This window comes from Scyliorhinus torazame, chromosome 13 (assembly GCF_047496885.1).
Source record: "Scyliorhinus torazame isolate Kashiwa2021f chromosome 13, sScyTor2.1, whole genome shotgun sequence".
In the NCBI taxonomy this organism is placed as follows: Eukaryota; Metazoa; Chordata; class Chondrichthyes; order Carcharhiniformes; family Scyliorhinidae; genus Scyliorhinus; species Scyliorhinus torazame.
This window is the reverse complement of record NC_092719.1, coordinates 155528975-155673153: the sequence shown is the minus strand read 5'-3', so window position 1 is coordinate 155673153 and position 144179 is coordinate 155528975. Positions and strand designations below refer to the sequence as shown.

Genomic DNA, 144179 nt, shown 5'->3' with positions numbered 1-144179 from the left:
AGGAAGCCTGGAATTTTGTTAGGAGTTACAATTTTGTCGGGTTTTATTGTATGTTTGAATGATAAAACTCTCGGAAAACTTTAAAAAATACATCGGATTTTATAGCTTTAGGTATTATTTGAAGTCTCTGCCTCAGCATATGTTCTAATATCACTTAACAGCCGCAATGCTGTGAATTTTTCTGGAGCTTATTGAAGGTCTTTTTTCTGGAATCTTTACAACAGTGATTTGTTGCAGCACAGTGTGACTAATTCTGTCAAACTAGTTTTCGATTTACAAGTGGACTCCTTGATTCATTAGCATTTACTTTAAACCACCTGGTTGGGACAAACAAAATCTGTGTGCTTTTCAGATGCCATAGCTGTCAAGAGGGAGATAAATCTGGTGAAAATATGACAGTATAGCCTAGCTTGTGGATGCTCTATTTAGCATGACTACAAGAGTGTAATGATTTCCAAATCACTTCCAGAACTTTGAGATTTCCAACATGCTGGAACAATACAGATGTTCCCCCATTTATTCCAGTGCATTAAGATGTGGAGCCAGATTCTGCAAGATAACAAAAGAAGGGTTCTTAATCAGTAAGTGTTTACAAGTATGTTCCACAGATAGGATTAATTAGAGATTTGCTGTGGTCATCCTCATGTTTTTACAGTCTGTACTCAGTTTAAAAGAATGACGCGGGTAATGCCCATGATGGCTGGCAGATGCATTCTTTCATCTGCATGTTATTCAGAGGAAATGCCAAACTAATTGAGAGTATTAAGAAAATATCCCATTGCAGTTTACAGGCCGCAAAGTGGAAGACTTTGGACACAGATGTATACATTATTTAATGTTTAACTTGCCTATTCAGCCTTCTTGGTTAACATTGTAACAACTGGTAGCTTTCCAGACTATGTAACAATTATTTAAGAATGTGGATAAAGTGACAATTGGCAGCACATGCACAAAGTGTAATGAGTGGGAATGCTGCATGGCTTTAAATGAATACAACTACAAAGTAAAAAGAAGGAATTGCTGGAAAAATAAATCCTTTGCTTCTTAATTCTACTTTACCCAGCATCAATAATAGAGAAACTATGGAATTTTAACAATAAGATCATATTCGATGGTGCTCCTTCCTTTCTGCTTTTGGAAACTAGACAAGTTTAAAATAGTCCCTCTGCCATCAATTTCATAATGATCATCATCACTATTCCCTGGTTGAACTGCATTGACTGAAGTAACCAGTCTATTAGAAGCTTCATGGTGTACAGCCTGTAAGATAAGAAAGGCTTGGACTATAAATACAATAAATAAATAACCAATTGACAGGGCTCTTGACTATCTTGGCCTTAATTCAGTCAGCCTGGGTGAGGAGCGGGTTACTTATCATTGTTTTGATCAAAAAGTTCTGACCTCTGCTGTTCCAGATAGTATGCAACACTTCAGAATAAAGGAGGTTTTACTCCTGACACATTATTTATTCTGTATTTTCTTTTTCTCCATGTTGACATGGCTCCTTGTATATTTTCAGCATTTTCTTTTTCTCTTTCAGATTTTCAAACTTTGCATGTTTTACTTTTTATTTAACCTTTGAATCGCATTAAATTGGTGGAAGAGTGCGTTTTCATATGTAAGCATGAGAATATGTTTATACAGAGGTACTAAAGGAGCAACTGATCCAGCTGGACAATGTCAAGAAATATTACATCCCCCCCCTCCCCCCCCCCCCCCCCCCCAATCGCAGTTAAAAGTTTCCATTAATTGGGGATTATCCTGTCGATTTAAGACAATCTGAAACTTCTCTTTGCTGATGTGAAACTATCTTCACTAACCCCTTTCCACTGCTCCCTGTATTGTCATGTTCAATGGTCTTCTATTTCTGATCAGTGTCTGTTTTTACCTCTGTGAAGCATTTTAGTAAATGCACTGTCATATGTTCTATTCTAGAAAGTAAAGGACATAACTGAACCCCAATCTTTATCTTTATAAGATTTTATTTGCAGAGGTACACAGTGCAAGCATACGCCTCCTGACCCCAGCATCAGATTTCAGTCTGTTTCTATATATAAGAGGATAAGTTAAAGCCCGCCATCTGAAGACAATCAAATATACAGATGATACAATTAACATGTTGCATTAATGAAAGCTGTTTTTGTTGCACAAGAAAGCTTGACATTTGAACAGGACAGACAGCAATTCATTATCCAGTAAAATGTGATAGATCCAAATAATTAGGGAAGAATATTTAGTATGTATAAAGAATAACAGGGTGTAATACTTTGCAGATATTAGGTTTCCATACATTCTAATAGCGAAGTAAATAGTTTATATGAAAAATGTAGCTTTGATTTAATTTAAGTACAATGATGGCCCTGGAATTTCCCAGTAATCAACTGCAAATTATTTCTCAATAAGGCATAGTGATTATGTCACCATCATTAATCCTTCAACACACATCAACAACTCAGAGAATGCTGACAGTTGGCAGGCATACTGACACTCACTGTTGGCACCAATGCTGGAATAAAAAAAACCCATAACTTTAACAATATATGGAATAACAAATAACAGATAGCATAGAGTGATTTTCAAGTGATCTAATCCACCCTTGGGCTCCAGATGGCTGATATAAAGTGCTGAAACTTTACTCTTGCAACTTATGACATCATCTGCACCCCACAATTAGAGTTCTGCTTTGTAATCATTCTGAGGCATTTGATACTCTACATAACCGATTATGCTTCACACGTAAAGGGATTTTACTTTCATGAAAATAATTCTGTAAACATTTTTGTTTCAATGCAATTGGATAAAGCATATTTGATAATGTTTTTCTTACACAACCCAATTGTAATTAAACAATTCATGCGCACTCTGCACAATTTGTGAAGTACTTTTTAATGACACTTTGCTGTTTACACAGTACTATTGGAAGTTTAATAATAGCAACAACTATATACTCCATAATGTACAATATGATCGGAAGATGTATCATAGTGGCTCGTGACTCATCCTCAGATTTTCTAAAATAGCTGTTCTGTCCTGTTCAGTGTTTTTATCAGATAGCTTACGATACATTGGAGAATTTTAGGTGCCCTAACTCACCGTCACTCAGTGGGCTAATTTGCATTTAAAAATGCATTTAATATACAAAAATGTCTTAAAGTTCTCAGACATTGAGTCATAGAGGTCTACAGCACAGAAGGCCCTTCGACCCATCGCATTAGCATCAGGCAAAAACCACTTACTAACTATTCGAATCCCATTTTCCAGCACTTGGCCCATTGCCTTGTATGCGTTGACATCGCAAGTGCACATTAAAATACTTTTTAAATGGTATGGGGGTCTTTGCTTCCACCACTTTTTCAGGCAGTGAGTTCCAGACTCCAACCACCCTCTGGTGAAAGGATTTTTCCTCATATCCCCTCTAAACCTCCTGCCTCTTACCTTAAATCTATGCCCCCTGATCATTGATACCTCTAACAAGGGGAAAGGTTTCCTTCTATCTATTCTATGCCCCTCATACTTTTATACATCTCAATCATATCCCCCCTCAGTCTCCTCTACTCCAAGGAAAATAACCCCAGTCTATCCAATCTTTCCTCATAACTAAAACTCTCCAGCCCAGGCAACATCCTGGTAAATCTCCTCTGCATCATTTCCAGTGCTATCACATCCTTCCTATCATGTGGATTCCCGAACTGCACACAATACCCTAGCTGTAGCCTAATCAACATTTTATACAGTTGCAGTATAACCCCCCTGCTCTTAAACTCTATGCTTCGACTAACAAAGGAAAGTAAACCATAATGCCTTCTTAGCCACTTTATCCACTTGTCCTGCTACCATTAGGGACTAGTGTACATGTACACCAAGGACCCACTGATCCTCAATGCTTCCCAGGATCCTGCCATTCACCATGTATTCCCTTGCCTTCTTCGTCTTGCCCAAGTATATCACCTCACTCTTATCTGGATTGAATCCCATTTGCCACTGATCAGCCCATCTGACCAGCCCGTCTATATCCTCCTTCAATCTAAGGCTATTCTTCTCATTATTTATCATCCAACCAATTTTTGTATCATCTGCGAAACCACAGATCAACATTCCCACATTCAAGTCTAAGTCACTTATATAAACCACAAACAGCGAGGGCCCCAATACTGATCCCTGCTAGACCTCACTGGACACAGGTTTCCAGACAATAAAAATCGCCCTTTGACCGTTACCCTCTGCTTCCTGCCACTCAGCCAATTATGGATCCAATTTGCCATATTTCCTTGGGTCACATGGGCTGTTACTTTTGTTATCAGTATCCCATGTGGGACTTCATCAAAGGCTTTGCTGAAGTCCAAGTAGACTATGTCAAATGCATCGCCCTCATCTACACACCTTTCACCTCTTTGAAAAATTCAATTGGTCAGACAAGACCACTCCTTAACAAAATCATGTTGACTGTTCTTGATTATTCCCTGCCTCTCCAAATGCAGCTAAATTCTGTCAGTCAGAATTGCTTCCAATAGTTTCCCCATCACTATAGCTCGACTTATTGTCCTGTTGTTTCCTTGTTTATTCCTTCCTCCCTTCTTGAATAATGGTACCACACTGGCTATCCTCCAGTCCTTCGGCACCTCCCCTGTGGCCAGAGAGGCATTGAAAGTTATTGCTAGTGCCTCTGCTATTTTGTCCCTTTCCTCAATCAACAGCCTGGGATACATTTCATCTCGTCGTGGAGATTTATCTACTTTTAAGCATGACAGACCACTCAGAACCTCCCCTCTGTCTATGTTAATTAATTTAATTTTATTACTGTCCTTCTCCCTGATTTCTATTCCCAACATCGCCCCCTCTAAGTAGTGAACACAGACACAAAGTATTCATTTAGAACCCTACCTGTGTCCTCTGGCCCCTCACATAAATTACCACTATGGTCCTTAATGGAATCCTTTCACCCTTACTGCACTTGCAAAACAACTTAGGATTTTCCTTTATTTTACCTGCCAGTATACTTTCATGTACCCTTTTTGTTCTCCTAATTTCCTTTTTAAGTTCCCTCTTTCACATTCTATACTCCTCTAGGGCTTCTGCTATTTTGAGCCCTCGATACCTGCCATAAGCCTGTCTTTTTCTCTTTGTCCAATGCTGTATATCCCTTAACATCCAGAGTTCCCTGGATTTGTTGGTCCCACCCTTTTTTTTGATTGGAACATGTTGGCCATGTACTCTCCCTATTTCCTTCCTGAATGCGTCCCACTTTCTATCACAGATTTACTTAAAAGTATCTGCTCCCAAACCACTCTGGCCAAATCATGTCTGATCACATTAAAATTGGCCTTCCTCCAGTATTGAACTTTGATTTCAGGCCCATCCTTGTTCTTTTCCATTCCAATCTTGTATCTAATGGCGTTATGATCACTGACTGTAAAATGCTCCCCCATTGATACTTCAACCACTTGCTCGGCTTCGTTACCTAAAATTAAGTCCAGATCCGCCCCTCTCTTGTAGGACCTTTTACATACTGGCTTAAAAAGTTCTCCTGGATGCATTTTAATCATTCCGCTTCCTCTAAACCTTTCACACTATGACTACCCCAGTTAACGTTGGGAAAGTTGAAATCCCCACGATCACTACCCAATTACTTTTACACTTCTCTGAAATTTGTTTACATCTCTGCTCTTCTATTTATCTTGGACTGTTCGGGGGCCTGCAGAACACTTCCAGCAATACGATTGCTCCTTTAAGTTCTGCCCATATTGCTTAATTTGAAGAGCCTTCTATGATATTGTCCCTCCTTTCTACTGTAATTGATTCCCTGATCAAAATTACGAAACCCCCTCTTCTTTTACCTCTTTCCCTGTCTCGCCTGAAGATCCTATATCCTGGAATATCGAGCTGCAAATGCTACCCTCTCAATCATATGTCAATGACAGCAATTACACCATACCCCCATGTTTTAATCTGAACTCATCTGCTTTGTTCATCAGACTACTTGCATTAAAATAAATACCATCCAAACTTGCTGTAGCGCACAAAGACTCCGTGAGATGAATAGAGTGAAGTTGATGAGGCTTTATTAAGCGTATCTGTTCCCCAGCAGCCCAATAGTAATCTGGCCTGCGGGGGAAGGCACCGGCTTCTTATACTTCGCCTTCAGGGCGGAGCTTGAGGTCAACGGCCAACCAGGACCCGGGATCTGTCAGCCAATGACATTAGGGCTTCCAGTCCCACATGACACCCAATACATACTACCACACTTGCCAAACTCCCTTGTGACTTAACTGGCCTATAACTATTATGCTTTCCTGACTCACTTGCTGCCTCTTCTAATTTTGGTTTTGCATCTCCCCCTGCTAAATCTTTTCTCAGGATCCCAACCCCCCAGCCAAGTTAATTTGAAACCACCCCAACTGCACAGTATCATTCACACTCATCCTTCCTCACAATTTATTTTAGCTCTGATTTTTCTAGGAGTAGGTCTGATCAACAGACAACATCAACTCACAAGCAGCTGGAGTTCCAAGGGCAGGTTCTTCACCGCAAATGCCATTGTCTGCTGAACCAGCTCAAATCGGTCTGGAAAGGGGTAGACCCACTAATGTTCCCTTCCAGTAACAGAAATAGCTGCAACAACCTATTCTGAGCTTCTGGATCCGGACACTGCCTGCAGCAGCTTGTTTGTGCTTTACCATTGGATTCTTCAACTCCTATCACCCAACTTGGACTGAACTATGTCCTTTTCTATCTTTTAAACAGGTCCAGTTTGCTAGAGGCTTTGGTTTCCAAACTTCAGTTAGTTTTTGTTTCCTTAAGTCCTATTTCTTTCCATGTATACTTGTTCTGTTCTCCCACTGTTTCCTTTTCAGTTCAGTTTCTGCTTTCATTAGGATCTACCTTCACAAATACTAATTTAATTTAAAGAAGCAGATTCCCTCACAAGATGACCTTGCAGAATTCCCTCTACTAGTTCTGGCTCTAGAAGGTCTCGTTACCACCTTGGCATGAGAGGCAGAAGTCAGGGCTGGCTGGCTGACAGGTCACAGCAAGGGCAATGGTATGGTGACAGTGCTGGAAAGATAACTACTGTTATCCTGAGAGATGACAGAAAACCCCTGATCCACAAAGCCGCTGCCACTTCCCTGGGGCAGCAAGTCAGTAATCCTGATAATGTATTGGAGGATAGATTGCTGTGAGATCCTGCAAGTACATTTGCATACTGGTATCCACAGTCATAATGGCAGAGACCTGAGAATGCATGGCAACAAGCTAAGGTTCCATGATGTCAGCTTGACCTGCCACTCCAGCTGAGCTGCAATGAGTGCTAAGAGATCGGCCACCAGACACTGCATCTCAGCTGGGTCCCCAAGTGTTCTCATGGATTTGGTCACCATTTCCATACGGGAAAAGATGAACTCCAAGATCTGCATGAAGCTCAATGCCAGTTAGTGTCAGAATCCTCCATATTCCTTGTACGTTTTGTCAGGTCTGCCAACGCAGCAAACATTTCATTGCGGAATCTCATTAGTAGCATTTCAGTATCTCCATCAAAGTCCGCAGCGGCAGGACTCATATGTGACCTTCAGGAAGCTGGGGGGCGATTCTCCAATATGGAGCCCAAGTGTGCGCGCCGTCATGAACGCCGTCGCGTTTCATGACGGCGCGAACCGGGCCCGGGTACGACCGATTCTGGCCCCCACAGGGGGCAAGCACAGTGCTGGAGCGGTTCACGCCGTTCCAGCCTCCTTTTGCGGCGCCAAATGTGTGCCGTGCCAACCCGCGCAAGCACGGGGGACTTCTTTAGAACGCCGGCCCCGACTCAACATGGCGTCGGTGTTCAGGGGCCGGCCGCGCCAGAAAGTAGGCCCGCGGGGGAGAGACCGGCCCGCCGATCGGTGGGCCCCGATCGCGGGCCAGACCCCATCGGAGACCCCCCCCCCCCCACAGGCCGTCCCCTGACCGTTCGCGCAGAGTTCCCACCGGCAGCGACCAGGGGTGAATGGCGCCGGCGGGACTCTGTTGTATCGGCGCGGCCGCTCGGCCCATCTGGGCCGGAGAATTGGCGGCCCCGCCGATTCCAGCGGCCCGTGGCCGGTGATGCGTCAAACGTGCCGGTGCAAATGGCGCCGATTCTCCGCACCTCGCGCGCCGGTGTCAGGGCGTCGTGGGGTGGTTGCGGCGATTCTCCGGCGCGGGGCTCAGAGAATCGCCGCCCTGGCCCCTGTTCGGCCTTTTCCATATACTCTGGTCACAGGCCACTCATGCCTGGGTGACCCAAAATGTGCAGATTTTGCCTCTATGTTATCCTCTAAAGCTTGCACAGTGCCAGCATCTGAGTTGTCAGGAAACAGGTAGTTTAAATAATCTATATTTGTGTTTGAAATAGGTATTAGAAATAGGATATATATTTAACTCAGTTTACTTTTGTGTTTCTGCTTTAGAAAGGGGTAATGACTTCAGTTTGCATCAGATGCCTGGATGGTAACACAAGTTTATGATTGAAACCAAACAGCAAAATGTTTCATTTGTAAGGATATGGAATTAAAGATGAATTAACTGACATTGGCCCCCACACGTGAGGTGAATTCATCCTGTACTGCAGTCAGGCCCTTGGGAATAGACTGCTTGCACTGAGAGCAGTGGCTGTCTCTTATTATTGCCTTCCCGTTGTCAATCTGGATGATCCCCTGACCGCCCCAATACATAGAGGACCACTCTCCTCCTGTACCAAGGTCTCCAGTGCTGAGTCAAGAGTCAACATGGACCACACCTATTGCTTAATTGAGCTATTCTTATTCTTCTTTCTGCTCAGAGCGTCTCCCCCTGCTGCAGCTAAAATACACTTTGCCTTTAAGATGTGCAACGTGACTTTAAGTAGTGCAGACTAGCTTTAAGTGGTGCTAACCTCACATCACCTGAGCCCCCTGCTGAGGCATACAGCCAGGGGTTCAGTGCTGGGTCGCACAATGCCATCATTTAAATTTGCAGGCTGTCTGTGTGCATTTGCAACAAATTGGTTACATCAAGCATTATGATTCTCCCTTTTGTTTATGGGTCTTATCCAGTATTTTTCTTTTTTCATCTAGATACCTCTCTCAATGCAGTATATTCTCAATATTGCACTCAAGTGTCAGTTTGGATTTTGTGTTTGAAGCCTGGAGTGGACTTGAACACACAACCTTCAGACACACAAGGGACATTGCTACCATTGAGATAAAGCCAACAGTTATAGAGAGTTAGATGAAGGATTGAACTGAAAACGCAGCCACAAGTGAAGCCTTGGAATAATTATTTCCAATTCATTCAGGGATGTGGGCGTAGCTGCCTGGGCCAGCAATTATTGTCCATCCCTAACTACCCATGAACTGAGTACTTGGCCATTTCAGAGGGCATATAAGAGTCAACGACATTGCTGTGGGTCTGGAGCCACATGTAGACCAGACCAGGTTGTTGTGTTCTTTGTATTATTCTTCAGCATGGTGAAGGTTGTTGTGTTGACAAAGAACAGCAAGCAGTGTTTAACAAACAAAGCTAATCTATTACACTACACTTAATTAGATTCGAACATTTGCTGAGGAATTATATAAGTAAAGAATATACCACACTTCTACAATACTAGCTATGCTATCAGCTGAACTATCTCACATCTACTCAGTCTGGCTCCCTTCCACTCTCTCCCAGAAGTCTAGGAGGCAAGTGATATTTATATAGTTGCTCTATAGCACCATCTAGTGACTAGAGTAGTAACACTACATTAACCCTCTATGTTCCTTACAATATACACATATAGTGAACAGGTAAGGGTGGCAGATTTCCTTCTATAAAAGACATTAGTGAACCAGGTGCGTTTTTACAACAATCGATTCATGGTCATCATTAGACTTTTAATATTAGGTTTTTATTGAATTCAAATTTCACCATTTGCCGTGGTGGATTTCAAACCCAGGCCCTGGAACATTAACCTGGGTCTTTGGATTACTACTCCAGTGATGATAACCATTACACCACCGCCTCCCTTACACCTTTAAACACAAGGTTGATAATTTTAGACTTGAGGCATTAGGAGATCTAGGAACCAGTGAAAGTCAACAAGGTGATGGTGAAGCAAGATGGTATGTGTGATCTGAATTTGATGAAGAGTAGAGGATGGGAAGCTGATCAGCAGATCATTGGAATAATTGTAGTTTAATTTCCACAGGGATTCTCCTGATACCCATCAGAGCTTTGGGAGAACATCTATTGATGCATTACAGAAATTACATTTGCTTTGTTCCTCAAGGCTTCCAGGTACTTTCCATTCAGGTTGTGCAGACAATCAGGAAAATCCCTGTGGAGGTTCAAAGCCACAAAGTCTGGAAGTGACAGAGGCAAAGATAAAGGTTTCAGCAATAGAAGAGCTCAATATTGGGGGAGATGGACCATAACCTCAGTGGCCTCAATTTTGAGCTCATTCATGACTGAATAACTGGGAAGCCACTTGATAATGCAGAAACCCGGAGGGATCAAAGAGTTGGTTCGATAGGCAGAGCCGGTTGTCATCAGTATACGTGTGAAAGATGATCTCATGCCTGTGGATGGTTTTGTCAATGACAACATGCCACAAGGAAGAGGACGATGGTGCAGTTTTGGAAGTGAAGCCAATGGGCGCGATGCTCTGGCTTTGGCCAGATAGCTATCAGCGTGCTGCATAATCAAATTTGCATAATACATCTTAAATTTCCAGGCACCCAGTAACCTGATTCATCTAATTCTACAGGACGTTTTGATAAGCAGGTCTGTAAAGCAATTTAGCGGGATGTTGTGACAAGATCCACATAAAAGAAAAGTTAAGCCGTTGCAATGATTCTTGAAGATCTGTGTATTAGTTCCATCAGTAGTTATTAAGGTTTTCAATTACTAAGGCGGCACTGGAACATCACATTTCCGCTCCTAATGCCTTTCTGAGTCAGATATCATTTCATGTTGTAACTTGAATCTCATGTTACATCAGCCTTATCGCATGAGATGTTATCATATTATTGTGAGTGGTAGCCATTGTGTGGATGTATTGCTATTCTCTCTGTTTACAAAAGAAATCCTTTCACCTTTTATTGCTTTATCCTTTTAGTACACCCATTCACAAAGCTGCAACATATGTAACATTTTCCACATCTTTAGTTTCCATTACTTGTTCTTTGCCTTTATTCTATGCCCATTCTGGGCTGGCCTAATACGGTATTAATAGATGACATCACTGAAATGCGTTCTAGCAAAAAGTAATTCTTCAAAATCTCTTTCATTCTACAGCCTACTTACGGCATAAAGCTTCCTTTTTAGACAGTGTGCTGGCTTGATTTCCAGTTTGAACTCATTTTGATACATGTCACTGTCAGGTTTCAATATTTTTGGGCTGGAGATTATTTTTCAGAGTCACTGAGTGCTGGTGCGGTAATCTCTATTAACTCCTTTTGCAGGGACAATATGTTTTGGGGATGCCATTTATTCCTACACCAGCAAAATTTGATATTTTCTGATATTTTGGGGGCGGCACAGTGGCACAGTGGTTAGCACTGCTGCCTCACCGCGCCAGGGACCCGGGTTCAATTCCGGCCTTGGGTGACTGTGTGGAGTTTGCACCTTCTCCCCGTGTCTGCGTGGGTTTCATCCAGTTGCACCGGTTTCCTCCTACAGTTCAAAGATGTGCGGGCTAGGTGGATTGACTATGCTAAATTGCCCCTTAGTGTCCAAAAGATTAGGTGGGGTTGTTGTGGTAGTCACTACTGATGAATATATTGTATGTTGATATAGGTGCTTTACGGTAATGAAATGAAAATCACTTATTGTCACAAGTAGGCTTCAAATGAAGTTACTGTGAAAAGCCCCTATTCGCCACATTCCGGCGCCTGTTTGGGGAGGCTGTTACGGGAATTGAACCGTGCTGCTGGCCTGCCTTGGTCTGCTTTCAAAGCCAGCGATTTAGCCCTGTGCTAAACAGCCCCTGTGCTATAGGTATGGGAGTAGATCCCTGCCTGCTGGTTCCGCCCAGTAGGCGGTGTATAAATATGTGTGCTCCCAGTACAGCAGCCATTTTGTCAGCTGCTATAGGAGGCCACACATCTCAGTGTAATAAAGCCTCGATTACATCCTACTCTCGTCTTTGTGTAATTGATCGTGCATCAGTTGTGGGGACAGGGTGAGGACGTGGGCCTAAGTGGAGTGCTCTTTTGGAGGGTCGGTGCAGATAGAAGGGCCAAGTGGCTATCTTCTGCACTGTAGGATTCTGTGATTTTTATGACAATTCGAGCAATAGAATTATATAATAGTATATAGCACAAGAAGAGGTCGTTCAGCCCCATTGAGTCTCGCAGTTACTCCTTGTCTTGTGTGTCCGATATTGATGAATGATATCTTTATGATTGGTTTTAACATAAGCATAAAATCAGAGCAAGCTCATTCCGGAGAGAAGTTAGGAAACACTCCTTTATGGTAAAAGTGTCAAGCTCTCTCCCACAAAAGGCAGGAGGTGGTAGCTCAATTAATCATTTTAAGTTGGAGATTGATAGGCTTTTTCTACCCAAGTTATAAAAGGTGGATGGAATAAAAATAAAAATCAGCCATGATCTTGCTGAATGGTGTAACCGGTTTGAAGGGCTGAATGGACCATGCCTGTTCCTCTGTTCCTAACTCGGTCATTACTTTTTTGTCGCCGTAACACTTGATGCATATGCCAAAATTTATCAGTTAAAAAAAAACCCAGATATTTTGAAAATTCCATTGCATATTTTTTGTATTAACACTTTGGCAACAGAGGTTAAATTAATTGCATTGGACAAACAGCTCCGATGTTCACCGTGGTTTCAGAATTACACACTGATCACTCAATAAACAGTAACTCAGCACCATTCAATTAATTCAACACTGGTATCATTGGTAAGACTTACATACTGGTGACTGTTTTGTTGTGACTCAGTTGTGTAGGAGTATGAAAGGAAAGAGAGTGAGAGCCATCGACCTTCATGTCATATAGACAGGTGAGGCTGTTTTGCAAAGCTGGGATCTACTGATTCATTTTCTGTATTTGTAAACCCCCCAAAAAAATCAAAATTCTGTGTATCTGATGACAAAGTATGAAAATTAGCTGCATGGGCGATGCCATTTTTACAGCTTAATAGTGAAGCAGAAATACAACTACTGATAGAATTTGAACCTGTCCGAATTCTCCCTGATTGCTATTGAATACTTTCCAAATCTGGTGAAAACAGCGATATTATCAGGATATGTATGCGGCTGGCATTCTCCAGCTGATTGAATTATGGGGCCGGATTCTGTGATCCTGAGGCTAAGTGTTGATGCCGTTACGTTTCTCAATGGCGTCAACATGGCCTCAGGATCAGCAATTCCGGCCCCTGCAGGTGCCAGCACGGCACTGGAGCGGTTCACGCTGCTCCAGCTGCGGATCCCGGCGTGAACTGGGCGCCGCGGGATCCGCGCATGCGCAGTGGCACCAGCGCCAACGCGCACATGCGCAGTGGCACCAGCGCCAACGCACGCATGCGCAGTGGCTTCCTTCAATGCGCCGGACCTGACGCAACATGGCGCAGGACTACAGCGGCCGGCGCGGAAGGAAGGATGCCGCCACCCAGAGAGGCCGGGCCAGCACACATCTGAGGACACCCTGCTATGGGATCCCTGGGACTCTCCTCTCTTCAGGCCCCCAAGCCCTCTTACAACAACCCCTCCCTTCTAGGACGCCCACCCATAACCCCCTAACCTCCCGGGTCCCCTAGGGACCTGTCCTGCACCTCCCCACCCTTCAACCCACCCTCATTTCATGGGCATGACCACTCTCACCCTCTAACCCTTGCACTGGCACCCTGGCACCCAGGCAGTGCCATCCGGCCATCTTGGCAGTGCCAGGGTGGTAGCGCCAAGGTGCCAACTGGGCAGTGTTCCAGGGGGAGGGCAAGGGGGTAACTCTGCACTTACCCTGACCACCCAGGGGTCTCTGATGGCCAAGGAGACTCCCGGGTGCTGTTCCGTCTGGCCCACGTTTGTGTGGACCAGCACTGATCGGTGCCCGTCTGCAGCCTCACCTTCGCTGGGGCAACATCCTGGAACTCCCGCCCTAATAGCACAGTGGGCATACGTACACCTCAAGGGCTGCAGCGGTTCAAGAAGGCAACTCACCACCGCCTTCTGAAGGGCAACTAAGGATGGGCAATAAATGCTGGCCTCACCAGTGATGCCCACATCAGGTAAATAAATAAAAAAAAGGTAGATGAGCTTCCTAAAAACTGAATTTAAACCAGAGGAAAGACATTTTGTGACATTGCTGGCTTCCATCGGGAGTTGAGATCTAATGCTTGTCATGTGAGAGTACCTTTAAAAAATGGGTGTTTATAAATATAAATATCTGCAGTGAGAGTACCATTAAGAAATGGGTGTTTACTACTGCAGTGATGTCAGAGAGTGAGTGGAGCTGGGCTGTCTGTCGGCTTTTTACTTTCGTTTTTGAGCAGGCTGCAGGGTGTGTTTTAGTTTCGTTTTCAGAGCTGGATAGCTGCAGTCACAGCCAGAAGGTGTATGAATCTCTCGCTGTAATCTAAAGACTGTAAATCGATCCTGGTGATTTAAAACTAATAACAGTAGTGACTTTAACCTGATCTGCTTCTGGTAAAAGGTGTTAAGTCGTATGGATGTTAAAAGGAAAGCTTAAAGGTTTACTTAGTGTTGTAGTCTTTGGGGGTTGTATTTGAATTAATGGTTGCTAAGATGTTCACTGTATGTTTTAAAAAGGTTAACTTGAGTTCATAGAATAAACATTGCTTTGCTTTAAAAAATACTTTTCCATTTCTGCTGTACAATACCTGTAGAGTGGACCGTGTGCTCCCCATCCCACAATCTATTAAAAGTTGTGAGTCAGGTGAACTCCATGATACACTTTGGGGTTCTCTAAACCCTGGCCCAGTTAATACCATGTGAACCTTCCCTAAGTGGAACCACATTGGACATTCCTTGGAAATAAGTTCTGCGATTCTGGAAGATATCTTGCATCTTTTCCACAGGATTTTGTGTATTGGTCCCTATCTAAGCAAATATTACTTAATCTGGAGAATTTTCTCATTCTGCAAAATTTACAGATAATGTGAGATCCAGCTGTATTTTTTGTACTTTTTTTCCACCATTGCAAATAACGGAGAATATGACCCCAGAAAGCTGAAATGGCTGCTGTACAAGGTTGTCTTTTCCCCCTGGGCCACTTCAATGGGTCAATTTTATGCAGCCCAGCTGCTAATATTCATGCTCTTCTCGTGGTTCCTGTTGTTATGGGACCAGTTGGACAGATGCATATGGATTAAATATCCTTACTGTCCAAACAGGGTTGTCTGGGTTTTCAAAGCCTGCTTTTTTATTTTCCCTTTTCTATTATTGTAAATTAACAGTATGTAAAAATGACCTGTGGGCCATGCTAATTTATCTGGTGCCAAAGAATAAATGAGACATTTGAAAAAATACAATGTGGGTTCTGAGAAACAGAAGTAAGATGATATAACTTTTGGCTTTAACTTTTAACATGTTAGATCATATATGATGAGTTAATCATTCTTAACCATGCATGCCTAATCATACATGCCCATTTCTCCCTTCCCTCTTTCTGGGATGTGGCGATGCCGGCGTTGGACTGGGGTAAGCACAATAAGAAGTCTTACAACACCAGGTTAAAGCCCAACAGGTTTGTTTCAAATCACTAGCTTTCAGAGCACTGCTCCTTCCTAGTGCTCCGAAAGCTGGTGATTTGAAACAAACCTGTTGGACTTTAACCTGGTGTTGTAAGACTTCTTACTCTTTCTAGGAGGCTAGTCTTTGCCAATGCTATAACTGTACCTATTACTAAGGCCATGAAGACAGCATGTCTTGAAGACAGAAGACTTGCCTCTCAATTTCATTGCACATAGATCATAGAATTTATAGTGCAGTAGGAGGCCATTTGGCCCATCGAGTCTGCACTGGCTCTTGGAAAGAACAACCTATTTAAGCCCACGCCTCCACCCTATCCCCGTAAACCCAACCTAACCTTTTTCGACACTATGGGAAATTTAGCATGGCCAATCCACCTAACCTGCACATCTTTTGACTGTGGGAGGGAACCAGAGCAGCCGGAGGAAACCCACGGAGGTACGGGGAGAACGTGCAGACTCCGCACAGACAGTGACCCAAGCCGGGAATCGAATCTGGGACCCTGGAGCTGTGAAGCTACTCTGCTAACCACTGTGCTACCGTGCTGCCCTGGACATGGAAAAGCATCTGTCCTATGTACTGCACGTCCATTGCTAGTATGGTTGAGATCAGGGTTAAAAAGTAAAGTAAGATTATTTTGTTCCAGTTCATGGAAAAGTAGCAGTATAAATGACTGATGTCTCTTTATTAGTATACATGCAACAGAACATACAAAGATTTCAATAGTCATTTCAGAACACATTTTGCAACATTAAGAGAAGGAATGCAAGATAATTTTTTTTTCAAAGTTTCAGAGTTAAGTGTGTTGCTCTCTTTTGTGGCTATAAATATAGTGATTAATAAGGTCGCCTTTCATAATCTTAATTATGAATATGCTTTCAGAGTAGCCAGGTATCTCTTGATACTGCCACAAGGTTCAACCGAATACCGATCAAAGAGCCAATACACCAGTTAGTTAGTTCAAAGTCACTGATACTTTATTTACACACAGTATGATTTACTCATGCACAATAACACTACAGGCTAAACTATGTCTATCACTAACACCTATACTTAACTTTGGGTGCCCACTTAGGTCAGAGGAGCAGTGGCTGTTGTTCGGATCTGAGGCTGTTGGGTTCAAAGAGGTAGCAGGAGTATAGCTATGGTCGTCCGTCTGGTCGCGAGCGTTGAATTTGAACGTACTTGCTTCTGGTGGTGCAGGTGGAGGGGTCTCTCCAGTTGAGAGCTGATTCCAAGAGAGCGAACACATGGCGGGGTTCCTTCTTATACTCGGGGGGGGGGGGGCTTCGCGTGCTTTTAGGCGGGCCTTAAACTTGGTCCCAATTAATTGGGCAGCTTCTCAATCACTGCCATTGATCTGAGCCAATAAAGGGGCGGGTGCCTTGATGGCTGGGCGTGGCCTAAGTGGCCGTTGGCCTTGCTTTGTTTGTGTCTTCTTTCTGGGGTTGTGGCGCCGGAATGTCTCGGGCAGTATCGGCTACCTGAGCATTAGTTCTTTGTTTATCGGAGATGGGCCATCAATGTGCAAATTGGCCAAGAGTTTCGGTTCTGTCTGCAGTCTGTCTTCTAAATCCACATTCAGGCTCTGTGCCTGCTTGTTTACTTTGCATTGCCCATTTTTCCCTGTATGCTCTGCGAGTGTCCATTTTATATGCTGGAAGTGGCCATCCCAGATGGCTACAAGTGATAGGAAGGTTATTATTATTTTTTATTCATTAAAGGGATGCGGGCCTCACTGGCTAGGCCAGCATCCATTGCCCAATCCCTAATTGACCTTGAGAAGGTGGTGGTGAACTGCCTTCTTGAACCACTGCAGTCCTTGTGGTGTAAGTACACCCACAGTGCTGTTAGGGAGGGAGTTCCAGAATTTTGACCCAGCGACAATGAAGGCACGGTGATATATTTCCAAATAAGGATGGTAACTTGATATTGAGGGTTTCCCAAGTCTCCTCACAGATGCAATCATCAGGTAATATCAAACTTTTTCGATCTCTCTGTTAAAATAAATAACTCAATGGTTTGATTTTGGCTGCTGGGAACAAATTCTTCTTAGACATCTAGTTCGAAGCTATTTATTTTTTGCCTGTCCTCCTTACATTGTTGAGTGAGTTTTTCCATGCTCTTTTCACCCTCTATTCTCGGCGCAGTATTATTTTGTTGTGCTTTTTTCTGTGCTTTTTGCAATTAGCATGAATACATTGTGTTTCGATTTAAAGTATATAATTTTCTCCAAAAAACTGATAAATCTATGTGTCAGTTTCCTCAGGATGTGTATCCTCTTCAAGCCAAAATGTTTATTCCAGTCGATCTAACCTGATGTAATCCAGATCAAGAAAACAGATTTCTGTCTCTGTAATCCGAAACTGCTTGTGCTGAGACATTGGGCACATCTGTGCAGGGGCCAGGACAGGGAAAAGGGTTGCTCTTTGAGGGAGGGATTACACACTAGTTTGGCTACAGAGGGCTCAAGTAAAGACTTCAATGGGCTAGGCTACAGAATAATGCTGATTGGTGTACATAGCCTAATATTTAGTGCATTGGAAAGTGTGATAACAAATATGATAAGGAACCGTGTCCAGCTCCAGTTTGGCACAGGGCTTTGTTCAGGAGCTTGGTGCTCATTCTTTTCAACATAGGGTAGGCTTCAGCCCAATCAGCACACCTGTGGACCCAGCATGATGCATTATAGTTGATATTCCAATTTCCATTGCAGTCCAAAGCACGGCTCAGGAGAGTGGGATGCACATGGTGCTAATCACCGAGGCTCATGTCTTTGGGGTTGGGGGGGGGGGGGTGGCAACTCAGGAAGCAGAGCTCCCTCTCTGATGTCGCTGCCTGCCCCCCTCAATGTGCTTTGTTGAAAAGCACATGGTGGGCACTCCACCCTGTGACAAGTTCTATAGGATAAACAGTTATTGAAGTGAGAGCCCGAGTCTGTATGGCCATTTGTTTTGATAGCTAGGGTGCGTTATGGGTGTGGTTGTGCTCTTGTCCTCCTGCTCAGGTGCCGGCCCCTTTAAGGACTGTAGGAATCAAGATGGGCAGGGGAGATAATGAGGAGCTGCAGTTGCAGCAGCAGAGACCCATGGCAGCTGGAGTATGAGACAGGACCAAGAAGATACTTATCTTGCCACCTGTGACTAACTCCTCCTCAGTGATAAAATGTCCAAACATCCTAGGCCCAGACGGAATGAGTAAGTGCTGGTTGTTAAAGATGGCAATAGAACATGAACTGAGTAGTTTTCAGCACCTTCAAATAGAAAGCGTATCAAAATAATAGCAAAGTTGGGTGGCATGGTAGCACAGTGGTTAGCACAGTTGCTTCACAGCTCCAGGGTCCCAGGTTCAATTCCCAGCTTGCGTCACTGTCTGTGCGGAGTCTGCACGTTCTCCCCGAGTCTGAGTGGGTTTCCTCCGGGTGCTCGGCTTCCTCCCACAACCCAAAGATATGCAGGTTAGGTGCATTGGCCATGCTAAATTGCCCCTCGTGTCCAAAAAGGTTAGATGGGGTTACTGGGTTACGGGGATAGGGTGGAGGTGTGGGCTTAGATAGGGTGATCTTTCCAAGGGCTAGTGCAGACTTGATGGGCCAAATGGCCTTCTTCTGCACTGTAAATTCTATAATCTATGATCTATGATCAGGGGCTGGTTTAGCACAATGGGCTAAACAGCTGGCTTGTAATGCAGAACAAGGCAAGCAGTGCGGGTTCAATTCTCGTACTGGACTCCCCGTCCAGGCGCCAGAATGTGGCGACTCGGGGTTTTTCACCGTAACTTCATTGAAGCCTACTTGTGACAATAAGCGATTATTATTATTATGACACTTTTTACACGTACATAAAAAGCAAGAGGGTAGCCAGGGAAAGGGTTGGCTCACTGAAGGATAGGCAAGGGAATCTATGTGTGGAGCCAGAGGAAATGGGCGAGGTACGAAATGAATACTTTGCATCAGTATTCACCAAAGAGAAGAAATTGGTAGATGTTGAGTCTGGAGAAGGGTGTGTAGATAGCCTGGGTCACATTGAGATCCAAAAAGACGAGGTGTTGGGTGTCTTAAAAAATATTAAGGTAGATAAGTCCCCAGGGCCTGATGGGATCTACCCCAGAATACTGAAGGAGGCTGGAGAGGAAATTGCTGAGGCCTTGACAGAAATCTTTGGATCCTCACTGTCTTCAGGTGATGTCCCGGAGGACTGGAGAATAGCCAATGTTGTTCCTCTGTTTAAGAAGGGTAGCAAGGATAATCCAGGGAACTACAGGCCGGTGAGCCTTGCTTCAGTGGTAGGGAAATTACTGGAGAGAATTCTTCGAGACAGGATCTACTCCCATTTGGAAGCAAATGGACATATTAGTGAGAGGCAGCATGGTTTTGTGAAGGGGAGGTCGTGTCTCACTAACTTGATAGAGTTTTTCGAGGAGGTCACTAAGATGATTGATGCAGGTAGGGCAGTGGATGTTGTCTATATGGACTTTAGTAAGGCCTTTGACAAGGTCCCTCATGGTAGACTAGTACAAAAGGTGAAGTCACACGGGATCAGGGGTGAGCTGGCAAGGTGGATACAGAACTGGCTAGGTCATAGAAGGCAGAGAGTAGCAATGGAAGGATGCTTTTCTAATTGGAGGGCTGTGACCAATGGTGTTCCACAGGGATCAGTGCTGGGACCTTTGCTGTTTGTAGTATATATAAACGATTTGGAGGAAAATGTAACTGGTCTTATTAGTAAGTTTACAGACGACACAAAGGTTGGTGGAATTGCGGATAGCGATGAGGACTGTCAGAGGATACAGCAGGATTTAGATTGTTTGGAGACTTGGGCGGAGAGATGGCAGATGGAGTTTAATCCGGACAAATGTGAGGTAATGCATTTTGAAGGTCTAATGCAGGTAGTGAATATACAGTGAATGGTAGAACCCTCAAGAGTATTGAAAGTCAAAGAGATCTAGGAGTACAGGTCCACAGGTCACTGAAAGGGGCAACACAGGTGGAGAAGGTAGTCAAGAAGGCATACGGCATGCTTGCCTTCATTGGCCGGGGCATTGAGTATAAGAATTGGCAAGTCATGTTGCAGCTGTATAGAACCTTAGTAAGGCCACACTTGGAGTATAGTGTTCAATTCTGGTCGCCACACTACCAGAAGGATGTGAAGGCTTTAGAGAGGGTGCAGAAGAGATTTACCAGAATGTTGCCTGGTCTGGAGGGCATTAGCTATGAGGAGCGGTTGAATAAATTTGGTTTGTTCTCACTGGAACGAAGGAGGTTGAGGGGCGACCTGATAGAGGTCTACAAAATTATGAGGGGCATAGACAGAGTGGATAGTCAGAGGCTTTTCCCTGGGGTAGAGGGGTCAAATACTAGGGGGCATAGGTTTAAGGTGAGAGGGGCAAGGTTTAGAGTAGATGTACGAGGCAAGTTTTTTACGCAGAGGGTAGTGGGTGCCTGGACCTCGCTGCCGGAGAAGGTGGTGGAAGCAGGGACGATAGTGACATTTCAGGGGCATCTTGACAAATACATGAATAGGATGGGAATAGAGGGATATGGACCCAGGAAGTGTAGAAGATTGTAGTTTAGTCGGGCAGCATGGTCGGCACGGGCTTGGAGAGCCGAAGGGCCTGTTCCTGTGCTGTACATTTCTTTGTAGATAAAAGGGCACTGAAGGTTAATGAGATTATTATGAATAATGAAGAGGCCGGGGCAGGGTAGCTTCATTCACTGCAGACCATAATATCCAGATTTATCTCACATCAGCCTTGTCAGATCTCTGGGATCCAGCAGCATTGATGTAACCAAGTAGGCACACAGACAATCCTATTGAGGCATTCTCATAGGTGGAAATCTCAGACGTAACCCACCCTTGACATCAAGGCAGAATTTGACCAAGTATGGCATCAAGGAGCCTGGGAAAAATTGAAGTCAATGGGAACTAGCAGGAAAAGTCTTCACTTGTAAGGCTCATATCTCGCACAAAGGAAGATGGTTGTCATTGTTGGAGGTCAGACATCCCTGCCCCAGGACATCACTGCAGGAATTTCTCAGAATAGTGTCTTAAGTCCAGCCATCTTCAGATTATTTCATCAATGACCTTCCCTCCATCGAAAGGTCAAAAGTAGGAATGATTGCACAGTGTTCAGTGCCAACCACAACCCCTGAAATACTGAAGCAGACTGTGCCTGCATTCAGCAAGGCCTGGACAATATTCAGGCTTGGGCTGATAAATGGAAAGAAATATTCATGCCACACAAGTGCCAGGCAATATTCATAACCAATAAAAGAGAGCCTAACCAACAATGGGATTGCCTTCACTAAATCCTTCACCATCCAGGGAGTTACCATTAACTAGAACCTAAACTGGACTAGCCATATAAATACAGTGACTACAAAAAATGGTCAGGGTGGGATTCAGTAAGTAACTCACCTCCTGAATCCCCAAATCCCATTCACATCTCCACGGCACAAATCAGGAGTGCGATGGGATACTCTTCACTTGCCTGGATGAGTGCGACTCCAAAGACGCTCAAGAAGTTCAACATCATCCAGGACAAGGAGATATTTGATTAGCACCCTGGGTGGGATTCTCCGGTTTCTGACACTGAAATCCCGTTCGGTGATCGGCTGGAGAATCGCGATGCTCCATCCTCTCCAAAGTGGCGTATCGACGGCCGCAGGACATTGCCTGAGGCCCCCCCATGCTCCGCCCCTGAACGGCCGAGTTCCCGATGAATTCGGTCGAGTGTGCTATCATTTGGTGGGAACTTGGTGTGGCGGCTGCGGACTCAGTCCAGCGCCGCCACAGTTGGAGGAGAGCCGATCTGCAGGCAGGGGGGAGAGAATGTATGCTAGTTTGGCTGGGGCTGGGGCACTGTTGGGCGGTGGTCCGGGGGTCGCGAGCCTGCCAAAGGGGAGGCACTACTTGTCAGGTCAGGTCCGCGCGCGGCCGTGCCATGCGCATGCGTGGCCGCGCGGAACCGGCAATTCTCCGGCCGTATCGACACCTAGAGCAGGGTGCTCTAGGCTGCCTGCCTACTAGCCCCCCCCCACCAAACGGAGGATCGGTGGCTGTTTTGCACCGAATTTTCGGTTGTAAAAAGACCACTGTTCCCACACAAGCGTGAGGACATAGCCTGAAAATTGGAGAATCCTTTCTTTTAATTGTATATCAATAATGTTTAATTATATGCGGGTGTATGGCATTATTTTAGGTTTCACTATGAAGATTCACTTATTGAAACTGTGGTGTGATTGAGTTAGGAGGTGTATGCTTGTAATGTTTTGCTCTGAAAGTAAATGTAAGGCTGAGTAACGGTTGGCTCCAGTATCATCCTCCACCTTAAACAGTCAGTCCCTCCACGAGTGGCATCACTTCGTACCATCTGCAAGGTGCAATGCAGCATTTTACCAAACCTCCTTTGACAACACCTTAGAAACCCACAACCTCAAACACCTAGAAGGACAAGGACAGCAGCCGCATAAGAACATCGCTACAAGTTCCCCTCCAAGCCATATACCACCCTGACTTGTATCTACATTGCTGTTGCTTCACAGTTCGTAGGTCAAAAACATGGACTCCTACCTAGCTGCACTCTGGGTGTATCTGGACTTCCGTAGTTCAAGAAAGCTCTTCACCATCACCTCCTCCAAGGCAATTAGGGATGGGTAACAAACGTGCCAGCGATGCTCACATCCAATGAATGAATATAAAGAATCCAGCAAGTTTAATCATTCACGTTTTATATAATCCATATAGGTGAAATAAAGATTGAGAGCTGCATATGAAATTAAAGTAGAAACTGGAATATCAAAGGCAAACACGAAAAAATGTCTCCTTATTTTAAAAGGCTGTGGAATTTTTATAATGTAATAGAGAAATATGACATTCCACAACTATAATTTTTTTTCAGGTTTGAAGATGTTGTTCAGCAGTAATTATGACTTAGTGTGCTATTAAAGGGTGGTTTTGTGCATAATGGTAGCGATCCTACCTCTGGGCCAGAAGCTCAGGGGTCATGTTCCACTTCAGGACCTGATGGCCATGGAAGGTGCATTCATTACATGGCCAAACAGGTTGATGATCAACCTGTAGATCCTGCCAATATGCTGGATAGCAGGCAGTGAGAGTGGGAGAGTTTCCCAGCAGAGGGTAATGGCAGACAACTGCAGGACTTTGCCAAGCATAATAATAGATCAATCCAATGGACCTCCATGATTGCCTAATCCCTGAAGGAGGAGGGTTCTGTTAAAACCCAGATATATTTCATTCAACAAGGTTACAAAAGTTTACAAATTGATGCGAATTCACTGATTTCTAAATCTGCAAGAACCTGCACAATGCATCTAGTGGGGGAGTGGGGATAGCAAATTCCAGATTTCCATATTTAAGTTCACCTGCAGTAGACTCAAGAACTTGCAATCAGTTTCGTAGAGTAATGACTGTGAATGTTGACAACTTCACTGGCATTGCAAAATCTGGACCAAAATATTTCATAATGCTGTGTAGTTTATTTCAGTACAATTTAAAGGGAAAGTAAGAAATCTTTGATCACTTGAAGTGTTGAAAAGGGAAGCTGCAACTGTACAAAAATGATAATTACTGATTTGTTCTGTGTAAATTTACTGATCATGTTCATTGATACCAATATCTCTGTGTGACAATAATTGCAATATATGCTTTCTGGTGATCAGTTAATTATCTGATTGAAGAAGATGTTTCTAAATGCATCAAGCACCGTGCTGGGTTACTTACCGCAGTTCAACATGACTGTGGCCTTATATAATGTTTATAAATAGGAGCAACAGTTGAGCTTGAGTCAGTTTAGAAGTCTTCTGCACAGTCAAAACATGAGTTAATTGTAGTATTTCTTCTATGGTGCTAATTATTACTCAAGGACAGGGACTGAGCACTGAATATCAATGATTTGCTATACTTTTAGTCTGTTTTTAAAAACATTATTTCATGGGATGTGGGTATCGCTGTCAAGGGCATCATTTGTTGCCCATTGCTAATTGCCCGTGAGATGGTGGGGGAAATTCCGTTTAGTTGTTGTCTTGGGAAGAAAAACAGGTTAGGAGGGAACAAGACATTTAAAAGCAAAGCCCTATCCCATGGGGTTCTGAAGGACTGAAACTAGTGAGGTTCGCCTGGTCAATATGCATCCATTCTCCAGTCATTGATAACATCTCATTGCAGTCTGCAAGACATTGTTGTATGCAAATTGACTATGCTTCAAAAGTGATTTAGGATATTAAGAAATTATGAAAGGAACTCTGTAAATGCATATTCTGATTTGACATATATATAGATCTATTTCTCAATGGAGCTGTAATTTAGGTCCCGCTAAAAGAGCTGAGTGAAAAATGCACCGTACCTTGTAGGTCCATGCATGATATCCTAAAAAGCTGTAGCATCAGTGATGCAGTAGAAAGTTGTTGAGTGAGACAAGCTGGTGCTAGTTCAGATGATTGATGCATTGAAGCAAAAGTGAATATGTCTTTCTGATTGTCTTTTACTTTACAGAATAAAAGCAATCCATTTCAAATAATGGAAAATATTAGTACAGCAGTGATGCGTTTTATTTTCTGATATGTGTCAGAAGTCCAGTCTCAGGATATTACAAATATTGGCTGGCAAGGAGGGGAAACAAAGGCATCCATATAAATGCCTTTGTTCTGGCTTATTAGAAGACATTATGAGTGTCATAGCCACGGTTTTCTTATTACATGTCACTCTGTTGCCTTATGTGGGTGCAGAGCATCTCTTGTGCTTGCTCAATATTATAGGGCCGGTCCAGAATCAGTTTGCTAGCTGTTGCCCTTTTACTTGTCTCAAATATTACACTCATTTCAGTAAATTTGACATAATTAGATACACTTTCATTGAAGCTTAATTTTGGATTTGGGAAGGTAGAACAAGGTTGTTCACGCAAGATTAAAAAAAGTTAATTTGTTAATCATAATCCTGAGAAATCTTCATGGTGCAGAGGACCCTGGTTTGATCCCGGCCTGTGTCACTGTCCTTGTGGAGTTTGCACATTAGGGAGGCAGATTGGCAAGTCAAGCACACCAGTATATGCTGTAGTGAGTTACAGAACTATTCTACCCAATGATCCCGGTATAAATTTAGCCCAAGCAGAGATAGTAAGAACCAGTTTTTGTGCCAGTTCAGGATTGTTGTGAAATGCCGACAGGGTTTCAGTTACCAGTGAGGCAATGTTATTGAGCTGCTGTACTGCACTGGTTCCATTCAACATGCACTATCATATAGCTATGAGATGGTCAATGTTTGAAATAGAAAAGTCATGTTGGAGCCACGTGTACATGCATTAGACTTTTGGAGGTTGAGGTTTAGCTATATTTATCAAGGCTAATATATAGAGTGTGCGAGGCTATCCAAATCTGTATTCATGCAAAAGTCAGCTCGAGTGGATCTGCTACAGTTCTCATAACGTGACGGGGTGGCGGCACACATATTTGAATGTTAGAACATTAATTTTTGTGTAAACATCAAAACAAATAAAAACACTAATTTGTACTGATTGTCCAAAACCCAGGGCTGGATTTTCCGACCCTTCCTGCCAGCAGGATCTTCTGGTCCCACCGAAAGCGACCCCCGCTCCCCCCCTCCCGCGGCGGGTTCCCTGACCGAATGGCCGTCGAGCAACGCAAATGACCATTGAATTTGGCAGGACCAGAAGATGCTGCCGGCGGATAATATCGAGCCGACTCCGCCGTTGGAAAATCCATGGCGGGGACCAGAAAATCCCAGCCTCGGGCTTCAGAAAGAAGGAAGACAGCATTCTTCAGGGACACTTGGAACTTTGTGAATTTTTGGGGGGCATTAATTGTGCAGAGGCAAATTTGTGGATCCCAGCTCTTTGCTGCTGAATCAAACCAATGAATAACTACAATGGAACCTATGACAGTTCCCCACAATCTACTGGCTGGAATTCTCTGGACGTTGGGATTCAATTTTTCCGTCGGCAGTGTACCCCCATCAGTGGGTTTTGCGGTGGAGTGGGGTGCTCACAATGGGAAATCCCATTGACAAATGGCCAATGTTGTACTGTTATTTAAGAATGGTTGCAAGGATAATCCAGGTAATTATAGGCCAGTGAGCTTGACGTCAGTGATAATGAAATTATTGGAAAAGATTCTCAGAGATAGGGTTGATGCTGGTGTGAAAACAGCGAGTGATGCCGGCGTCAAAGGGCCTCCAGGGCCAGGCATTCACCCCATCCTAGGGGGCTAGAATGGCGCCGAAGTGCTGTGCACTGCTCTGGCGGCAAAAGCCGGACCGCCATGGCCGGTGCAGGTCCGCCCATGCACGCCACGGGCAGCGTGGGTCTGCGTATGCGTGCCACGGCTGTCTCCGCGCCGGCCCTTGGGCAATATGGCGAAGCCCTACAGGGGCCCGGTGCGGAGGAACATAGGCCCCCCCCCCCCGGAATGAGCCCGCCCGCCGATCGGTTGCCCCTGATCATGGGCCTGGCCACCGTGGAGACTCCCCACCCCCCCCACCCCCCCGCCCCCCACACCAGGACGGCCCCGCAGCCAGAACGCCGAGGTCCCGCCGGGTAGGATCATACGCAAGCGATGCCGGCGGGACTCGGCAGGCACTTGGCCCGTCGAGCATGGAGAATCGCCAGGGGGGGGGCCGCTTTCAACAGCCCCTGACCGGCACCGCAGTGACCGCGCGGGTGCGATTGGCGGCGATTCTCCAGGCGCCGGAGAATCGGCGGCCCGGCGCAGAGCGGCGTGGCTGGATTCGCGTGCCCCCACCCCCCCCCCCCCGGCAATTCTCCGACCTGGCACGGGATCGGATAATCCCGGTCAGGATCTATGCACATTTGGAAGTGAATGATCTTATTAACGACAGACAGCATGGTTTTGTATGAGGGAGGTCCTGTCTCACTAATTTGATTGAATTTTTTGAGGAGGTGACGAAAATGATTGACGAGGGAATGCCTGTGGATGTTGTCTACATGGACTTTAATAAAGCATTTGTTAAGGTCCCTCATGGCAGGCTGGTGTAAAAGATTAGATCACATGGGGTCAGGGTGAACTAGCTGGATGGATCCGGAACTGGCTTGGCCATAGGAGACAGCGGGTAGCAATGGAAGGGTGTTTTTCCAAATGGAGGTCAGTAACTAGTGGTGTTCCGCAGGGATCACTTCTGGGACCTCTGCTCTTTGTAATATATACAAATGACTTGGAAGAAAATGTAGCCGGTCTGATTAGCAAGTTTGCGGATGATACTAAGTTTGCAGGAGTTGCGGTTAGTGATGAAGACTGTCAGAGAATACAACAGGATATAGATAGGCTGCAAAATTGGGCAGAGAAATGGCAGATGGAGTTTAACCTGGACAAATGAGAGGTGATGCATTTTGGTAGATCCAATTCAGATGAGAGCTATAAAATAAATGGCCGAACCATCAGGAGCATAGAGACACAGAGAGATCTGGGCGTGTAGGTCCACAGATCCTGGAAATGGTGGTAAAGAAAGTATATGGCATGCTTGCCTAGGACAGGGTATCGAGTAGAAAAGCTCAAAAATTATGTTACAATTATATAGAATGTTGGTTAGGCCACATTTGGAATACTGTGTCCAATTCTGGTCACCACACTACCAGAAGGACGTGGTGGCTTTGGAGAGTGCAGGAAAGTTTACCAGGATGTTGCCTGGTATGGAGGGTATTAACTATGTGGAGAGATGGAATAAACTGGGATGGTTCTCCCGAGAGAGATGGAGGCTGAGGGACAACCTGATAGAAGTTTATAAAATTATTAGGGGTATAGATAGGGTGAACAATTGGAGGCTTTTTCCCAGGATGACAATTACAAGGGGGCACAGGTTCAAGGTGAGGGGGGAAAGGTTCAGTAGAGATGTGTGGAGGAATTTTTTTACACAGAGGGCGGTGGTCCGATGCCAGGACGTGATTCTCTGCGCGTACACGATCGACCGGCCGAATTCCCGCAGGCATGGTTCTAACATGGTTCCATCCGGCAGGAGCTCGGACCCGCGGCTGCGGTGGCCGTCCTGGTGGGGGGAGGCGAGGGGGGGGGGGGAGGGAGGGAGGATCAGACTCCAGAGGAGGCCTCCACAACAGCCAGGCCCGCGATCGGGGGCCACCGATCGGCGGGCGCGGGCGATCCGGGGAGACCTACCTTCTACCCCACTGGCTCGCTGTGTGGCTCCACCATGTTGTGTGAGTCCGGCCACAGTGCAGGGCCGTGAATCGGTGCCGGCACCGCATGGAGCACTCCGGCGCTGTGCTGGCCCCCTGTGGGCCACGTAATCGCTGGGCCAGGATGCCCGTTGATGCTGGGCCAGGATGCCCATTGATGCTGGCGTGAAACATTCTGGTGTTTACGCCGGTGTCAACAATTAACCGCTGTGGTGAACGTATTATGGCAACCATTCACCACTGTATTGCATTGTACTGTGTTGTTGCCCTTGTGGGCTCCACCTATGGACCATTGTATTGTATTACACCGCTTGTATCATGTTGGTGCCCATGTGGGCTCCGCTCCTGGCTCCGCCCCCTTGAGGGGAGATATATAGAGCAGCTGCCCGGTAGGCGGCTCACAGTGCAGAGCAGTCGCAGGCAGACACTGTTCTAGTTGATTAAAGCCACTGTTCACTTCAACTCTGTCTCGTGTGAGTTGATGGTCGCATCAGCCGCCAGAATCCCGGCCATGGAAGTTATAACTTTCTGGGCAATTTCCGCAAAGTCCTTCTACGGGGACTTCTGATGTCTTCCCTAGGGTATCTCTGGGATATCTCCAGGTTATGACACTCCGGTGAATGGAAGTCCTGGCCATCGTTTGCTACTGTTGCCTAAGCTATTCTCTCGGCAACGTATTCTGCGACACCTAACTGTGCACTTGGGACCACATGGTGATCAGATTTCAGGTAGGCCTGACCAGGAATTAGAACTTAAATGATAACTGAACCCACTAAATAGGACAGTGTATCATGCTTTATTGTTTGGAATTCATAGAAAGTGTTATAGAAACAAAAACGGTCTAGCGTTATTAAAATATTAATTCACATGGAATTTGTAAAGTAAACTAGCTTTATGACTTTGGGCGGGATTCTCCGTTGGCGGGATTCTCTGTTTTGCCGGTGCCCGGGGGTTTCCCAACGACGTGGGGCTGCCCCACAATGGGAAATCCCATTGACCGGCCGGCGTAACGGAGACTCCCGCCGGCGGGTCGGGGCAGAAAAGTGGCGCGGCGGGGCGGAGGATCCAGCCCTTTATATTCACCTCCTCTCACATATGTGTTCACTGGTTGTGCTTTTTAGACGATTGGATAATTATATTTAAGGGAGCATGTAAGTATCATAATATCCACTTCCTGAACAAAACTTCTCATTGTTCTCATGCAGGTGGCACAGTGGTTAGCACTGCTGCCTCACAGCGCCAGGGACCCGGGTTGGAGTTTGTACATTCTCCCCATGTCTTAGAATCATAGAATCCCTAGAGCGCAGAAGGAGGCCATTTGGCCTATCGAGTCTGCACCAGCCCTTGGTAGACATCCTACTTAAGCCAAAGATTCCACCCTATCCCAGTAACCCTACTTAAACGTTTGGACACTAAGGGGCAATTTAGCATGGCCAATCCACCTAACCTACACTTCTTTGGACTGTGGGAGGAAATTGGAGCACCCGGAGGAAACCCACGCATACAAGGAGAGAAAGTGCAAACTCCACTCAGACAGTCACCCGAGGCCGGAATTGAACTCGGGTACCTGTCTGTGTTGGTTTCCACCAGGTGCTCCGGTTTCCTCCTAAAATCCAAAAATGCACAGGTTAGGTGGATTGGCCATGACAAAATTACCCCTTCATGTCCAAAGGTAGTGTTACGGGGATAGGCTGGATGATTGGGCCTAGGTAGGCTGCTCTTTCAGAAGGTTGGTACAGGCTCAATGGGCTGCATGGCCTCCTTCTGTACTGTGGAGGTTCTACGGATGTAAATGCAAGCTGTAGCTATTTTTATTGATGGGTAAGAACAGCCTATCTGAAATAGTGTGCAAACTCCACACAGTCAAGCAAGGCCCGAATTGAACCCAAGTCCCTGGCACTGTGAAGCAGCAGTGCTAACCACTGTGCCACTGTGCTGCCTTGCGGCATAGAGCCTTCGGTGTTGTAAAATGTCCTAAGACATTTCACAGGGGCCTATCGAACAAAATATGAATGTCAGCTGTGCCTCAGTTGGTAGCACCCTTGCGTCTGTGTTATAAGGTTCTGGGTTTAAGACCCACTCCAGAGCTTGTGTGCAAAAGTCAGGGTTGATACTCCAGTGAGGGGCATTGCATTATCAGAGGTGCAGATGAAATTTTAAACTGAGATCCCACCTGCCTGTTTTGCCATTATTTTGAAGAAAAGCAGGGAAATTATCCCTGGTGTCTTGGCCAATATTTATCCTTCTATCAACCTCACAAAAAACAGCTTTTTTGGTCATTATTACATTGTTGCTTGGGCAGTTTGCTGTGTTCATATTGGCTGCCACATTTACTACATTACAACAGTGACTGTACTTCATTGGCTGTAAATTGCTTTAGGGCATAGAGGGCAGGTTTCTCCGTCCCGCCGTGCCAGATTTCTGGGTCAGCATGCCGTCGGGATTCTCCGTTTCACAGGCTGGTCAATGGGGTTTCCCTTTGTGGGGCAGCCCCACGCCGTCGGGAAACCCCCGGACTGCCGGCAAAACGGAGCATCCCGACAACGGAGAATCCAGCCTCAAGTGTTCATGGAAAGTCCTATATAAATGTGATGCGCAATCAATAACCTCAGAAATGAGATTGGAGACAATTGAAGGCTTTAATACGCTAGATGTTTCCCCCAGCGGCGCAGGTACAGAAGAAAGCTGCTGGGGCGGCACGGGCTCTTATACCCCGCCTTGCAGGGTGGAGCTAACATACAGGCTTAACCAATGGGAACAAGTACATTCTCCACCAATGGTATTCCGGCATTACTAGGTACCGTAATCCTCCTAACACAGACTACCACATTCACCCCCTGTTAAAAAAGAGTCCGGCGGGGATGGTGGCTTCGTATTACAACGTGGTAAAAGTAGTAGAAGTTATAGTTATGAAGGTACCGTAATGCCTCTGTACAGCATTTCGCCTCATTACAACTTTTAACTATTTACAACAGTAATGTACATTTCAAAAGGAAGTAATTAGTCGAACGGGGGTCCTGGTCGTCCTCTGCGATTGTCGTAGCTTTGGTGGTGATGTCGGTGGAGGTTCGGGCGTCTGTGACTCCGGGAGCGTGGTTTCGGCTTCTGTGGCAGCTTCATCACCCCTAGACGTGGCTGGTGGAAGGGCCAACTGACCTGGGAAGGGGGCAGCTGTGGGGTGCGCTGGTGGGCAGGGCCTAGACGGGGCCGGTGGGAGGGAGAGTGGCGGGGGTGTGTGTGGGGATCCAGCGGGCGCCAGGTCCCGTAGGGAGACCGTATCCTGTCGGCCGTCGGGGTACGCCATGTAGGCGTACTGAGGGTTAGCGTGGAGGAGATGGACCCTCTCGACCAACGGGTCCGACTTGCGCGCCCGCACGTGTTTTTGGAGCAGGATGGGTCCGGGAGCTGCCAACCAGGTCGGGAGCGAAGTCCCAGAGGAGAACTTCCTGGGGAAGACAAGGAGTCGTTTGTGAGGTGTTTGGTTGGTTGTGGTACACAGCAGTGACCGGATGGAGTGGAGGGCATCCTGGAGGATTTTCTGCCAGCGGGATTTCTGGACCGCAGGGCAAGTAGGACGGTCTTCCAGACCTTTCCGTTCTCCCTCTCTACCTGTCCGTTACCCCGGGGGTTGTAACTGGTCGTCCTGCTCGAGGCAATGTCCTTGCTTAGCAGGAATTGACGCAGTTCGTCGCTCATAAAGGAGGACCCCCATTCACTGTGTATCTGGGCGGGGAAACCAAACAGCGTAAAGATACTATGGAGGGCTTTTATGACGGTGGTTGCGGTCATGTCGGGGCAGGGGATGGCGAATGGGAACCGGGAGTACTCGCCAATCACGTTCAGGAAGTACGTGTTGCGGTCGGTGGAGGGGAGGGGGCCTTTGAAATCCATACTGAGGCGTTCAAAGGGATGGGAAGCCTTTATCAGGTGCGCTTTCTCTGGCCTGTAGAAGTGCGGCTTGCACTCCGCGCAGATTTGGCAATTCCTGGTGGCTGTCCTGACCTCCTCGATGGAGTAGGGCAGGTTGCGGGTCTTGATGAAGTGGAAAAACCGAGTGACCCCCGGGTGGCAGAGGTCCTCATGGAGGGCTCGGAGGCGGTCCACTTGTGCGTTGGCACATGTGCCGCGGGATAGGGCATCAGGAGGCTCGTTTTGCTTCCCGGCACGATACAAGATCTCATAGTTGTAGGTGGAGAGTTTGATCCTCCACCGTAAGATCTTGTCGTTTTTTTTGTCTTGCCCCGCTGTGTATTATTGAACATGAACGCCACCGACCGTTGGTCCGTGAGGAGACAATCTCCTGCCGGCCAGGTAATGCCTCCAATGTCGCACAGCTTCTACCAATGCCTGGGCCTCCTTTTCGACTGAGGAATGGCGGATTTCGGAGGTGTGGAGGGTGCGTAGGAAGAAGGCCACGGGTCTGCCCGCTTGGTTGAGGGTGGCCGCCAGAGCTACATCGGACGCGTCGCTCTCGACCTGGAAGGGGAGGGACTCGGCGATGGCGTGCATTGTGGCCTTTGCAATGTCTGCTTTGATGTGGCTGAAGGCCTGGCGGGCCTCTATCGACAAGGGAAAAACTGTGGCTTGGATCAGTGGACGGGCCTTGTCTGCATAGTTGGGGACCCACTGGGCATAGTAGGAAAAAAAACCTAGGCAGCGCTTCAGGGCCTTGGAGCAGTGCGGGAGGGGGAACTCCATAAGAGGGCACATGCATTCAGGGTCGGCGCCTATCACTCCATTATGCACTACGTAGCCGAGGATGGCTAGGCGGTCGGTGCTAAACACGCATTTATCCTTGTTATACGGTAGGTTAAGGATTTTTGCAGTTTGGAAGAATTTTCAGAGGTTGGTAACCCTAGGCGGTGAACAGTTTTTGAGGCAGTCAATTCGGAGCAAGCTTTGGAGGGAATTATGAGGCTGATCTTCGAAATGGAAGAGTGAAGGTTGCAATCCCTCATTAGGGAGTCATGGTTTAAACAAGATTGTGTAACTAACAATGGATACTGACGTCTGGCTGGGTTACTGAGAAATCCATAGGGTGTGTCTTAGTTGCATCTGCCATGTATTGTGTAGTGCAATGTGTTCGACCACAGTTTGCCTGTTACTTCAATGTACTTCACGTTAATTCTGAATGTCAGAGTACAAGATAGATATTGTAAATTATTTTACTTTTCTGACTTTGTACAGTAAAGTTTATTTTGTTTGTTTAAGAACTGTGGAACCTTGTGGCTTTATTCTCTTTGTAATTACCTGGGATCTCAAACTTTTTCTACTTTAAACAAAATGTTACTGGCTCTTAACTGAATTGTACCAAAAATTTGAGGGGTCTGGTTCAGTGTAATAACAGTCTTGAATGAGGAAAGAGTGGTGGAGAAGGGGAGAGGTTTGAGGAGGGGATTTCAGAACTGGGATCCAGGAGGTTGAAGGCATGTTTGCCAATGGCGGAGTGATTAAAATTAGGGACACACAAGAATATAGAATCTTGGAAAGTTGCAGGATTGGAGGAGGATACCAGGATAGGGAGTGGCGGGGCCATGGAGGGATTTGAAAACAAGGACGAGAATTTTAAAATTAAGGCATTTATGAACCAGTGCCAATAAAGCATAAAACGATACAGCGCAGTACAGGCCCTTCGCCCCCGATGTTGCATCGAAACAAAAGCCATCTAACCTACACTATGCCATTATCATCCATATGCTTATCCAATAAACTTTTAAATGCCCTCAATGTTGGCGAGTTCACTACTGTTGCAGGTAGGGCATTCCACGGCCTCACCACTCTTTGATAACTCTTTGATAATGTAGCTCAGCAAAGATACTGAACAAAAGCCACATATCATGAGGCAAAGAAAAAAATAACTCAATCTCAGATTTGCCATTTAGGTTCAAGTGACCAGCTGAGAGCATTGCATTGCTGAAAAATTCTCATCGACCCTTTCAGCTGCAGATGGTGTTTCAATGGGACTGGGATGAAAGGAACTGGTAACTTCAAAATAAAGTTGAATATTTTTTCCAGCCTCATTGCTGATTGTTGAAATACGTGACTGGAATTCTACTCTGTTGAGGATCAGGCTCCAAAAGCATATGACTTGATGAAATTCTGATGGAGAAAAGTCCAACAGAAAAGAGGAGAAAATGCCATGTGTTTGTTAACGCACTGCCTTTTAGGCTGGCTATCTCCCTGGGGAACAATAAAGTGGGATTACCATAGATCAATGTTTTATTGCACTTGCCCTTCACCTCCACCTTCCTGATTACCAAGCAGAATTTTTGCAAAACAAAATTGCCGACAAGATGTTTCTGTATTGCAAAGCTCCCTAATAACTATTCTGTGAATCTCCCTAAAAAACATTCTCCTCACCCCTGACACAAAATAATCTTCCTGGCCAATGAAGGTTAACCAGAGTTTGTTATTGTATTCCACTATGTGTAACATGCTTTATGGCCCAAAGCTATCTATAATTGGGGTTTCTTAATTATCCACCAATTTCTAGTATCCATCAGGGTCCATTGTGGTGGATAATGGAAGTCCCACAGATATTGTTGAGTAAAGTCTGCATTAAAAGTGACCTTTTTCCAATCTATTCCACTCAATGAGATTTTGCTGCAAATGAACTGGGATTGGAATAGGGTTCATAATGACTATAATAAACAGTTATATGCAGATTCGACTGACTGAGCTGCTATGAAAGGCCCAATCAGATAAATATATTCCAGCCGAAATATAACTGGAGTCTGGATATTAATCAACAAATTAGAGTATATTACACTGAGTACTAATTTTAAAGGGAAAACCTTTCTGCTCTCAATACACAGTGCGTATTAGTATGAATGCCTTGGAGAATAATAAAGGAATGTAGTAACATATGGACAACAAAACCTTTTTGCAAGAGAGTACAGTTCAGAGGTGGTGCTGTGCACGCAAATGTTTAAGGTAAACGCACAGATCATCTCCAGAACTTTAATTTGGATTGAATTAAGCTGAACACGAAAATCCTGCAGGGCAATTGTTTGCAAACTGAGTGCGATTTTTAAAGTGGGGGTTTTAAAAGTAGGAAAGAGCAGAATTACTGGAAACATACTGGCAAGTATTGTACATTCTTTTAACACTGCAGCTTCAAAGACTGCGCTCAAGCTGTTAACTGCTTGTGTTGCCAAGTATTCACTTGTGTAATATTCTTTATTTTTTTTTGAGGTTTTCAATATCGATAATCCCTCTCAGGAAGGAAAGTGAGACCCGTGATCTGCAATTGTGTCCTCCTCATATTGACAAACACACTCAGAATTCAATTCCTGTTTTCCACTACAATGTAAATTGGCTCCAAATTAACATGCCACTAGACGAGAAGGACCTAGACTTGGAAGTATTCAGATGGAGTCTGCAAATATAAGAGGGCAGCTGGTCTCCATTACCAAATGGCTGCCATGAGCTAATTGCTCCTGCCTTCCTGAATTAGATTAATCTTTCATTGCAGTTACTACCCCAGCTTATTTGGTTTGAAGCCACCTTCAATGCCACCTTCTGCATTCAGACTGTAAGAAAATGAGAAGTCTACCATAAAGACTACCGGAACACTCTGAAAAGAGAAGAAAATGCAGGGGCTCGGTCAATCAAGAATACATTCGACAACGCTTTACCCAGATACTGAAGGTTGGTGTACAAATCAGGGTAATGGTGGGGGAAGGGGAGTAGGACTTGATATCATGGGGGAGAAAAGATGTTGTGTATTCATTTTTGTTCCTATTTGCAACAAGGTGACATTAAGAGTTCGATCGCGCGATGTGCCGATGACGCCATTGGCAGTTGAGTGAACTAACAGTCAGTCTATTCTAGCAGCCTGTGAGAAAACACCTTTCTGATAAAGATCTTGTTTGTTTGTACCTTTGTGGTCTGCAAACCTATGCTTTAAAAATACCACAAAGGGCTTTAATTGGACGTTGTGGGATGGGTTTAACTTAACATAAAGAAGGTGTGATGGGGCAGCCAATGATGGGGCTTTGATAAGGTTGAAACATGTTTATTGGGCCCAGGAAACATTAATGCTCCTGCTGATCCACCAGAAGTGTAATGAAGGCACTTAACCTTATGGATCGGTCATTCTAACTTCCTTTTATCTGATGGAATTCCCATGGTGTGGGCATTCTAGCTTCCATGCATTACAAGTAAAAGTGGCATTAAAATGAAAACACACGGTCACCTTGGGAAATTTTGGTAACAATCTCACCTCCTAGGAATGGGTGGGTTGGCCATTGCCATCCCCCCCATCCCACCCCACCCCTACTCAAACCCCCATCACCATCTCCACCTGACCCCATTATAATTAGAAGTGGGTGGGTTGGGTTTTAGCATTTACCAGTATTTTTATATTCTCACTTGGTCACAACGTACTCTACTCCTTGGAGATTAAGATTCTCTCACATGGGTTGCCCTCTCCTGCCACCTGCGGATCACCTAGAAAAAATGTTTGTGCAAACAAAATGTTGCGTGTTACTAGATGAGGTCAGCTAAGTGCAAATATTGTTAAAGGTGGTCTAATTTAGAGCTGAAGAATTGCTGCTTCTCTTTAGTTTTTGGGATGTGTTTCTGTGAGAGGCTTTATTCAACTGATCTTAAGATGTCTACCCCCAGAGGCAGACTCCTCATGGCTTGGTTACATGACGACAGAAAGCCTGGAGTGTTATACTGGTTACATTTCAAAATCCAAACATCCTCCCTTTCATACTGAACTAAAGATACAAACATGCCCTTTTTTCTGATCCAACAAAAGATACATTTGCATGCACGATCCTGCTATGCACTCACTCTTCCCAAGTATTAACAACTGTTTGGCCTACCAATTAGTTTCTGCACATGCATTGTACACATAGGGCGAAATTCTCCGGTCCCAGAGTGCGTTTTTTTCGGCGGTGCGTCGTTCGCTGGTGACGGGATTCTATCTTCCCGCTGCTTGTCAATAGCATTTCCCATTGAAACCGCCATACGTCTCCAGAAAACCCAGGGGCAGGGGTGCGCTGCCGACAGGAAAAGTGAATTGCAATGGACAGAGAATTCCAGCCATTGTCTTTAAATCTTGCCGATCTCTGAAAGGAATTTGTGTACATTGACTGTTCTTCTGGGTGACATTCTTCATCTGGAGAGTTGTTTCCTTGACCCTGGTGACTGTTGTTCCATTGCATTTGCTGGGGACTCCTGGAGCTCTGGCATCAATGGTAATTCTGTACTCAGTAAGGCTGGTGAGATCCCTCCTCCCCGACTGTCTGATTGCAGTGAAGGAGCAACTTCGCTAGGTGAATGTTTATACTTGCGGTTGCGCGTGGTATACCTGGTTGAGTTTTTTCAACTCTCACGTTAAGTTGCCTACTGTGGAATTGTAGGTCATTCTTTCCTCCTGGTATCTTTGTGTTGTCTCTGGAATTTGTTTGGTCAAATCTCACACAGCTAGGTTAATTGAAGACTTCAGTTAACCGTATGTTTTCAAAGGTATAGACTCAGCTGGAATCTTGGCCTTCAACTCTTTCAGTTTAGCTGTGATGTGAACATTTTCCTATAGAACATTTATCTTCAGCTCATGCATTTCTTTGCACTGACGTGATTGGCAGCCATCTTGTTGTGTGCTTGAATATTGTTCACCTCTCTCTGGAGTATTTATTTCCCTTTCTCTGGGGTCATTCTCTACCCGGCTAAATGTGCTTGTTCTGGGATTCAGTTTCCATTCGGGTAGATTGCACCCCCAGGATTCTTTCAATTGTATTTTCTGGTCTTTTAGATTTCAGATGAGATCAAAAATGGACAGAAGGTGCACATTAGCTCAGCTGGCTGCGCCTTACAGGTCTGAACATATCTACACATGTTGACTTAAATAAAGCCTGAATAACTATGCTCTGATTCAATTTGAAGTTGGAAGTTATTTTGCCATTAATCCCTAGTGAAAAGCCGTGGTTCTATTTTGGTGCCTAGATTTCTATTCATGCAGTAATACGTTTTAGTATTAACCTATTTTTTGTGAGGGCCACGAAGAATCCAGCACGAGTTTTAAGGATACAAAGTAATAACATTTATTTACAATAACATATATATATAACAGCAGCAGCAACTGCCCTTGCTGCACACTTCTTCCTGCTGGTTCCTAAACTGGCCAGCTTTATTTATACTAGGAGTTTACTAATGGTTTCTCCGCCCCCCTCATTGGGGAAGCTCATACTCCCACAGGATTGTGGGATTGTCATTAGTCCCCAGCCAATGGTAAGTAGGCAGGTTATAACATCCCTCCCCCCCCCAAAGTCCAAGGAATCCACCGAAGACCCTGGCGAAGGAGGGCGTCAGACTCGTTTTGCCGCAGGCCGGACACCATTTGCACGCGCCGCTGGATCAGGCGGCGTGTAACGAGACGGAGACCGGCGCTTCCGTGATGAACGGCGCAACGGTTGTACATCCACGGCCCGTGGACCCGAGGATTCCCCCTCTGATGCATCCTGTGTCTCCACCTCGGAGTCAGAGTCCGCTGCCTCCGTCATGTCAGCGTCTCTATCTCCATTCGGTTCTGTAACGCCCTGCGCAGGCTTCGAGTGAAGCACCAGTGGAAGATTGTGAGGACTACCTTCCCTTGTCTCTGGTCTCTGCGGCTGTAGAAATGAGCTCCGGGGGCGGGGACTCTTTTGAGGAGATAGTCTTCTGGACCGAACGTGGTCTACATGTTTGCGCTGGAGACGACCCTGGGCTTGCACCTGGTAAGATATAGGGCCCGATTGGCGAAAGATTACACCAGGAACCCACTGGGCACCACCAGCAAAATTCCGAACGAACGCTGGGTCACCGGGCGCAAACTGCCGAATCGGCCGATGCCGAGAAAATCCCTGCCCCTGCCGTTCTTGTGTGCGGCGTACTTTTGCGCCAATGTCCGGGAAAACCATACTGAGGTGGGTACGAAGCCTCCGGCCCATTAGGAGTTCTGCGGGAGCTACCCCAGTCACCACATAGGGGGTGGTCCTATACGTAAACAAAAAGCGAGCCAGTCTCGTGTCCATCGACCCGGAAGACTGCTTCTTTAGGCCTCTTTTGAATGTCTGCACTGCGCGCTCTGCCAACCCATTTGAAGCCAGGTGGTAAGGGGCAGTGCGGATATGGCGTATGCCGTTCATCTTCGTGAACCTCGCAAACTCCTCACTCGTGAATGGAGTGCCATTATCCGTGACCAGCACCTCGGGGAGGCCATGCGTACTAAAAGACAAACGCATCTTTTCAATTGTTGCGCAGGACGTTGTCCCCTACATCTTATGCACCTCTGGCCATTTAGACTGGGCTTCAATTAATAGAAGGAACATGGATACTTGAAAAGGGCCTGCAAAATCTGCATGCAAGCGTGCCCAAGGCCGCCCTGGCCATTCCCAGTGACGTAGGGGCGCGGCCGGCGGAAGCTTCTGATGCTCCTGGCAAATGGAGCAGTTTTGGACCACCTTCTCAATGTCGGTGTCGAGGCCTGGCCACCAGACATAACTCTGGGCCAACATTTTCATTTTGGTCACACCTGGATGCCGATTGTGCAAGTCTGTTAGTATCAGCTCCTGGCCTTTTTCCGGGACAATCACACGCGTCCCCCACAAGAGGATGCCGTCTTCCACGCTGAATTCTGACAGCTTGGAGGAAAATACCCGCAACTCGCCTGGGAGCTGTCTATGCTGCCCACCATACAGGACTATGTGCCGAACCTTTGACAGGACTGGCTCCGTCTGGGTCCACTCACGGATCTGTGATGCCATGACAGGCAAGGTGTCCATAAAATTTAGGGTTGCAACCACCTCACCGGTCGTGGGGGTCGACATGGGGCTGGTCGATAAAGGCAATCGGCTCAGTGCGTCGGCATTTGCTATCTGCGTACCTGGTTTGTGCTCCAGAGAATACTCGTATGCAGCAAGCAACAAAGCCCAGCGCTGGATCCATGCGGAAGCAATGGGCGGTATTGGCTTATCCTCTCTGAAAAGTCCCAGCAGAGGCTTATGATCAGTCACGATAGTGAAATGGCGGCCATACACGTACTGGTGGAAGCGTTTCACCGCAAAAACCACTGCCAGGCCCTCCTTCTCGATCTGCGCGTACTTCTTCTCCGCTGCAGTCAATGTGCGGGAGGCGAAAGCTATCGGTCGCTCAGCCCCATTCTCCATCTTGTGGGACAGGACGGCCCCAATACCATACGGGGATGCATCACATGTGACGAGCAAAGGTTTTCCAGGATCATAGTGGGTTAGTAACCCAGACGATGACAATTGTTGCTTTACCCGCCGGAAAGCGGTTTCTTGCGGCTGACCCCAAACCCGGGTGTGATTTTTCTTTCGCAGAAGGTGCAAAGGGGCCAGCGTAGTTGCCAGATTGGGGAGGAACTTCCCGTAATAGTTTACGAGGCCGCGAAAGGAACGAAGATGCGAAGTGTCAGTCGGGGCGGGGGCCTGTTGAATTGCACGCACCTTCTCTGCGACAGGGTGCAAACCTTCGCGGTCCACCCGATAACCTAGGTAGACTACTTCCTTTGCCTGAAATACGCACTTTGTGCAACGTAAACGGACTGCAGCCTCCGAAAGGTGTCTAAGGACAGCCTCCAAATTTTCCAAATGTACCTGCTCCGACGTCCCTGTAATCAAAACGTCATCTAAGTAGACAGCAACACGTGGTAAACCTCTCAAAATGCCCTCCATAACACGTTGAAAAATTGCGCAGGCAGAGGATACTCCAAAGGGCAACCATGTATATTCATACAGGCCCCGGTGTGTATTAATCGTTACATATGGTCGGGAGGCAGGGTCCAGCTCCAACTGCAGGTAGGCGTGACTCATATCTAATTTTGTGAACGAGAGTCCACCTGCAAGCTTCGCGTAGAGATCCTCTATGCGAGGCATTGGATATCGGTCGAGTCGGGAAGCCGTATTCACTGTAAGTTTATAGTCGCCATACAAGCGAACTGTGGCATCTGGCTTCATTACAGGTACAATTGGTGCTGCCCAGTCAGCAAAACGGACGGGCCTGATAATACCCAAACTCTCCAAACAAGTGAGCTCCCCTTCTACCTTCTCAAGCAAGGCGTAAGGCACCGGGCGCGCCCGGAAATAGCATGGCGTGGCGCCTGGTTCGACTTGGATACGGGCTACGGCCCCTTTTATTTTCCCCAAACCAGGCTGGAATACATCTGGGTATTGTCCTAGCACCTCAGTCAACCCTTCAGAAACTGTTTGGAGGATGTGCTGCCATTGCAACCGCAAATAGCGCAACCAGTCCCGACCCAACAGGCTGGGCGCGTGTCCGCGCACCACGATAAGTGGGAAACACCCCTCCTGGCATCCATAAACAACAGGGGTCATTGTAGTTCCTGCAATGCCCAGTGGTTCCCCCGTGTAGGTGGCCAACCTGGCCTGTGAGTCGGTTAATGTAAGGGTCTGTATACCCTGCTTGATGCAGTCGAATGTCCTCTGGGCGATCACGGAGACCGCTGCGCCAGTGTCCAACTCCATCTCAAGCGGGTGGCCATTGACCCGTACTGTCACCTTAATGGGGGCCACACGGGGAGCTGCCACACAATGCAACTGCAGGCAGTCGTCCTCCGTCTCCACGTCCTCAGGAGTAGTCGCCGCAGGTTCATCCACATGGAAGGTACGGCCCCATGGCTGGTCCCAGTTACGGCCCCTGGGCTGGTCCCAGTTTCGGTCAGAACGATGGCGCCTCTGGCGCCCCCAGGACAGCCGTCCGCGACGGGGTCGGCGCCTACAAGTCTGACACGGACATGACTCCTCATCCATTGGTTCTAGAGAAGGCTCCCTTCGGGGAGGAATGTCCGACGGCCACTGTCGTCGGTCCGGACGTTGCCTCGCCCAAGGTACCGTAGGAGTGTGGGGGACGTTTTCAGACGGAAGGGGTTGCGCCCCAAGGCATGCACTTCCATTCCCTGTAGCTCCTGCACTCCTCGTTCTGCGCTCTCTCGGGACAATACTATTTGAATGGCCTGTTGAAAAGTCAATGTTGGCTCAGCTAACAACTTTCTCTGGGTGGCCGCATTGTTAATACCACAAACCAAACGGTCGCGTAACATTTCTGACAAGGTCTCACCATAGTCACAGTACTCCGCAATCCTGCATAGCATGGATAGAAAATCGGCAAGGGATTCTCCAGGGGTCCTCTCAGCGGTATTAAACCGGTAACGCTGGACTATCGTGGACGGGGTTGGGTTAAAATGTTGCCCCACTATATCCACAAGTTCATCAAACGTTTTGGTGTCCGGCGCAGCTGGGTACGTAAGGCTCCTAATCACCCCAAACGTATGCGGGCCACAGGCGGTGAGCAATATGACCACCTGGCGCTCGTTTTCGGTGATATTGTTTGCCCGGAAATAGTAACGCATCCGTTGTGTGTACTGGTTCCAGCTTTCCAGCGCAGCATCAAAAACATCCAAACGTCCGTACAGAGGCATGGTATAATAGAAAACAACTTCCAACCTGTATCCAACAAAAATCCAGGGAGATGGCTTCAGCGGTGTAGACAGCTATTCACTTTAACCTTCGTCGCCAGTTTTGTGAGGGCCACGAAGAATCCAGCACGAGTTTTAAGGATACAAAGTAATAACATTTATTTACAATAACATATATATACAACAGCAGCAGCGACTTCCCTTGCTGCACACTTCTTCCTGCTGGTTCCTAAACTGGCCAGCTTTATTTATACTAGGAGTTTACTAATGGTTTCTCCGCCCACCTCATTGGGGAAGCTCATACTCCCACAGGATTGTGGGATTGTCATTAGTCCCCAGCCAATGGTAAGTAGGCAGGTTATAACACTATTGTCATCAAGGAACAACATTTTCTACCAAACTACCATATAATGGTCTGGATTCTCCGGTCCCCCAGCCACGTGTTTCTCGGCGGCGCGCCATTTGCTGGTGGCGGAATTTTCTACTCCCACCGCTGATCAATGGAATTTCCCACTGAAGCCATCCCATGCCATCGGGAAACCCACAAGCAGAGTGGGCTGCCGGCGGGAAGAGATGGCGGGATTCTCTGATCCTGAGGCTAAGTGTTGACGCCGCCCTAAACGCCGTCGCGTTTCTCAGCAGCGTCAACATGGCCTCAGGAGCAGCAATTCTGACCCTTACAGGGCGCCAGCACGGCACTGGAGCAACCCACGCCGCTCCAGCTGCCAATCCCCGGCGTCAGATGGACGCCACGAGTCTGCACATGCACAGTGGGACCGGCGCCAATGCGAGCATGTGCAGCGGCTCCCTTCTCCGCGCTGGCCCCTCCGCAACATGGCGTAGGGCTACAGGGGCCGGCGGTGAACAAAAGAGGCCCCCTCTTCCCCCCCCCCCCAACCAGGCTGCCACTGGATGCATGCACACCGAGGTCCCGCCGGGTAAGGGCAGGTGTGAACGGCGCCGGTGGGCCTCAGGTTCTTTTGCGTGGTCGCTCGGCCCATCCCGGGCAGAGAATCGGCGGGGGGGGGCGCGTAGAGCGGCCCCCGACCAGCGTCGCGCCAACCGCGCTGGCGTCAATGGCACCGATTCTCCGCTCTCCGGAGAATCGGCGAACCAGCGTCGGGGCATCGTCGTGCGATTCGTGCCCGTACTGGCGATTCTCCAGCCCGGCCTGGGCTGAGACAATCCCGCTCCGGGAATCCCGATGGCCAGAGAATTTCAGCCAGTAAGTAGTCTTGACCGATGGGTTAATGCAATTAAGTTCACGCAAAGTATTTTGGCAGGGCTTAAGCTAAAATGCACCATACGGCTTATATGTGCATATGAAGTTGTAATTATATCACAGCCAGGCAAATGTTAGGCAAAGCTTAATTTGTTTTTTTGGCGTTCTGTTTCTCCCAAAAGCTTAATTTTAAACAGTTTACACAGAAAGTGGAAAATATTTTATGCTTTCAATGTGAATATCTGTTGCTAAGTTAAGTTGTAATGGAATAAATCCTATTTATAGCTGTGAAAGATATGAAACTACTAAGGGACTCACTTCAGCACAGGGACAATCAGCTATAATACTTTAAAAAGCCTCATCTGATGTCAATAAAATCTCATATATGGCAAAGAGGTGGTTTACCATTCCCTGCTACTTGGTTAGTGGAATGTGTTCTACACTTCTGTGTATGTGCTAAAATAACAGAGGCACACAACACTTTGAACAGGTTTCTGAGAAACAGCTGTGATTTATTGAGACCTCTAAATCTCATTTGCTCATTGCTAAAGCAATCCAGACCATGGCGTTCCTGCTGCCACTCTTCAAAGCCAGAAAGATGCTGAAGAATGCCCTTTATTATCTGTGGCCAAGTTTAGCAAAGTCTGTTTGAAATTCCACGCAGTTTGGGACTGTAATATTCATTAGCCTGTCAGGCATTTCTAAATCATTCATACATCCCTCGCTGCAAACTGAATCTGTAAACTTTTCTGTTGTCTGTTTGACCAGAATGCCTTTTAAAAAAGAAATGACAAATTTAGGAAAACAACTGGCTATTTTTTTTCGCCAGTGGTTTTCCCCTTTTATATAAAAAGAAGTACAAAGCCCTTGCGATTTAGAGTTGACGCGATTCAAGTCTTTTGAACTGAAACCTTGGATGGAGAACGCTTCCAAATATACCTTTGACTATAGAAAGTTACCATGAAAATATTGGTCACTCTAATTCTCCTTGTGCGCCAATAAAGATTAAGAGACAATTAGTGATTTGTGTTTGAAAAGAAGAGACATTTTCAGCCTGCCTTCTTGGGCAAATAAGGGAAACAAAATGCACAGATGCTTGGCAAATCACCAAGTAACTTGTTTTGTTCCCATGGTGGCTGGGAGAATAAAGCTTTTTTGTCTTTAAATCTCCCTGTGCCAAGTTCTTTTGGATACCTTAGTTAAAATAGACCTTTTAAAATTTACAAACAAATGGACTTTTTATCTGTAGTGCCAGATTACCTGATATTTTACACTGGCTACATGTGCAAACAAAGTTCTGTGCTGTTACTGAACATTTAAAACAGCCAAGTTCTACGCCTTTGGTACACCTCATGGTCAGGGGGGTGCATTGGCACGCACAGTGCTGAAATCTGTACTTTATAATTTAAAAACGTTGTTTTGAAACTTTTTTCCCGATGTTAATAATCCTAGAAAGGAATACAGTCATGATCAAATGTTAACGCCATGTTTCATTTTTAAAAATGGCTACAAAATCTGCCCCGTCGCACGACTGCTGTTCATATTACTGAAAGACCAAAGTCTACAGAAGGTGCACGCAGTGCTTCTGGGCACTCTGGTGTGGCCCACGTGGTGTTCCATGCTGGGAAGGGCACTGGGGTGGGCATGCCAGAAGCATCAGGGGTGTTTGGAATGTGGTATCAAACAAGTGTTCCCACTGATTTAGCACATGTTTTTGACACTTGGACCACCCAAATCCAGTGAACACCTGTGATAATCACACACTAGTTGAATCGACCTTCAGCTGCACGAAGGGCGCACCCTGGCGCCATTTTAAAGGACGCTCAGTGAAGTTGCAGGTTAGATGCCTGTGACTTGTTTCTACTGTGGCAATTTTTGTGGAAGTAGCTTGTTTTTGGTGAGTTGTTGCATCCATTCAGGGAGGGCAGAGGACCTGGTCACTTGTCCATACTGAGTGGCTCTGGGATTCTAACTGAGCTGGGAAATGGAGCGGGGACGACAGAGAGGGGAAGCTCTGTGCAGAAGAAGGAGGGGTAGGGCTTTCCAAAAGAAAGTCTTAACCACCACATTGTGTATGTGTTGTACCTCCACCTCATCCAAGAGCAACATCTGAGATGATGCAGTTTCAACAAGGAGGTTTTGTTATTTTTGATTTGTTTCTGAGATATGGGTGTCGCTCGCATGGCCAGCATTTGTTGCCCATTCCTAATTGACCTTAAGAAGTTGAGGGATAAGCCGCCACCTTGAACTGCTGCAGTCCATGTGATGTAGATATACGCAGTACTGTTAGGAAGAGAATTCAAGGGACGCGATTCAACAAAACCCTGGCCAAGTGTTGACGCCGGCGTCCACGGGCCTCTTGGCCCAGAGATTCAGTGGGTCACAGGGGGCCAGCACGGTGCCGGAGTGCTGAGCGCTGCTCTGACACTGATATGCGGGCCTGCACTGCTGCCGTTGGTCCGCGCATGCGGTGGTGGCCGTTTCTGCGCTGGTGCATGCACATGGTGGCCGTTTCCGCGCTGTCGCATGCGCGTGGTGGCTGTTTCAGCACTGGCGCTGCGCAGCATGGCGAAGCCACACAGCGGGCTCGCGTGGAAGGAGGTGGGCCCCCTCCAGATTGTGCGCGCCAGCCGATCGGTAGCCCCCGATCGCGGGCCTGCCGTCGTGCAGGCCCCCCCAGTGTCTGATTCCCCCCGCGCCCCCACCAAGACGGCCACCGCGGAAGCGGGTCGGAGCTCCCGCTGGGTGGTACCAGGTTGGAACCACGCCGGCGAACTCGGCGGTAACTTGGCCAGTTCACCGCGGAGAATCGCTGCGGGAGTCGTTTTCAGTGGCCCTCGACCGGCGACGCATCGACCGCACGCGCGCGACTGGCACCAATTCTCCGGTCGCCGGAGAATGGCGTCCCGGTGTCGGAGTGTGGCGGGAGTTTCCGGCGTGACCGGGAAATCTCCGTCCTGGCGCGGGCTCGGAGAATCCTGGCCAAGGTTCTTGACCCAGCGACAGTGATGGAATGGTCATATATTTTCAAATCACTACGGTGTGTAGCTTGGAGGGGATATTGCAGTTTGTGATGTTCTCATGAGTCTGCTGCCATTGCTAGAGGTTACGGGTTCAGGAGGTGCTGTCAATGGAGGCTTGGTGTGCTCTTGCAGTGCACCCTGTAAATACTAAACTCTGCTGTCATCATGCACGCGGGTGGTAGAGGGAGTGAATATTTAAGACGATGGATGGGGTGCTAATCAAGAGTTGCTGTCTCCTGGATGGTGTCAAGCTTCATGAGTGTTGTTGGAGCTGCATTTATCCAGACAAGTGGAGAGTATTCCATCACACCCTAGGCTTGTAGATAGTGGACAGAGTTTGGGGATTCATATGGTGACCTTTTCACCACAGATTTGTGAACCTCTAAACTACTCTTGTGGCCACAGTATTTCTAAGTTAAGATTCTGGTCACTGGTAACCCCTCAGATGTTATTGAAATGAAAAATGAAAATCGCTTATTGTCATAAGTAGGCTTCAAATTAAGTGACTGTGAAAAGCCCCTAGTCACCACATTCCGGCGCCTGTTACGGGAATCGAACCATGCTGCTGGCATGTCTTGGTCGGCTTTCAAAGCCAGCGATTTAGCCCTGTGCTTAGCCCTATTGACAGCCCCCACTGACAGCATATTGGTGCTGAAAACTGCATTTTTCAGCGAACGTCTCCATATCTGACCTGATGATGGAGGGAAGGTCAGTGATGAAGCAGCTGAAGATGGTTAGTCCAAGGACAATAACCTGATAAATTTCTGCAGTGATGTCCTGGAACTAAGACAATCATCTCCCTTTGTACTTGGTATGACTCCAACCAATGGAGAGATTTTGCCTTAATTCTCATTGGCTCCAGTTTTGCTAGGGCTCCTTGATGGGAATATATAGGTTGGGTTCTGTTCACTTTCCATACCTATTATAAGATCATTTTCACTTCTGCTAGACTTTGTTATTCATGGAGATTAAATTCAAATAGGAAAGGATGTAATTATTATGCACTGGTCTCAATCAGGTGCTTGGGTGAAGCCATCTATTGGCACACTTTTCATTCTCAAATAGCTCAGACAGCGTTACATTTAAAGGATAAATATATTTTGACATAGATCCACAGACTCCCCACAGTGCAGAAGGAGGCCATTTCGAGTCATTCGAGTCTGGACCAACCCTTCGAAAGAGCACCTTATCTAGGCCCACTCCCGCCCTATCCCCGTAACCTGGTAGCCCTAGCTAACCTGCACAACTTTGGACACTAAGTAACAATTTAACATAGCCAATCCACCTAACCTGCTCATCTTTGGACTGTGGGAGGAAACCGGAGCACCCAGACAAAACCCAGGCAGATGGGTGGAGAACGTGCAAACTCCATAGAGACGGTCACCCAAGGCTGGAATTGAACCCGGATCCCTGGCGCTGTGAAGCAACAGGGCAAAGTACCTTCCAGCAAATTCCTTGTTAATATCTAATATGCTTTGCAGGTGGTCACACATAATCTGCACATTCAAGAAGTGGACGCCTTTTCAGTTGAGGAGTGGATTGACTGTCGCAGCTTGTAAAACAAAGTAAGCACCGGTTGTTCTACCCTCGACCTTGGAAAACCAAGCAACTTTGTAAGGTTGAATGACCATACATCACTGTGCCTTGCTGTGAAGCCACACTGGAAGAAGTCCTCAGTTCGCCTGTGTGCTAGTCACCGATGAATGAATATCTCAACTATGTCCTGACTGAGTTAGAAGTCATCAATGACTGTCTGAAATGAGTCATTGCCACAGTGTTTGAATGCAGTTGTCACCTTCATAACATCGGCAGAAGTGTTCTCAGGTATTTTTGTAGTAGATTCCAGAATTTCCTGATTGCTTTTTAGTAGGCAAGGAAAACAAGTTGCCCCAATTTAATGCCGGAGAACTATTGAAAACAACACTGGTTTGCAGGGCCTGTGGGTTTAGTTGTGTCATCGATTGCTTAGTAACCGCAGTAACACAAATTTAACAAGGCATGATCGGAGCGATCTGCCCAGCAACAGGTAGTAATCTGCCTAGCGACAGCAGTAGCCATCATTCAAAAGCATTATGAGATACAACTTTCCCGGTACCAAAATTAGCAGGCATCTAGAAGAATCAGGTATAAATCGCCATATTAGTAGAAACAGCTTAAATAAACAACTGAGAGATCAGTGGAGGTATACACATGCTAATTTCTAGAGTCAAGGAACTTGGGAGAAACAGAACGCCAAAAAAACAGAATAAAGAATCAAAGGGGTGTGGTAAACACCACTAGTAACACATTACATGTATTACGGTTCTGCTATTCTATTACAGGTACAACGGTAAATCCCTGTGATGCACAATCAATAACTCTCGAGACAAGGGGAGTCATATCTAATTGGCTTTAATCAGCTAGAACTGTACCCAGCAGCTCCGATACAGAAAGTGAAGGCTGCTGGGACGGCATGGGTTCTTATACCCCACCTCTCAGGGCGGGGCTATGTACGTTAGCCAATGGTAGACTCCTAGGTCTAGCCAATGGTCATTCACCTCTCAGGTACTGCAATACCTGGTATTACCACATTCACCCCCTGTTAAAAAGGAACCCAGCGGGGTGATGGCCAGCTTTACTGTCGCCTTTTGCATGGTAGGACCAGGTATGGAGGTACCGTGATGTCGAGGGTAACAGAAGAAGTGTTTATGGTGCAGCAATCAGACGATCAGGTGACCTGGTCGTCTTTCTGGAGCGTCTGAGTTTCGGCGATGATCCTGGTGGGGCCCCGACGGTTGTGGCTCCGGGAACATGGTGTCTTCCTCCCAGGCAGCTTCGTCACCCCTAGGCGGTGCTGTTGGGGCGAAAGGTGGGCAGGGGGAGGGGCACCTATAGGGGGTGTCGGTGCCTGTTCGGCGCTGGGTAGGGGCTCCGGCGGCAGTACTGACCCTCCGGTCAGGTGCTGCGGGGGGGGGGGGGGCAATGGTGCGGGTGCGTGTGGGGCTCCGACGGGCGCCAGGTCCTGAAGGGAGGCCGTATCCTGGCGGCCGTCGGGGAACGCTACGTAGGCGTACTGGGGGTTGGCATGCAGCAGGTGGTCCCTCTCGACCAAGGGGTCCGACTTGTGCGCCCTCACCTGTTTCCGCAGCAGGACGGGTCCGGGTGTCGCTAGCCAGGTGGAGAGCGAGGTCCTGGAGGAGGACTTCCTGGGGAAAACAAGGAGATGTTCGTGAGGTGTCTGGTTTGTGGTAGTACAGAGCTAGACCGAATGGAGTGAAGGGCCACTGGGAGGACTTCTTGCCAGCGGTAGACTGGGAGATTCCTGGACCTAAGGGCCAGCAGGACGGTCTTCCAGACCGTTCCGTTCTCCCTTTCTACCTGCCCGTTTCCCCGGGGGTCATAACTGGTCGTCCTGCTGGAGGCGATGCCTTTGCTGAGCAGGAATTGACGCAGTTCGTCGCTCATAAAGGAGGACCCCCTATCACTGTGAATGTATGCGGGGAAACCGAACAGTGTAAAAATACTTTGGAGGGACTTGATGACGGTGGTCGTGGTCATGTCCGGGCAGGGGATGGCGAATGGGAACCGGGAGTATTCGTCAATCACGTTCAGGAAGTACGTGTTGCGGTCGGAGGAGGGGAGGGGGCCTTTGAAGTCCATGCTGAGGCGTTCAAAGGACGGGAAGCCTTTATCAGATGCGCTCTCTCTGGCCGGTAGAAGTGCGGTTTGCACTCGGCGCAGATTCGGCAGTCCCTGGTGACAGTCCTGACCTCCTCGATGGAGTAGGGCAGGTTTCGGGTCTTAACGAAATGAAAGAAACGAGGGACCCCCGGGTGGCAGAGGTCCTCGTGGAGGGCTCGGAGGCGGTTTGTGTGGTGGCACAAGTGCCGCGGGACAGGGCATCAGGAGGCTCGTTCAGTTTCCCGGGACGGTACAAGATCTCGTAATTGTAGGTGGAGAGTTCTATCCTCCACCGCAAGATCTTGTCGTTCTTAATCTTGCCCAGCTGTGCATTATCGAACATGAAGGCCACCGACCGTTGGTCCGTGAGGAGAGTGAATCTCCTGCCGGCCAGGTAATGCCTCCAGTGTCGCACAGCTTCTACTATGGCCTGGGCCTCCTTTTCGACTGAGATCTAGGAGTACAGGTCCACAGATCACTGAAAGGGGCCACACAGGTGGAGAAGGTAGTCAAGAAGGCATACGGCATGCTTGCCTTCATTGGCCGGGGCATTGAGTATAAGAATTGGCAAGTCATGTTGCAGCTGTATAGAACCTTAGTTAGGCCACACTTGGAGTATAGTGTTCAATTCTGGTCGCCACACTACCAGAAGGATGTGGAGGCTTTAGAGAGGGTGCAGAAGAGATTTACCAGAATGTTGCCTGGTATGGAGGGCATAAGCTATGAGGAGCGATTGAATAAACTCGGTTTGTTCTCACTGGAACGAAGGAGGTTGAGGGGCGACCTGATAGAGGTATACAAAATCATGAGGGGCATAGACAGAGTGGATAGTCAGAGGCTTTTCCCCAGGGTAGAGGGGTCAATTACTAGGGGGCATAGGTTTAAGGTGAGAGGGGCAAAGTTTAGAGTAGATGTACGAGGCAAGTTTTTTACGCAGAGGGTAGTGGGTGCCTGGAACTCACTACCGGAGGAGGTAGTGGAGGCAGGGACGATAGGGACATTTAAGGGGCATCTTGACAAATATATGAATAGGATGGGAATAGAAGGATACGGACCCAGGAAGTGTAGAAGATTGTAGTTTAGTCGGGCAGTATGGTCGGCACGGGCTTGGAGGGCCGAAGGGCCTGTTCCTGTGCTGTACATTTCTTTGTTCTTTGTTCTTTGAGTGGCGAATTTCGGAAGCATGGAGAGTGCGAGAGAAGAAAGCCACGGGCCTGCACGCTTGGTTGAGGGTGGCCGCCAGTGCTACGTCAGACGCATCGCTCTCGACCTGGAAGGGGAGGGATTCGTCGATGGCGCGCATTGTGGCTTTTGCGATGTCCGCTTTGATGCGGCAGAAGGCCTGGCTGGCCTCCGTCGACAGGGGGAAGGTTGTGGACTGGATCAGGGGTCGAGCCTTGTCTGCGTAATTAGGGATCCATTGTGCATAATAGCTAAAGAAGCCGAGGCAGCGCTTTAGGGCCTTGGGGCAGTGAGGGAGGGGGAACTCCATGAGGGGCCGCATGCGTTCAGGGTCGAGGCCTATGACTCCATTTCGCACTACGTAGCCTAGGATGGCTAGACGGTCGGTGCTAAACACGCATTTCTCCTTATTGTAGGTCAGCTTAAGGAGATTTGCGGTCTGGAGAAATTTTCGGAGGTTGGTGTCGTGGTCCTGCTGGTCATGGCCGCAGATGGTGACGTTGTCAAGATACGGGAACGTTGCGCGTAAGCCGTACCGGTCAACCATTCGGTCCATCTCACGCTGGAAGACCGAGACCCCGTTCGTGACACCGAAGAGAACCCATAAAAAGTGGTGGAGCCGCCCATCTGCTTCGAAGGCAGTGTACTGGCGGTCCCCATGACGGAAGGGCAGCTGGTGGTAGGCGGACCTGAGATCCACCGTGGAGAAGACCTTGTATTGCGCAATCCTGTTTAACAGGTTGGCTATACGGGGAAGAGGGTATGCGTCCAGCTGCGTAAACCCGTTGATGGTCTGGCTATAGTCGATGACCATCCTATGTTTCTCCCCGGTCTTTACCACCACTACTTGAGCCCTCCAGGGGCTGTTGCTTGCTTCGATGACCCCTTCCTTCAGCAGCCTTTGGACCTCGAACCTGATGAAGGTCCGGTCCTGGGCACTGTACCGTCTGCTCCTGGTGGCGATGGGTTTGCAATCCGGGGTGAGGTTCGCAAACAGGGAAGGCGGGTCGACCTTAAGGGTCGCGAGGCCGCAGACAGTAAGGGGGGGGGTATAGGGCCGCCAAATTTAAAGGTCAGGCTTTGTAGGTGGCACTGGAAATCCAGCCCAAGAAGGGTGGCTGCGCAGAGGTGCGGCAGAACGTACAGGCGGAAATTGCGGAATTCCCTGCCTTGGACAGTGAGGTTCGATAGGCAGAACCCCTTTATCTCCACTGCGTGTGACCCGGAGGCCAGGGAGATCTTTTGTTTTACGGGATGGGTGACAAGAGAACAGCGTCTTACCGTGTCAGGGTGAACAAAGCTTTCCGTGCTCCCGGAGTCGATCAGGCACGACGTCATGTGGCCGTTGATGGCGATCGTTGTGGTGGCTTTCGCTAGCGTCCGGGGCCGACTCTGATCCAGGGTAACGGAGGCCAGCTGCAGCAAGGGGGAGTTCTGGTCGGGCAGCGTGTAGTCAGCTGTGCTGGGGGCTTGAGGCCCCATCCAAGATGGCGTCGGCCATGGGTCACACATGGAGTCCGGGGACGGGGATTCCGAAGATGGCGGCGGCGAGGGACAAAATGGCGGCGCCCATCCATCCAGCGTGGTTGCCGGGGGGCAAAATGGCCGCGGCCGCGGGTCGCATGCTGCCTGGGGAGAGAAGGGCGGCGGTGGGCCTCGGACGGCCGGGACCTGCAAGAAAGACTGCGGTGGGCCTTGGACTGCCGGGACGTGAAAGAAAGACTGCGGTGGGCCTTGGACTGCCGGGACCTGAAAGAAAGGCTGCGGTGGGCCTTGGACGGCCAGGACCTTGAAGAAAGGCTGCTGATAGTCGCTGGAGACCGCGGCCATGGCGCGGGCCAGGCAGACCGCGGCATAGTGGCCTTTCTTGCCGCACCCTTTGCAGGTGGCTGTGCGGGCCGGGCAGCGCGCGCGCGGATGATTCGCCTGGCCGCAGAAGAAGCAGCGTTAGCCGGCGGCGGTGGCAGGCCGTCTTGCTGCGCAGGCCTGCGGGGTTAGCGGGTAAGTCTGGGGGGCTGCCGCTGCGGGGTGCCACGCAGCCCAGGGGGGGCGCCGTGCGGGCGGGGGCAAAAGCCAGTGCGTTCTTGTACGCAACGTCCATGGACCCTGCCAGGGCCCGTGCCTCAGTGAGGCCCAGTGTGTCCATTTCAAGGAGCCTTTGGCGGATGTCGGGGGAAGTCATACCTGCCACAAAAGCGTCCCGAATTAAAAGTTCCGTGTGCTCGTTCCCCGTCACTGCTGGGCAGCCGCAGTTTTGGCCCAGCACTATTAGTGCCCGATAGAAGTCTTCCAGTGTTTCATCTGGGCTCTGCCGTCTAGTTGCCAGCAGGTGACGGGCGTAGACCTGGTTCAGTGGATGGATGTAATGTCCTTCTAGCAGCTCCATAGCTGCAGCATAGTTCGCCGCCCCTTCGATCAGAGGTAGGTCGCAGGGCTGACCCGCGAGCGTAGGAGGCGTATTTTCTGCCTTTCCGTGGGGGTGTCGGCAGCCGTGTTGAGGTAGCTCTCAAAACACGCCAGCCAACGCTTAAAAGTAGCAGCGGAGATGTCTGCGTGGGGGCTGAGCTGAAGGCACGCCGGCTTGATGCGGAGATCCATCCTTCAGAAGTAATAGCTGATTAAATTGATGCACAATCAATAACTCTCGAGACAAGGGGAGTCATATCTAATCGGCTTGAATCAGCTAGAACTGTACCCAGCAGCTTCGATACAGAAAGTGAAGGCTGCTGGGACGGCATGGGTTCTTATACTCCGCCTCTCAGGGCAGGGCTATGTACGTTAGCCAATGGTAGACTCCTAGGTCTAGCCAATGGTCATTCACCTCTCAGGTACTGCAATACCTGGTATTATCACACCCTGCCTGCTGGCTCCTCCCAGCAGACGGCGTATAAAAGTGTGTGCTCTCCTGCGCTGCTCCCATTCTGGTTCCAGCTGCAGGAGGCACAACATCTTGTGCAATAAAGCCTCGATTGTTTCACCATTCGCGTCTCGTGGTAATTGACAGTACATCAATTTATTGCACAAGATTTTACAAAGATGGACTTCCTAATCAAGCCTGATCGCCTGCAGCTGAGCTCTCACGCAGCCAACGCCACGTCTGCCTTCGAGCACTGGCTAGCCTGCTTTGAAGGCTACCTCAGAGCAGCCAAGGCCCTGAAACGATGCCTGGGGTTTTTCTCGTATTACGCCCAGTGGGTCCTGAATTATGTGGACAAGGCCCACCCACTCATCACGTCCACAGTTTTTCCCCTGACGGCTGAGGCCCGCCAGGCCTTCAACCACATCAAGGCGGACATCACCAAGGCCACGATGCACACAGTCGACGAGACCCTCCCCTTTCAGATGGAGAGCGATGCATCAGACGTAGCTCTGGCCGCCACCCTCAACCAGGCGGGCAGACCCGTGGCTTTCTTTTCCCGCACTCTCCTTGCCTCTGAAATTCGGCACGCCTCTGTCGATAAGGAGGCCCAAGCCATTGTGTAAGCTGTGGGACATTGGAGGCATTACCTGGCCGGCAAGAGATTCACCTCCTCATTGACGAACGGTCGGTTGCCTTCATGTTTAATAGTACGCTGCGAGGCAATATCAAAAATGACAAGATCTTGAGGTGGAGGATCGAGCTCTCCACCTATAACTACGAGATCCTGTATCGCCCGGGGAAGCTCAATGAGCCCCCTGATGCCCTATCCTGCGGTACATGTGCCAGCGCACATGTGGACCGACTCCGGGCTCTCCACAATGACCTCTGCCACCCGGGGGTCACCCGGTTCTTCCATTTTGTCAAGGCTCGCAACCTGCCCTACTCCATTGAGGAGGTCAGGACCGTCACCAGAGACTGCCAGGTCTGCGCAGAGTGCAAGCCGCACTTCTACCGGCCAGATATAGTGCACCTGGTGAAGGCCTCCCGCCCCTTTGAGCGCCTCAGCATGGACTTCAAAGGGCCCCTCCCCTCCACCGACCGCAATGTGTACTTCCTCAGCGTAATTGATGAGTACTCCCGGTTCCCTTTCGCCATCCCATGTCCCGACATGACTTCTGCCACGGTCATCAAAGCCCTGCACAGCATCTTCACCCTGTTCGGTTTCCCCACCTACATCCACAGCGATCGGGGATCCTCCTTCATGAGTGATGCTGCGTCAGTCCCTTCTTAGCAAGGGCATCGCTTCGAGAAGGACGACCAGCCACAACCCCCAGGAAAAGAGGCAGGTGGAGAGGGAGAACGGGATGGTCTGGAAGGCCGTCCTCCAGGCCCTTCGGTGTAGAAACCTCCCAGTCTCCCACTGGCAGGAGGTTCTCCCCGACGCGCTCCACTCCATCCGGTCGCTCCTGTGCACCGCTACTAATGAGACCCCTCACGAACGTGTGTTTGCCTTCCCCAGGAAGTCCACCTCCGTGGTCTCGCTCCCAACATGGCTAACAGTTCCTGGACCCGTTCTCCTCCAGAACCATGTGCGGAACCATAAATTGGATCCCTTGGTTGAGAAAGTGCACCTCCTCCATGCAAACCCGCAGTACGCCTACATGGCACACCCCGACGGGCGACAGGACACAGTCTCCCTCCGGGACCTGGCATCCGCTGGGTCCCCACCCACAAACCCCGACCTGATACCGCTCCTTCCCCCCCCCCCCCGGTTGCCTCATTCACCCCTGCACCACCCACCCTCCCACCAGCAAACCTCACCGCAGCCCCCACCCCAGCAGGATCCGTCCCCTCACTGGATCCACTAAGGGGTGGCGAAGAAGAGGACAACACGCTCCCGGAGTCGCAGGTGACCATGTCGGCGCCCACATCACCACCAGGACTGAGGCGATCGCAGCGGAGGGTCAGAGCCCCAGACAGACTCGATCTGTAATGTTTTTCTTCACCCCCGCCGGACTCTTTTTAAACAGGGAGTGAATGTGGTAAACACCACTAATAGCACATTACATGTATTACGGTACTGCTACTCTATTACAGGTACAATGGTAAATCCCTGCCTGCTGGCTCCTCCCAGCAGGCGGCGTATAAAAGTGTATGCTCTCCTGCGCTGCTCCCATTCTGGTTCCAGCTGCAGGAGGCACAACATCTTGTGCAATAAAGCTTGATTGTTTCACCATTCTTGTCTTGTGGTAATTGACGGTACATCAAGGGGAAAACGGTATAATTGTCAGCACCTCCAGAAACATGCAGGCCAGTTTACATCTAACTGTCCACAACTCACAGCCAGGAGGATAGGCATCTAAGTCTGAGGGTCAAGGCAGTGCACAAACCTTCATAAAGACAGTTTAAATATCTTAACTGGACCAGGAAAATACATTTCCCAAATTTGATTATCAGTCCTGTATTGTGTGGGAATTATAAGATGGATTTGACTTATAGATTTATTTAATATGGATGTTGTTTGGGGAAAGGGGAAGTCTGAAGGAGTTCAGGGATTCAGTCGTTACGTTTTGGAACAAGGAATACATTTCACATAAACTGTGTATGTTTTCGTGATTTATATACTTAATTGTCTTAGAGTTGTGTAGTCCTGTTCATGTGTATTTGCCTTTCCTTTAATTTAATAAATCGTCTTTAACTTTTAAAAAAATATATTTTTATTTGGGTATTTGCAAGTTTTTATAATAATAACAATAACAATGACATAAACATGGTATAATAAACATTTCCACCCACATCCCAATCTTCACACACCCCAACCAAAAAACAATAATCCGGCCCTCTCCCCCCACCCCTTTGGAATACTGCATCTGCTGACATTTTAATTTTCCCCGTGAAAGTCGACGAACGGCTGCCACCTCCGGGTGAACCTGACCATTGACCCTCTTAAGGCGAACTTTATTTTCTCAAGACTGAGAAACCCAGCCACGTCACTAACCCAGGTCTCTACACTCGGGGGCTTTGTGTCCCTCCACATTAACAAGATCCGTCTCCGGGCTACCAGGGAGGCAAAGGCCAGGTCGTCAGCCTCTTTCGCCCGCTGAACTCCCGGCTCTTCCGACACTCCAAAGATCGCTACCTCCGGACTCGGCACCACCCGTGTTTTGAGTACCGTGGACATTGCCTTAGCAAAACCCTGCCAAAACCCTCTAAGCTTCGGGCATGCCCAAAACATGTGGACATGATTTGCTGGGCTTCCTGGGCACCTCGCACACCTGTCCTCTACCCTGAAAAACCTGCTCATCTGAGCCACTGTCATGTGTGCCCGGTGGACTACCTTAAATTGTAATAGGCTAAGCCTGGCACATGATGAGGATGTATTAACCCTGCTTAGGGCATCCGCCCACAGACCAGCCTCTATCTCTCCTCCTAGCTCGTCCTCCCACTTGCCCTTAAGCTCCTCCACCGGAGTTTCCTCCGCCTCCGAAAGCTCCTGGTAAATATCTGATACCTTCCCCTCTCCCACCCAGGCACTGGAAACTACTCTATCCTGTATCCCCCGTGGCAGCAGCAGCGAGGAGGCCGGAACCTGTTTTCTCAGGAAGTCGTGCACCTGCAAATACCTAAAACCACTCCCTGCTGGCAATTTAAATTTATCCTCCAAAGCTTTCAAGCTGGGGAAGCTCCCATCAATAAATAGATCCCCCATCCCTCTAATTCCTGCCCTTTGCCATCTCCGGAACCCATCATCCAGCCTACCCGGTACAAACCGATGATTATATAAATAAATAGTCTTTAATAATTGTTACAGGACAACTGGGGTTTCAAATGACTCCTCACACCATTCCAAAAGTGAAATTATATACCACTATGAAGATGTCCAGGTTATGTGGAATTACAGCGATGGGGCGTTGGAGTGGGCCGAAGTAGAATGCTCTTTCAGAGGGTCGGTGCAGACTTGATGGGCCAAATGACCTCCTTCTGAACTGTAGGGATTTAATGAACTGGTGATTCAGATTAGGATGCCCTCCCATAGTTCATGACAGTTGGTAAGCTAAATAAAGTTTTCAAAAATACATGAAACCTCTTGACTTTCTGCCATACAAACACCCTTCAGGCAGCTGTCATCAAGATTTAAAATAATACACACTAAAATATCAAATCAGTGTTTCATATTAATTAAACTATCTTCACCTGACATTCCTCTGCAAAATTTAGCAAGGAAAGTAAACATGAGCAAAGATCAAAGGGGATTAGACTATGCTCAGTAGTGCTCATGAACATTTTGACTCTATGAATATGAAGGTTTCCAGCCAGCAGGAGTGCTGTGTGGAGTGTAATTACTTTTAACTGATAATGTGAACAGAACAGCCATTGCTGCTATACAGTGGTTTAGAATGTCGAGGCAGAGGGTGGCACGTTGGCACAGTGGTTAGCACTGCTGCCTCACGATGCCGAGAACCTGGGTTCGAGGCAGAGCTTTGGGAAGACAGGAAGATGTTGGGCTTGTTTCTCTGGTCCCTCCCGCAGTGTACGCCCGGCCACAGGTTTCTCAGCGGTGTTGTGTGATTTCAATGGGAAATTCCGTTGACAGTAGCGGGAGTAGAGAATCCCGTCGCGAGCGAACGGCCAGAGAATTCCAGCCCAAGCTGGTGTAAACTTTCCCAATGGCAGGTCAATGGCAGGTCAGTCTTCCCAATGGATGGTGGCGTGAATGCTGTTTGTTTTCATTTGTATTTCATGAATGTTCATTAAAACAGTTGCACAAGGTGGTCCTCTGTTCGCAAGAGACTTTGAGGTGAGTACAATGACTTTCTGCCATTGTGCTGCGCTGCTCCTGATGCACAATATACCAGCTGTTAGACGCTTTAGTTGCTGTGAAATGAAGAATCTAAAGTTCTTGTTCCTTTTCACCAAACACCATTTATTTCACTTCCACAGCCTCTGCACAAATCTCTTAACAACACACCACCTGTCAGAGGCCACCTGAAGCCCCTTTACATATCAGTGTCTATTAATGGATACTTAACATAAATGAGACAACTAATTGCAATGTCGCTTAACCCGTTACTTAACAGTCTCCCCTTCCTTGGAGAAAAAAAATAATTAGGTGAAACAAAATTTCATGAAACTCAAAAACACACACACGATGTCCCCCCTTTTTTTTTGTTTGGACGAGAAAGGAAAAAAAACAGTCACAGAAACAAGCGCCCTTCATTAACAATATCCAAACGTTTCTGTGAATTCGCCCCTCTTTTCGTAAAACAGTCTGACAGTTGATAGCTCCTGTCGACCCATTTAATTTTTGTTATTTCCCCTCTGTCCAACATCTGCTTCAAACTGGCGATGTCTATCCGTAACCTCTTTTCATTGACACTTTTTGTAGAGTGCACATTTTCCCACAGGGATTTATTGTCAATGTGACAGTCAATAGGTATATTACCCAAATCCCCTAATCCCAAAATTTCTGTCAATATCATACTTATATAAAAAGCCATATCCACCGCCTCTACAAGGCTTAACGTCTCAGCAGCCAAAGTGCTTTTTACCACTGTCCTTATTTTCTTTGTTTCCCACACAAGTGGGCAACATTTACCATTGTTCCCCAAAATGAAAATTATAAAACCCCATCACATAAATTTGCGTAGGACGCATCACTATAAACTATGAGTTTCAAGTGCTTAAGGTCACCTAAAACCGGGAACTTCAAAACACACTCCTGCATTTTTAGTTTGGCCAACACTTTATTTGCTCTTATTATGTCTTCCACTTTGGGATCATTCATTTTTGTACTCAACTCTAAGACATCAAAACTCACGTCCAGTCTAGTCTGTCTACCTAACTAGTTCAGTTGCCCAATTAAACTTCGCAGTTGCTCTTTTTCTATCTTTGAAACCATTGCGTCTTTTTGTGAAACTCGGCCACAACTAATTGCTATTGGGGTGATGCTTTCCAAATAAGATTGCTGACGTAAAGTTGCCCCTAACTTAGTCTGTCCAATTTCCAGTCCAATATATTTAAATGCACCGGAAGCCTGACTTCCAACCCTGAATTCTTTCCTCAAACCAGAGATTACAATAGCTTCAAAATCACTAGTCCCACCCCACAAAAAATCATCGACATGCATCATAAAAATGCCAGAAAGATTTCCTTTATAGTGCCAGTAAAACATTGCATGATCTGCTTTCAACTGGCAACAGCCTAACTTTAACAAAACTGACCTACCGAAAAATACCAGACTCTAGATGCATCATTTAATCCATATACACATTTGTTCAACTTCCAGAGTACCCCTTCTGTGTTAGCTGCTTCTTTAGGAGGACGGAGAAAAATGTCTCTCTGGAGCTGATGCCCCTACAAAAAGGCAGCTTTTATATCTATAGATTTGCATTACCATGCCTTTGTGACCAATAGAGCCAATAAGATCTTTAAAATAACCTTTCCTGCTGTAGGTGAATCTACCCTTAAATCCTGATCTTCTAAGTTTTCTTCAAATCCCCTTGCCACGAGCCTGGCCTTTGCCTTATAAGTTCCATCCGGAAGAACCTTTTCCGTGCAAATCCATCTGTGGGATAGAGCTCTTTGTCCCCTATCCGGTCCTTCCGTGTATACCCCATATTCACTCCAACTATGCAATTCTTGCTGTTTAGCTTCTTTCATAACTTTTTCATCTAATTTATTTGAAGCCACCAAAATTTCACATGCATGTGGGCTTCTACTCCTATTAGTATTCGTAGCCTTACTCATGTTCCGAGATCTTGACAAACTACGTCCCCTCTCCCGCCTGGTATCTCGTTCTGTACTGCTACTGCTTGATCTTTCCCTTCTGCTGTGGGATGTCCTTTCAATAGTTCTCGACCTTTTCCTGCGGACCTGTTCACTATCCGATGTACTATCTGAACTGGCACTGCGTTTCTGTGCCCTCCATTTTTGAACTTCGTTTTCCCAATCCAGTGTCTTGACTCCTTCCCCTGAATGCTGCACATTCAACCAATGTTTATACTTTCCAGTGGCCTTCCCTGCTCTACTAATAACAGTTGCATCCTTCCATTGACTAGACCCTTCAGGCAAGTATGTCACTTTTGTACCAACTTTTGGCAGTTGCCCTTTCAGAAAAATGGCCTGTTTTAATTCACCAGAAGTGTTGTGTTCCTCCACAGAACCCCTATTTATATCAGTTAATTGGTCCTCATAGTTCTGTAACACATGCGTACCAGATGACTCTGGTTCCTCGTTATGTCTGTCTGCTCTGTCTGCTCTGTCTAAATTTGAAAATTTGTAATCTGTACCCATTATCCTTGATGAATGGACCCTAACAGTTTGATTACCATGTTGCAAAATAATTGTTTTGCCATCTATGCCTATGATCTTCCCTGGGCCTTTCCATTCAATAGAATTGTCTCTCTTATAGTATACCATGTCTCCTTGCTGAAAAACGGCATCTGATGGCCGTACGTTATGTCTTAAAGCTCTGCGAATTATTTCAGAGACTTCTGCTTCCAAAAAAGCTTTTCTACTGCTGTGTAATGCATTTAAATGTTCAGCAAAATCAGAGCTAATTGTAGTCCCCTCCCAAGCTGGAGGCTGGTCATCCAAAATGGACGGAATTTTAGGATTTCTACCAAACACTAATTGATAAGGACTATAGCCCCCAACCATCTGCAATGAATTCTTTGCATGTACTGTCCATGCTAAAGCTGAATTTAGCCTGCAATTTGTTCGATCTGCCAAAATTTTCCGAAGCATGTCATCGATGACAGCATGATTTCTTTCACAGACACCATTACTAAATGGGCTTTCTGCAGCCGTGTTCATAACTCTGATATTCATGTTTTCACACATATCCCTAAACTCATCATTAGCAAATTCTCCCCCATTGTCCGTAAGGAATTTTGCCGGTGGACCCATTCCTGTCCCTATCCATTTTTCCATGATTTGATCCAGAATTACTCTCTTTTCTTTACTTTGTACAATCGTTGATTGACTAAATCTGGTTGCTAAATCTACAAAATGCAAAATAAATAGATTATTTGCTTTATCCCAGATCTTAAAATCCCTGGCCACAATGTCGTTAAAATCCCTGGCCAAGGGTAGGGTTACTATTGGTCGTGCTGGTGTCCTTCTGTACTTCCTACAAACTTCACAGCGGTCACTAACCTGTTCTATCAGTTTAGTATCCCTTACCCCTGCATCCTTTAATAAATTGTTCAGCCTCCGAGGAGACGGGTGTGCAAATTGCCTATGCAGTTTTAATACCACAAGCTTTTTATCAGCTAAAGTCCCATTTTTAACTGCCATTAACACATCCTTAACAACTGTACTTGAAATATTATTTGTCAGTAATGGAATACAATAGTGTCCCGACTGTGTAAATTGTAAGTCCACCGTCTTTCCAAAAACTGGTGCCTTATCCTGTTCCATATCCAGTTTCATGTGTGCTTTCTTCATCGATGGTCTGCTCAGAAGCAAAGGTAACTCACTTGATACAACATCTGTGCTAATGAAATGATTCACTCCGGCAATATTGCAAGGGATCACCACTCTTTTCAGTGACTTCGGAGTATTATCATCCCCAAACTTGTGGAACTTTCAAATTCCTTAACCTTGTTACGATTTTCAGCATTCAAAGAGTCCAGGTAACATTTTAACCAGTCAATTCCACACACAGTATATCTGCAGCCACTGTCCAATACAGCACAGTTGAAGGATTCTGCAACCAACGCCCTCATTACCGGCGTAAAACTGCTTGTCAATAGGACAATGCCTTCTTTTTGGTCACTATCTTTTTCCTCTTCTGACTCTTCCGTGTCATGTGTGTCGCTTCAAATACTCTATCATAACGAGTTGGACAATTGAAAGCATAATGGTATTGAGAGTCACATCGAAAACATCGATTTATCATGCCCTGTGCATTTCTGGGGTTCATCTTCCTACTGTAGGTTCTAACTGGGTTTCTGTCTTCATAATTTCCTTGTCTCGGTCTCTGTCTATAGTCTTGAGCCCTGTTCGTAGTCATACAATTTCACCATCCTGTTACTCGTGTATCTTCCATATTCTGCCTTATTGCAGGCTGACCTATTTGGGTCATGAGAGCCATCGGAATCGAATGTTTCCCCAGAAACTTTTGGAAAGCTTTTGTCATCTGTTCGAATAAGGTATCCTTATCAGTAAACTGAACTCCTGTCAAAACCAGGAGCCTATCCATGTTGCTCACTCTAGCACAATCAAGTAATTTAAAGGCCAACACAGACTGTGGAAATTCCAGGTTGTGTTTCTGTAGCCTTTTATATAGTCTGCCAAATTCCATTATATAGTCTTCCATGGAGATACCCTCCATTTTCCGGAACTTATCAAAATCCGACCATGCTTCATACGCACTTAACAAGTCATCTTTCTTATAAATCTTATCCATATAAAGTAATAAAGTCTCCAGGCCTTCTTCTGAGTCTAACTCTTCCAATTCCAGCTCAGAAAGCACTTTGTTTCGGATTTTACTGCCATATGGTAGAGAAAGAGCCAATGCCATACCTTGTTTTCTCTTTCCCAAAGCAGTTACTCTAGTCCACATAACTACTGCACTTATCCATTGGTCGTACGATTCCCTTTCAGAAAATAAGGGAGGATAGTCATATCCAGCCATCTTTATCCTGGGTTCAGCCATGTACCTTTTTTTTTTCCTTCTCACTCACTCCTTGGTTTGATCAGGAAAAGTTGTATCTTTCAAACCTTCACATTTGCACAGCAACCATTCTCTGCTACCATTGTTAGACGTTTTAGTTGCTGTGAAATGAAGAGTCTAAAGTTCTTGTTCCTTTTCACCAAACACCATTTATTTCACTTCCACAGCCTCTGCACAAAACTCTTAACAACACACCACCTCCCAGAGGCCACCTGAAACCCCTTTACATATCACTGTCAATTAATGGATACTTAACATAAATGAGACAACTAATTGCAATGTCTCTTAACCCATTACTTAACACCAGCCTGCCGGGGCTGGCTGGTTCCTACCCTCCATCACCATGCCGAGCTGGTCTTCATGGAAAGCACTGTGCTGCTGGACCGATGGACCCTTCTCCGTAACTGTCTCAGATCTCAAACCTGGAGGTGCGGTCGCCTTCCCCCTGGTGCCACACAACAGTGCCTATCCAGATGCAGTGTGCTGCAGGACTCACACAGTGAGGCACGATCAATTGGACAAAAGACGATAGTTGAATCCAACTGAGGCTTTATTGCGATCAGATGTGTGGCCTCCCGCAGCAGCTGGTGAAATGGCTGGTGGCTGGAGGACATGCATATTTATACAGGCAGGGAGTACAGGTCCTACCGTATATCACCTAATACAGGTGCAACAGTGGTTTACCACACACAGCCACTGCAACAAATGTCTGAAGTTCGACTGGGTTGGAGTGCGAGGTGAGGCCGCGGGTGGGGGTGGTGAGGAGGGGTGCCTGACGGGGGGCAATGTGGAAGGAAGGCTGTGCAAGGAGGGAAGAGGGGTCACAATAGCAGGCAGAGGAGCAAGCAGGACATAATAATGATGTTCCGAGTGCAGAATCTTGTGCGGGATCCCACTATTCCGGCCAATGATAAAAATGCTGCCAGGTTCACCCGCCATTAGTCTCAAAATGAGTGAACTCCACCCTATTTCTCAGCTTCCAGGATTGCCACAACATTATCAGCTACTTGATGTAGCACAATCAATCACTGACGAGACGAGATGAGAAGGAGTCAATCGATGGCTTTATTACGCAGACTTGTTCCCCAGCAGCACAGTTACAGAATGCGGCTGCTGGGAGAACCCGGGCTCTTATACTCCGCCTTACTGGGTGGAGCCAGTAGGCGGCTGATCCAATCGGGACCCAGCGTCTATCCACCAATCACCTCTTGGCATCACAGGGTACCGTAATACCCCAAATGCGTACCATCACATTCACCCCTTGTTAAAAGAGAACCCGGCGGGGGTAGTGGGCCCTATGGTGATAGGGGTTTACAGAATGGGTACCTGGGATGCCACTAACACAGCGGCTATGCTCCGATATCAAACTACTAGCACTATTTACAATGCCGCTTTTACTGGGCAACTGAATTATTTACAGAGGCATTTCTTGCTTTGTTATAATGATTCGATGAGTCGAATGGGTGCCCTGGTCGTCCACCCCGATTGTCTCAGCACCGGCGGTGATGCAGGCGCTGGCTCGGGCACCGTCGTCTCTGGGAGCGTAGTGATGTCTCTTCCTGCTTCACTACCCCTAGGCGGGGCCGGGGGAAGGACTGATCCACCTGGGAAGGGGGCGGCTGTGGGGTGCGCCGGTGGGAGGGAGGGGGTGATTGGTGTTGGGGGGGGTGTGTGTAGATCCGGCGGGCACCAGGTCCCGCAGAGAGACCGTGTCCTGTCGGCCGTCGGGGTATGCTACGTAGACGTACTGAGGGTTCGCGTGGAGGAGGGGAACCCTCCCGACCAACGGGTCCGATTTGTGTACCCGCACATGTTTTTGGAGCAGGATGGGTCCCGGGCTGCCAGCCAGCTCGGGAGTGACTTTCCGGAGGAGGACTTCCTAGGGAAGACAAGGAGGCGTTCGTGAGGTGTTTGATTTGTTGTGGTACACAGCAGCGACCGGATGGAGTGAAGGGCGTCCGGAAGGACTTCCTGCCAGCGGGGGACTGGGAGATTTCTGGATCGTAGGGCCAGTGGGACGGCCTTCCAGACCGTTCCGTTCTCCCTCTCTACCTGCCCGTTACCCCGGGGGTTGTAACTGGTCGTCCTGCTTGAGGCAATGCCCTTGCTGAGCAGGAATTGACGCAGTTCGCCGCTCATGAAGGAGGACCCCCTATCGCTATGTGTGTAGGCGGGGAAACCGAACAGTGTAAAGATGGTTTTAATGACCATGGCCGCGGTCATGTTGGGGCAGGGGATGGCGAATGGGAAACGGGAGTACTCGTCAACCACGTTCAGGAAGTATGTGTTGCGGTCGGTGGAGGGGAGGGGGCCTTTGAAGTCCAGACTGAGCCGTTCAAAGGGATGGGAAGCCTTTATCAGGTGCGCTTTATCTTGCCTGTAGAAGTGCGGCTTGCACTCTGCGCAGATTTGGCAGTTCCTGGTGGCTGTTCTGACCTCCTCGATGGAGTAGGGCAGGATGCGGGTCTTCACGAAGTGATAGAACCGAGTGACCCCCGGGTGGTAGAGGTCCTCGTGGAGGGCTCGGAGGCGGTCCACTTGTGCGTTGCCGCGGGATAGGGCATCAGGAGGCTCGTTTAGCTTCCCGGGACGATACAATATCTCATAGTTATAGGTGGAGAGTTCGATCCTCGTTCTTGATCTTGCCCCGCTGTGCATTATCGAACATGAAGGCAACCGACCGTTGGTCAGTAAGGAGAGTGAATGTCCTGCTGGCCAAGTAATGCCTCCAATGTCGCACAGCTTCCACTGTGGCTTGGGCCTCCTTTTCCACTGAGGAGTGGCGGATTTCTGAGGCATGGAGGGTGCGTGAGAAAAAGGCCACGGGTCTGCCCGCTTGGTTGAGGGTGGCCGCCAGAGCTACGTTGGACGCGTCGCTCGCGACTTGCAAGGGGAGGGACTCGTCGATGGCGTGAATCGTGGCCTTTGCGATCTCCGCTTTGATGCGGCTAAAGGCCTGGGGGGCCTCTGTCGACAGGGGAAAGACAGTGGACTGAATTAGCGGACGGGCCTTGTCCGCGTAGTTGGGGACCCACTGGGCGTAATAAGAGAAAAAGCCCAGGCAGCGTTTCAGGGCCTTGGAGCAGTGAGGGAGGGGGAACCCCATAAGGGGGCGCATGCGTTCCGGGTCTGGGCCTATAACTCCGTTTCGCACTACGTAGCCGAGGATGGCTAGACGGTCGGTGGTAAACACGCATTTCTCCCTGTTGTATGTGAGATTCAGGGCGTTTGCGGTCTGGAGGAATTTTCGGAGGTTGGCGTCGTGGCCCTGCTGGTCGTGGCCGCAGATGGTGACGTTATCGAGATACGGAAATGTGGCCCGCAAACCGTACCGGTCAACCATTCAGTCCATCTCCCGTTGGAAGACCGAGACCCCATTAGTGACGCCGAATGGAACCCTTAAAAAGTGATAGAGCCCCCCATCTGCTTCAAAAGCAGTGTATTTGCAGTCGCTCGGGCGGATGGGGAGCTGGTGATAGGCGGACTTAAGGTGCACCGTGGAAAAGACCTTGTACTGTGCAATCCGATTGACCATGTCGGATATGCGGGGGAGAGGGTACGCATCCAGCTGCGTGTACCTATTGATGGTTTGACTATAGTCTATGACTATCCTCTGCTTTTCCCCGGTCTTTACAACTACCACCTGAGCTCTCCAGGGACTATTGCTGACCTGGATTATGCCTTCCCCCAGCAACCGTTGGACTTCTGACCAGATAAAGGTTCGATCCTGGGCGCTGTACCGTCTGCTCCTAATGGCGACGGGTTTGCAATCCGGGGTGAGGTTCGCAAACAGGGAAGGCGGGTCGACCTTGAGGGTCGCGAGGCCGCAGATAGTGAGTGGGGGTATAGGGCCGCCGAATTGAAACGTTAAACTCTGGAGGTTGCACTGGAAATTCAACCCCAGGAGTGTGGCAGCACAGAACATAGAACATAGAAAAATACAGCACAGAACAGGCCCTTCAGCCCACAATATTGTGCCGAACCTAGATTAGGTGGGGAAGAACGTAAAGCCGATAGTTCTTGAACTCCCTCCCCTGCACCGTGAGGTTCGTGATGCAGAACCGTTTGATCTCTACAGAATGGGATCCTGCTGCCAGGAAAATCTTTTGATTACTCGGGTGGATCGGAAGGGAACAGCGTCTTACCGTATCGGGATGTATAAAACTCTCCGTGTTCCCAGAGTCGATCAGGCAGGGTGTCTTGTACCCGTTTATGAATACCGTTGTTGTTGCCGTTTGGAGCGTTCGGGGCAGCGACTGGTCCAAGGTCACCGAAGCCAGTCGCTGTTGCTGCATCGGGGCGTTTTCCTCAGGCCCTGTGGGGCCGTCCATCCCAGGGTCCTTAGCCATCAGCCAAGATGGCGGCGTCCACGGTTCGCACACAGTCGGGGGTGGATAAGATGGCGCCGCCCATTGATCGCACGTGGTCGGAGGAGCACAAAATGGCGGCACCCATCCCTCCCGCATGGAGTCCGGGACTCAAGATGCCGGCGCACGGTGGCCGCACATGGATCGTTGGGGGGGTTGGCACACGGCTACAAAGTGCCCCTTTTTGCCGCACCCTTTACAGAGGGCTGAGCGGGCCGGGCAGCGCAGTCGGGGGTGTTTCGCTTGCCCACAAAAGTAGCAGCGGGGCCCACCCGGGTGATCTGGCGCTCTGGCAGCACAGGCCTGCAGGGGAGCGGGGTGTGCCGGGGGTTCGGTCACGGCGGGGGTCCATGGTGCCCAAGGGACTGCCGCGCGGTCGGCGGCGTAGGCACGGGCGTTCTGCGATGCCACATCGAACGAGGCCGCGAGGGCCCGTGCCTCCTTGAGGCCTAGTGAGTCTCTTTCCAGCAATCGCTGGTGAATTTGGGACGAAAGCATACCTGCCATGAAAGCATCCCGAATCAGTAGCTCCGCATGTTCATTAGCCGGAACCGGTGGGCAATTGCAATTCCTCCCCAGTATTAGCAGCGCACTGTAGAATTTGTCCAGCGATTCCCCGGGGATTTGCCGTCTCGTCGCGAGCTGGTGGCGTGCGTAAACCTTGTTGACGGGCCGAACATAGAGTCCTCTCAGCATGGCGAGCGCCGCCTGGTAATCGCCCGCGTCCTCTATGAGCGTGTAGATTTCTGGGCTCATCCTGGAATGCAGGACCAGCATTTTCTGGTCTTCTGTAGGTACGCAGGTGGCTGTTCGGAGGTATCCTTCAAAACACGCTAACCAGCGTTTAAAAGTGGCCGCTGAGTTTGCCGCGTGGGGGCTGATTCGCAGACACTCCGGAATGATTCGGAGCTCCATCTTCTTTAAAATCTACGTAATAAATTGTAGCACAATCAATCACTCGTGAGACAAGATGAGAAGGAGTCAATCGATGGCTTTATTATGCAGACTTGTTCCCCAGCAGCACAGTTACAGAATGCGGCTGCTGGGAGAACCTGGGCTCTTATACCCCGCCTTACTGGGTGGAGCCAGTAGGCGGCTGATAGAATCGGGACCCGGCGTCTATCCACCAATAGCCTCTCGGCATCACAGGGTACCGTAATACCCCTAATGCATTCCACCACACTTGGGCATTGTGGAGAAACAGTTCATATGATTGTTCAGACTGAGCAGTGAAATTATTACTAAATAAGGATCTGCAGGGACAATCAGTTGCCGGGATTGTATTCACAGTGCTTTTGATTGCCGCTGCATTCCCAAACGTCAATGCCACAGGGATTTCCCAACATGCTCAGGGGAAGATGTACAAGTAAGCTGCTTTGTTGTAAATGAGACCTTAAAGTCTGCCTGAGAAAGTTTGTCAAATGATAAAGGAACGCTGTATGATATTGCATTGTGGAAACAGGATAGGAGTCGAGATTCATCTGCCCATCCTCTGGTGCATTCTGTTCCCACTGAACCCTAATCCCTAATGTTCAGCTCCACAGATCACCCTCTGAAGCTTTATTATTGAGCAGAGCTTAGCAGAACTTTGCAAACTGTAAACTATGCACAAAAAACACTGTATTGAGAGATAAAAGGTTACCTATTGGGTTGTATATAAAATGGCAGAACAATTAATTTCCAGTTCACTTCTACTCTGAAGAAGTTTATTTATTTTAGATATTTTACAGGCGCTCTCAATGCTGTAGTGTAGCTGGTTGGTGAAGGAACATTTGCCAGTTTTTTTGATGGGAAACAGAGTTTGCGTTTATTACTCACTTGTTTAACAATTTTTCTTCTTTCATCAACAATTTAGATTCATCTACCCTGAGTGTTCTGTTTTCCAAACGTGTCTGGGAATTCTTTGTTTAAGATTTGGAATCATGATGGGCCTGTTTTATTGGTGTTAGAATTTGCTCCTGATGGTGCCTCAGTGGGAGACCTATTTTGTGATAGCTTCTCCAGATCTTTCTGCACGTTTTCTATTGCCATCTGACATAAAACTGTGATCCAAGACCTATCTTTTTATTTTGTACTTTGGCATGAAAACCCAGGTATCTTATTGAACCTATGAAGTTTGTGGAAAATGCTGGCTTTTGGCTCCGTACCACTATTGGGTCAGTATTTTATATCTGGGGCTGGATTCACCGTTTCGCGATGACGGGAGCACGAATTGCAATCGGGCAGAGAATCATACATAATTGAAAAATTGAGGCTTGCGCTGGTGTCGATTCCGGCGCCATGCTCTGGTCCCTCACTGGCAGCGAAATCGAAGTTTGCGCCCTGCGTCAGCGGGCCTTGCAAAACCGTCATTTGCATGGATGTAAATATCATTAGTGGTTTGCACACAGTATACTCCACCTCTCCATGATGCTCCACCCCTCTTAGATGGAAGTCACGCAGGAGTAAATTGGTGCCGATATTTACAAACGGGGCCTGGGCGCCATGGCTGCTGAGGAGGAGCGAGAAGGTAAGGAAGCTTTTGAAAACTGGCCACAATTGTCACGCTAGGTGAGAGGTGGCTGCCTGGGCCGGGGGGAGCAGTGGGAAGTGACTTGGTGGCAGTCCGTGGACTTGGGGATGTCCCCCTTGGGATCGGGGTGCCCTGGTTCAGACCGCAATTGCTGCAGTATTTGTTTTAAATGTACCACTCTGGTTCTACTGACAGGTCCCGGACTGTTCACTCAGCTGACCGCTCACTGTGCCCTGTAAATGTTCAGAGCGCCTCTGGTCATCTGGGACCCCACCCAGGCTGCCTCTCTGGAAACCATCATATTCCAGCTGACCCATCCCATTAGCAGGATGGGTGTGGCCAAGCTAAATCTCTGGCACACCAGGTGTTGGCACTCCTCAGGTATGCCCCTGCCAGTTTTCTGGCACTCCCTGTGAGTATGGGCTGCCTTTTCCTGGGGGTACACATAAAGGACATGGTGAGATGCATGGAGGTGAGTTCTGTGGAGGGTCTGTAGCTGGTGACATATGTGTGCAAGGCTCCTGGCTAAAGATGACAATACAGGTGTCGGGATTTGGTGGAGTGTGGGATGTAAGGGAGATGCAAGTAGGTGGGTTTTAGTTAGCCTCTAGGGGAGTGAGGGGTGATGTGAGCAGTGAGTGACGGGAGTCTTGCCAGGGCCACAGATGTGGCGACTCACCCGAGTTGCCCTAAGGAGGTCGTTCATCTTCTTTTGACACTGGGTGCCAATCCTCCTGGTGCGGCTGGCAACACTGACCACCTCTGTTGCCTCCTCCCAGACCCTGTTAACAATGGCAGGCTTCAGTCTCCGGCCCACCCTGGGGAAGAGGGTGTCCCTCCTCTCCTCCACCACGTCCAGCATTCGATCAAGCTCTGACTCTGTGAATGTCAGTGTAGCCATGTTCTTGGCTGGAATGAGAGTGTGTGGGGAATGGAGTGATCCTGAGGCTAAGTGTTGACGCCGTCTGAAATGCCGTCGCATTTCTCGACGGTGTCAGCACGCCCTCAGGATCAGCAATTCTGGCCCCTACAGGGGGCCAGCACGGCATTGGAGCGGTTCACGCCGCTCCAGCTGCTGATCCTGGCATCAACTGGGTGCCGTGGGATCCGCGCATGTACAGTGGCACCGGCTCCAATGCGCGCATGCGCAGTGGCTTCCTTCAACGCGCCGGCTCCGACACAACATGGCGCAGGACTACAGGGCCGGTGCAGAAGAAAGGAGGCCCCCTCGCAGAGAGGCCTGCCCGCCAATCGGTGGGCCCCGAACACGGGCCAGGCCACATCGGAGGCTCCCCCAGGGTTGGCCCCCCCTTGCCCCCATGGGCCGGACCATGACCCTTCCACGGCGAGTTCCCGCTGGCGGAGAGCAGGTGTGGATGGCTCGGGCGGGACTCGGCTTTCTTACGGTGGCCGCTCGGCCCATCCCAGGCCGAGAATCGGCTAGCCGGCCGCGTAGAGCGGCCCCCAACCGGCGCTGCGCCAACCACGCAAGCACCAATGGCGCCGATTCTCTGCACTCCGGAGAATCGCGTGCCGGCGTCGGGGCGGCATGTCGCGATTCACGCCAGTCGCAGGGATTCTTCGGCCCAGCCCCGGGCTGAGAGAATCCCGCCTGGAGTGATTATAAGAATCTCCAGTTTGTAAAGCCCTCCAGGGCTAATTCCGGCCCCACCGAATCATCCATCAGCGGGAATGGGAATTGCTCCAAATTCATGTGCTGACTTGCATGTCCTGACTTGCTTCCTGAATAGTGTCCACAATGGGAACACGAACCGCACGCAATCTTATTCTAGCGGCAACACTTAGGGCAAAGTTTTCCGGCCTCGTTGTGCTCTCGCTTGAGCGAAACGGAGCCGGTGAATAGTGGAAGAGGCGATGCAACCAGCCTCCTCCCGTATGCAATATCGGAATCTCGCCCGAGAAACCAATTATCACCACTTGAGCCCTATTTCCACACAATTAACAGGCGCAATCCCATTTCCAACAGCCTCCTGTCATTCATCGGCCTCCCCAGCAAGAGGTCACGCTGCCGCTGTTTAGTACTCCTTTTTAACAACGTAAACCTGATGGAAGGGCTTCTGCGGGGAGCCGAGGTGGGGAGTAGCCATCTTTGCTCACAGGCAAAGATCCCGGGGGCACTGAGTTCGCCACCTCAGTGTTTGGCAGGGGTGGGGCACCATCTACTAGGGTGGGCGGGGGGGGTTGGCAGGGGACCCATTGCAGGGGTGGGCCCCCATGGGAGGGTTGTGGGGAGGCGCTGGGTGGGGGCAACCGGGGGCAATCGACCATGGCACCACCATGCCAGGCCCTGGATCATGTGTACCCGTCCCGTGGCAACCTTGTCCCTGCCCGACTGCCCCAATGACTACCCATAACCCCCGCCGACTGCCGAAGCCTTTGGCCGTGCAGCTGAAGGCTATTGCTAATAAGGAATTGCCAATCGTGGTTAAGTGAGCACTTCACACAACCCAAGTGGATCCCCATAGGTGGGCCGGCCATGTAGCATGTGGGAGTCATTGCCTATCATCCCAATCAGACCGTGGTGCCTGGATATTGTGCTGGAACATTGTGGGAGGCAACACCACACACGCAGCAGCCAACATACTCGTTAAGAACCTCACCCATTTTCTCTGACTCCACGCATAACTTTCCTCCTTTGTCCTTGAGTGGGCCAACCCTTTCTCTAGTTACCCTCTTGCTCCTTATATATGAATAAAAGGCTTTGGGATTTTCCTTAACCCTGTTTGCTAAAGATATTTCATGACCCCTTTTAGCCCTCTTGATTCCTCGTTTCAGATTGGTCCTACATTCCCGATATTCTTCCAAAGCTTCGTCTGTCTTCAGTCGCTTAGACCTTATGTATGCTTCCTTTTTCCTCTTAGCTAGTCTCACAATTTCACCTGTCATCCATGATTCCCTAATCTTGCCATTTCTATCCCTCATTTTCACAGGGACATGTCTGTCCTGCGCTCTAATCAACCTCTCTTTAAAAGCCTCCCACATATCAAATGTGGATTTACCTTCAAACAGCTGCTCCCAATCCACATTCCCCAGCTCCTGCCGAATTTTGGTATAGTTGGTCTTCCCCCAATTTAGCACTCTTCCTTCAGGACCACTCTCATCTTTGTCCGAGTATTCTAAAACATACGGAATTGTGATCACTATTTCCAAAGTAATCCCCGACTGAAACTTCAACCACCTGGCTGGGCTCATTCCCCAACACCAAGTCCAGTATGGCCCCTTCCCGAGTTGGACTATTTACATACTGCTCTAGAAAACCCTCCTGGATGCCCCTTACAAATTGTGCTCCATCTAGACCTCTGACACTAAGTGTATCCCAGTCAATGTTGGGAAAATTAAAATCTCCTACCACCACCACCCTGTTGCTCCTACATCTTTCCATAATCTGTTTACATATTTGTACCTCTATCTCACGCTCACTCTTGGGAGGTCTGTAGTACAGCCCCAACATTGTTACTGCACCCTTACTATTTCTGAGCTCTGCCCATATTGCCTCACTGCTCGAGTCCTCCATAGTGCCCACCTTCAGCACAGCTGTGATATCCTCTCTGACCAGTAATGAAATTCCTCCACCCCTTTTACCTCCCTCTCTATCCTGCCTGAAGCATCGATATCCTGGGATATTTAGTTGCCAATCATGTCCTTCCCTCAACCAAGTCTCAGTAATAGCAATAACATCATACTCCCAGGTACTAATCCAAGCCCTAAGTTCATCTGCCTTATGGGAATAGAGGGATACGGACCCAGGAAGTGAAGAAGATTTTAGTTCAGACGGGGGGCATGGTCAGCGCAGGCTTGGAGGGCCGAAGGGCCTGTTCCTGTGCTGTACCTTTCTTTGTTCTCTTTGTTCTTATGTGGTCAGTGGGAGGGATGGGTCAGTCAGTAAGATAATAACAACTCACGTTTGACAGCTTCTCCGGGTGGAGCCCAGTGGTTCCCCACATCTGCCATGTCTGCCAGCCTCTGCATTGTTGACTGCCCTGTCCTCGGCCACCCCAGTCACCCCCAGGGCCCGTTCCTTGAAGGAGGTGAGGATTCTTAAGTCTGGCAACCCACCGCCAGTCTGGGTCCTCTCCCTGCGATTGTGCGACAGCTTTTCCTGAGGAGACACAGAAAGGGCATCGTTAGCCACACATGGGGTTTACAGTGGTGGGTGGGGTGTGTGAAGGAAGGGCAGGGATAGTGTTGAGGGGAGAGGGAGGTTGGAGGGAGGGTTGGGGGGTTGAAGGGAGAAGAGGGGTGGATGGAGTGTTGGGGGTCGCATGAAGATTTGGGGAGGTTGATGCTCGCATGGGGGGCAGAAAGGTCTCGGGCGGGAGGGGAGGGGGGGTGCTCGATGGTGTCGAGTCACCCGTGCTGCCCGGTGTAGGTTGAAATGAAATGAAAAATGAACTGAAAAGCGCTTAATGTCACAAGTAGGCTTCAAATGAAGTTACTGTGAAAAGCCCCTAGTCGCCACATTCCGGCGCCTGTTCGGGGAGGCTGGTACAGGAATTGAATCGTGCTGCTGGCCTGCTTTGGTCTGCTTTCAAAGCCAGCAATTTAGCCCTGTGCTAAACCTTGTTGACCTTTTTCTCGCACTAAAGACCAGTCCTCCTGGTCACACTCCCGGCACCCACAGCCGCCGCCAACTCATCCCAGGCAGCACTTTCTGCCCTGTGACTGACCCTCTGGGCCCCTCGTGGGAACAGGACAAAACTCCTGGCCTTCACTGCGCCCATGAGCCTCCCAGACCTGCACCCCAGAATCTTGGGACTGGTCTCCTGGGCGCATTTGTTGCGAATTGGCTGAGCAAGTGCAGCTTAAGTACTGCCCAACCATTCCACCCCCCCCACCCCATGGGAGGCTGGTCAGCGCAGTGCCGACGAATCGGCTGTTGAGCCTTCATTTACAGCGAGAAGCTCGTGGGGCCTCATTAAGTGGACCAATTAACGTTGAATAGCGTTGCCGACCTCACTGGGCCCAGTACTGGGAAGCTCGCAGCTGTTCCCAGTCGCCACCACACTAAGAAATCCTTCTGGAGAATAGTGCCCTTCGGGTGGGGTTCTCCGTTTCAGAGACTAAGGGCTGGATTCTCCGATTTTGAGGCTATGACCGGAGCATGTGTCTAGCCTTACGATTAAAACGTCAGCGGCGCCCCCACACCGATGCTCTGCCCAGTGGAGGGCTAGCAGCCGCGAAACCCCCAGCATTCCCGACAGAAACAGCCGGAGAATTGCCAGGTCCGTGCCCGCGCATGCGCACAGCGACGACCTGCAGCGGTCGCGCCATACAACATGGTGCCCGCCTCGCACAGACCCGGCCTTGCCAGATAGTGTCCCCTTCGCCACCCCCGGACCATCCCCACCAGTCCCCCCAGCCCTCGATGAAGCCCCCCCCCCCCCCGGCCAGAAGAACGTCCCCCCCCACACGACTGTAGCGACGCTGGACACAGTCCGCAGCCGCCACACGCGGTTCACGAAAACTCAGACCACAAGTGATCCACGCTGTCAGGAAGTCGGCCCATCGGGGGCGGAACATCGAGGGAGGATCTTCACGTGACATCCTGAGGCCGTCCCAAGGGCGTGCGGCGTACCCACCCATAAGGCCGTTCTGGAGGGGGAGGAATATCCGAAAAAAGGCGCTGCCCTATTTCGGCGTCCAAAGGGATTCTCCGGCCAATCGCTAAATGCGATTTCAGCATTGGCAAGTGGAGAATCTCGCCCGAAGTGCTGATGCCGGGACAGAATCGGTGGACATCTATGACAGCAAAATTGTCGCCGCTCCCAAAGCGATTCATTAACCGTTAATAGGCTAGCATCGGTGCCAAGTGGAACACGATGGATTCCAATGAAAAACGGTGTCAGATTCGCAGAGATTGGGATTGACACTCAAGAGGCTGAAAAGCTGAGCCACATAGTAGCACTCCACTCTCCTCACACACTCATCCCAGCCAACAAGATGGCAGCACTAAGAGCGGCACCCCAGTTTGCGGACATGGAGCTGGAGACCTTGCTGGATGCCATGTAGGAGAGGTGGGCCACCCTGTACCCCAGAGTGGGACGGAGGCTGTCACCCGTCACCGTGCACCTGGCCTGGGCGCAGGTGGCAGAGGTCAAAAGCGACGTTGGCCACAGCACCAGCACCGGACAGCAGGGCCGCAAAAAACTGCACAATCTCCTCAGGGCGGCTAGGGTGAGGAGGCAGCACTGTGCCCCTGGCACAAACCCATGTTCCACATACCCGCAGCCTCGGCCCCCACCTCCCCCACCTGGAGAGCGACTGGGCCCCATCCATCAGTGGTGTGCGTGGTCCCCACCCTGCACCACATGCCAACACCATACAGGCCATCATGGCTGGGTGCCCTGGCCACGGGGGACAGCAGCTACCCATCCCCTGTGCTACACGAGTCTGACTGTCTAAGACCCCCCCCCCAGCGTTAGGGGCTGGGGCACAGCCTTACACATAGATGTTCTCCGTTTCACAATAAACACCTGTTCACAATGTTTCAACGTGCCTCGGCGCCCTGTTAAAAGGGTATGAGGGATGTCCAGGGATGGGATGGCTGCAGAGGGGAGCTGGGGGGCAGAGCGGAGACGGGCGAACATTGGGGTGTGATTAGACCAGGCAACGCATTTCAGCCAGCGCTCACTGCTCTGGTGCACCATCCCCATCCCTCTCCACCACATACCCCTGCCCTCACCATCCCCATCCCTCTCCACCACATACCCCTGCCCTCACCATCCCCATCCCTCTCCACCACATACCCCTGCCCTCACCATCCCCATCCCTCTCCACCACATACCCCTGCCCTCACCATCCCCATCCCTCTCCACCACATACCCCTGCCCTCACCATCCCCATCTCTGCCACCCCAAGGATTCAATGGGACCGTGTGATAGAATGGTCAACTCGCATGCAGGGATCACCCAGTTTGGCCGTGGAAACTACCAGCCTGAGCAGGAGACAGACATTGTCAAACGGCGTGCGGCATCAGAACGCATTGCAGAGCGGGTTGTCATCATCCTCCATCTCATAGAATAGGGCCGCACCCCATAGTGTGGCAGTATGTGTCACGGAGAAGGTTGGAAGGGTGGGGGGAGATGAGGGGCAAGGTGTGGTGCAGGGAGGGTGTTTATGGGAGGGCTATGTTGGAGGGGACGTATTCTAGGGGTGGTATGGGATACCCGTTCCGCTGGCCAGGCCCCCTAGAAGGTGAACCTGGAGGCGTTTAGAGGGTCCCGTGCGTGTTGGCCCAGGCGCACACGTTGTGTGGCCTCCTGTGCCTGCCCGGGCCCCATGTCATGCCCATCCTCGCCTATCCCCACGTCCTCCTCATCGGACGAGGCCTGCCATTCATCCTCCTCCTCCAACACGTCACCCCTCTGCTGCGCGATGTTGTGGAGACCACCACAATGCGGGCGGCTTTCCCTGCACTATCCTGGAGGGCCCCTCCAGGCGGTCCAGGCACTTGAACCGCATCTTCAGGATGCCGAAGTACTGCTTGATCACGCCCCTGGCCACGTCATCGGCACTGTTGTAGCGGGTCGCCACATCGGTCTGTGGCCTCCGGATAGGCATCATGATCCATGACCACAGCAGATCACCCCTGTCGCCCAGGAGCCAACCCCTCAGCCGGGGGTGCACCTCGGAGAGGTCAGGAACCGTCGAGTGTCCCTGGGTGAAGGCACCATGCACACCGCCCGGTTATCGGTCGCAGATGTGCATTTCATGGTTACACCATGCTGCATGTTCATCGAGTGGAATGCCTTACGGTTTGTGAAGACCGGCCCGTCATGGGTTAGTGCTGGTAGGGCCACATGCATCTCATCGATCATTCCCTGGACCCGGGACTTCTGAGCGATGACAGTGAATCCCATTGCCCGGGCATCCTGGTGGGCTCAGTCCACAGTGAGTTTGATGTATTTTGCCGACCGGGCATATAGGGCCTCCGTGACGGTGCAGATGCACCTGTGCACCGAGGTCTGTGAGATTCCAGACAAGTCCCCACTCAGCGCCTGGAAGGGCCCCATGGCGTAATGTTCAGGGCAACCATCACCTTCACGGCTACTAGGTGCGGGTGTCCTCCCCAACACACCTGTGGTGCCAGGTGCGCCATGATCTGGCAGATATGTTGTCCTGTCTCCCTGTTCAGCCAGTGTTTTCGACGGCATGCCCAGTCCGGCAGGTCCTCGAACCACAGGCACTGCTGGTACACACGAGGCCTGATGCTGTGCCTCCTTCCTACCTCCTCCTCGGCCCGTTGGGCGGCTGGCTCTGCATCGTCACTGGCTGCCTCCTGTTCCTCTGGGGCAGGCTCCGCTGCTGCAGTGTCCACCCCGAGCAGTTCCAACTCCTACAGCCTCAGCGCATCCCCCAGGGCTGAAGCGGCCACGATGAAGGCCACCATTCCTGGTTGGATTCCGATAGACATTGTCTGCACGGAGTGTAAGGCAAACATGTTAGCATGGTGCGGCCCCCTGTGCCCAGCCATGTGCATCGGCTAAACGGTGGCCCCGGCCTGCACTGCAGACCCTGCCCCCTGTGACCCCCTCCGTTCCCATCCCCACGCCCACACCTGGCCGTTTGCACTGGTGCTAGCCATGCCAGCAGTACGCTCTGTGGCCCCCAACCGGCACCCTCCTGTAGGGGCTACTGTGGGCATTGCCCTTGGGTGGACCGTGTGCTGCCCATCTGGCGGGTGGTGGCAGGTTGGGGGGGTGTTGGTGGGGTGGGGGAGGTGCGCTGGAGTGGAGGGTGGGGGCTGGGGTGCAGGGTTGGTGGTGTGGTGGCACCCATATGGCCGGTGTCACTCTGCGCAGCTACGGGTGAGCGGTCAATGGGGTGCGCAGCAAGATGGCTTCCTTGCATACCGTGGCAATGATGGTCTGTGCCTGGACACCTCGGTTCCGTTGGGGATCACCCCCAACCCCACGGCCCATTCCCTGGTCATGCCCCCGGGCCTGGAAGTTGTTCCCCCCCCTACCCTTCCACAGCCAGCCCTACCAAGCCCAGCACCAGCAGCCCACGTCATGGTGCTGCGTGTCCTATCTCCTCTCTCTCCCATATCGACCATGGCGCCTGTTTCTCGATTTTTGAAACCACAAGTGAAACTAGCCATCGGTAATTTCTCCGAGTGGAGACGGAGCTTCGCGGAGGCCCCAGAGAATACCGGGTCAGGCCCACTAATGATATGCAAATTATGTTTGCTCTATGCGTGGAGCAGAAAGCATTGGCCTTGCTGAAGAGGCACCGGAGCATGGCATTCTGTTGGGCGCCTGACGCCGGCCACGATTTTGGCCTCACAGCCGATTCTGTGCCCAATTGCCTTTCCCAATTCTGCATCAGTCATAGATTATCATAGAATTTACAGAGCAGAAGGAGGCCATTCAGCCCATCGAGTCTGCACCGGCTCTTGGAAAGAGCACCCTACCCAAGGTCAACACCGCCACCCTATCCCCATAACCCAGTAACCCCACCCAACACTAAGGGCAATTTTGGACACTAAGGGCAATTTATCATGGCCAATCCACCTAACCGGCACATCTTTGGACTGTGGGAGGAAACCGGAGCACCCGGAGGAAACCCATGCACACACGGGGAGGATGTGCAGACTCCGCACAGACAGTGACCCAAGCCAGAATCGAACCTGGGACCCTGGAGCTGTGAAGCAATTGTGCTATCCACAAGGCTCGACAGAGAATCCGCCCTTGGTCTCCCAAATGGAGAATTCCAGCCCAGGTTTAAAGCAAAATGTAAGGATGTTGGAGGCATCATTTGTGGGATTGTCCGATTGTCGACGCCGTAATCGCGTTTGGTGATCGGCCGGAGAATCCTCTTTTAAGCCAAATCGGGGGCACCGCCATTTTTCTGATGCTGTGCCCCCTCAAAACGGGGTACTCGAGGGGTACGCCGCACGCCATTGGGATGGCCTCAGGATGTCACCTGAGGCCCTCCCCCGATGCTCCGCCCCCGATGGGCCAGCTTCCCGACGGCGTGTGACACCTGCCCTCTCAACTTTCGCAAACCTGGTGTGGCGGCTGCGGACTGTGTCCAGCACCGCCACAGTCTGGGGGGGGGGGTGGGTGGAGCTGCTCCACTGGTCAAGGGGGCGTCGATGGGGGGCTGGTGGGGGGTGGTCCGGGGAGTGGTCCGAGGGTGGCAAGGGGGGTTACGGGGGGAGGTTTTTGGCAGGCCGGGTCCACAGGCCGTTGCTGTACGCATGCGTGGCCACGGACCCAGCCATTCTGTGTCTGCATTGGCAGGTAAAGCCGGGGGCTTTACGTAGCGCGACTGCTAGCCCCCCCATCAGTGCGGGGATGGCGCCAACGTTTTGGTTGTAAGACCAGACGCATCCTTCGGGCATAGCCGCTGAATCGGAGAATCCAATCCCATGTGCTTGGTAAATTGGTCAGCAGAGCAAGTTGTTTCTTTTCCCATTTCAGTTTATCTGACTGGAATATTTAATATCAATTATCCTTTTTTTTAGTCTTAATGTTATCTTCAATAATTTTCCTTATGGACATCTTTCAAAAGTTTCAGTCTGGCAGAATATCTGGGTTATTGTTGCCGAAACTATTCTCACATATTCTTCTATTTATTTGTCTCATGAGCCTTTTTAAAATTTGTTACTTTTTAAAATGAATTTATTTGTATTACCATTTCACTCTTTTGTGCCCCCTCCTCTATATCTGGAATGCAATAAAGGATATGGGTGGCCAAATGGATCTCTTGCTTTCATTGCCCATGTGCACCTTGGGCTTTCAACACCGTGTCAAATGACCTGACCGAGACGGGGATGTAGCCAAGTGGAAGCTTTATTGTGAATATCTCGCAGGTCGAGATTTGGAGCTGGGTTTCTCAGTTTGTGGTATGGTGGATTCTTCGATAAGTGTTAAAGACTCTCTTTCTACTGCCAAAGATCTGTTCTGTGACACCACCGAAAGGCTGTGAATTGACTGTCCGGTGAGTATTGTTGATTTATTTGTCCATAGTTAAGACATTAGTCTATTGAGCTGGGAAATTAATTTTTTTTTTTGATAATAAGGATTAAGTAAAACATATCAAATACCATCCCCATATTTAAATGACAGAGGAAGAAGAGACATCAGTAGCTGATGAGTCTTTTAATTTAAATCCTAAGTTTTATTAACTGATAGATAGAGGCATGGCAAGGCAGTTCTGACTCTTGGAGGGCACAGGGATTCTGTTCCATGTGGGAAGTCCAGGACATTTCCTGTGTCCTGGATAACCATATGTATAGGACATGTCAGCTGTAGCAGCTTGAACTCTAGTTTTCAGAACTTGAGCCACAGCTGATGGCACATCCAGGAGGTCGAAAGTTTTGTTTATTGATGTGGTCACCTGGCAGCTTAAGTCTGTGCAGGGAGAGAGGAAATGGGTGATCATCAGTCTAGAAGAAATAGAGGGACTGTTAGAGTCCCCTGAGTGCATCTCACTCTCTAACCAGGACTCAGTTCTGAATACAGATGAAAGTGATGGTTCATTTGAGGAGTACAACCAGTGCTATGACCATGGCATCACGGCAGGCTGAGCTATTCAGGTGCACACAAAGAAGTCTGGAAGAGCAATAATGATAAGAGATTTGATAGTTAGGAAAACAGGCATTCCTGCAGTTGCAGATGTGAATCCAGAACGATGTGTACCTCCCGGTGCACCTTGAGGGTCGAAGGTGAACAGCTAGGAATAATGGTCCATGCAGGTATCAACAACACACTTAGAAAGAGGGAAGTGATTCTGCAGTCAGAACCTAGGAAGCTGGGTAAAAAACTAGCAAGTAAATTAGTATGTCCGGATTACTCCCAGTACCATGCGCAGTTGAATATAGATATAGCAGGATAGATCAGATAAATGCATAGCTAGAGAGAAAGTGCAGGATGGAGGGCTTTAGGATACTGGAATCACTTCTAAGGGAGATGAAACCTGTTCAGGCCTGACAAGTTGTATCTAAACAGAGCCAGGACTAATTTCCTTATGGGAAAATTTGCTAATGCTATTGGGTTTAAATTAACTTGGCAGGGGTGTGATAATCAGAATGTAGTGCTGGAAAGGAAGTCACAATGCAAAGAATATTAGGAGAGATGGATAGTGCTAGAATAGGAAATAGTAAGGTGGGTAGTGCATGTATGTGAATGTACAGAGTGTGGTGAATAAGAGTGGTGAGTTGGAGGTGCAGATAGCCACATGGTAATATGATGCTACAGAACATTGAATGTTAGATATGATTTTGTGATTTGGGCAGCACTTGATGTCCAATCCTGAGTGTGTTAATAGCTACACGTGACTTGTTTATAATTGCTGGAAGGCATACATACACACATTCATAAACTGGGATCTGTTCTCTAAACAAATCAATATTATTGAAAAGAGACATGTCAAAGCTTTTCATCTTGCATTCATCAGGACACTTGGTAAGAATACCATTATCAGGGGAAAACAACAATTTATACTGTATGAGAAGAGAGTGCTGATCAGTTGGCAAGTGGACTCTGATTGGTAGAAGAGTTGCCATGGAGAATACACCAGTTGTTTTAACTTTAAACCAGGCAGCTGGTCAAGGCATTGCCCTGAGAAATGAACCAATGAATATCGTCAGTAATTTTGGTTTGCTGAAACAGTCACAATGTGTGTATATGTTCTTTCTGTCTGCAAAGATCAGGACACTGTGTACCAATATATGTAGCTTTCAATACACAAATGCACCACACTGTGATTGCAGAGATACATCTAATGTTGGAAATTGTGTTTGAGTTTTGCAAGCAAAGGCTCGCATTGGACAACATTTGCGAAATTACCCTCAGTGTGCTAAGCATTATGCTGATAACTGATTTAAGATTGTCAGTTGGGCACATGGTATGGCACATTTGTCTGTACTGGAAACTACATATACTAATGCACAGGGCCATGTTCTTTGCAAACAGAAATAATATGTACTCACACTGTTCCTGTTTCATCTAACCATTTGCTGATTCATTCCCCAGGGCAACGCCATGGCCAATCAGAGTCAAGCAGCCTGGTTTAAATTTCAAAACAATGTTTGGTGGTTATCTGTCAGTCACTTTTAACTGGTGCATTCTTCATGATAATGCCTCTACCAATCAGAGTTCACTCGCCAACCAATCAGCATTTTCTCCTTATGCTTGAAAAATGATGAGTGCAAGCCGAAAAGCTTCAACGTGTATCTTTCTTCAGCAATATTCAAGTTTTGGCACGACTAGACGATAAAAGGGAATATGTTCAAGGCTTGCACCGTTTTGAATTACCCAGGAGCTTGGGGAGCCTTTCGCTTCCTATTGCCTTCTCCATGGCAACACTTCGGCCACTCAGAGCCGACTTGTCACCCAGCCGTCCTATTTTCTCTCCTGTCATATAAATTGTTGTGATTGCTTGAGATTTGCCATTTTTGTATTTGTCCGGATGAGTGCAACGTGTCTCTCTTTTCAGGAATATCCAAATATGCTATTGTGGCAGGAATTCCTAACCTGTGTTAAGGGGAATTTTCTTCACAAGTGTGTTTCTAGTCCAATGAGAAAGGAGGCTGAGCTGAAACTGTTTCTTAGGACTGAGGCGGGCCTGTCAGTTTAAGCTCAGCATTGGAGAAGCTTTTAGAAACAATAATTTGGGACAAGATTTAGAGTCACTTGAGCAAAATGCTGGCTAATTAAAGAAAGCCAGACTGGGTTTGTTAACCGCAAATTGTATTTAACTCAATTACTTGAGCTTTTTGAGGAGGTAATGGAGAGGGTTGATGAGGGCAATGTTGATGTGGCGTACATGGACTTCCAAAAAACATTTGATAAAGTCCCGCAAAACACACCTCAAGCAAAGTTAGAGGTCATGGAATGAAAGAGACAGTAGCAACATGAATATGAAATTGGTTGAGTGACAGGAAACAGAGAATAATGGTGACCGATTGTCTTTTGTTGTGAAGGAAGGTTTATAGTGGAGTTCCCCAGGGATCGGATTAGGGGCTCTGCTTTTAATAAACTGGACCTGGGTGTATTGGGCCCAATTTCAGAATTTGCGGGTGATATGAAACTTGAAAATATCGTGAACCATGAGGATGATTTAGAACTTCAAAAGGACATAGACAGGCTGGTGGAATGGGCCAGCAATTAGCAGATTAAATTTAATGCAGAGAAGTGTGAAGTGGTTTAATTTAGTTGGAGGAATACAGAGAGACAATATTAAAAATGGGAACAATTCTACACGAGGGTGCAAGAACAGCAGGACCTGGGTGTATATGTGCATAAATCACTGGAGGTGGCAGGACAGGTTGAGAGCACAGTTAATAATGGACAGTACCTTCGGCTTTCTCAATAAGGTAGAGTAAAAAAGCAAGTGAATTCTATTAAACCTGCAAAAACTCTGGTTCTGCCTCAACTGGAGAATTGTGTCCAGAACTGGAGAATTATGTCCAGTTCTGGACACAGCAATTTAGGAAGGGTGCAAAGGCATTAGAAAGTGTGCTGAAAAGATTCATGATAATGGCTCCAAGGATGAGGAACTTCAGTTATGTAGATAGATTGGAGAAGCTGGAGCAATTCTCCTTAGAGAAGAGAAAGTTGAGAGGAAATTTGGTTTGGGCATTCAAAATCATGAGGGTTCTGGACAGATCAGATAGGGAGAAACTGTTCCCATTGGTGGGGGGGAGATCAAGAACCTGAGGCACAGATTTAATTGGCAAAAGAAGCAATGACAACACGAGGGAGATGTTTTCACAGTGAGTGGTTAGGATCTGGAATGCACTGCCTGAGAGTGTGTTGGAGGCAGGGTCAAGCGAGGTTTTCAAAAGAGAATTGGATCATTATCTGAAAAGGAAACATTTGCAATGCCATGGGGATAGAGCAGGGAGTGACACTTGGTGAATTGTTCCTTCAGAGGGGCAGCACAGACACGATTGGCTGAATGGCCTCCTCTTGTCCTGTAATCATTTTATAATTCTATAAAAGAATTAGCTTCACTTCAATGATTAGAGCATTCAAATGCTTGCTTTTTAAGACTTTGTCTAGTTTCGCAGCACAGCTGTGAGTTTATTTGTTTTAAATTACTTGTCAAGAACTCGACACCGCTAACAAAATATTGACATTTTTACCAATTCAAAAGCATACCGACAGTTCTTCTGGGTATTGCTGAATCAGGCAAACCTCAGTGTATCTGGAAGCTATTGAGATGAGATGCTGTCTGCTGACTTCTTTTGAAGAGGTTGGAATTGAGTGATGGGACTTGTTTGTTCCGTTGATTACTGGCATACTGTCCACCCCTTGCTCCTGCCAAATGTGGTGTGTGATTTCCTTACAACTCACCTGTTGGGGTTAGATAACAAAACCTCTGACCCTGTGTTCCTTGATGAATTAGATTCCAGCAACGCTTGTTTTCTTTTTATGGTATTCGTGAGACTACCTTTTAGTTTGAAGGAGGACTCCCTGCCCCCACTCTCTGCCATCGAGAGAGTTCACAGGTGCACAGTTAGAAAGCTGCATCAGTGAATTCCAGGATAGTGGGAGAAATATTAAGCAGACCTTTCTGGTTCTGACAGGACAAAGGCTTCTTGAAGCCTCATGTTTCTGACCGTATAATCAAAGTTTAATTAAAGTTTCTTTTAATGGAGTCAACTTACATTGTACTCTCGATGCTCTGTCCTCCACAAAGCCACAATTTTCATCATGTCTGTGAAATACAAATACTCTCACTCATTTCCCCTGTTGTTTGGATAGATGTAACCCCCATGAAAGAGAGATACAGAGTTAATTTTGGACTCACACTTATGCGTTGTTGACAACATGGTATTCTACATAAAAGAAACATGCAATCAAAATGTTGAATTTGATTAATGTCCTCTATTATAAAGTTAGAAGATAATTGTCAATGAGGAAAATGATTTTGTCCATTTTTATTCATCCAACCAGAAGCACATTCATTCACAGCTTAAATGTTTCCAAGGTTTTCTCCTTCTACTCCCTATTAGGAATTTCATTGGAAGTATTTGTCCTCCTGTGCACGAAGAACTTCCTGATACCTTACATTAATTTGAACCTATGTTCAAACTAATCACCCTTGCAATTTGCTTCCAGGTCTACAATTTTCTATCAAGGACATGGATAACATCCCGACCTGGGTTGACAAATAACTGGTAACATGTACATTATATACGTGCCAGGTACTTTCTTGAATAAGGAAACCCATGCAAACTGAGGATAGTGAGGTAAAAATGTAACCTGTTGAATAGGACACTGATGTTGCAAGTAATCAGCTTCTATCTGAAACAGTGACCAGGTAGGAGGAAGAACAGTGGCAAGAGTGGATAATACTTGATAATACTTGCCCCTCGTGACCTTGTAGTGCTTATAAACCTTGGCTTGCATTGGAGAGGGATCTGGTGGGTCAGAGTGTTACAACTCACTATCAGTGCCTCTTCTATCCACATAGTCCTAACTGTTGAATTATCATCTCTTTTACATCTTACTCTCACCATTCCATTCCCCTCCCCCAATTCACCTGTGACTTATTTTGGTTAGAAGAACATATATGTTACACTAAGAGGTTTGAGGCTCTCTTCTTACTGATTTCTGTTGAATTCTTGTCTTCACCTTGTTGCCTGATAGTTTTGCTTTAAGAGCAATGAATTTGAGTGTGCTGCCAACATTGACATGCCGATTCCTGTTGCTTCACCTTGCCAGCAATGCCATGCAGGGATGCAACACTTGGAACAACTGGTTCCAGTCATGGCAACACTGAGTAATTTAATTCTCACTGGAGAAGGTACTAATGAATGCTTAGTCAGAACTTTCATACAATATAAATTATATCAGATTATTTAGGGTTTCCATAATTGCTTTCAATTAAAATAAATGGCTTGGAGACCCCAATCTGTTTCTATGTGTACACACTATTCCTTTGGGTCAAGTGATTTTCCCCAAATCTGAAGGCTCTGAGATGGCATTTGTATCTCTGACTAATGTATAAACAATCTTTCCTGCCATCAGCTTGATCCCACAGCAGGAAAATAGTCACACATTGATCTAGTAAAAATGATGGCAATCTGAGTTTCCCCCCAGACTTACTTTTGCTTTAATCTAGGTCCAGTTTCATGCACATGTTCTGATATGAAAATATTGAATTTAAGAAAAGATAATGCAGCCATAATCATAAGAACAGTAGTCCTACTGTTCCCAATGTTTAATTTATGCAACTTACTTGTGACCTTAATTGTAAACCCAGCTTCAATGTCACAACAATTAAACATATTTTTGAGGAAAAATGCTTGAAAAATATGTTCAAATATTGGAATAACATACATACATTACTTTTGGAGTTTAAGCAAATAGGAAGCCTTTGGCTATCAGGTAACGGAGCCTGAATTTTTAAAGAAAATCCCTGATCCCCTTAACAAGTAAACAGTAATTCAGTAAACAAAATAATTTAATTCTGAACTGCAAATATGATCTGAGTGTAATTTAAACAAAAGAAAATATTTTGCATTTCTGCATATTTTCCATCAATTTTCCCTATAACCTTTCCATTTATCCTTCTTCTTCTGAAGCTACAAAGAACAATACAGCACAGGAACAGGCCCTTCAGCCCTCTAAGCCTGCACCAATCTTGTGTCCTATCTAGACCAAACCCCTGTATCCTTCTATACCCAGTCTGTTCATGTGCCTATCCAGATAAGCCTTAAATGTCGCTACATTGAGGTTAGGCAGTGACTGTTCGCTACTTGACTTTCCATCCATCAGTAGTAAGTCTATATTTGGCTCATGTCGCAGAAAATATTTATGTGTTTTCTTACTGTCCATGATCAGTGTGTTTTATACGTGAGAGGTGGGGTTTTTTTAATGCTCAGAACGATTGTCCAATTTAAATGATTCCAGTAGCAAGCTTTTTGTCATTTTAAAAATAAAAATAAGGAAGATTATTTATTACCATATGCTTGCCCTGACATCTCACTGACTGAACTCACCCATTCACGCAAAGATTAGATAAAGATGAGCGAAAACAAAACTATCACAATTTATGATTGTTTCAGTCTCTTTCATAGCAGGCCTGTAGTTTCTTAGATGAGTTCATGCTTTGATTGAAGTGAAAGTCTTGTAAAGCAGAGGATTTTCTTCAAGCCGCAAGGTTTTTTCTGGTTCAATTTTCAGGTGGCTGGTTCTCAGGTGAACTTGAATTTTGAACAGGTTAGGGAAAGTTGTCTTTGTTAGGACTCTCCCGCCTTCAAGACATTGCTAGTAAATATCTTGGCAGGATGGATGTCTTGCCAATGGCTTTCAGTGGAATTTGTCTGCAGAACAACCTCTTGCTGTTTTAAAAACTGACAACACACATGCCTGTCTCATCATGTGACCTGTTTAAAGTTCAAAGTCCTTTTCCAAATAAGATGCGTGGTTAGGTTGATTATACAATATGTTTGATGACTTTCACAGAGTTTGTGACAACCTGTGTCTTTGTATCTGAATGACCCATTCAATTTGAAATTTCCCTTCTGAATTTGTTTCAGGAAATAGCATTGCATCAACATCAGTCTGGAAAGTTTATTTTGTTCCCTCTAGTTACAGGGCCTCAAGTGAGTGGGTGATCCTTGAACTACCTTTTTGTAGTTTTTAAAATGATAAAATAATGACTCAATATCCATAATATACTGGAACATGGTACTAATTAATTATGCGAATCAAAGCAAATTCCGATGCTGCTTTTACTCAGTTTCCACTTGGAGCATGTTTGTTAATCAGAAGAAGGCATTCTAACCATTTTATTCTTCCCTCACTCATTTATATTAAGATTTCTTTGTAGCTTCTCTTCTTCTCTCCCAGTTCCTAAATTTAAAAAAAAAATCTAGGGTACCCAATTATTTTTTTCCAATTAAGGGGTAATTTAACGTGGCCAATCCACCTACCCTGCACATCTGTGGGTTGTAGGGGTGAAACCCACACAGACACGGGGAGAATGTGCAAACTCCACACAAACAATGACCCAGGACCAGGATTCGAACCCTGGTCCTCAGTGCCGTAGGCTGCAGTGCTAACCACTGTGCCATGTGCCGCCCTTCCCAGTTCCTAAATTGAAATGACTAACTCAATACAGGCTAGGATAAAGCTGGATGGAGGCAGAGGAAAGGGAAGCTTCTATACTATAAATGGTGTAGACTGAACTCGTCGATGGTAAACGACTTTGTAATTGGGCAGTACTGACAAGTGGGAAGATATTTTGTTTAGTATCTCAACGTTTATTCATTGAAACACTGGGCCATAAGTTGTCTGTTCCTTGCCCTAGCTGCTGGCTCTCCAGTTCTATATGCTCTCCTTCATTCAGTATCCTCGACATACTTTTGGGCGAGATGAATTTCAGTAACATCTTCATCCCCCCTGTCAGATTCTGGGAGCAGCATGTCTTTCCACAGCAATTGTATGTAGCTACAGTGATTTTGGAATTTTTCTGGATTGTATTACAGGCATGCAATGTTTTTTGATCCATTACACTACTGGGTAAGGGCTTCACTATTCCTATTGTACTCCATCGTGGAAGCCTCACTGCAGGCGTAAACTATGGCTGCAAGGAATACCCATGTCACCAATCAATGCTCCTGATACGTGGCTTTCAGCCATCAGGTTAATTGTTGTATGACGTGAACATCATGGCAACTTTGTGACTATTCATGCACATGACAAGGTGATTGACAATATACATGAATTCATGAAAAAGCTCTACATGTTTGTGGCATTGAGAGAATTGTCATATGGGCTTTGCCTGTCACATTGCGTTCCACCAATGTAAACAATCTTTGACAATGTATCTTCCCAATGCTTTTCATAATTTATATTAAAAAAACTACTTGACTTAGTGAACAGAATGCCACAGAATTTAAGCCAAAACAGTGAAGAGGCAATAATTATCCCAGAGAACTTTTGCAACTGAAGAAATTGGCCACCAGTCACTAACAATTGCGAATGTTTGAAATTTTAAAGGAGTGTATTGTTGTAAAATGTTTTGCCAAACTTTGTTTAGTTAGGGGATGGAGAAGTGCCACTTTTGTAACACTGACGTCATACATACAATTGCTGTAATTATGTGTTTATGGAGATTTATATTGTAAAGAAAATAAGGTTTGCCAACCACTTCTTCAAGGAAGACGGCTCCAATTGAGTTGTTGTTAAAGATTTAGGTACTTAGAACTGTCCCAGGGAGACCACAGCCAAATTTGACTAAAAACTGCAGTCAAAGTTAACATGGTGTACCAGCCAAGAATGGAGTTTAGTGAAGTGCTGCACACAGAAAGAATCATAGACAGCTGCTAGCAGTTCGGGACCAGCAACATATTTCATTGAAGAAAGTTTTAATCTCCAACCGCTAATGAGGCACCCTGTGAGAACGTTTAATCTACACTTCAGCATCGTGACCATCTCAACAGAGGTGTAAAAAGCCCAGAAAACATAACCTTGTCAAAAGAAATAAATGAAAGAGAAATATTACTGTATGTTTTGATGTAGAGTAAACAATGCTTCTTGCCATCTGGAAGTGATTACATGAAGGTATGTATATTAATCTTTGAATAAGAACACTAAATTCTTAAGGTCATAACACCATATCGATCAGTACATTTACAACCACAGCATTACTGTCATTCGGCATTCAAGCAGTTTCAGATGTATTTAGTCAGTTCCATTCTATTCTTGATACATTTTCACATTCCTCTGGCCACAAGTGGGATGAGACTACCATCCTTTGTGTGACATTCAATTCCCTTGTGTCTATTTGGAAGTGCCTCGTGACGAAGGATCATTTTCCTTTTACTTTTTTGGGGCTTTCCTTTTTCAGAATGGAAAGGAATGGCTCATTTGTGATTGTGAGACATAATGTGCTAGGGTCAAGCATAGATTGGGTTTAGTCCAATTTGAAGCTTGTCACACTTATTCAAGATGTGGAAATGCCAGTGTTGGACTGGGGTGAGCACAGTAAGAAGTCTTACAACACCAGGTTAAAGTCCAGTCACCTGGTTAAAGTGAATCATCTGAGGAAGGAACAGTGCTCTGAAAGCTAGTGATTTGAAACAAACCTGTTGAACTTTAACCTAGTGTTGTAAGACTTCTTACTACACTTATTCAAAAATGACATTTTGTGCTATAAATGTGAACTAATGAGGTATTAAGTCAAAATGGACATTTTGCTGTGAAACCAAATTGAATTGCGAGGTAAGGTGACCTATCCTTTCCTGCCAATACACATGAAACTGCAAGAACCTGGAGTTAATCTTCATGCCTGGACAAGTCTTGATGAAGTCATTAAGATGCAAATGATCTTTCTGGACATATCTGGGAGAAGTTATTAAAATGCAAACGACCCTTCTTGTGGCAATGGCTACATTTCTCCAGTTAATTAAAAATACTGGTTTCACAATACTGTTGCAGTCTTTTTACCTACAAACGTGATATTCAGAAATCATGGATATGAAAAGCTATAATTTATCAAGGTGGTATGCTGATGAGTGTGAACCCAGCTGTCGTTGTCCGACAATGGCTTAACCATCTTTTAGGGGGCAATGGAAAGAAATGCTCTGGTCACATTCTGAGCGGACAGTCAGAAACATGTATGCCAATAAAGAGAAATAATCTTCCCTAAAATCACCAGCTTTAAACCGCAAGTAGGCAGAGATTAGAGTTTGCGTTAACTCTCTACCTGAGGAACCACATTGGGGCTTTGCTACAGGGCTTCGCAATTGCACTTGCTTGGAATGGAATAAGAGACAGTTGCTACTGCGAATATAAACCAACAGTGAATCTGTCCTTCTAAAACTACCAGGGCCACTTTCTTCAGTTGATACAGAACGAGTACAGCATTTTAAGTCTTTATTACAGGGACAAGCAAATGTAACAGAGAACTCCTGAAATCATAAGATCTAAATGCGTTTTATTTTACAATCGTAATGTTTTCTTCAATGTGTGCTTCTGTGTCAATGTGAGAATGGGTGTTGTTGTGTAGAGATGTTAAACAATAGACTTTAATCTCTCTCTCTCTTGAAAATTATGATAAAATCTGTCATTTGTCCGTTTACAGTATTCAGGGATAAAAACATATTTCTTAAAATACGCTGTCTTTCGTCAGTCGGGTGATGGAAGAAAAGGAGGAGGCATCTCTATCACTCTTCCCCGATCGATAACAAGCTGAACTTATATCAACCAACTAAGTTAAAAATATTCTTTGCAGTATTATTTTTGCAGAAATAGGTTTAAAAGTAGCAATAATTTTTTTTTCCAGACGGTAACTGCAGCAGTAGAATTTATAGGCAAAAGAAGGATACCTAACCCTTTCTGAAGATACTTTTTACTTTACTGTAGTGCTGCTGACCCAGGCACATTGTCTCGTGTAGTCGACAATATTGACAAATGGGCCAGTTTCCACAGGACTTGTGGCATTTTCTGTGTTAGGGAAAGTACACCTAAGTCGTTGTTTTACACAAGACGAACTTTGGATGGTAGAAGAGTGAATCAAGTTGTCATGGAGGATATGATCCATCTGGTTACACTGGATCTCTGTGTGGTATTATCAGGTATTGCGGTACCTACGAGGCTGATGACCATTGGTTAAACCTAGGAGTTTACCATTTGGCTGTTGATACGTAGCTCCGCCCTGATAGGCAGAGTATAAGAACAGGTGCCGTCCCAGCAGCCTTCACTTTCTGTACCGAAGCTGCTGGGGAACAAGTTCTAGTTAATTAAAGCCTTCAGTTATGAAATCACTTCGTCTTGAGTGTAATTGATCGTGCATCAATTTAATCGACGAGACTTAAGCTGGAAGGATGGATCTCCGAATCAAACCAGAGTGCCTTCAACTCAACCCCCACGTGGAGAACTGGGCTGCAATATTTAAACACTGGCTGGCGTGCTTTAAAGGCTACCTCGAGACGGCCAGAGGCACCCCCTCAGAAGGACAGAAAATGCATCTCCTGCGCTCAAGGGTCAGCCCTGGAATCTCCACCCTTATCGAGGAGGCGGAGGACTATGATGCCACGATCGAACTGTTAAAAGGACATTATATCTGCCCTGTAAATCAGGTCTACGCACATCACCTGCTTGCAACTAGACGGCAAAGCCCTGGGGAATCGTTGGAGGATTTCTACCCGGCGCTACTGGTGCTGGGCCAAAACTGTGGCTTCCCGCAAGTTTCGGGGAGCAAGCACACAGAACTTTTAATCAGGGTTGCCTTCGTAGCAGGTATGAGCTCCTCAGTGATCCGCCAAAGACTCCTAGAAAAGGAAACCCTGGGACATAGAGAGGCACGGGCCCTGGCAGGGTCCATGGACGTAGCCTCCCAAAACACGCAGTCCTATGCGCCCGACCGCACGGCGGCACCCTGCAGCGGCAGCCCCACAGACCTTCCCCCTGACCCCGCAGGCCTGCGTGGTGTGACGGCCCGCTAACGCCGCCGGGCCCCGCTCTTTCTTCTGCGGGCAGGCGAATCATCCCCCCCCGCGCTGCCCGGCCCGCACCGCCACCTGCAAAGGGTGCGGCAAGAAGGGCCACTTTGTGGGGGTCTGCCAGGCCCGCGCCGTGGCCACGGTCTCCAGCGACTCCGGACCACCGCGGCAACCTCCCCTTCAGGCCCCGACCGGCCAGCGCTCACTGCCACCCCCTATCCTAGGGCCACGTGCGACCCACGGGCGCAGCCATCTTGCCCCCCGGACACCACGCTGGACGGGTGGGTGCCGCCATTTTGTCCATCCCCGCCGCCATCTTGTCCATGAGCTCCTCAGTGATCCGCCAAAGACTCCTAGAAAAGGACACCCTGGGACTTAGAGAGGCACGGGCCCTGGCAGGGTCCATGGACGTAGCCTCCCAAAACGCGCAGTCCTATGCGCCCGACCGCACGGCGGCACCCTGCAGCGGCAGCCCCACAGACCTTCCCCCTGACTCCGCAGGCCTGCGTGGCGAGATGGCCCGCTAACGCCGCCGGGCCTTCGTAGCATGTATGAGCTCCTCAGTGATCCGCCAAAGACTCCTAGAAAAGGACACCATGTGCAACCCATGGGAGATGCCATCTTGGATGGGGCCCCAGGCCCCCAGCACGGCCGGCTACACGATGCCCGATCAGAACTCGCAACTGCTTCATCTGGCCTCGGTGACACTGGACCAAAATCGACCTTGGACACTCGCAACAGCAACAACGACGGTCTTCATCAACGGCCACGAGACATCTTGCCTGTTTGACTCTGGGAGCACGGAAAGCTTTGTTCACCCCGACACGGTAAGGCGCTGTTCACTTGTTACCCACCCTGTAAACCAAAGGATCTCCCTGGCCTCCGGGTCACACTCGGGGGAGATAAAGGGGTTCTGCCTAGCGAACCTCACTGTCCAAGGCAGGAGATTCAACAATTTCCGCCTTTATGTCCTGCCGCACCTCTGCGCAGCTACCCTCCTGGGGTTGGACTTCCAATGTAACTTGCAAAGTCTGACCTTTAAATTAGGTGGCCCTATACCCCCCCTTACTGTCTGCGGCCTCGCGACCCTTAAGGTCGACCCACCTTCCCTGTTTGCGAACCTCACACCGGATTGCAAACCCGTCGCCACCAGGAGCAGGCGGTACAGTGCCCAGGACCGGACCTTCATCAGGTCAGAGGTCCAAAGGCTGCTGAGGGAAGGGGTCATCGAAGCGAGCAACAGTCCCTGGAGAGCTCAAGTAGTGGTGGTAAAGACCGGGGAGAAACATAGGATGGTCATTGACTACAGTCAGACCATCAACAGGTTTACGCAGCTGGACGCGTACCCTCTCCCCCGTATAGCCAACCTGGTAAACAGGATCGCGCAATACAAGGTCTTCCCCACGATGGATCTCAAGTCTGCCTACCACCAGCTACCCCTCCGTAATAGTGACCGCAAGTACACTACCTTCGAAGCAGATGGGCGGCTCTATCAATTTTTAAGAGTTCCCTTTGGTGTCACTAATGGGGTCTCGGTCATCCAGCGAGAGATGGACCGAATGGTTGACCTGTACGGCTTATGTGCAACGTTCCCATATCTGGATAACGTCACCATCTGCGGCCATGACCAGCAGGACCACGACACCAACCTTCTCAAATTTATCCTTAACTTAACGTAAAATAAGGATAAATGCGTATTTGGCACCCACCGTCTAGCCATTCTAGGCTACGTAGTGCGAAATGGAGTTATAGGCCCCGACCCTGAGCGCATGCGCCCCCTTATGGTGTTCCCCCTCCCTCACTGCCCCAAGGCCCTGAAGCGCTGCCTCGGGTTTTTCAGTTATTACGCCCAGTGGGTCCCTAACTACGCAGACAAAGCCCGACCCCTAATCCAGTCCACAACCTTCCCCCTGTCGACGGAAGCCCGCCAGGCCTTCAGCCGCATCAAAGCAGACATTGCAAAGGCCACGATGCACGCCATCGACGAGTCCCTCCCCTTCCAGGTCGAGAGCGATGCGTCCGACGTAGCTCTGGTGGCCACCCTCAACCAGTGGGCAGGCCCGTGGCCTTCTTCTCCCGGACCCTCCATGCTTCCGAAATTCGCCATTCCTCGGTCGAAAAAGAGGCACAAGCCATAGTTGAAGCTGTGAGACATTGGAGGCATTACCTGGCCGGCAGGAGATTCACTCTCCTCACGGACCAACGGTCGGTTGCTTTCATGTTCGATAATGCACAGCGGGGCAAGATTAAGAACGACAAGATCTTGCGGTGGAGGATAGAACTCTCCACCTTGAACTACGAGTTCTTGTACCGTCCGGGGAAGCTAAATGAGCCTCCTGATGCCCTGTCCTGCGGCACTTGTGCCACTGCACAAGTGGACCGCCTCCCAGCCCTCCACGAGGACCTCTGCCACCCGGGGGTCACTTGTTTCTTCCACTTCATCAAGACCCGCAACCAGCCCTACTCCATCGAGGAGGTCAGGACAGTCACCAGGGACTGCCAAATCTGCGCGGAGTGCAAACCAGACTTCTACCGGCCAGAGAGGGTGCACCTGATAAAGGCTTCCCGTCCCTTTGAACGCCTCAGCATGGATTTCAAAGGCCGCCTCCCCTCCACCGACAGCAACACGTATTACCTGAACGTGATTGACGAGTACTCCCGGTTCCCATTCGCCATTCCCTGCCCAGACATGACCGCAACCACCGTCATCAAGGCCCTCCAGGGTACCTTTACATTGTTCGGTTTCCCCGCGTACATACACAGTGATAGGGGGTCCTCCTTTATGAGCGACGAACTGCGTCAATTCCTGCTCAGCAGGGGCATTGCCTCAAGCAGGACGACCAGTTACAACCCCCGGGGAAACGGACAGGTGGAGAGGGAGAACGGAACGGTCTGGAAGACTGTTCTACTGGCCCTACGGTCCAGGAATCTCCCAGTCTCCCGCTGGCAAGAAGTCCTTCCGGTGGCCCTCCACGCCATCCGGTCGCTGCTCTGTACAACTACCAATCAGACACCTCATGAACGTCTCCTTGTTTTCCCCAGGCAGTCCTCCTCTGGGACCTCGCTCCCAACCTGGCTAGCAACACCCGGACCCATCCTGCTTCGGAAGCACGTGCGGGCGCACAAGTCGGACCTGTTGGTCGAGTGGGTCCACCTGCTGCACGCTAACCCCCGGTACGCCTACGTGGCGTTCCCTGACGGCTGGCAAGATACGGTCTCCCTACGGGACCTGGCGCCCGCCGGAACCCCACGCGCACCCGAACCATTACCCCCCCCCCCCACCGCACCTCACTGGAGGGTCAGTACTCCCGCCGCTCCTGCCTAGGCCCGCCCACCCACCGACGCCCCCTACAGGCGCCCCCCCCGTGTCAACCTCTTGCCCCAACAGCGCCGCCTGGGGGTGACGAACCTGCCAGGGAGGCCGAAACCACGATCCCGGAGTCGCAACCACCTGGACCCCCACCAGAATCACCACCGAATCCCAGATGATCCAGACGGACGACCAGGCCACCCGATCAACTGATTGCTTTACTGCGACTGTAACCGTGAACGAACACTTTGTAAATATTCTCGACAGCCCTGTAAGGAGGTGTCACGGTACCTCCATATCTGATGATACCATGTTAAAGGCGACTGTTACCACTGGCCACCACCCTGCCGGACTCTTTTTTAACAGGGGGTGAATGTGGTATTATCAGGTATTACAGTACCTAAGAGGCTGATGACCATTGGTTAAACCTAGGAGTTTACCATTGGCTGTTGATACGTAGCTCCGCCCTGACAGTCGGAGTATAAGAACCGGTGCCGTCCCAGCAGCCTTCACTTTCTGTGCCGAAGCTGCTGGGGAACAAGTTCTCGTCGATTAAAGCCTTCAGTTATGAAATCACTTTGTCTTGAGTGTAATTGATCGTGCATCACTCTGCCCATCGTGCACCTCCTAATTTTACAGTTGGACTTTCTAGTAGTGCTGGAGCTGCCCACCAATTTTCTAGCTGCAATATGTAAACAAGGTACCATGACATCATTTCCTAGAATTTGGACCAGAATGCAACTGAACCCATAAACCTGCTCATATAAAGTAGACACCCAAGTTTTCTTGTAGCAGTGTTGTGTGAAAAAGTGTATCTAAAGAGTCTGATAAGAATATTTATAGATTGAAATTGGTTTCTTGCTTATTTTGTGTGTTAGTTGCTCAGGCGGACTAGTACCCTGTGTTTGATACACTTTCACACATCAGACTTATAATTGAAGTTTTAGCTCATGTAATAAAAGGGATAGTAGCAACATGGATATATTGAATGGATGTGAAATTGGCTGAATAACAGGAAGCAGAATAGTTGGTTAACAGAATGTTTTTAAGTTTAGAGGACGCTTTGTAGTGGAGTTTCCCAAGGGTCGGTTTTGGGACCCTTGCTTTTCCTGATATATATATATTTTAAAAAAAAATATTTTTATTCTCCTCCTTTTTCACATTTTCTCCCAAATTTACACCCACCAACAATAAACAATAATCAGCAACAAATATGTCAATCCCCATAACAATAACAATGATCCCATCCTCCCACCAAACCCCAAACATTGGCCTCATGTTTACATAAACAAATGACAAAAAGGAATCAGGGATCATCCATAGTCACCCTTAATACACACAGCCCCACTCCCCCCAATCCTCCCACCCATCCCCGCCAACTAATGTTCGATGTCATCCAGTTCTTGAAAGTGCATAATGCCCATGAATTGTAGAACCCCTCCATCCTTCCTCTCAGTTCAAACTTAACCTTCTCAAGAGTCAAGAATTCCAACAGATCCCCCTGCCACGCCAGGGCACTGGGTGGAGAGGCTGCTCTCCATCCCATCAGGATCCGCCTTTGGGCGATCAACGAGGCGAAGGCTATGATATCTGCCTCCGCTCCCGTTTCCAACCCTGGCTGGTCCGACACCCGAATATGGCCTCCCGGGGAACCGGTCCAGTTTCACGTGCACCACCTTGGAAATTACCGTAAAAACCTCCTTCCAGTAATCCTCTAGCTTTGGTCAGGACCAAAACATATGACCGTGATTAGTGCCCCCGCCCCCCCGCAACGCTCACACACATCTTCTACTCCTTCAAAGAATCAGCTCACCCTCGCCTTCGTGAGGTGTGCTCTGTATACCACCTTCAGCTTTATCAGCCCCAACCTCGCACACGAGGTGGAGGCATTTTCTCTCCGGAGCACCTCACACCAGACCCCCTCCTCTATAACCTCTCCCAGCTCTTCCTCCCACTTTGCTTTGATCCCTTCCAGTGGTGCCTTCTCCTCTTCCAAAATAGCTCCGTAAACCGCTGACACTACCCCCTCCTCCAGCCCCCCTGTCGTCAGCACCTCCTCCAGCAATGTGGAGGCCGGTTCCTCCGGGAAGCTCTGTATCTCCTTTCTGGCAAAATCTCAAACCTGCATGTATCTAAACATTTCCCCCTGCTCCAGCCCATGCTTCGCTTCCAGCTCCTTCAATCCTGCAAACCGACCCCTAAGAACCAAATCTTTTAGCGTCTTAATCCCCTTCTCCCATTTCCGAAAATTTCCATCCCACCTCCCTGGCTCAAATCTGTGGTTTTCCTGATATATAATAATGACCTGTACCTTGGTTTACAGGGAATAATTTCAAAATTTTCAGATGACACAGAAGTTGGAAGCATTGTAAAGCATTTGGGCAGCACGGTGGCATTGTGGATAGCACAATTGCTTCACAGCTCCAGGGTCCCAGGTTCGATTCCGGCTTGGGTCACTGCCTGTGCGGAGTCTGCATATCCTCCCCGTGTGTGCGTGGGTTTCCTCCGGGTGCTACGGTTTCCTCCCACAGTCCAAAGATGTGCAGGTTAGGTGGATTGGCCATGCTAAATTGCCCTTAGTGTCCAAAATTGCTCTTACTGTTGGGTGGGGTTACTGGGTTATGGGGATAGGGTGGAGGTGTTGGCCTTGGGTAGGGTGCTCTTTCCAAGAGCCGGTGCAGACTCGATGGGCCGAATGGCCTCCTTCTGCACTGTAAATGCTATGATAAATTCTATGATAAACTGTGAGGAGGAGGATATGTAGAACTTGAAAATGAACATAGACAAGTTGGTGGAATGGGTGGACAGGAGGCAGATGAGGTTCATTGCAGAGAAATGGCAGATGATTCATTTTGGCTGGAATGACATAGAGAGGCAAATAAACTAAAGGGTACAACTGTAAAAGAGCAGAGGGACCTGGTTGTATATGAACACAAATCATTGAAGGTGGCATAACAGTTTGAGAGAGCATTAATAAAGAATAAAGAATGGGGATAGGGGTGGAGGTGTTGGCCTTGGGTAGGGTGCTCTTTCCAAGAGCCAGTGCAGACTCGATGGGCCGAATGGCCTCCTTCTGCACTGTAAATTCTATGATAATCTATGAATACAGTATCCTAGCTTTTTTAAAGTTATCATAGTCCCATGACCATTAGCTGCTTTCCTTTTTGAGGGGGAGAGCTGACTAGTGGTGATTTAACCTGAGGATCACCACAGGCGAGGGGTAAGGTCGAGAAGGAGGGGCCTTCATGAATAGCCTCAGCTGGAAGGGACTTGAACTCACGCTGCTGGCCTTACTCTGCATCACAAACCAGCTATCCAGCCAACTGAGCTAAACAGGCCCCCAAGCTTTACTAATAGGAGCATAGAGTACCACAGGAAGGAGATTATGTTGAACTTGTGTAAGTCATTAGTTCAGCCTCAGCTGAAGTATTGTGTTCACGTTTCGGTGTCGCACTTTAGGAAGGATGTGAAGGAATTGGAGAGAGTGCAGAAAAGAATCATAAGAATGGTTTCACGGATGAGGAACTTCAGTTTTGAAGATAGATTGGAGAAGTGAGGGATGTTTTCCTTGGAGAAAAGAAGGCCGAGAGGAGATTTGATTGAGGTATTCAAAATCATGAGGCGTCTGGAAAGAGTAGATAGTGAGAAATTGTTCCCAGTCATGAAAGGACCAAGAATGAGAGGACAACAATTTAGCAGTTATGAGGCGAAAGTGGGAGAATGGCGCAAAGTGAAATGTTCATTTGGAGAGCTGATGTAGTCAAGGTGGGCCAAATGGCCTCCTTCTGCACTGTAGCAATTTTGAGATTCCGTGAACATCTCACTCAGCACTGTGTCCAGTGCACCAGCCATGAAACATGGCATTTGAGTACTATGCTGTTCTAGTGCTTGGCTAAAGACTTAGGCCTGAATCTTACGCTTCCTTGGCAGCAAGTTTGTAGGTGCGGGCGAGTATGAAATATCGTGGATGGGTTTCCCGCCAACCTCGCAGCAATTTTACGATGAGGTGGGTTGGGCCTCAGTTGGGCCAACTGCCCTTGCCCCAATTGAGGTCCATTAATGACCAATTATTGATCACTTAAAGGCTGTTCCCCACCCTACCTCTACTTATAGACTGGCAGGAGGAGTTGCTGGGTTTGAGGGAAGCCCCAAAAATAATCAGGTTTAGGCCTCCGGCACCTCCATCAGAACTGCCCTTTTAACTTTGGGTGCACCTCTCAGGTAGCCGCAAGATCTTCCTCTCCCCTCTGTCCTCTCCACTGACATCCCAATCATCCACTGTCCAACCCTAACAAGGTCCCTCCTACCCTCCATGCCCTGAGACTCCAAAAGCTTACCTATCCCTGGAATTCAGGACTTCTGCTTTCTTCACACAGTGTATTGGAACATAGGACCTAGGAGTTGGCCTTTGGGCCTTCTCTACCATTCAATGAAATCATGACTGATCTGGCTGTGTCTCAGCTCCACTTTACTGTCTGCCTCCTTTGACCCTCTTGTCTGTCAAAAATCTGTCTAACCCTGCCTTGAATAAATTCAATGACGCAGCCTTCACTGTTTTCAAATGGAGAGAACTCTACATAATAGGAATGACCCTTTGAGATGAAAACATTCTCCTAATTTCTGTCTTAAATTGTAGACCTCTTATACTTAATTATTCCCGTGGTTTAGTCTCTCCCGTAAGTAGAAACATTCTTTTGGTTAAGTCCCCTCAGGATCTTATATTTCAATAAGATCACCCAATGGGTATAGACTCAACCAGCTCAACCTTTCCTCATAGGATAAGCCCCTCAACCCAGCAATGAGTTGAGTGAACCTTCCCTGAACTGCTCCTAATGCAATTACATCTTCATACAAATAAAGAGACCAAGGGCAAGGTTTACCAACTGTTCATGCCGGCGGGAAATTCTAGTCCTACGCTGGCGCAAGGGTTTCCTGGTGACGAGCGGTGCTGTCACTGGGAAATGCTGTTGACAATGGTAGGGTCAGTAGATCATGCTGGTGCGCCGTCTCTGCCTCTGAAGAACACGCGGCGGGGTGGTCGGTAAATCCCACCCCAAATCTGCACACAGTATTCTAGATGTGATCTTACCAATGCCCTGCAGAGCTGCAGTAAAATCTATTATATTCCATTCCCCTTGTAAAAAACATCAACATTCTACTTGCCTTCCTAATCACTTGCTAGTCCTGCATACTAACTTTTTATGATTCACGTACCAGGATACTTACAACCCTCTTTATCATAGAGTTCAACAATCGCTCTCCATTTAAATTGTATACTGCTTTTCTATTCTTCCTGCCAAAATGGACCAGTCCTCACTTTCCAACATTATACTCCATCCGCCAATCTTTTGCTCACTCTGTATCAATCCGTTTGCAGACTCTCTACCTCCTCTTGAGAATTTACTTCCCTACCTATTTTGGTGTAATCTGCAAATTTAGCTGCCATTCACTCGATCCAAACTATTCATGTGGATTGTAAATAGTAACCTTGTGGTCACTGGGATACATTAGATTCTTCATCAAGACATGTAACCCTGTGGACTCCACTTGATACTGAAATAATTATTGGTCCAATTTACCCAATATTCCTGCAAACTCAGGAGCAGAAGAAAAGAATGTGATTGAGAGCTCTTGCTGAATACCAACAGAGGCCACAAGGCCAACAGCAGGCAGCATGAGAGGGGAGGTTGGTTCAGAGGCAGACATCCAGGGAAGGCCTCAGTGAAGACGGGCAATGTCAGAGCCACTGGTATCCAAAGGACAAGTACAAACTATTTTCAGAGGTGATATCAGAGAATGTTTGAGGATGTCCTGGGAAATGATCACCGAGATACGTTAGATTCTTCATCAAGACATACAGCCACAGGGATTTGGTGGGAACCCCATGCCAGTGGCCCTCAAGGTTACAATGGTGTCCAATGTCTATGCCAGTAGTGGCTTCCAGGGCATAATGGGCGACATATGCATCATCTCTCAGGCTGCTACACATAGGTGCATAAAGCAAGTGGCCATTGCCCTATTTAGTTTCACCAACAGTTTTATCCACTTCACCATTGATGAAGACAGCCAGACTGTAACATCAGCTGCATCCAGTGTCATTGCTGGGTTCCTCGAGTGCCAGATGCCATTGACTGCACTTATGTTTGTTATGATCTCAGTTAATGCTATAACTGGATGGGAAGATTCTAGAATGGAACCCTGCCTCAAAGGACCGTAACTTTTTAAAAACTAAAACATGGAGGAACAGAGTTACAGGACCACTAATTAGTTTTAACACCAAGAAAAATAAAATGTACTAACCATAAAAAATTTGATTATGATGCATTACTTCTTTACCCCCTCCACCCTTATCTTAACAATTACTCACAGGTTTTAGGATTAACACAGATTACAAAGTAATCTTATCTACAAGGTTGCATTAACACAAAGTCCCTTTTAACCACACAAGATGACCGTGGGCAAATAAACTCTCCTCTCTGAACCCCAAGTGAATGTTTGTGAACGTTTCCTCAGAATCCCCCCAGATGAAAGTCATGTGAAAGTTTCCAAACTCCACTCCCAAAAACACACTTTAAAATCTTCTCTCATAATAATGCTTTCCCTTTGCATTCTGCAATCCAGATCAGGTTTTCCAAATGACACTTTTAAACAAAACTTCTACTCCACATTTAACAGCGAATCCAGACCAGGATTTTGCATCAAATCCCTTTCTTTGTCTTGACTGCTGTGCAAACTACTTACAATGGCTTTAACTCCTGATTCCCAGGCTATACTAAAAGGCATCAGGCGTTTGATTTACCTTTGAAGGCTGCTGTCCACTTTAAATCTGGTTATTACAATTGTCTCCTTAACTCAGAACATTTTGTTTACTGTTCCTTGAATTGTTCTGAACCATACCTTGGTCTCTGTTCATTTAACTTCAGGCGTCTTGGACACTTCTCTATATTTCTCTAGTTTCCTTAACTAGCTGGGCTTTAGCTTTCTGATATCTGTTTCCTTAACCATTACTCCAAAGTATGTTTTTTCTTCGAGCAAGGCTGAGAGAGATGTTCCTGCTCAGCCTTCTAAAACAAACTGCTTCTAGCAGAGCAATGATTGCTGCCTTCTCTCTCACTACCTATTTCCAACTGCAATCAAATCAGTTAAACTAAACCTTCATTTATTCTTCACACTGTAGCTCTCTCTAAGCACAAGAGAAACAGTTGGAATTGAAACCAACCCACACACATACAAACCTCTTTGTCCAGCATGCATCTAACTATAGGTTTTACGCTTTGAGGCACGGAAACATTAAATTAAACACACTCAAAACTATACCTTCTTTCTAATGCTTACCAATACAAATTATATAAATCCTTTAGCCAGCTTTGTTTTCTAAACATGTGGCCACAAAATCTCCCTGGAACAGCCAACTCGTTTGCAAACTGAAAAGTGTTTAACCCCTTGAACATGCAACTGGTATGTGACCCCAGAAGAATAATAATGCAGGTCTCTGCTCGTTTCCCAGGGAGCTGTTACAACACATACATCTTGCATAACTCACAGCTCCCTGACTATTTGAAGCCAAAAGCCCAGGTTGATGGATCGATCCTTGCTGACAAGGTCTATCCTCTATCAAAATGGTTGACGACACCAGTGAGGCAATTTCAGTGTGAGACACAGAAGCAGGAAGCTCATACATTCACTGGAACCATCATCAAGCACATAATTGAGCTTTTTAAAATGCACTTCTGCTGATTTGATTGGTCTGGAGGGGTTTTGTAATATGCACTCCAGAGGATGTCACTAACAGTAATGGTCTTCTGTGCAGTGCACAAACTGATGCTGCAATGTGAGCAGATGTTGTAAGGGGAAGAGTGCGAGGAACATCAGCCCCCCTCAGATGATGATGATTTGTTGGAGCATGAGAAAGAGTTCTTAAATCCAAATGAATTTAATAGATTCCAAGACCATGGAGAAATGTGCAAGGGATATCAGGGACAACCAGATCTACACTAGTATTGCACAAAATAACACATCTGCATGATGGTCGCTCCCTCGCCAGACCTCCATTACTTTTCTCGGGTGTATACCTAACCTTGCCATCCTCCCTTGCCTAGTTAACTACAAACCTGTATCCTCCACCACCTGAGTGATAGAGCAGAGAGTTTTCACACACATTGGCGAGTGAGAGCTAGTACCAAGGGCATCTTAGGAGTACGCAGACATCCATGTATCAGCCTGCCTTGTCCAGTTATTCTGATGCAGCACCACCTTTAAAGTATCTTCAATGCAACTGCAGCTGTCTCATTTATAGCCGCTCAGATCATAGTGGCCAAAATCCTCGAGCGTGCATAGAAGGGGGCCATTTATGTTTGTATTTTAAGCCAGGTTCTCAGATTGTTCATCACAGAAATACCAATTCACATGAACAGAATACAGAATGCAGAAAAATACATGGGGTGGGATTCTCCGGTCCGCTAGCCTTGTTTTCTCCACTCCCGCCACCTGTCAATGGGATTTCCCATTGTGGCCAACCCATGCCGCCAGGAAACCGGCAGGTATGGGTGCGTTGCCGGCGTAACGGAGAATCCCTCTGGCGGAGAATTCAGCCCATGATGCCTCATTTAGGAGAATTGTCTGTGTTCTTATCTCCTCTCTATCCATCAAATTGTGAGTGACAATGGAGTTTGCAATGACTGCAGCAGTCTGATACCATGACAATCCCTAACATGTTCTCAATAATTATGAATGATTACAGGAATAAATTATCTTATGCATATTTTCACAAGTCAAAAAGACATGGATAAATCACCCATGCTGCTTTAGAGCTCAATCTTTTTTCAATTTTCTATTTTGACTACTATGTCTAGATGTAACTTCAACATCAGCAGCTGAGGTGGAGACAGTCGGGTCATGACTGGTTGCCTTGGATGGCAGTGGTGGGTGTCCTCTGGAGGGATGGGCTGTTCAGTGCTCCAGCCTACTAGAGTCTCTTGCACTGATGCAGGGGTGTCCCCCTTGGCCTCACCGGTTGGAACTGTTGGGATCAACGGTGGAGGGGATGAGGAAATTACACTTATGCTGGGGATTTCCTGAGATGAAGGCAGCTGCCACGCCCTCCTCATCCATCTGGTTGTGCAATGGCACCCACCTAACTCCCTGAGGGCAAGGGGCTCCTGGAGGGAGGTTGAGACGTCTTATGCCCCTCTCGCCTAGCCACTTTGCACTCAGCCCATGGCTAGAGCGATGGATTGCAGCTCTCAAAGCAAATTGTTCAAATGTTCGGCCTCGATCTCCATGGCCATTGCCATTTTCTCCATGGGTGAAACAATGTGCTCAAATGCCTGAGGCATGGCAGAACTCATGGAGTGCATGGACTCCTCCATACTCTTTGAAAAGCTGCACATAATCCCTGGCATCTCCAGCATATTTACCCCCAATCTCTGCTGCATATCCACAGGAGGCCCATCATCAATGTGGGTTCAGTAGGGGCCTGAACCCTGGCAGTTCTCCGTACATCTGGGGACCCGGCTCTCACATTCTCCCTTGTTTGCTGTGTCACCAGAATGTGCTCCTGAATCTATGTGCCACCCCTCAGAGGACCGTGTGGGTGTCATTGCACTAGCGGAAGTGGAAGATGAAGCAGATGATGGTGCATATCTGGGGCACTGGCCTCTTCACCCCCAGAGGTGGAGGGCGCAATTCAACAACCACCTTGCACCCAACCTGCAGTCAGACACAACAGTTGAAACCCCGGGGAGGCCAAAATCGGCCATCGAGCTTGGCGAAAAACCTCGTGAAAGTTAACGGACTCGCGAGGCACGGCGCGATCTGAATCACGGCCTGGCTGCGCACGATCCGGAAATTCATATTTAAATGAACCATTAGGCTCATCCAAATATACGTTTGCTAGATTCACCTCGTGCCTGGGATTCAACTGCTGCACTGAGAGGCTTCAACCAGGCGCTGTTCAGTACTGCTTCACATCTTGTCCATAAGATTGGAGGTGAGGGAGGGGGGGGGGGGTTCAAGGGCCCCAGAAAAAACTTGGAAGGTGGGGGTGAAGTGGAGTGGTCTGAAAGCTTGGGGGAAAGGGTGCTGAAATGGGGGGGGAGGTCTAGCGATTGGGGCATGCTTCCCAGTCAGTGCAGGACGGCTGCCTAAGTGAGGCCAAAGTGTTGTTGAATAGCGGGGTTATTCTCGGCGCTGCGATGAAAAGATTCCCCCATCATCGTGTTCTCCATGCATGTTGCTGCCACGTAAAACCTTAATTATAATCACATGGGAAACGGAAACATGAGCAAAAGCAGAAGTGGCGAACCGTTCCGGTGATGACATCGGGAATGACACACTGTTGACTAAATTTTGGTCATGGTTACAGAACTAAAGCAAAGAGCAAAATACCATGGATGCTGTAAAGTAAAAAGCTGTTTACTGACTTTTCCCCACAGAAAGCTGCCTTGAATCCACTGATCTGCAATGCATTCATTAAATGCCAAGTTTAATGAATAACAAAAGAAGAAGATTACCATTGAAATGAAATGAAATGAAAATGACTTATTGTCACAAGTAGGCTTCAAATGAAGTTACTGTGAAAAGCCCCTAGTCGCCACATTCCGGCACCTGTTCGGGGAGGCTGGTACGGGAATTGAACCGTGCTGCTGGTCTGCTTTAAAAGCCAGCAATTAGCCCTGTGCTAAACCAGCCCCTGCACTCACCCCGCCCACATTACATTTGTAAATAAGAGAAACCAACACCAAAACTAATCCAACATAATAATCGTATATTAATTTGAAGAGTGTCTTGTAGCTAAGTTGATCAAAATGCCACAAGGGTTTGAGTCTAGGATGTAACTTTTTCAATTAATTAAATCAATTTGAATGGAATTGAATGATCAACTTCACCCTGTTTTCAGTTTTACTGAGAATCAGCTGTAACTTCTCAGCCAAGGCAAACTTATTATTCAGATTTGAACCAGGCCTGGTAATTTCTGAGAATGCACTGTGGCATTGAAATAGAGTCACATTGATTAATCCACAGGTGTTAAACATATTGAATGCAATATTTCACATGTGTAGAAATGGTAATTATCTGAGAATGGGCAGCTACGAACGATGTAATCGAATCTGGGAGTCCAGATGGCTTCAGAAATTGACAGCAAGGTTTCAATAGCTTAGGAATGCCTGAATCCATCCTGGCGTAATCCACTTCATACTCCCAATTTCTGATTTCTAATTTAATCTTTGAGAAAAGTTAAATAGAATTGGCAGCTGCCACAATTGCACAGGCTCGGGTGGTTTTTGGTTAATGAGGTAGTTTGCCTCCGAGAAGGGAATCTTCTTTGATATTGGAGTAATCAAATAAAAGCATTCTATGATCCTGACAGCATTTTCTGCAGTAGTTGCAGGCATATTCAGGGCAGAAAAGACGAATAAGGTAGTCCTGGTCTTAAAGAGAGTTCGGTAACGGGCTCAAGACAAACAGAAGTGAGGTGAAACTGTCCTATCACTGCGTCCAAAATGCTAATCATGATTTTCATCTATGGTGAAGCCGGATATTTGGTTTCAATATTATTCTCAAGGAAGGAACTGTGAAAACAGCAAAATTTAATTATAACACATTGGGAGGCAATTTCCTTGCTGCATCCAGCACATTAATAGTATATAAATGATGTTGGAAACATTTTAGGCAGGTAAATCAGATGGAAGCCTATTTTTCACAATAAAACTGCTCCCCTCATGTTCCCCTCCCTTCAATAGAACATAGAACATAGAACAATACAGCGCAGTACAGGCCCTTCGGCCCACGATGTTGCACCGAAACAAAAGCCATCTAACCTACACTATACCATTATACCATTATCATCCAATCTGCCTGCTGAGTCTCCGCTGACCTTATTTCTTCACAGCGAGGGCCTGTGGTGTAGCAGCTGTGGGTATCCTAGCTTTCATTGCTAATGCACTTTGATAAGTTGGGCTGAGATGCACGAGGCTTAGCAGCTGCTGGGATCACTGATTAAAGAAGTAATGGTGAGGGCAGAGGAGTGGGGGTGGGGATTTGCGGGGGGGGGGGTGGGGTGGGGGGGGGGTGCGTAGAGTGGGCTTGTTGAGCCTGAAGAGTCTGGATTTCTGCCACTGGGAAATATTTCCTAAAGCAGTTTTTTTCTCTGATTTCTGACTACAGATGCTTGTGGCACAGTGGTTAGCACTGCTGCCTCACAGCACCGGGGCCCCAGGTTCAATTCCAACCTCGGGTGACTGTCTGTGATGTGTTTGCACGTTCTCTGCGTGTTTGCGTAGGTTTCCTCCGGGTGCTCCGGGTTCATCCCACAGTCCAAAGATGTGCAGGTTAGGTGGATTGGCCATGCTAAATTGCCCCTTAGTGTCCAATAGGTGGGATTACTGGGGTAGGGTGAGGGTGTGGGCCTAGGTAGGGTGCTCATTCGGAGGGTAGGTGCAGGCTCCATGAGCCAATTAGTCTCCTTCTGCACTGTAGGGATTCTATGATTCTAAGGTCATCTACAATCTCTTCCACCGTACATGCGGCAGCTACTGGAGCATCACTGCGTTGGAACATTAGGACAGGTGAAGATAAATGAAGACTGACACTAAGTTTTCATGATTGTATTTATAATTTTGGTTTGTTTTGTATTGGTTTTCCATTTTGCATTGTGACCAAGAGAGACGGTGATGGTCAGGGACAGAGGACAGGTAAGGAGTGTGGGACGGTTGGTGATTGGGGATTGTGGTTACTGGTATTGCTCTTGAATGAAGTTTTTCACATTCAGCTGGGCAGTAACGAGCTGTCTAGATACAGTGCACCTTCTTCTTCTTCCAATTCTGCCTCCTCCTCCTCTACCTTCACCTTGTGTTCCTGTTCTTCAGCTTTTTGCCTGAGGACTGGAATTAAGCGCTGTTCCCTCATGATGGTAGGAAGGTGCAGCTTGCTGCAGACCACCACAAATCTTGAGATCTGTTCAGTCAAGTACTAGAGGGCTCTTTCATCATGATGAAGGCAGCGGAATTGTTGTTGGGAATTTTTGAAATGGGTTTGGAAATGGCTGAGTGAGAAAACGTGGAGAAAAGTACCTCATGCTAATTCGCCGATATGTTTCCTCTTCCTCCTGTTTTACCTGTAGGCAGCTTCTATGTGGTGACGGCATGGCCCGGGAAAGGGAGGTGCACAAGATGTGAAACACTGGGGCCTGCTCCCTGGGGAAGAGGGAGGGGGGTAGCTGGGCTCAAGAAAATATTTCCCTTACACACATGGTTCTAACAAATCCTCCTGTTCTATATGTAAAAAAGTGTAGCTGTCAGCTAAACATTCACCTGGGCAATTTTGGGCAATTGCACAAATTGAGTTTTCCGAATTTCACATTTCCCTGGTCTTCGGATGGATAGGGAGGGGCCCAGGCAGGAATATACTAACTCCTGAGGCATCCAAGGTTGTGATTGGCCACTAGTGACATAATTGAGAAACTCTCATTTTGAATATTGGAAGCCGATTGATGGGTAGCACAGGTTGCCAAAAGAAATGCTCTGAATGATAAAAGTGATGAGTGAGTGATACTTTGTGACTATATTGAGAAAGAAAAACCTTATTTTGTTTTGCGATCACCTTCCTATTATCCTGCCTGCTCTGGGAATGGGTGGTGCCAGTTAATCAAAACTTCTGGTTAACGAAGATGTGAGATAAGTTCTGTGTTTCATCTGATCAGAAAGCTCTTGATATTGTCCAGTCAGTGAGTGGCTGGGAGTACTAACAATGATACAGCTGTTGAGGTCTTGCGAGAGGTGTGTGGGTTCGTGAATCCACTGAGCGATGTTGAGGGAACATGGTACTGTGTATTTCAGCGAGGACATCCTTACTGAAGCACAGATGTCTCAAATACTGGTCATCACTAGTTCAGGTTGGATGCTTGCTCCATGAATGCATTGGGTGGATTTAGCCTCCTGAGGTGAGCTCTTCTCCTAGTCCTCCCTCTAGCAACTTGTTCTGCTCTACATGGACCCGTGCGCATTCCTCCTCTCATGCTCAATTCCAAGATGGAAGCTTACTAGCGTACACATATTTGTGCAAAACTGGTTTGTGCAGGAACCTTGAAGTCAGCAATGTATAATAGTTCGGTATCTACAACACCACCTGTGGCTGACTCTTACAACTTCAAACAAATTTAGGAAGCATCCAAACGTGTAAGATTGTAATGATAGCCAGATGAGATCAACTAACTGCAGGCAAAATGTATCTTAGGCGCACTGTTTCCAAGATCATTGCCAATATTAAGAAAGAATTCTATCATTATGTTATACAACAGCTGTTTTAATGGTATGGACTTTAAGGAGTTACATTTTGTATCTGACTTATACTTGATAGGTATTTATGACAAACCTTTATGGACAATTTTTCAGGAATACTTTTATTTTTTGCAGATCTGATTCACAGACATATCAGTCATCAGATAAAAAATCAGCTACACATAAATGGGATGCAGGTGAATATTGTCAAGGAATATCCATGTTTAGATCAATCCATTGGCTTTTATCAAGGTATGCTGTTACTTCTGTCTCATATTATCTGATCTCAAAGATTGGGACATTTTCCGAAACCAAATTCAGTCCACCCTAAAACCTGCTGTATTGCTTTTTGAACATAGTCTTCTTCCATCCAACTTAACCTTTATTATTTTTTTCTTTGTTATTCGACCTTGGGATGTGGGCGTCGCTGGGCTGGGCCAGCATTTGTTGTCCATCCCTAATTCTCCTTGAACTGAGTGGCTTGCTGGGGCATTTGAGTGGGGCAGTGAAGAGTCAACCACACCGCTGTGTGGGTCTGGAGTCACATTAGGCTAGACCGGGTAAGGGTGGCAGATTTCCTTTTCTGAAGGACATTAGTGAACCGGATGGGTTTTTATGACACTCGGCCATGGTTTCATAGTCATCATTAGACTTTTGATTTCAGATTTTTTAAAATTCAGTTTAAATTCCGCTACCCATGATGGGATTCGAACCCAGGATCCCAGAGCATACCCTAGGTCTCTGGGTTACTAATCCAGTGACAATACCACTAGTGCATTTGCATAATGGACCAATCAACTTCCTGTAAAGCTTCCAATCTGTGATAGTGAAATGAATGTCTATTTTCAAAATCTTTAATGTTGCTTGTTGTATTCTTTAATTTTTCAAAGTGTTGCTAAAGTATCTCAAAAAATATTTTGGCTCCTAGCTTACTGCCCATCTTGAGAAAGAATTCTGTCCATCTTCTATCCCATTATACATTCAACTAAAGAATCACAAGTCCAATATTGGTACATTATTTTGAATAAATTGGCTAAAATCTTTACTAACATAATGAGGAAAGACTGTGATTGATTAAGGTCACTATTAAATTCTTCAATATCCATTTATTATTATTTTGCACCCACAGGGAAGCTGGAGCCTACACCATATCAGATCGAACTATATATCATCTAAAGTAAGCATAGGTTACTTAAGTAATAACCTTGGTATCTCCTGCTTCAATATCAGAGAACTGTTGCCATACTGAGATTCCCAGCTGGTCAAGGTAACTTTCATCACAGTCAGGGTCCAAATAAAAATAGACATGTTTTATGGTTGAGTCCAAATACCTTAGCTAAACTGCCCAAGATAGACCAGGCAAAAGAGAGGGTATATTTTAAGCATTGCTCACAGAATATTGACCATCTCTCCTGTGAATGTCACCAACCCGAGGCACTGATAATTAAGCCTGACTACGAGACGTTAACCTTGAGATAAAACTGAATATACAATGACCTATGAGAGGACAGAAACAACCTTAAAAAGTAACAGTACATGGTCCATTGTGTTAGAAAGCAGCCTATGGTCACCTGGAGCTGCGGCAACTTTACTTTATTTTGTTTTAGCTGTCATGATGAGGGATGAGATTTACTTCAACGTAACAATTAGAAGATTTTTGGTGAAACAAGATGCTACATAAAAGTCAACAAAGCTCCAGGCATTTCCTGAAAATGTTAACATTGCAACAACAATAAAGATTCACACCATTCTTTTTACTTCAGTGGAAAGGAGTTCATGACTGGGTGTACAAGAGGCAGTTGAACACTATGATTTGCTTTATATTACCATCAATGTTTGAAAGTTTCAGACTGTACATTGTCGTGCCTTGAAGAAGATCAGACCTGTTAACCCTTTGGAAACCAGTGCTGCACTTTGCATTACTAAACGCAAGTGAACAAGATTTGAAAATGTGTGTATATTTAATGCTCTATTTTAGAAAAACTGTTCCTGCAAGCCAACATTTTTTGTCCACACCTAATTGCCCCTCAAAAGGTAGCAACGAGCTGCCTTCCTGATCGCTGCAGTTAGTGTGCTGAAGATACACTCAAGAGTTCCAGGATTTTAACTCAGCAATAGTGAATAGATCCAAGTAGCATGTGGCTCAGAAGGGAACCTCCAAATTGTGGTGTTCCCATATGTCTGCTGCCCTCTCTTCATGGGATCTGGGTGTCACTGGCAAGTCCAACATTCGTTCTCATCTCTGTTTGCCCTTGAACTGAGGGTCTTACTAGTTCATATCAGAGAGCAGTTAAAAGGCAACCACTCTGCTGTGGGTTTGGAGCCACATGTAGGCCAGATTAGATAAGCAAGGCAGATTTCCTTCCTGGAAGGACATTAGTGAACAAAATTGGTGATACCCCTGAGGGGAAAAAACTCAATTTTACAGGAAAAAAACAGCTATGGACAACTAAAGAGGTTAGGGACAACATAAAACTAATAGAAAGGACCTATAAACATGCAAAACACAGCACAGATCCGGACAAATGGAATAGGTACAAAGACCAGCAAAGGGTGACAAAGCAGCTTATAACAGCTATAAAAAGGGATTAGGAAAGGAAACTTCCAAGGGACATCAAAATCAATAAGAATACATTTTATAGATGTATCAAGGGAAAGAGGGTGGTGAAGAGCATTGTAGGCCCATTATAAGTCCACTAAAAGCTGAAAATAGGGATATTGGGCGCAATCTAACGCATGGTTCCCACCTCATACGGGCAGAGCACCATGAGCCTTATTCCTGGCACAGGCAAATTATCAGCTTGGCACCTTGAAATTGCCAGCCTGGCACCCTGGCTGTGCCCCTGCCAGCCAGGCAGTTTGATGCCAGGTTAGCAGTGCCAAGGTTTGTTGGTGACATCAGCAGTGCCAGGATGCCACCCTGCCCAGATACCAGACAGCAGGGGGCCTCCGATTACCTGGAAGGCCTCCCTCCCCACACCCCGAGTAGCTTTCTGCCTGGTCCCTGTTTGTGGTGACCAGTGCTGAACGGCAAGGCCAGTAGATCCCAGAAACCAGTTCGATCTGGCGTCAGCAGAATCCAGATTGCGACGTCTCGCAAGATCTCGTTAGATCTCACGAGGCGTAACGATGGTCAGGGATCCCGGAAGAAGCCTCTCCCGGGATCTACACACCGAATCCCGACCCGATTCCAGCAGGATCTGACCGGTAAATCGTGTTTTCGTAAAATAATTTGTTGGAATTCTCCATTGTTGATACTAACACTCTAAAATCATGGGTGGGATTCTCTAATCATAGATTATCATAGCATTTACAGTGCAGAAGGAGGCCATTCGGCCCATCGAGTCTGCACCGGCTCTTGGAAAGAGCACCCTACCCAAGGTCAACACCTCCACCCTATCCCCATAACCCAGTAACCCCACCCAACACTAAGGACAATTTTGGACACTAAGGGCAATTTATCATGGCCATTCCACCTAACATGCACATCTTTGGACTGTGGAAGGAAACCGGAGCACCCGGAGTAAACGCTCGCAGACACGGGGAGGATGTGCAGACTCCCCACAGACAGTGATCCAAGCCGGAATCGAACCTGGGACCCTGGAGCTGTGAAGCAATTGTGCTATCCACAATGCTACCGTGCTGCCCCACGCCGGCGTGAAAATCGGCGCCAACGACTCCGGCATCAACGACCCCCGAAAGTGAGGAATTCTCCCCTTTCTAGGGTGCTAGGTTGGCGCAGAGTGGTCCCCGCAGCTCCAGCGGCGCGAAACAGATGGCGTATTTCCGCGCATACGCGGGGGCTCGCTTCTCCACGCCGGCCCCCGGGCAATATGGCGGAGCCCTACAGTGGCCCGGCATGGAGTAAAGTACGCCCCCATGGAACCAGCCCGCCGGCCGATTGGTAAGCCTCGATCGTAGGCCAGGCCACTGCGGCCCCCCCCCCCCCACCCCGGGGTTGGATCCCCCCCCCGACCCTCTCCAGGACGGCCCCCGCACACTCACCTTCCAGGTCCCGCCATGTGGGACCTGAGTAATCCACACCGGCGGGACTCAACCAAACTCGGCGGTCACTCGGACCATTGGGGCCTGGAGAATCGGCGGGGGGGCGCTGTCAACGGCCCCCGACCAGCGTGGCGGCAATCCCGCGGGCGCCCGAAAAACGGCGCCGGAGAATGGGGAAGCCGGCATCAGGGATTCTCCGACGAGGCGTCTGGAGGAGGCAGGGGTCAGCGAGGGGGGACCCCGGGCTGGCAAAACATGCACGGCCATGGCTGCTGTGGGGTAGGGGGGGGGAAGGCCTTCCAGGGTTGGGGGGGTGTGGGGTAAGGGCAGGGGAGACAGTCGCGGCTGCTGGGAACCACGCGCCATGATGGGGCAGTGCCAACGGCACAGACGCCATTACGGCGGCCATGCTGATTGACACCCACCCCGGGCGCTGGCTGAGCGCAGGCCTCCCGACCATTTGGATGGGTGCCGGACCCCTCACGGGGCATCCCACCCAGCCGGCAGCACCCACAAAAGGGTCGATCCAGGGCCGCACCCACGGCAGTCCCCAGTGACGGCAGTGCCATTAAACGGTGGCCCTGGCAGGAGGGACTGACGACAGGAGTCGAGACACCGAGGGGGCAGGAGTGAGGGGCATGCGTGGCTGGGGCGCGTGCTGGCAACCGGGCTGACCATGTAGCCCATCACACCTGATTGTGGAGGGGGGTATGCCCACTGGTGAAACTTTGGCAACCTCCACCCCCTGCAGATCATAATGTTTGGGCATCTGCCAGCATTGTTGGCCGCGGTGGCGGGGGCCGCTGCCCTGTATGAAGTCCTGGAGCACGGGCGTCTCAGCGAGGAGGCGGAGGCTGCAGCAGAAGGGCGGGTCGCAGAGGGGCACGTGGCAGCCGCTCAGGCTGGAGGGCCGCCCGCCCAATAGGTGTCAGAGGTGGAGGAGGACCACGACGAGGGGGAGCTGCAGGACGAGGATGCTGATGAGGATGAGGAGGAAGGGGTGGGGGGGCAGGCCGAGGTGGTGTCATGAAGGCGCCTGATGAGGCCTTGTGTATAGCGGCGCCGCATGACCTTCCAGGAACTCCCGGACCGGTCATGCAGGAGTAGACTCCGGATGAGTTGGGAAACCGTCGCCCATATCTGCCACCTGATGGCACACCTGGCACCGTGTGGGACTGGGGGGAGACACACACTCTCCCGGTGGCCGTCAAGGTGACGGTCGCCCTGAACTTCTACGCCACGGGGTCGTTCCAGTTGCCGAGTGGGGACCTGTCCAGCATCTCCCAGGCATCAGCGCACCGGTGCATCCGTGCAGTGACTGGCGCCCTGTATGACCTTGCGGACCGCTACATTCAGTTCCCTGTGGACCACGCCCACCAGGATTCCCAGGCAGCGGGCTTCGCTGCCGTGGCCAGGATACCCATGGAACAGGGGGTAATTGATGGTGTGCACATCACCATGCGGCCACCATCGTATAACAGGCCGATGTTCATGTACAGGATGGGGTCCGACTCCATGAACATTCAGGTGGTCTGTGACCACTAGATGAAGATCTTGCATGTCTGCGCCTGGTATCCGGCCAGTGTACATGAGTCGTTTATCCTGGCGCAATCATTCATCCCCGGCATGTTCGAGGGAAAGGCCGCCTGTCTGCGGGGCTGGTTGCTGGGCGACAGGGCTTACCTGTTGCGGTCGTGGCTGTTGGCGCCTATACGGAGGCCACAGACCGACGTGGAGAACCGCTACAATGATGGCCATTATGCGACCAGGGCAGTGGTCGAGAGGTGCTTTGGGCTGCTGAAGATAAGCTTCAGGTGCCTGGACCGCTCTGGGGGGGCTCTCCGGTACCCGTCAAATTGGGTCGGCCTCATCGTTGTGGTCTGCTGCTTCCTCCACAATATAGCCCAGCAGAGGGGTGATGTGCTGGAGGGGGAGGGGGAGGGGGAGGATCACAGTTAAGGCAAGCCTCTCCAGATGTGGAGGAGGGGGGTGGGCAATGTACGGGACATGGGGGCTAGACATGGATGGGAGGCTGCACTACACCACCGGCAGGGCCAGCGAGCACGGGACAGGTTAATAGCCGCACATTTCACCAACGAGGGGCGGTGGGGGGTGTTTGCTGAGCAGGGGCACAGACACCACAGTACGGCACCACCTCACCACCGACCACCCTCACCTCCCACAATACCCATAAGACTCACCTCCCCCACCACCGACCAACCTTAGCTCCCAAACCTCCGCATCAGCCGCATGCACACCACCCCTCCATTACACATCCATCTGCGGCACAGTGGGATGTGCTCACATGGTTGCTAGTGAAAAGGGGTCTGGTCCATGCCATGGGGGATGATGACAGCCCACTCTACGATGGGCTCTGAGCTCCACACCGTTAGACAATGTCTGACTCACCGCCACGGTAACACCCTCCACCTGGGTGGTCCCTGTATGCGGGTTGTACACTGCATCACATGGCCGTGCCGTTCCGCTGGGGGCTGGGTGACGTGGACGTCTGGGGGGGGGGGCGCATTTCACACCCACTGGGGCTCAACGTTGCATCACCCCTCACCCACAGTGGCACTCAGTTCCCGACCCACCCCCGCATACATCGGACAGAGCACAGAGGCAGCTTTCATCAGTGGTACAGTGTATTTAATTACAAACATAACATACATGTGCCCTAGCCCCTATATCTAAACTGTACCCTCCACCCGTGCCAACTTACTAGGTGTCTAACTTTCTGGCCTTACGGGCCCTATCACTACATCTCAGTGTTTCCCCAGACGGTACAGCAGAAATGGAGGCGGAGTGCTGAGACTCCTGCCCTGCGACTAGGGTCCCCTTTGGCACTCGTTTCCTGGGGCGGCACGGCCTGGATGGGCCAGGCTGCTCCTCGGGCGTCCCAGCTGGTGTGCTGCCACCCTGTTCTGTCCGCTGCCCACCAGGGACGGGAGGGAAGAAGTCCGAGTGCCGTGGTGTTCCGGGATCTCCCCTGCAGGGGCCACCGGCACGGGCCCCAGCACCTCCTCCTCCCTCGGGATGCCCGATGGCCCCCGGGCTTCTCCATGGGACAGGGGTGCGAGCGGAGTCAACCCCCAAGGCAACCCCGACACCTGGCCCTGCCAGCCCTGGAGGCCCTCTCTGGTATCAGCCAGGGTCTGTACGTTAGCGCTCATGGAACTCAGGGAGTTGGCCATCCCTGTCTGGGTCAGTGCGACGCCAGCCAGCACCTGAGCAATGGTGCCGATGCTCTCAGCGATGGCCTGCTGAGACTGGGCCACAATGAGGAGCACCTCTGCAATCTGCAGCTGGCTCTGGCTCGTGGCTACCTGTCCTGGGCCATGGAAGCCACGTGCACAGAAAGCCCCAGGCCTTGCATAACCTGGTCCATGTCCGACACCGTCGCCCCCATTGCCTCCACCACAGATGCCACTTGTGCAGTTTCGGCCTGGGTGGCAAGCATGACCGGCACCACTCCCTGCTCCTGCACGTGGATGCACTCCTCCACCTGCGTCTGTAGATGCTGGAAACCAGCCGTCATCCCCTTCTCTCGTCCCAGGGTCTCTGACTGCATCGGGTCAATGAGTGGGTGAGGAAATCCCAGGAATCCGGGACCCGTCTGGGCGGCAGCTGGTTGCTGGGACCGGGCTGCCCTCCTTCCATCCGGCCACTCGGCTGCTCCTACCTCCACCTGCTGTACCGGAACGGCTGTGTGGTGCTCACCATTGAGTGTCCCAGAAGCCTCATCACTAAAGAGACTGAGATACCCTCAATTACGACTCGAGAGAGATGATTGGTAATACAAAGGCTTTAATTAGCAGAGAACCAGACAGCTGCCGAGAAGTGTGCTCACTGCACGCTGCCCACTGAACATTACCTTATATACGGCTCCCTGGGGCGGGGGGGGGGGTGGGGGGGCGGCAGAGGCAGCGTACCCCAGGGTTCTAAGCCCGGTCATCACATTCACCCCCTGTTTTAAAAGGGGGTGAAGTGGAATTACATGTCCAGTCTTTTGGGTGGTCTGGTTGTCCGTGTTGACCTTCTCAGCTCTGGCGGTGGTGCGGCGGATACGGTCGTCCTCGGTGGGGGTATATCCGTGAGCACGGTTGTCTGAGCCTTTGCCCGTGTTGGAGCGGGGGGGGGTATCCGGGGTGACTAGGGTGATTGGTGCTGGCGCCGGCGGGGGGGAAGGGGGCGCTGTCGGGGTCGGCAGCCGGTGCAGGAAGGGGAGCGTCGGTAGAAGGGGGGCGTCGGTGGGAGTGCCAGCGGGTGCCAGGTCTCGCAGGGAAACTGTGTCTTGCTTTCTGTCGAGGTGCACGATGTAGGCGTATTGAGGGTTTGCGTGTAGCAGTTGGACCCTGTCGATTAGTAGGTCTGTCTTATGGCTCCTCACGTGTCTCCGGAGTAGAACTGGTCCCGGAGTCATCAGCCAACGTGGAAGTGAGACCCCAGAGGTGGACTTCCTGGGGAAGACAAACAAATGGTTCTGAGGGATCTCGTTCATGGCCGTGCAGAGGAGCGACCTAATGGAATGTAGGGCATCGGGTAGAACCTCCTGCCAGCGGGCGGTTGGGAGACTTCTTGACCGTAAGGCTAGAAGGACAGCCTTCCAAACTGTCGCGTTCTCCCTCTCCACCTGCCCGTTTCCCCGCGGGTTATAGCCGGTCGTTCTGCTGGAGGCGATGCCCTTGTTGAGCAGATATCGACACAGCTCATCGCTCATGAATGATGTACTCCGGTTGCTGTGGATATAAGCGGGGAAACCAAACAGGGTGAAGGTGCTGTGCAGTGCCTTGATTACGGTGGCCGAGGTCATATCGGGGCAGGGAACAGCGAATGGGAAGCTGGAGAATTCGGCGATGACAGTGAGGAAATAAATGTATCAGTTGGTAGACGGGAGGAGCCCTTTGAAGTCCACGCTTAGTCGCTCAAAGGCCCAGAGGCTTTCACCAGGCGAGCTTTGTCTGGTCGGTAGAAGTGCGCTTTGCACTCCGCACAGATCTGGCAAGCCTTGGTCATGGCCTTGACCTCGTCGGTGGAGTAAGGTAGGTTTCGGGACTTGATGAAGTGAGCAAGCCGGGTGACCCCCGAGTGACAGAGGTAATCGTGGATGGCCCGCAGATGGTCTTTCTGCGCCTTGGTGCACGTGCCGCGGGAAAGGGCATCTGGGGACTCATTGAGCCTCCCCGGACGATATGTAATATCGTACGCGTAGGTGGCGAGTTCGATCCACCACCTCAGAATTTTATCATTCTTTATTTTGCCCCTTTGTGCGTTATCGAACATAAAGGCGACTGACCGTTGGTCGATGATGAGGGCGAACCAGAATGGATGGCACAGTGGTCCTGAGGGCGCAACCCATCAACAGCTGGGCTGGTGAGAGGCCAGTGGCTAGTGGGACCAAGCGATAGGCCAGCAGGGCTAAACAGAAGTCAGATCCGGCATCAGCAGCCTTGCAGAGGAGCAGCTTGACGATGTGAACGCCCTTTTCCGCCCTGCCATTTGACTGGGGATGCAGAGGGCTGGACGTCACGTGTGTGAAGCCATACGAAGCAGCAAAAGAAGACCCATTGTCCGACATGACGGTAAGCAGAATGCATGGCGAGCGAAGGTCTCTTTGCATGCCCTGATGACAGCTGACGATGTCAAATCGTGCAGGCGTATGACCTCCGGTAAATTCGAAAAGTAATCTATGATGATGACGTAGTCCCTGCCAAGTCCATGAAAAAGGTCCACACCCACCTTCGCCCAGGGGGACGTCACCAACTCATGGGGCTGAAGCGTCTCAGGGGGTTGCGCCGGCTGAAACCTTTGGCATGTGGGGCAGTTGAGCACCATGTTGTCAATGTCGTCGCTGATGCCCGGCCAGTAGACAGCTTCTCGGGCCCTCCGTCTGCACTTCTCAACCCCGAGATGGCCTTCGAGCAGTTGTTCGAGGACCAGCCTGTGCATGCTGTGTGGAATCACAATCCGGTCCAACTTTAGGAGGACACCGTCAATGACGGCCAAGTCGTCCCGGACATTGTAGAATTGTGGGCACTGTCCTTTGAGCCACCCTCCCGTCATGTGGCGCATCACACGTTGTAGAAGGGGGTCAGCCGCAGGCTCCCACCGAATACGGGCCAGACTTGAATCATCAGCTGGCAGATTGGCCGATGTGCAGGCCACCTGCGCTTCGACCTGACAGACGAACCCCTCCGAATCGGGCAGTGTGCTCACTGCTCTGGATAGGGCATCCGCGATGATGAGGTCCTTTCCCGGGTGTAGACCAGTTGGAAGTCGTACCTCCGGAGCTTGAGCAGAATGTGCTGGAGGCGAGGGGTCATCTCATTCAGGTCCTTTTGTATGATGCTGACCAGGGGGCGATGGTCGGTTACCACGGTGAACTGAGGGAGACCATACACGTAGTCGTGGAACTTATCTATGCTGGTTAACAAACCCAGGCATTCCTTCTCGATCTGCGCATAGCGCTGTTCTGTGGGGGTCATGGCCCGTGAGGCATAGGCGACCGGGGCCCATGATGCAGTGTCATCCCGTTGCAGGAGTACCGCCCCAATGCCGGACTGGCTGGCATCAGTCGAGATCTTCGTACCTCGAGAGATGTCGAAGAACGCCAATACCGGGGCTGTGGTGAGCTTAATTTTGAGCTCTTCCCATTCCTTCTGGTGTGCGGGCAGCCACTGGAACTCTGTGGTCTTCTTCACTAGGTGGCGAAAAGCCGTTGTGTGGGAGGTAAGGTTGGGAATGAACTTCCCCAGGAAGTTGACCATCCCGAGAAAGCGTAGCACTGCTTTCTGGTCTGCCGGCTGCGGCATGGCTGTAATGGCGCTCACTTTGTCTGCATCTGGACGCACTCCTGACCGGGATATGTGGTCCCCCAGAAACTTTAGCTCAGTTTGGCCAAAAGAACATTTGGCTCGGTTGAGGCGCAGGCCGTGTTCTCGTATCCGAGCAAAGACTCGCTGGAGACGACTGATGTGCTCCTGTGGTGTGGTGGACCAGATGATGACGTCGTCAACATAGACGCGCACCCCTTGATGCCCTCCATTATCTGTTCCATGATTCTGTGAAATACCTTGGATGCCGAGATGATGCCAAACGGCATCCTGTTGTAGTAGTACCTGCCGAAAGGAGTGTTGAAGGTGCACAGCTTCCTGCTGGACTGATCCAGTTGAATCTGCCAAAAACCGTTCGAGGCAGCAAGCTTTGTAAATATTTTAGCCCGGGCCATTTCGCTCGTGATCTCTTCCCATTTGGGTATGGGGTAGTGTTCCCTCATGATGTTATTGTTCAGGTCTTTCAGGTCGATGCAGATCCGGAGTTCGCCAGAGGGCTTTTTAACGCACACCATGGAGCTGACCCATGGCGTGAGCTCCGTGACCCGGGATAGCACCCCTTGGTCCTGGAGATCCTGCAGCTGCTGCTTGAGGCGGTCTTTGAGTGGTGCTGGGACTCTACGAGGTGCTTGAATGACCAGGGAGGCGTCCGGTTTGAGTGAAGGGCAGTGTGCCCATGCCCTCGAATGCCTCCTGGTTGTGGGCGAGGAGCGAGTGGAGCTGTGCCCTAAATTCAGCATCCAGGAAGTCTGACGTGCCTTCTGGAGACAGAGCGTGTACCCGCTGAACGAGGTGGAGAACCTTGCACGCCTGTGCGCCTAACAGGGAGTCCTTCGATGATCCCACTATCTCGAAGGACAGTGATGCTGTGTATGCATTGTGTGTCACCTGGAGCTGGCAGGATCCCATGGCCGGGATAACGTTTCCGTTGTAGTCGACCATCTTACAACAGGATGGCCGAATCGGTGGTCTGACCTTCAAGGCGTAGAAGGCTGACCATGCTATTAGGTTGGCGGAGGCACCAGTGTCTAAATGGAATGTGATTGGTGATCGGTTGACCGTTAGGGTGGCACACCATTCATCACCCGGATTGACACTGTTCACTGGCATCGGCTGTGTCCTGCTTGGGGACATTCAGTTCCTGTCAATGACCGCAACACGGAAGGCTTCCCGGTCATCTGTATCATCGGTCTGTATATCGTCAGGGTATGACTCGGTGTATGGAGGCTGAATGGTCCGCACGTCCCTGTGAGGCTGGCGGAATTGGGGAGCGTTCACAGGCTGAGCTGCTCGACAGCAGGCAGTGTAGTGGCCCATCTTGCCACAGCGGAGGCATTGTCGGTTCTTTGCTGGACATTGCCGCTTTAAATGTGCGGATCCACAGTTGCCGCATGTCGTGACGTCATAGCGTTCGTTGCGCAATCGCGAATGCGCAGTTCGGTCCTGCGTAGAGCGCGCCTGCGCTTTACGTCCCTCTGCGTCGACGTCACTTTTGGCGCGTACAAGCGCGGGAGGCCGCGGAAAGCGCGTGAAATGGCCGCCCTCGTCCGGGCCGCGGGCCGGGCGGAATTTGATCGCCTGGACCCGCTTGGCCTCGTAGGACCCCTGCCTTGCCGATTCGGCCGCGTAGGACCCCTGCCGTGCCGATTCGGCCGCCTGGAATTGGGAGTAGCGGCTGGTCGTGTTTTCATGGAGGACGCAGGCTTCGATGGCGGTGGCTAGGGTGAGGCTTTTAATTTTGAGGAGCTGCTGGCGTAGGGTGCCCGAGGTGACCCCAAAAACTATCTGGTCCCGAATCATGGAATCGGAGGTGGCCTCGTAACCACAGGACTTCGCGAGGATACGGAGGTGTGTTAGGAAAGATTGAAAGGGCTCATCCTTACCCTGCAGGCGCTGCTGGGAGAGGTACCTCTCGAAGCTCTCATTTACCGCGACGCTGAAGTGTTGCTCGAGTTTTAGAAGGACCGTCTTGTACTTCGTCTTGTCCTCACCTTCCGCGAATACCATGGAGTTGTAGATGTGGATGGCGTGTTGCCCTGCCGTGGAGAGGAGGAGGACGATTTTCCTGGTGTCCGAAGCTTTCTCCCTTTTTGTGGCTTCCAGGAAGAGCTGGAAGCGCTGTTTAAACAGCTTCCAGTTGACGCCGAGGTTTCCAGCGATTCGGAGCGGCAGCGGCGGGCTGATGGTGTCCATAGCGCAGGATGGCGGATTCCTGAAGATGTGTAGGTAGGTCTCACAGTTGCTGGGTTCCAATTCTGGTACTATGTCGTATTGGGTGCTCTGCTACACAGACGAACCAACACGGTTGCCGATGGTACAACTCTGTTTTATTACTATCAATAACAACATCTGCAAACTTGCTACTGTGGTTCGTTCATTACCCTCTAACCTGTGGACCCAGCCCTAACACTATCTTGGAGAGGCATTCACCACATGGTGACTGTCTGAGTGGCTTGCTGTGAGCTCTGTGCCCTGAGCTGTCTCCTGCTGGAATCAGCGGGAAGTGTCGTGTTCCCCGTTTTATAGTGCATGTGCCCTTGCTTGTGATTGGCTGTGATGTTGCGTGTGTATTGATTGGTCCGTTGATCTGTCCATCAGTGCGTATGTGTGTTTGCACCATGATGTTTATCTGAATATCATGACAAGGAGGTGGGTGAGGTGCCGGGGTGAGTGGCTGGGGTGAGGGGGTAGGTGAGGGGTTGGGATGAGGGGCTGGGGTGAGGGGGTGGGTGAGGGGCAGGGGTGAGGGGGTAGGTGAGGGGTTGGGATGAGGGGCTGGGGTGAGGGGGTGGGTGAGGGGCAGGGGTGAGGGGCTGGGGTGAGGAGGTGGGTGAGGGGCTGGGGTGAGGGGCTGGGGTGAGTGGCTGGGGTGAGTGGCTGGGGTGAGGGGCTGGGGTGAGGAGGTGGGTGAGGGGCTGTGGTGAGGGGGTTGGGTGAGGGACTGGGGTGAGGGGCTGGCGTGAGGGGTTAGGGTGAGGAGCTGGGGTGAGGGGCTGGGGTGAGGGGCTGGGGTGAGGAGGTGGGTGAGGGGCTGGGGTGAGGGGCTGGGGTGAGGGGCTGGGGTGAGGAGGTGGGTGAGGTGCTAGAGTGAATGGCTGGGGTGAGGAGGTGGGTGAGGGGCTGACGTGAGGGGGTGGATGAGGGGGTGGGTGAGGGGCTGGGGTGAGGGGGTGGGTGAGTGGCTGGGGTGAGGGGCTGGGGTGAGGGGTTGGGGTGAGGGGATGGGTGAGGGGGTGGGGTGAGGGGGTGGGGTGAGGGGGTGGGGTGAGGGGCTGGGGTGAGAGGGTGAGGTGAGGGGGTGGGTGAGGGGCTGGGGTGAGGGGCTGGGGTGAGGGGTGGGGCCAGCCAGGGGGTCTCACTTGGTGGCGTGCCTTCGATCCCGCAATTGGCAACCTCCCGGTCCTCGGGTCTGCCAGCGAGGCCCAGTGCCCTCTGCTCATGCACGTTGAGGGTGTGCGATTTAGGTGCTCCCCCTCCGGTTTTCTCCCGCTCCCTGCAGTTATCGCCATTCTCCACCCGGGGGGGGGGGGGGGGGGGGGGGGGGTCACACAAACATCAACAGTGTTAAGCGGTCCAACATATGCAGCCCAGCGGTTGGGTCTACGATAGCGTAGGTGCACAGGGCTCCCGGCCAATGCGGCAGGCATGGGTGAGTGCAGCCATGTGGGTCAGGACGGGGGTTATACCGTCACCCTGGGGGGGGGGGGGGGGGGGGGCAATGTCACATGTGTGAGGGTTAGGGGGGCCAGTGGCACAGTGCTGGATACTCACCCTGGCTGCCCTGAGTAGGTCGTGCAGCTTTTTACGGCACTGCTCGCATGTCGCCTGGCTATCGGTCAAACGGCGCTTACGGCCTTGCCCACCTACCTCCACAAACACCGAACGATGGCGCCTGGGGCCCTGCGGCTGAGCCCGGGGTACAGAGCCCCCCCCTCCTTTGCTCCACAGCGTCCAGGAGTGTGTCCAGGTCGCCATCACGGAACCTGGGCTCTGCACGGTGGGCGGCCACTTCCCTCCGGCGGCTGTGTGTGAAGGGCCGCGGTGTTGCGTCAATGACGAGGCCCGCGTATCGGACGCTGTTCGCAGGCCACTCACCCGCGCTTCTCGTGGCGCCCATGCTGGCCCCTTGTGGGTCGCTGAATCGGTGGACTCTGGAACCGTTGACGATATTTACGACGGCGTCAACGCTTAGCCGCATTATCGGAGAATCCCGCCCTATATTCCGTACTGAACTAATATGAATCAAAATTAAATAGAATAATTCTTGGGCAGAATGGAGGCGTCGTGGTTAGCACTGCTGCCTCACGGCGCCGAGGTCCCAGGTTCGATCCCGGCTCTGAGTCACTGTCCGTGTGGAGTTTGCACATTCTCCCCGTGTTTGCATGGGTTTCGCCCCCACAACCCAAAGGGGTGCAGGTTAGGTGGATTGGCCACGCTAAATTGCTCCTTAATTGGAAAAAATTAATTGGGTACTCTAAATTGATTTTAAAAATATTAAATAGAATAATTTGAATCAAAGTGCGGAATTTCCTTGGTCACTTTTCTCTCCACAACCTCACTTTCGTGGGGTAGATTTTAATTTTCACTTGATTGTAATCTGGCAAAGCAGATAATCCATCCTTTATCGAACCCACCTAAAATGTAAAACTTATTGAATTCTTTCAGAAGTGAGAGAAAGATTAGACAACAGTGGTGATATGTATAGGTTTTAAGAAAACCTTGATAAGGTGTCACATAGGAGACACGATAAAGGTAGAGTCAGAGACTCGGTAGCATAATGGACTGAAGGATGGTCATGAAACAGCAAACAGAGGATAGTAATTGGGGTTATTTCTCGGTCTGGTAGAAAGTGGGAAGTGGTGTAATGTGCCTTTATGTCTGAGTGGCTGGTGTCATGCAGGGATCTGTGCTGGGATCATTGTCAATGATGTATACAAATGATTTGGATTCGGGAATTGATAAATCCTCCAATGTGGAGTACTGCATACAAATGCAGGAAGACATAAACAATAATGCAGGGCAGAATCCCCCCCCCTCTCAAGAAGTGTCCTGAGGTGGGTGGTGGGGGGATCGTTGCAGGGTGAGGTTCCTGTCGCCTTCCTGCCTCTCCCTGAAAGTCCAGGGCGAGAAGGCTTGCAAGTAACCATCCTGCCCGGAGATCAATTGAGGATCTAGAGGGTTTTCGCCCACCCTTCCAGCTATTCAATTAGAAGTGGGTGGGGGGCTTGGTATCTGGGAGGCTGCCTATCAAAGCCCACTGGGCATTCCTTCAACCTTGTATAGTGAGATCCCTTGTTCAGGCACTGTGGGCGGGATTCTCTCAGCCCGGGGCCGGGCCGGAGAATCCCCGCGACCGGCACGAATCGCGCCACGCCGCCCGACGCCGGCACGCGATTCTCCGCATAGCGGAATCGGCACCATTGGCGCCAGCTTGTTTGGCGCGGCGCCGGTCGGAGGCCACTCTACGTGGCCGGCCCGCCGAAGCAGCAAAGGACGACCATTCCTGGCTGGCAAAACAGGGCCCATTGTCCGACATGACAGTAATCGGAATGCCGTGGCGAGCGAAGGTGTCTTTGCAGGCCCTTATGACAGCGGACGATGTCAAATTGTGCAGGCGTATGACCTCTGGATAGTTTGAAAAGTAATCAATGACGATTAAATAGTCCCTGCCGAGTGCGTGAAAAAGGTCCACACCCACCTTCGCCCAGGGGGACATCACCAGCTCATGGGGCTGAAGCATCTCAGGAGGTCGCGCCGGTTGAAACCTTTGGCAGGTGGGGCAGTTGAGCACCATATTGGCAATGTCATCACTGATGCCCGGCCAGTATACCGCCTCTCGGGCCCTCCGTCTGCACTTCTTGACCCCCAGATGGCCTTTGTGTAGTTGGTCGAGGACCAGGTTGTGCATGCTGTGCGGAATCACAATCCGGTCCAGCTTTAGGAGGACACCATCAATGACGGCCAAGTCGACTCGGACATTGTAGAACTGCGGGCACTGCCCTTTGAGCCACCCTCCCATCATGTGGCGCATCACCCGTTGTAGAAGGGGGTCAGCCGCAGTCTCCCGGCGAATACGGGCCAGACTGGAGTCGTCAGCTGGCAGATTTGCCGATGTGCAGGCCACCTGTGCTTCGACCTGACAGACGAACCCCTCCGAATCGGGCGGTGTGCTCACTGCTCTAGATAGGGCATCTGCAATGATAAGGTCCTTACCCGGGGTGTAGACCAGTTGGAAGTCATACCTCCTGAGTTTAAGTAGGATGCGCTGGAGGCGAGAGGTCATCTCGTTCAGGTCCTTATGTATGATGCTGAGCAGGGGGCGATGGTCAGTCTCAACGGTAAACTGGGGGAGACCATACACGTAGTCATGGAACTTGTCTATTCCGGTCAGCAAATCCAGGCACTCCTTTTCGATCTACGCGTAGCGCTGTTTTGTGGGGGCCATGGCCCGTGAGGCATAGGCGACCGGGGCCCATGACGCAGTGTCATCCCGCTGTAGGAGTACTGCCCCAATGCCGGACTGGCTGGCATCAGTCGAAATTTTAGTGTCACGAGATGTGTCAAAAAACGCCAATACCGGGGCTGTGGTGAGCTTAATTTTGAGCTCCTCCCATTCCTTCTGGTGTGTGTGTAGCCACTGGAACTCCGTGGACTTCTTGACGAGGTGGTGCAGAGCCGTCGTGTGGGAGGCAAGGTTGGGAATGAACTTCCCCAGGAAGTTGACCATGCCTAGGAAGCGTAGCACTGCTTTCTTGTCTGCCGGCTGTGGTATGGCTGTAATGGCACTCACCTTGTCTGCATCCGGACGGACCCCTGACCGGGATATGTGGTCCCCGAGGAACGTCTGCTCATAACCCTAGAATCTGTGGACCTATTCCTAATACTATCTTGTAGTGACACTCAGCACATGGTGGATGTCTGAGTGGCTTGCTGTGAGCTCTGTGCCCTGAGCTGTCTCCTGCTGGAATGCCTGGGAAGTGGCGTGTTCCCTGTTTTGTAGTGTGTGTGCTCTTGCCTGTGATTGGCTGTGGTGTTGTGTGTGTGTTGATTGGTCCGTTGATCTGTCCATCAGTATGTATGTATGTTTGTACCATGATGTTTACCTGAATATCGTGACACACACCTGCTCTCAGCCGGCTGGACCTCGGCGTGGAAGGGTCGGGGGGCGGCATGTGGGGGGGGGGGGGGTCCGACCCCGGGGGGGGGCCTCCGATGTGGCCTGGCCCGTGATTGGGACCACCGATTGGCGGGCCAGCCTCTTTGGTTGGGGGCCTCGTTTCTTCCACGCCGGCCCCTGTAGTCCTGCGCCATGTTGCGTCAGGGCCGACACGTTGAAGGAAACCACTGCGTATGCGCCCGTTGGCGCCGGTGCCACTGTGAATGCATGAATCCCGCGGCGCCCATTTCGCGCTGGGATCAGCAGCTGGGGTGGCGTGAACCACTCCAGTGCTGTGCTGGCCCCTTTTGCGGGCCAGAATTAGTCATCGGGTCTGCCCGTTCACAACGTCGTAAAACGCAACGGCATTTACGACAGCGTGGACACTCTGCCGCGGGATTAGAGAATTCCGCCCTCTGTTCCCAATAGATAGAATCAGCATGGGGTGGGAGGGGGGTGTACAGGAAGCTCCTCTCCAAACCTTGTTGTTGACTCTTCTGTTCCCCAGCCAGCGAACTCCCCATCCTGCAACCCCCGTCCCTCCCATGCTCACCTCTATTTTTGGAGTCAATGGTAGCCCTCTGTGTAGGCCCCAGTGCTCTCCAGGCAGTGATCACTACTTATGGTATCTGCTGGTACTGTAAATCTGCCAGCCTTTTATTGGCAACAGCTTTTGAAGGCAGGATAGCTGTCCCACATTAGAGTTCAGCTACAAAATGTCCCTGGTGGAGCTGGGAGTCCCCCAGGCCGGATTCCTATCACCAAGTAAGAGCCTTATTCCACTGGAGCTCCTGGAGATTGGGGTCAACAGGGATGCCCACCACCAGATTTTCCTGCCGATGGCGGGCCACCCACTAACCCACCTGATGTGTTAAGTAAGTTAGAACATAGAACATTACAGTGCAGTACAGGCCCTTCGGCCCTCAATGTTCTGGATGCAGTGAAACTAGAAACAGGCTTCTGACACAGGAGATGGTCCAACACTGTTTTATTGAACTTCCTGATTGCTGTACATAGTCTGCTATGAGTTGACACTCTATTAATCTAACTGATAACCTCCAACTGGCTTGACCAGACTAACTCTCTACCTCATGGTGATAGGGCTCACTGGCTTGTGTACTCCTACTATCTTAGTAGCTGTGTCCTGTAGAGAGAGGGAGAGTCTTAATGCCCTGTGTGCTTTATAGTGGTGGTGTCCTGTCTGGTGATTGCTTGTATTGTGTTGTGTGTGTTCATTGGTTATCCTGTGTGTCAATCACTGTCTGTCTCATTATATACATGAGTGGATATTATGACACCACCCACATCAAATTCTGTCTGCAGAGTGGACAGATAAATGTCAAAAGAAATTTAACATAATGATATGTGAAGAGAGAAGGTGTATGGAATTAATATCATCTTGCATGTGCCCGCTCTCACTTCATGCTCACATTAACCAGTGTACTAGGAGTGGAGAAGACATGAGCCTGGAATACAGATACATAAATAATTGGAAATAGCAATACAAATAAATAAGGCCATAAAGAATGCAAACAAAATACTGGTATTGATGTCTAAAAGAACAGAATACAAAAACAGAGAAGTAATTTTAAGTAGATATTGAACCTTGATTGGACCACATATGGAATACTGTGTGCAGTTCCGAACTCCACAATACAAGAAGAATAAAGACACTGCAGAGATTGATCCTATTATGGTGGCACAACCATTGGTATAGATTAAACTGGCTGTATCTCTTTACTCTGGAGAAAGATTTAAGACGAGACCTGAAAGAAGTCTTTAGACTTCCGAAGGTGATTCATAAGAGTGGATACTGTTCCCACTTACAGATGAGCACAGAACAAAGGAGAATAAATAGACAATAGCCACTGAAATTGTCAAATAGAAAATACAGCGGGAATTTCTTTACACAATGGGTGGTGAACATGTATGTCTTTCTGCCTCATGGTCGAAGTAGGTAGCATTAATGCATTGACGGGGAAGCTTAAAGTCTACATGAGAGAATGAAATAGCAGGAAAGAGGGACGCAGTGGCAAAAGATGATTTTTTGGGAGGGGGTTCAAGTAGTCTGTAAACATTGGCATTGATCAGTGGGGCTGAATTGTCTATTTCTGTGCTCTACATTCCATACATGCCATTCAAATCCTTCAATGAAGGGGTTCCCAGGCAAATTGTAGCACTTATGCTGCTGCCCAAACTTAGTGAGATCAAATTACTTAGCAAACACTAGAAACCAAGTCCAGGAGCTTCCTAATCTGCAGGCTCAGCTACTCACTGGATGAATTTACAGTACCATGAGGGGAGGCAGCTGACAGCAGAATATTTATAGCATTTGATAATATACTTTGACTTATCAAGGAGTTTACTGTGTCCAGAAAGCCAAAGCAGGAATCACAGTGTAAAACATATTGGAATATATCTCAAGAAGAACTGCACATTAATTTGAACTGATCTGAAGTAACATGTACAATTGCAACTTTACTCTTGAAAAGTGTACCTGCATCATAATCCTCCATATTTTGGAAGTTGGGACCCTAGCACCAGATTCCACAGAGTCTTGACATTTCTACCCTAGGTTTATGTTTGGCCCCAGTTAAACACAGCTGACCTGCAACAGTTGGTGTAGCAGCATATTAGACAGGAAGGAATAGGCCAGAATTTGCGGTTGCAATTATGCCAAAAGTATCAGCTTCCATTCTTATTTCTATATGAAAATAACTGGAAATTTTGGTGTCCACGCATGCACAATTAAACATTTAAATTCAGAAGTCACTGGCAATACATTACCAAAGAGTATGCTGATGCAGTCTGCATAGGTGCAATCAGCACAGAATCAATGATTTGACATAAACTTCCATTTTATGCGACATTCCTACTGGGAAAAAAAGAGTTGTCAGCCAATTAGTGACTGACCATTCTCTATTGCCATCAGTGACACCAGGAACAATGGTAATATACCCAACAGAGGTCTTTAATTAACAAGCATGCCAGGCCAAAGGTGAGTGAGGTCAGGCTGGCTTTGTGTGATAGCGGTCATGGGAGGGGAGGGGTCAGCGGAAATGATAGGGGGGTAGCTCTCCGTGGGGACGCTCTTCCTGACCCAGGGTTCCTTGATTAGACATTGAGTATGTTTGAATGAGCGACACTCCCTACCAGTGATCCACAATCGAACTCCAATGGCAACAGTGCGAGGCTCTGAAATGTGCATTAATTGCCCATTTCAATTAGCATCTGGACTTCAATTAGCATCCATGTGGGAAAGCTGTCCATGAGCTTAACTCTCCTAACTCACTAAATGCCTCTCTGCCTTCAAGCATGCCATCAAGAAGTGTTAAATTTCACCCTTAGTTTATATTTTTGAAGTTGGTTCATGCTACCTTAGTTTCTACCTTAATCCCATGAATATACCTTAATCTTTATTTCACTTTGTGTGAAGTGAATTATAGGCAAGCATCTTCACTTCCTGGTTTGCTATCTGTGATAATTGTTCAATTTGATTGGCTTCTTAGCCTGCTTCACTATTACTGGAAAACACAGATGCCCTACGGAATTTGCTAGATTAAAAGCCACATAGAGTAAATCAACTCCATAGAATCCATAGACCCGTGGAAATCTTTGTGGACATCCTTCTTTGATCAATTGTGCATAATATCTCTTCGCCATTGACCACAAAATGTGGAAGAACACTTTACATCTAATTGGCCGGCAAGAATTGGTGGGTGGGGTTTCTGCATTCCTGCACCTGGGGTTCTTAATCCAAGGACGGCCTGACACTGCCCCAACCCACACACTCATTTTTTGGGAAATCACAGTCTGAACAGAATTATTTTTGTGAATTTACTGATGGTACCACAACTGCATGCGACCATTCCAGAGTGGCAATGTTAGGTGAGATCAACCCAACACAACCCAGTTTGAAGAGCTATTTTAAGCCATTTAATGCAAATTATTCAAGCAAGTTTTGGGTAAAGTAAAACAGAAGCTTTAACAATTCTAATTATGATGAATGGATAGTGGTGATGTCGTCCATGAGTTCCAGAAAGAAAATGGGACAAAGTACTCCACGTGGAATATAGAAATTAGTAATCAAGTGCAGCTCAGTGCAAAATAAAACTTCATTGTTTGTGTTTATAAATTTAGAGTACCCAATTCTTTTTTTCCATTTAAGGGAAAAGTTAACACGGCCAATCCACCTACCCTGCACATCTTTGGGTTGCAGGGGTGAGGCTCACGCAGACATGGGGAGAATGTGCAAACCCCACACGGACAGTGACCCAGGGCTGGAATCGAATCCGGGTCCTCGGTGCCATGAGGCAGCAGTGCTAACCACTGTGCCACTGTGCCACCCCAACTCTACATTGTTAACATTCAATTCAAGGATCAATTTTTTTGAGTAATTTTGACTTTATGATTTATATTTGCCAATTTTTGGCTCAGTAGAAAGAGCATAAGTGGCTGATCAGCTGCTAAAAAGACGCAAACTGCAGCTGAATGGAGCATTGATATTGCCGATAAATATATTGGCACTTGCAATTTGCGAAGTGGAGGAAATAACATGAATGCGTATCTGAAGTTGGAAGTGACATTGACAACTCTGGCAATTGGTCACATTAGTTTGTCTTATGTTAGAAGGTTTCTCTTTCACCAATTACACAGAACGGATTAGATCAGAGTGTGATGACTGCACAGATTTCCTTACAGATAAACCTATTCCCCCCCCCCCCACCCCCACCCACCCCCACCTCTCCTGGAGCAAACTGGATGATAGAAGATTTGTTTTCAATTATTCATTTGCTTTCATTTCCTGAAGGTCAGGAGCCAAGTGATAATGTCAGTTGAGGAAGGGAAAGATTTCACACTGATAAAATATTCATCTTCTTTGTGTAACCGAATTAGTTTCTGAATTGAAGAAATTAGGACATGATTTTTCTAGGAAATATAGGCCATGTTTAATTTGTTTCCTTGTTTGTGCTTTTGTATTTTAAAGACTAAAATTAAAGTTAATTTAATACACAGTAATGAAAATTAGACCTGAAAAGCCTGAATGCAATTTGTCATTTTTTAAAAATGTCATTGCAGTAGCAGCAGTTTACTGACATCAATACAATTGAAGTCTCGCTTAATTTCTGATTGCTTTAGTGAGGATTTAAACACGTAATCTCAAATTCAATTCAAGGATTATTCCAAAGCAATGCAAATGTAAAGAATAAAATATAAAATAAAAATGCCTGAGTGTCTTTAGTTCTCTGTGCTATTTATTGCATGAACGTGTAGTATTTGATACTCACTGTCTCCTATGTTGAACAAAACCTGATCCCAGTTCCTTCTTTTAGTTTGTCCTGTTTTCCTCCCTGCCTACCCGCCTGCTGATTGATGTATTTCTAAACATGCTGGTGAAAATGAGCTGCCCTCACAGAGTCAGGTGCTGCAAACAGTGTTTGAGGATTTTGCCTTACAAAAGAAACCAAGGGTATTTACTTTTACAGTGCTTGGAAATGGAATGTGGCTTCCGTCTGACCATGAAACATTGTTCATTTATTTCCCATAACGTAACGTGGTTAACCTATTTTCAATGACTTCTTTCATTTTGAGAAGATACCATTTTCTTTACATTCCAAAAGGAAAAAAAAGGCTTGTATTTATAGAGCTTTCTCACGACTTCAGGACTTCAAAAGTGCTTTATGGAATACTTGTAATACTTGCAAAGTAGTAGTTTGATAGACTTCCGGTGATGGTGATGTGCTGAACAGACGCACATCAGGTGGCTTTCCTCGAGAACGTTTAGGCGAAATTAGCCCGAAAGTTCGATCGCATCTCACCTTCAACCAAGAAAGGGAAGGAACAGAACCAGCATGCCAGCAAATGGGAGCTCGAGAGGCCGAAGAAATGGCAGGAGTGGAGAAAAGACCGCACACAGGCGGGTGAGTTGGTGTACCCACGAGGAGAGGGGGCCTGACCAGAGAGAGGGAGACTGATGACCTGAGCATCCGCCTCCCCCTGCCCATCTGGATACGGATGGAAGACATTCCTTATGAAGGAACAGGCCGTGCTGAGAGAGGCAATAAAGGTGCAAATCAAGTGGCAGTCACGGAGGCGTTGGTCACCACGCAAACAGCGAGCGATGGATTGGGGAAGAAGGTGGAGGTGCAGGGGAAAACGATCTTCGAACTGGGGAAGGCCTGGGACATAGACGGACCAGAGTGACAGGATTGTTGCTCTGGAGGCTCAAATTAAAAAGTTGGTGGTGACCCAGGGGAGCTTGAAGGGGAAGGTCGAGGACCATGAGAATAGGCCCCGACGCCAGAACATTTGGATTGTGGGCCTGCCAGAGGGGATCGAGGGTAGGGACCCAGCGGGCTATGTGGCCCAAATGCTGGCCAACCTAGTCGGGAGGGACAGCTTCCCAAACCCCCCCACCCCCCCAGAGATCAACAGAGCGCACACATCGCTCCAGCCGAAATCCAAGGCGAGGGCACAACTGAGGGCAATAATCGTGAAACTGCATCATTGTCAGGGTCGCGAGAGGATCCTGAGGCGGATGAGATCGGTGCAGCTGGGAAGGACATAGAATCTGGGTCTATAAAGACATTGGAGTGGACTTGGCAAAAAGCAGGGCCGAATTCAACCAGGCAAAATCGGCCCCGTACAGGAGGGGACTAAAATTTGGAATGCTGTTCCCAGCCAGGCTCTGGGCCACATTCCAAAATAAGGAACACTACGGATGACTTTGTTCAGACGAATGGCCTGGACAAGGGGCAGGCAAGGCAATGTTGAAGGCGAAGCAGAGGAAGAAAGAGGGAAAGAAAGAACTATGATGGACACACACTATGTTTGCATGGAACTATACTGCCTCGTTATGATCAGAAAGATCAGATCACAGGAAGGGCGAGGGCAGTAGTGAGGGTTAGGCATAGACAGAGGGAGCGGACAGTCAGCGGTTATGAGACAGGGGTAAGACCAGCCCCGGGAGGGGGTGTGGTAGTCACCACTGTTGTATTGTATATACTGTATACGAGGGTATTATGGTAAGGCTCCTGTACTACAGGTACGGGGGTAGATCCCTGCCTGCTGGCTCCGCCCAGTATGCGGAGTATAAATGTGTGGGCTCTCCGAGCTGCAGCCATTTCAGCAGCAGCTGCGGGAGGCTCCACATCTCTGCGTAATAAAGCCTCGATTACTCTCTACTCTCGTCTCGTCGTAATTGATAGTGCATCAATTTATTACGCAGAGATTTTACAACGATGGATCTCGGCATCAAGCCGGGTCGCCTGCAGCTGCACCCTCAAGCAGACAACGCCAAGTCGGCCTTCGCACATTGGCTAGCTCGCTTTGAAGCCTACATTGGATCTGCGACAGACCCACCCTCAGAGGCACAGAAGCTCCAGATCCTCTACACGCGGCTGAGCTCCGATATCTTTCCCCTCATCCGGGACGCGCCGACCTACGCTGAGGCCATGGCGCTACTGAAGGAGAATTACACTCAGCAGGCCAACAAGCTCTACGCCAGGCACCTCCTGTCCACACGGCATCAACTCCCCGGTGAGTCTGTGGAAGATTTCTGGCGTGCCCTGCATGCCATGGTGAGAAACTGCGATTGCCAGGCCGTTTCGGCCGCTGAACATTCTGACCTGCTACTTAGTGACGCGTTCGTTATGGGCATAGGGTCGGTCTACATCCGCCAGTGCCTCTTAGAAGGGGCTACCTTTGACCTCGCAGCGACCAAGAAACTAGCGATCTCGCTCACAGTCGCCTCACGCAATGTACAGGCGTATGCCCCCGACCGCACGGTCCACCCCTCCTGGGCATCGTGGACCCCGCCAGCGAACGCCCCACCGTGGAGCCCATCAGCGACCTCCCCCAGCCAACCCCAGGCCTGCGCCGCGCGGCAGCCGACCAACCCCGGGGGACCCAATTGCTACTTCTGCGGACACTCAAAACACCCCCGACAGCGCTGCCCGGCACAGAGCGCGTTCTGCAAGGCCTGCGGGAAGAAAGGACATTTTGCAGCTGTGTGCCAGGCCTGCTTGGTTGCCGCTATTGTCCCGGCACCCCGCATGTGCGACCCGCGGGCACCACCATCTTCCTCGCCTCAGACCACGTGCGGCCTGTGAGTGCCACTATCTTGCTCGCCAGCTTGCCTGCCTCAGGACACATGCGGCCCGTGGGCGCCGCCATCTTCCCCACCTCAGGACCCCTGCTCGTCGGGCACCTCATCAGGCCGCTCATCGCCTGCAACCGCCGGCGACCAGCCACGTCTGGCCTCCATCACGATAGACCAGTCCCGACCGCACAACCTCGCGACCGCGCCGACGACGGTGAAGGTTGATGAGCACAAGATATCCTGTCTTCTGGACTCCGGGAGCACTGAGAGCTTCATCCACCCCGATACGGTAAGGTGCAGCTTCCTCACGGTACACCCCATCAACCACAGAATCTTCCTGGCCTCTGGATCCCACTCCGTGGCGATCCGGGGGTATTGCACCGCCACCCTCACCATCCAGTGTGCAGAGTTCAGCAGCTTCCAGCTCTACGTCCCACCCAACCTCTGCGCTGCCTTGCTACTCGGCCTGGACTTCCAGTGCAACCTCCAGAGCCTAACCTGAAATTTGGTGGGCTCCTCCCACCCCTTACTGTATGCGGCCTCACGACCCTTAATGTCGACTCATCTTTCCTGTTTGTGAACCCGTCGCCACCAGGAGCAGATGGTACATTGCCCAGGACAGGACCTTCATCAGGTCTGAGGTCCAGCGGCTGCTGCGGGAAGGTATTATCGAGGCCAGCAATAGCCCCTGGAGAGCCCAAATTGTAGTGGTGAAAACTGGGGAGAAAAACAGGATGGTCGTTGACTACAGTCAGACCATTCATCGGTACACGCAGCTCGATGCGTACCCCCTCCCACGCATATCTGATATGGTCAATCAGATTGCACAGTTCCGGGTCTTCTCGACAGTGGACCTGAAATCTGCCTACCACCAGCTCCCCATTCGCAAGGCGGACCGCCAGTACACCGCGTTTGAAGCAGTAAAGGCGGACGGCCGCCTTTACCACTCCCTTAGGGTTCCCTTCGGCGTCACTAACGGAGTCTTGGTCTTCCAATGGGAGATGGACCGAATGGTTGACCGGTACGGACTGCGGACCACTTTCCCGTACCTGGATAACGTCACCATCTGTGGCCACGACCAGCAGGACCACGACGCTAACCTTTCCAAATTCCTCCACACCGCCAAACTCCTCAACCTAACCTACAATAAGGAGAAGTGCGTGTTCAGCATGAACCGATTAGCCATCCTTGGCTATGTGGTTCAGAACGGAATTCTAGGGCCCACCCCGATCGCATGCGCCCCCTCATGGAACTCCCCCTTCCCCACTGCCCCAAGGCCCCCAAACGATGCCTGGGGTTCTTCTCGTACTATGCCCAGTGGGTCCCTAACTATGCGGACAAGGCCCGCCCACTCATCCACTCCACAGTTTTTCCCCTGACGGCGAGGCTCACCAGACCTTCAACCATATCAAGGCTGACAATGCACGGGGTCGACGAGACGCTCCCCTTCCAAGTCGTGAGCGATGCATTAGACGTCGCTCTGGCCGCCACCCTCAACCAGGTAGGCAAGCCCGTGGCATTCTTTTCCTGCACCTTCCATGCCTCCGAAATTCGGCACTCCTCGGTCGAAAAGGAGGCCCAAGCTATCATAGAATCATAGAATTTACAGTGCAGAAGGAGGCCATTCGGCCCATTGAGTCTGCACTGGCTCTTAGAAAGAGCACGCTATCCAAGCCCACACCTCCACCCTATCCCCATTACCTAGTAACCCCACCTATCCCCATTTACCAGTAACCCCACCCAACACTAAGGGCAATTCTGGACACTAAGGACAATTTATCATGGCCAATCCACCGAACCCGCACATCTTTGGACTGTGGGAGGAAACCGGAGCACCCGGAGGAAACCAACGCACACACGGGGAGAACGTGCAGACTCCACACAGACAGTGACCCAAGCCGGGAATCAAACCTGGGACCCTGGAGCTGTGAAGCAATTGTGCTATGCACAATGCTACCGTGCTGCCCAATTGCTGCTATCGTTGAAGCTGTGCGGCATTGGAGGCATTACCTGGCCGGCAGGAGATTCACTCTCCTCACTGACAAACGGTCGGTTGCCTTCATGTTTAACAACACACGGCGGGGTAAGATCAAAAATGATAAAACCTTGAGGTGGAGGATCGAGCTCTCCACCTACAATTACGAGATTTTGTATTGCCCCGGCGAGCTCACCGAGCCCCCCGATGCCCTATCCTGAGGTACATGTGCCAGCACACAAGTGGACCGACTCCGGACCCTGCACGACGATCTCTGTCACCCAGGGGTCACCCGCTTTTATCACTTCATAAAGGCCTGCAATCTGCCCTACTCCATCGAGGAAGTCAGGGCTATCACCAGAGACTGCCAGGTCTGCGCGGAGGTAAACCGCACTTCTACCGGCCAGACCGTGCACGCCTGGTGAAGGCCTCCTGCCCCTTTGAACGCCTCAGCGTGGACGTCAAAGGGCCCCTCCACCGACCGCAACACATACTTTCTTAATGTGGTCGACGAATATTCAAGATTCCCCTTCACCATCCCATGCCCCGATATCTGCCACCATCATCAAAGCCCTCAACACCACCTTCGCTCTGTTCGGTTTCCCCGCCTACATCCACAGCGACCGGGGATCCTCATTTTTTTTTTTTAATTAAATATTTTATTGAAAATTTTTGGTCAACCAACACAGTACATTGTGCATCCTTTACACAATATTATAACAACACAAATAACAATGACCTATTTTATAAACAAAAATGAATAAATAATAAATAACAAAAATGAAAACTAGCCCTAATTGGCAACTGCCTTGTCACAAGTAACACTCTCCAAAAATATAATTTAACAGTCCAATATATAATTATCTGTAGCAATGACCTATACATACTATACAGTATATATTAACAACCCTGAGAGTCCTTCTGGTTCCTCCTCCCCCCCCCCCCCCCCCCCACCCCTTCTCCCCCCCCGATCCTGGGCTGCTGCTGCTGCCTTCTTTTTCCCATTCCGTCTATCTTTCTGCGAGGTATTCGACGAACGGTTGCCACCGCCTGGTGAACCCTTGAGCCGACCCCCTTAGGACGAACTTAATCCGCTCTAGCTTTATAAACCCCGCCATGTCATTTATCCAGGTCTCCACCCCCGGGGGCTTGGCTTCTTTCCACATTAGCAATATCCTGCGCCGGGCTACTAGGGACGCAAAGGCCAAAACATCGGCCTCTCTCGCCTCCTGCACTCCCGGCTCTTGTGCAACCCCAAATATAGCCAACCCCCAGCTTGGTTCGACCCGGACTCCTACTACTTTTGAAAGCACCTTTGTCACCCCCATCCAAAACCCCTGTAGTGCCGGGCATGACCAAAACATATGGGTATGATTCGCTGGGCTTCTTGAGCACCTCGCACACCTATCCTCCACCCCAAAAAATTTACTGAGCCGTGCTCCAGTCATATGTGCCCTGTGTAATACCTTAAACTGAATCAGGCTTAGCCTGGCACACGAGGACGACGAGTTTACCCTGCTTAGGGCATCTGCCCACAGCCCCTCCTCGATCTCCTCCCCCAGCTCTTCTTCCCATTTCCCTTTTAGTTCATCTACCATAGTCTCCCCTTCGTCCCTCATTTCCCTATATATATCTGACACCTTACCATCCCCCACCCATGTCTTTGAGATCACTCTGTCCTGCACCTCTTGTGTCGGGAGCTGCGGGAATTCCCTCACCTGTTGCCTCGCAAAAGCCCTTAGTTGCATATACCTGAATGCATTCCCTTGGGGCAACCCATATTTCTCGGTCAGCGCTCCCAGACTCGCGAACTTCCCATCCACAAACAGATCTTTCAGGTGCGTTACTCCTGCTCTTTGCCACATTCCATATCCCCCATCCATTCCCCCCGGGGCAAACCTGTGGTTGTTTCTTATAGGGGACCCCCCCAAGGCTCCAGTCTTTCCCCTATGCCGTCTCCACTGTCCCCAAATCTTCAGTGTAGCCACCACCACCGGGCTTGTGGTGTAGTTCCTCGGTGAGAACTGCAATGGGGCTGTCACCATAGCCTGTAGGCTAGTCCCCCTACAGGACGCCCTCTCTAATCTCTTCCACGCCGCTCCCTCCTCCTCTCCCATCCACTTACTCACCATTGAAATATTAGCGGCCCAATAATACTCACTTAGGCTCGGTAGTGCCAGCCCCCCCCCCTATCCCTGCTACGCTGTAAGAATCCCTTCCTCACTCTCGGGGTCTTCCCGGCCCACACAAAACCCATGATGCTCTTTTCTATCCTTTTAAAAAAAGCCTTCGTGATCACCACCGGGAGGCACTGAAACACAAAGAGGAATCTCGGGAGGACCACCATCTTAACCGCCTGCACCCTCCCTGCCATTGACAGGGATACCATATCCCATCTCTTGAAATCCTCCTCCATCTGTTCCACCAACCGCGTTAAATTTAACCTATGCAATGTGCCCCAATTCTTAGCTATCTGGATCCCCAGGTAACGAAAGTCCCTTGTTACCTTCCTCAACGGTAGGTCCTCTATTTCTCTACTCTGCTCCCCTGGATGCACCACAAACAACTCACTTTTCCCCATGTTCAATTTATACCCTGAAAAATCCCCAAACTCCCCAAGTATCCGCATTATTTCTGGCATCCCCTCCGCCGGGTCCGCCACGTATAGTAGCAAATCGTCCGCATACAAAGATACCCGGTGCTCTTCTCCTCCCCTAAGTACTCCCCTCCACTTCTTGGAACCCCTTAACGCTATCGCCAGGGGCTCAATCGCCAGTGCAAACAATAATGGGGACAGAGGGCATCCCTGCCTTGTCCCTCTATGGAGCCGAAAATATGCAGATCCCCGTCCATTCGTGACCACGCTCGCCACTGGGGCCCTATACAACAGCTGCACCCATCTAACATACCCCTCTCCAAAACCAAATCTCCTCAACACCTCCCACAAATAATCCCACTCCACTCTATCAAATGCTTTCTCGGCATCCATCGCCACTACTATCTCCGTTTCTCCCTCTGGTGGGGCCATCATCATTACCCCTAACAACCTCTGTATATTCGTGTTCAGCTGTCTCCCCTTCACAAACCCAGTTTGGTCCTCGTGGACCACCCCCGGGACACATTCCTCTATTCTCATTGCCATTACCTTGGCCAGGACCTTGGCATCTACATTTAGGAGGGAAATAGGTCTATAGGACCCGCATTGTAGCGGGTCCTTTTCCTTCTTTAAGAGAAGCGATATCGTTGCTTCAGACATAGTCGGG

General features: G+C 48.9%; 1 long non-coding RNA gene across 1 annotated transcript; it reads left to right on the top strand.

Moving 5' to 3' along the window:
- Positions 1–36290: 36290 nt before the first annotated feature.
- On the top strand, positions 36291–114788 carry LOC140387740 (uncharacterized). Its single transcript, XR_011933991.1, has 3 exons — positions 36291–36528; positions 112982–113098; positions 113976–114788. It is a non-coding gene; the product is annotated as an uncharacterized lncRNA (long non-coding RNA).
- Positions 114789–144179: the final 29391 nt, after the last annotated feature.